Below are 113,136 nucleotides of genomic sequence, written 5' to 3'. Positions count from 1 at the left end.
TTAGGTGCAGTCGGTTCATTAGCAGGTGGTGCAGCAGCGATTACTAAAACTGTACTGGATGCTAAGAAGAATAAACAAGAACTTGAAGAACAAAAAAGGCACAATATGGCTATGGAAGAAAAGCAAGGAGCAGGTAAACCAAAGAAATCAAAAAACTAAAACCATTGACCAACTTCGATATAGAGAGGTTGGTTAAAGAATTAAAGATAAAACAATTTAGAGGCGTATTTATGAGTGACGAACTTCCACAAAAACCCTATATAAATGAATGTGGTGTAGTTAACTTTGATAAATCAGAAAACATTGGTACTCATTGGATATGCTATTGGAAAGATAACAACATAAAGTACGTGTTCGATTCTTATGGTGGTGTTCCTCCTAAACAACTAGTACAATATCTTGGTACCGAAAACTTATTTTACAATGACGAACGAATACAAGACTTTAGTTCAGTTATATGTGGTCATCTTTGTGTTAAGGTTTTAAATCTTCTAAATCAAGGGTATTCTTTTAGTGATGCTATGTATATGATTAAAAATGATTAAATATTATTAAGTTTAAGTACTTTTATGGCTTATATTCATAAAAGTTTTGTTTTAAGATAAATATGGAAGCTATACACAATAGATTTTTAGATTATTTTGAGAAGCATGAGAATGAACTAGATGCACTAGATAGATATAATTTTTATCAGTATTTTAAGTATGTTAGCGAGATAGACTTAAAAGATAAAAACAATGTATATGATGTTATTGATTTTTGGAGAATGTTAATACCTAAATTTTTGTATACGGAAGAAGAGTTGGTAAAGTTACGTCCAATAATTACCTTAAAGGAGTTGTTGTCAAATTATAGTTCTAGACCATTAAAATGCAGTAATTGTAGTAGTAAGTCATTAACAAAAGGTAGGGGTACATATATTTGTGATAATTGTTCTGTAGCGAATGGTTTTGTTTACAGTACTTGTGAAGGAATGAGAGCTTGCGTAAGAAAACCATGGTATGATACTATAAAAAGATTTAAGTTACAGTTATCTCGTTTACAAGCTTTACAGTATAGAATTATTCCTGAAGAGGTGTTCAAGGTGTTAAATGATGAATTTAGAGATATATCAAAACATTTAATATCAACAAAAGATGTTTTAGAAGTATTAAAGAAAAACAAATACACAAAATATTATGATGATGTTTATTTAATACACTATCACCTTAACGATCAAAAACCATTAAACTTACGACATATGGAAGAAACACTTATAACGGACTTCGAAAACTTATACAAAACCTTTAAAGAACAGTATCCAAAAAGAGTATTGTTTATTAACTTGAAATGTGTATTGTACTATGTGTTGAAAAAGCACGATGTTCATGTTGATATTGATTTTAAACATTCATCTATACAAATAGAGATGTTAAAGAAATGTTTTGAAACATTAGGATGGACATTTTCTGTATAATAAATGAGTATGGATATATTTGGTAATGTTAAAGATAGAAAAGATAATGTTGATATTAGTGAAGAAAAATTAAAATTGTTGGAGAATTTAAATGATGTTGTTAGCGTAAGTCAACTTAGATCAATAGAAACCCAATTAGAGAACGATAGAAAACGATTTGAAAATGCATTAGAAACGTTACAAGACACATACATAAAGAAAGAAGATTTTCAAAAGATTAGGATGGATACTACTAAATTGGTTATGCAGAAAGAAACTCTACCTCTACTATATCGATTAAGAGCTAAAAACGTTAAGGAGCCAATCTTTAGAATATTTAATCTCTCTAACGGTTACAAATTTCTCTATAATGGGAAAATAATGCACATGGACTTAAGTTTGGATAAATACTTTTTAGATATATATTTAGGTGATACTTTGATTGAAAATATACCTTTTGGTTTTAAGAAGAATGATATAATAACGATTAAACCAACTAAAAATTCGGCTATGGAAGAAGGTCAATTATTGTTTGTTGTGATGTACATAGAAAGAGAGCTTTCCTAAAGACGTTTGCTATATAATAAATATGGATATTTTTGGTAATGTATCTAATGCTATTGATAAACAAGATGTTGTAACATTAGAACAGCTTGAATCAGTGAAAAAAGAGTTTAATTTACTTACAAGAAAAGAAATCTTTGAAGTTCCATGTCGATTGGCAGACGATGATCTTGGGAAACCAGTCTTTTTTGTACATAATTTAGCTGCTGCCTACAAATTTCTTTATAGAGGTAGGTTAATGCATATAGAATCGAGTTTTAATAAACATCTTATAGACTTATTTTTAAATGACGTTTTAGTTGAAAGTTTTCCATTACACTTTAATATAAATGATCAGTTAGCAATTAGACCATCTAAAGATTCTGAATTGAAAGAAGGTAAGTTATTATTGATTATTATGTATGTAGAAATAGAAGATGAAAACGAATCAAGTGATGAGATGATGATGATGATGATAATGTTAAAAGTATAGTATTAGGTAATGATAAATTTTAATTTTTTTTGTTGATTTTCTATACAATAAATAATGATGATGTATTGTGTTAAGTGTAAGAAGTTAACAGATACGGAGAAAGATACCATTAGAATTGAACAAACAAAGAATGGAAGATATCTAAAGAAAGGTATTTGTTCTGTATGTGGTGTTACTAAAACTCAATTCGTTAAAAAGCCCGATTGACTATATGAAGGTGAAGGTATTAGAGAAGATATTATAGAAGAAATTCATAAACCATCTAGAAAAAACTTTGACAGATTAAGTGTTATTGTTAAAGGTATAGATGATTTATGGCAAGCGGATCTTGTGGAAATGGATAGTGGTGTGTTAAAAGGTGTTTCAAAATTAAATAAAGGTTATAAGTATTTGCTAACGATTATAGATGTGTTCTCTAAATATGCGTTTGCTGTTCCTGTTAAAGATAAAAGTGGTAAGAATGTTACAGAAGCATTTGAATCAGTGTTAAAAATTAGAAAACCTAATAATTTACAAACTGATCAAGGTAAAGAGTTTTATAATAAAGAATTTGAAGATTTGATGGGAAAAAACAATATCAATCATTACTCAACATATAGTGGTAAAAAAGCTTCTGTTGTTGAGAGATTTAATAGAACACTTAAACAAAACATGTGGAAAAGGTTCACAACACAAGGAAATTATAAATGGATAGAGATATTACCAACATTGGTTAGTGAGTATAATAATAGAGTACATAGAACAATTGGTTTAAAACCTATAGAAGTTAATAAGAAGAATGAGCGAACAATATTGGAAAAAGTGTATAAAAAAGAATATATTCGTGTTAAACCCAAATACAAATTAGGTGATCATGTTCGTATAAGTAAATCGAAAGGGTTATTTGAGAAAGGATATACACCTAATTGGTCAACAGAAGTATTTGTTATTAGTGAAGTTATTCCATCTAATCCACCTACATATAGAATTAAAGATTTAGAAGAAGAGGATGTACAAGGTAGATTTTACGAACCAGAACTATTAAAGACGAAACATAAAGATGAATACTTGGTGGAAAAGGTGTTAAGAAGGAAAGGTGATAAAGTATATGTTAAATGGCTAGGTTTTGATGTTTCGCACAATAGCTGGATAGATAAAAGTAATGTTTTAGTGTAAATATAAATGTTGTCTTTTATGGTTATTCCATAAAAGGCTAGCAAATCGTTACTCTCTGTGTTAGATGATTATGTAAGGGTGTAGCGATTTCGAAAGAGTTAATACTTGATATGATAAGATGGTGAATGAGAATTTATTTGTGTGGGTAAAAACTCCGAAAATGATTAAATCAACCTTTTATATAATAAATATGAGTACTATGGATAATTCATATAGTTTAAATGATATTTGTTATGAACAGATTAAGGACAATTATTGGTATGGTATTTTTGGTGACTTTAAATTGATTATAGATAAGAGTACAGGATATTTCAACGCTACTAAGTTGTGTCAAGATGGTGGTAAAAGATTTAATAATTGGCTGAAAAATAAAGAATCAACAACACTAATAAAAAGATTAGAAGAAGAGCATCAATCTCAAAAAATATATTACGTGGTTAGTGGAGGAAGAATAACAATAATCAGTGGTACATATGTTCATCCAGACTTGTTCCAAGAAATAAAAGGATGGTCTCAATTGAAAAAAGATAATGATAATTCAGGTTTTGTTTATATAGCAACTACCAAACAGCACCAAGAGAAGAATATATATAAAGTGGGTTATACAAAAAACCTTGAACAACGCCTAGGTCAGTTTAATGAATGTAGACTTGACTTCGAACTATTTTATTATGAAGAAACCTATAAGACAAATGATGCTAAAAAGTTAGAGTCACTTGTGCATAAACAATTAGATGAATTTAAATATAAAGGTGAATTTTTCAAGTGTGAACTTAACACGATCAAAGAAGTTATAGAAGAAATTCAAGATGATGAAGTAATCGAAAAATTAAAAGGATTGGAGTTAAAAGATGAATAGGTGTAAAAAGGTAAGGGTAATGAGTTTTGGACGCCACTATCAGAAGAAGAATTGATTAAAGAAATTGATTGTTTATATGATAGGTTACTATCTGATAATTAAGGTTAATATTAAATAATTAAAGTTACAACTTTTATGATATAATAATCATAAAAGATAATTAAGGTTAATATCTAATAATTAAGGTTACGACTTTTATGATATAATAGTCATAAAAGGTAATTAGTTAAACATTAAACAAACCATCTTCTGTAACATTGAATGCTAAATTCAATATACCACCTAAATCAGGATTATTACGGTATTTTCTTATTATAACTCTCCAATCTACATAATGTCTAAATAAATATATAAACTCTACAGAGAGGTGTTGAAAAATTGAAATGTTATGCCAATGAACTCTGTCTTTAAACTCTGCAATAAATCCTTCTGTTAAATTTTGAAACAATGAAATTATTTCCCAATCTACTTTGTCAGCGTAATCTCTTATAAGGTTTTCTGATAATTGTTGAGTTCCAGATAAGCGCCACCAAGAAACTTTATCTGCATGTTTTCGTATAAAGGCTTCAGAGAGTTTGCTTCCATAAGATATAGCATCAAAATCAACTTTATCTATAAACTCATTAATAAATTCTTCAGATAGCTTTTGGTTATACGATACTTCCTTCCAATCAACTCTATCTGCAAATTCTCTTATAAAGTCTTCTGATAAGTCTTGGCTTCCTGAAATAATCTCCCAATCAACTTTATCAGCTAATTCTCTTATAAACTCTTCCGATAACTTTTTCCATAAACATATTTCACTCAAATTAACTTTCTGCAGATATTTGCGTATGAAATCTTCTGTAATGTGATCATAGTTATATTCCTCCTCATAATCATCATAACCTATAGATAACCATTGTTCATTAGTCAGTGAATCTAATATCTCATCAGACAAATTCATAACATTTGCATAGAGAATGTTTTGTATAAGAAATGAGTTGTTTTCTTTAGTGGCTTTCTTGAACAAATGATCTAACATACCTATGGACACGCTAAAATTTATTTTGTCTTCATCATTATAACCACCAATATCTAAATATTTACATACACAATCAAATATAGGTTTGTAAGATAATATTTCCTTAGCACTAGTCATGTTTGTTTTTTATTCTTAGATTTTTTAAATTTATTTCATTTTTGTTGGTTTTCTATATAACAAATATGGAGAAAGAATTTGATTTATTACATGATGGACTTAAACTTATTCATCATGATCTTAAACTCTTAGCAGCACTACTAGAGAAGCAAATAATGTTAAAGGAAAAAGAGTTATTAGTAATGCAACAAAAAACATCTGATTTGAGTAGTGATGATGAATATAAATATGGCAGTGATGATTATGATGATGATGATGAGTAAGTTTACAAAAATGATTTAATTTTAATATGTGTATATGTGACTTTGATGGGTCTTCCCATGAAAGTTCTAGACTAACACGCAGTTTAAACATATGTAGGCACATGCAGATGTTTGAACTGCGTGTTAAAAAAATGGACGAAAATGAAGTAAAAAATTTTGGTGTAGATAAAAATTGAGTAGTAGAATTTTCTATATAATAAATAAGATGACTAATTATAATAGATTTACTGTAATAGAGTTAAGACGACAATGTAAAGAAAAGGGAATCAAAAGATATTCCCGATTAAGAAAAGCAGAACTAATAAACCTTCTTAAACAATATGATGATGAACAAAGCAGAAGACAGATTAGAGATATATTCCCATTTAAACAAGAAGTATTTGAAGAATCAAAAGTAAAATCTGAATCAGTACCAATTGATGTAAAACTTAAAGAAACGACAATGAAATCAAGATTAGAAACATGGGAATTTACAACAGATTACAAACCACAAGATCCACTTGAACAATATATTACTGCAACATCTAAAGCTATATTAAACAGATTACAAATTAGCTTAAGTAAACACAGTTCATTGAAAGCTAATCTTTATATAAGTTGTACATATAAGAAAGGTAAAGAAACTCAAAACTTCTATTTTAACACTGAAAACCAAGAAATATATCAATCAAGTAATTTAAAAGAAGAAATAACTAAGATGAAACAAAGATTAAGAACAAGAATGGATGAGTTCCAAGCTAGAGGTTCTGGCTGGGCTCTTATAAACATTAACTTTTTACAACTAGCAATCGTCAAATATACACCATATAGAGGATCAACATACATAGATCTACCTGATAAAATTAAAAATAAACAAGCAATCATAATTGTAAAGAACGAAGATGAAAAATGTTTCTTATATTCAATTTGTTCTGCACTATACCCAGTTAATAAAGATCCACAACGACCTTCCAAGTACAAGCAAGCTGTTAAATACTTACAAGAAAAATTAAAAAATATTCATTTCCCTGTAAAACTGTGATATTCCAAGAGCTGAAAAATTACTTAGTATTTCTATAAATGTTTATGCATATGATAAAGACTATTCAATCTATATACTACATCACACACAAAACAAGCAAGAAAATCATGTCAATTTATTTGAAGACCAAGTTAAAACACACTATTGTTGGATTAAGGATTTAAGCAGACTAGTATGTGCACAGTTAACTAAATGGAGAGCTCGAAAATATTTATGTGATAGATGTTTGTTATACTTTTACTCACAAGACGCTTTAAATAAACATGAGCAAGATTGTTCGTTAAATGATCCAGTAAAAATAATAATGCCTGAAAAAGGTAAATGTGTTGAATTTAAAAACTACCAATACACAATGAAAATGCCATTTGTGATTTATGCTGATTTTGAATGTTTGCTACATAAAGTTATGGGTTGTGAAGAATGTTATCCGGATAATGAATCATATACGAAAAAATATCAACAACATAAGCCATCTGGATTTTGTTATTATGTAGTAAAGAGCGATGGAAGTAAAACTAATCCTGTTTTGTATAGAGGTAAGAACACTGCTAATAAATTTATAAAACTATTAACAAAAGAAGCCAAACACATATCGAACATCTACAAACAAAATAACGAATTGCCATTAACAAAAAGTCAGAGAAAAAGAGTTCAATGAATCTGAATGTTGTTATTACTGTAAGCAGGAGTATACTAAAGAAAATTATAAAGTTAAGCATCACGATCATATAACAGGAAAATTTATAGCACCACTATGTAATAACTGCAATTTAAAAGTTAAAGTACCAAAGTTTGTACCAGTGATCATACATAACTTAACAGGATATGACTCTCACTTGTTTATAAAAGAGCTTGGATGTAATAAAGAAGAAATAGATCTAATACCCAATAATGAAGAAAGATACATTTCATTCAGTAAAAAGGTTGGAACTATTAAATTGAAATTTGTAGATTCATTTAGATTTATGGCTTCTAGTCTAGACAAATTGTCATCGAACTTGAAACCTGAGCAAATGATACATACGCAACACTTTTATCCTAATCAAGAACAGTTTCAACTTGTAATAAGAAAAGGTGTTTACCCATATGATTATGTTAACAATTGGGATAGGTTTAGAGAAAGAAAATTACCGATAAAGGAAGCATTCTTCAACAAGCTTATGAACACACATATAAGTGATGAAGATTATGAACATGCAAAGAAAGTATGGGAAACATTTGACATTAAGAATCTCGGACAATACCATGATTTATATTTAAAAACAGATGTATTATTGTTAGCAGATGTGTTTGAGAACTTTAGAGAAACATGTCTTAAAGCTTATGATCTTGATCCAGCTTGGTATATGACGGCACCAGGTTTAGCTTGGGATGCAATGTTAAAGATGACAAATATAAAATTAGAATTGTTGTGGGATTATGATATGGTATTAATGGTAGAGAAAGGTATAAGAGGTGGGATTAGTCAATGCTCAAAAAGATATGTAAAAGCAAACAATAAGTATATGGAAGATTATGATAAGAATAAAGAAGATTCTTACTTAATGTATCTAGATGCTAATAACTTGTATGGGTGGGCGATGAGTCAATATCTACCGTATAAGGGATTTAGATGGTTAAGTGAAGATGAGATAAGAGAAATAGATTTTACAAGTATAACTGATGATTCTGATACTGGTTATATATTAGAAGTTGATCTTGAATATCCTAAAGAATTACATGACTATCACAAAGACTACCCATTAGCTCCTCAAAATATATGACCGCCTGGTTCAAAACAATCGAAGCTATTAACAACCCTATATGATAAAGAAAAATATGTAATTCACTATCGAAACCTAAAACAATGTCTTTCACTTGGATTAAAACTTAACAAGATACATCGAGTAATAGAGTTCGAACAATCAGATTGGTTAAATAAATATATTGATTTAAACACACAAATGAGAACGAAAGCAACAAATGATTTTGAAAAAGACTTTTATAAGCTCATGAATAATTCAGTATTTGGGAAAACTATGGAAAACATTAGAAAGAGAGTTAATATTAAACTTGTAAGTGATGAGAAAAAATACGAGAAGCTTGTAGCAAAACCGAATTATAAGAGTACTACAGTTTTTACGGAAAATTTAGTAGCAATTCACATGAACAAGGTTAAAGTGCAATTTAACAAACCAATTTATGTTGGTATGTCAATTCTAGATTTGTCAAAATATTTAATGTACGATTTCCATTATAATGTGATGAAACCAAAATATCAAGACAAAATAGAAGTATGTTATACAGATACCGATAGTTATATATACCATATCCAAACAGAAGTGTACGAGGACATGAAAAATTATATTGATTACTTCGACACGAGTGATTACCCTAAAGATAACAAATATAAGATACCACAAATCAATAAGAAAATACTTGGTAAGATGAAGGATGAAATTAAAGGCACAATCATAGAAGAGTTTGTGGGTTTAAGAAGTAAGATGTACAGTATAAAAGCACCTCAAATAGATTTAACAGATAAAGACTTTAAAGGTAAGTTCGATAAAGAAAAGTGTTGTAAGAAAGCTAAAGGTGTTAAAAAGAGTGTTGTGTATAAAGAACTTACATTTAATGAATATAAGGACTGTTTGATTAGCCAAAGAGAATATTATAAGAAGATGAATTTGATTAGAAGTTATAAGCACGATTTGTACAGTATAGAAGTAAATAAGTTAGCTTTAAGTTGTGTGGATGATAAGAGATGTGTTTTAAAGGATGGGATAAGTACCCTACCATGGGGGCATTATAAGTTAGAAGAGTTGTAGTTTTAGATGTAAGATTTTTAAATTGTAAGTTTTTTAGATGTAAGTTTTTATGATTTTAAATGTCATAAAAGCATATGCGATCTCACTTTGGGTTATGCAACTTAGTATTAGTTTCAAAGGGATAATATAAAAATGAAATTTAAATTTAAAAATTATTATATTTTACAAACATGAATAAGACACTTTGTGAACCATGTAACAAATACTTACTAGATATAGAAAAACATAATAAGACTAAAACACATAAAGAAAATAGTAAAACTAAAATTTGTAAGAAATGTAAAAAAGAAAAATATAAAGCTCAGTTTAGATATATAGAAAAAGATTCTCTTTGTCGTGAATGTCTGTATGAAACATTACCACCCAAAACATGTTTAATGTGTCAAAAAGAATTTAAAATAAACCCAAGATGTGTAAATGCTAAAAAATGCATAGAATGTAGAAAAAATAAACCAGACTTTAAATATACTATAATTAAAGGTACTCATTTAGAAGGGCTACAAGATATTTTTGATTATATAATTATTAATGGAGAAATTTATGCTGTTTTATCACCTAAAGAAGAGGAAGAAAAAACTTTATTAAAACTACCATCTAGATATGAAAAGCACTATGATCATCTTTAAAAAAATATTAAAAATGGAAAATTACATATATACCAGAATGAATATAATCGAAATTGTTATAGAATTATATTTATTAACTCCAAGTCTTTATGTGGTAATGAGGATTGTTTAAATTGTAAATGTATTTTCTAATCATTAAAACTTTATGGTTATAACATCATAAAGTCCTATGCGATCTCACTTTAACATTGTAGTTATGGGAATACTTTGCGCCGTGTAACTTTGAATAATTAGTTGGTTCCTTCTGTGTTAAAGTGTAATGGTTAGTGGTGGGTTCATAATTTTTTGGTAGTTAGGGGAAATGCGCTCGTAGTTAGGTTAACAAGCTACTAAGAACACTTCAAATAATCAAGGCACATTCAAAAAGCAAATAAGACGACGACTGAAAATAGAAAATACAAAAGCATGATGGGCGTCGAGAGCACCTGAAGCTTCGGAAAAACAAATTAAGGGTCTTCACTACAGCGAAATTAAACTACCGCTAATTTTAGAGTTTTTCTGTATTATCTTCAAAACAAATAAAAATATTCGAAAAACAGAAACGTAGTGAACTAGACAATACAATTTTGTATGTGATACCATTATCACAACTCATCTATCTGCTTTCGATTTGCAACTGTAGATATATTTAGCATTTTTTGCGGGTTCTCTAAATAGCGGCATACCAAAAGCAGATAGGTGAATTGTGGTAAAGGTATCACATGCAAAATTGAATTGTCTAGTTCACTACGTTTCTGCTTTTCGAACATTTTTATTTGCTTTGAAGATATTACAGAAAAACTCTGAAATTAGCGGTAGTTTAATTTCGCTGTAGTGAAGACCCTTAAGTAAAAATTTCAGAAAAAAAATTAACGTTTGTAAATAATCAAGACAGGCCAGATTTTTTTTTTTTAAATTTTGGCAAATATATTGTAAAATTTCTGCTAAAGTAGGTTTGGTGGAGACTAAATGATACGGGAATCGATTTACTCCCACAACCAGTTTTATTATAAAACTTTGTTAGAAAACAGTATAGTACAGATAAATACAATTTCCTCTAACTAGGAGACTTACGGAAGTGTCACTCACCGATTTGAATGAAACTTTGCATACTTGTAGAACATCGAAAAATAATCGACACGTTTTTTTTTTTTTTTTTTTTTTAAATTTCGGTAATGATGCGAGTTTAAGGGTAGAAACCACCCTTTGAACCTTAGGGGTGGTCTCCAATCATAAACAGAAAACAACCATTTAATGTAGAAGAAAACATACTGCCAAGGGGGGGGGGGGGTAGCAGAGCTGATTCAGAATCTGACTTAAAAATCACAAAATTCAAAATGGCGAAACCAATATGGTGATTACAATTACTTAAAGTCTTCTGGTTGCAAATGCTCTGCAGTTAACCAAGAACAATTTTTGTTGGCAGGGGTTACTTTGAGAGGGTTTCTGACCGATCTGAAATCCCTTTCTGTACTTATTTTAAAGGGATGCTTGATTAAAGTGAGTCTCAGCATTTCTCACTATTTGGGGTGCTTATTTAAAGTGTGGCCCCTCGCGTCTCACTTTTCGGGGTGCATATTTATAGTATATTTGGGTCCCGTGTGAAACCTTGAAGAACGCAATAGGCGCTAAATTGGGATAGTAGATTTAATTTTGGTAATATAATTTATTTGTACTTTAACTCTGATGCCCGAAATTTTCGTCTTTACTTTCTTTACCGTTAAAATGGATTGTTGAACATAATGGTAAGGCTGAAAGTAGATTGAGTTGATTTCGAGTTTAACGTGCCTTTTAGCAGCGAGGCTATATGAGACGGGACCTACTGATTAACATGAAATCCGAAGGGCTGAAAGAAGGTTCACAATTTCAACTCGATTATATAACGACCGATTAAGTATAACCATCAGTTGTTTGAGTATTGTAATGAAAGACAATTTTCGTTGCTTTATGGACAACACTAGTTCGTTCAGTGAGTGAAAGTTTTGCGATGGGCAGAATTAAAAGATAAGGAAACGGCGTGTTGCTAAATGTCGCTTCCTGAAAACTAAAGACATAACCCAATGCCAACTAGGGTATATGGCGTTCTATAACTCTACCTAGGTGGCGTTGTATATAACCTCATGTGCTGCACACAAGGGGACTCAGTATAAATAAGCACTCCGAATAGTAAGAGGCGAGGGGACTTACTATAAACAAGCACCCCGAATAGTTAGAAATGCAGAAACTCACTTTGATCAAGTGTCCCGTTAAAATAAATACAGAAAGGTGTTTCAAATCGCTCTGCAACCTTCTCGTAGTAACCCCTGCCAACTATAATTGTTCTTGGCTAACTGCAGAAAATTTCAAACCAGAAGACTTTTAGTAATTGTAATCACCACATTGGACCCGCCATTTTGAATTTTGTAATTTTGAAGTCAGATTCTGAAGTAGCTCTCCTAACCCCCCTAGCAGTATGTGTTCTTCTAAATTAAGTGATTGTTTTCTGTCTATGTTTGGAGACCACCCTTAACGTTCAAAGGGTGGTTTCTACCCTTAAATCCGGACAATTGCCGAAATTTAAAAAAAAAAATACGTGTCGATTATTTTTCCATGTTCTACAAGTATGCAAAGTTTCATTCAAATCGGTGAGTGACATTTCCGTAAGTCTCCTTGTAAGTAAGCAGAGTAAATAGGTGTCCCAAGTTTCAGGCAGCCAAGAAATAGGGCTAGGATTCTCAGTGCTTCACTATAAGCGAAGAGAACACACGCAAAGGCCCATAGCAAGCTGGGTGGTTTGTGATTAAGAATCTCCTAGAGCTGCATTGCAAACTAAGAAAGTTAATTTCCCAACAGAGCTCCATTGCAAGCTAAGAGAGTAGGAATGACCAGCCGAAATTGACGTCGGGCGCATAGATGCATGGAATTTTATATCTCCTGCTGGGTAGTGGTGGCGCTGGTGTTGTTCTTCCATCACATGATCCAGTGGTGACGATGATTTCTGTCGTCTGCTTTTTATAGTAGCTTGTAATAGAAATGAACGTGATACTGTTTACAAATAAAAACAAATAATGATGTTTAAAAATAGAACCATGTGCTGGATATTACGATATTCAGAATGCCGAGATATTAAAGATACCGATAGTGTATGATTATTGTGTTTTGTTAGTGTTTTATTATGTTACAGGAAATTTGACATATAATAAGTATTTAAAGCAACATAGTGTGAAGTAGCTGTATATTAAATGTGAAGTAACCATGCGATAATTGTGTAAACTCTTAACTTAATTCGCTAAATTCAATTATTTTATTAAATTACATTTACCAACAACAAAACTATAAACTCTTTAAAATCCATCGGAACAAAACTTTTATTAAGATTGTACATTTCCAAACAGCTTCTATAATCACATATTTGTTAATAAACAAAACTAGTTTCCTTCTTCATTTTCCGCATACCTTACACACAGCCTAATACTTCCTCATTCATTAAACTCCAAACTCATCACTTTACAGCCAAACAAAACCACGGAAAACACATCGACAGGAAATATTCAACACACGGTTAAAATAGGTACAAAATCAACGAGAGAAGCGGATCACACCGTTAAAAAACAGCCAGCTTCATAACTCAAGAATACCATTCTATTAATTTATCACCGCAAATACATCAAGCTTAAATTAAAATTAATAACATAAAAAAATAAAAAAATATCGTAAAAACGCATTATCAAAAAAAAAAAAAATCGACGCCCCTAGCTGTCCAGCAAAATTAAATTCCAGTTATTGGCTAACTCCAGTACATCCAGATTCCTCAAAAAAAAAAAAAAAAAAAAAACTTTCATCATTCAAAATGTCAGGCTAGTGCTCTTCCTTTATTTCTTAATCATATCCTTTCTCTCTCTCACATATTTCCCACAACTAGTCATTTTCAAAATTAAAACATTTAAATTTCATTTAAATCCAACCATAATTTTACAGTTAAGTACCGTGTTGTGCATCAGTTTCATCCCTATTTTGTTGCATTCATTTAGTAAGTATTCTGAGCTACAACTGATGGCACAGCACCGGCACAATAGTAAGCTTACACTGCATTTAAAAAATACGGAAAGCGTTGGACAGCTATGGGGATAATGGAGGACAATTAAAAATATATTTTTTTCTAAACCTAAGGATAAATGGTAGTGTTCGAGATGTCACGGGTCAGGGAGAGTTTAGTTACTCAGTCATTGAAATTGAAAAAAAAAAAAAAAAAATCAGTATCAGAGTTTCAGTGTGACCCTTCAATATCTCGAATATGTTATCTCTAGGGCAACCATAAAGCAGTAAAAGCATAATGGAAGTTTTCACCTATGGTTGGTATCATATCTGTGATTTTGACTACATGACATATCCAATATTGCTAATTTTGTAAGCATAATAAAGCATAATTTACTGAAATAAAACATAAAGCATAATGCTTAATGCTTTTTATTCCAGAACCTGTATGTGTACATCAAAGAAAAATATGTTAATATATTTTGTGCCAAAGAAAAAATGAACAAAGGCTGTTATCAATGCCGCAAACGATGGATATCAACTACCAATTGCGTTTACGCGTAACAATGGAAAGTTCAAATTCCTCCTCTCTTCGCACCTTCCGCTCAGAAAGATTTTTTTTTCTTTTCTCACTTTGTGTTAAAAGGCAGGCGAGGCTGGTTGTGCTTATTTCAAGATGCCGAAATCAAGAGTTTACGCAATCTCAGAGAGTAAGAGAATTCTCAACTGACCATTTCAAGTACAAGGCGATAATCTAGTTTGTACTCTTTGTTCTGAATTCATTAAATATGAGAAGTCTACTGTGTACCTATATGTTTCTTCTTGGAAACATCGTTTAAGGAAAACTACACAAAATGTAGTATTTATTGATGTAATTTTAGTGGGAAAAGTCAATAGTTTCATATACATTTTAATAGAAATGCTTAAAAATGAAGTATAATTCAGGGAACAACATATTAAGGCATAATTTATTAGAAAGCATAATAAAGCATAATATACACCTGTATAAAGCATAAAGTTGGTTGTCCTAGTTCTCTCCTTTTATTTGTACTTATAAATACTTATGTTGGTCTTTTATCCACAAAGTAATTTACATTCTTTTTGAATTATGATCTGTGTCTGTTTAATGACCCTTTCTAACACCGAAGCTATAGCAGATGGAACCTATAGTTTAAAATGGAATCTCAAGAACTACTCTGTTTGTATCCCGGGACCCCACCGCAAATCGAACCCGGCAACAAGCGCGTTAGCCATTCGACAATAAAGAGGTATTTGAATTTTAATATGTCGCTCTACATATAACCTAGGATATGTGCAGCAGGATATGGCTTCCGAAAGATTTCATATGCAGCGAAATATCGTGTGTTTGGCCGAACAGGGCCTTCGATTCGTTCGCTCGGAGCAAAACTATGAGAGGGTACTTTACACAGCACTCAGGTAGTGGAACGTGGGTAGAACCTTTCTATTTCAACTGTTCCTCTTCTGGCGCTGCTGTCGATGTGTTTTTCCCCTTACCTCCCTCGAAAGAGGAAGAACAAGTTGCTGTGGCCGAGATCCTTGAATGGTTGGATATGGACAGGTTGCCACATTGAATTATTTCACAGACTTCGCTGTCCTCTATCTTGTTAGCCATTCTAAGTTGCCTACGATCTTTACTCGTCAAGATCAAACGACTGAATGACAAATTGGCAACACAGCTGTCATTCACTTCTTTTCCTTAAGCAAAGGGAGGATTTCCTCCTTCAGAGGGTTGGGCCGAAGTATGTTTCGCATATTTTCTGAGGCCACACCTGAAATACACAGGCTCTAAGCGTTGCTATGCCTCGTCAAAGCAAATAACTGCGTTCGAACGGGACCGCATGGCGCCTTCTTGTAGAAGCGAAATTACAGCGCGTACACGGCATGGCGCTACGATAGTGATGAGTGTGTGGAAGCAATGAACACAAGAGAATTGTACGCACAACAATTAGGCACTGTACTGCGCAATATGAATACACCATGGGATGGCAGGCATGGTATCCACATGACCTTTGCAACCATACAGCGCTGTCCAGTGATAGTTTGATGCTGGACCAGTGTAATGGTTGTGGACTTGCTGTGCCAACGATTCGACGCTTTTTACCGAACACTGAATTGGTGACACATGTGTCTTTTTGTCAGCTTCTGTTGACTCAGAAACGCCTCAGGCCACAATGGGTATGTGAATGCCGTCCCTGGACTGCTGACTACCAGGTGGTCATGTTTTCAAACAAGTCTGGATTCAACCCATCCTCACTGAACTATGACCTCTCCTTCCAATAATGGATTCAGCCTTGTTACCATCTGAGTTTCGTGATCACGCAGTACACACCCTGGTAATGCACTTAGGGTGCCACATAATCGCAATCTATATCCAGAGTACACGCGTAATGGGTAAACACTAAGATTTATCAAGTGCTTTGAGCAGTTTCGATGGATTGGTATCGCATTTATGGTTTGGTGTTCTAATGCACTATCTTCCAAAATGTTGACGCACCTAGCGATCGTACACATCATACGCAAGAATGATTCGAGAAACACAATGGGGATTACCAACGATAGAACGGACTTTGAATGAATAAGAACAAAGATACAAATGATTGAAAATTTGACTCTTCAGAAGTCTATTTCGAAAAACTGCTTAGATAAGTACCTCCTCAAATTACATAGATGGCTTTCGATAGATGATAATGTCGTTTACAATAACTTGATATCTCAAACCACTGGTGCTATTCAGCCGGTTCGCTAGAACCGGTTCGTTTTTTATACCAAGTCATAAACTTACACACACACACATATACACACAGGCAGCTGGAAGGGAGAACTTGTCGGATACAAATTTTTCAAAGTCAAAAACAAATGACCTATTTAAAAAACCTTTCTTTGCTTTGTACATAGAAGATTAATGGCGGGGTGGGGGAATTGTAAATTTTATTTTAAGTTCTTTTGTTTTTAGAAATTCTTACAGTTACAATGTTAAACATATGATATCTCAGAACAAGGTATAAGCGTTTATTTCTTAATCTCAAATGCTCAGATATCAAGAATGAAAGCTGGGGTTATAAGAGTGTAGTGGTGAGCGTTATTTATATCTGAAACACATACATACTATTATCAACAATTGTGTATCCATTGCTGGATGAATGTCTCTCCAATACTTCTTGACAATCATCTATTTTGTATAATTCGTTTCCAACGAAATTCGCTGTGCTACAGAAATTCGTCTCACAACTTTGTATTAGGATGCTGTGTAGGTCGCTATTTGCCTCTTGTGGTATGTAGTAAGAACTTCAGTTTTGTCTACCTTGTATGATTTATTTCCGAAGAAAATTATTTCTATCCATCTACTATCTTTCTCAGATATATATATATATATATATATATATATATATATAGAACCGGTTGTTAAAAAACTAGAATTACATCACTGTCTCAAACCGTTCTGGAGATAAGGTAAATAGTGGTAAACTTTATAACACTGCTTGCTTAAAATTATGTAACTCCGGAAACTTGTTATAATTACACCTACCAGAAGTATTTTATAATGTTAAAGTAAGTAAAAAAAAAATCAAAAATGTCCCATAAATACATCATTTTAAGCAATATATCAAACTTAACATGTTTTTCATATCTCCGGAATGGTTTGAAATATCAAATTGCTGTAAACATTATGGTTTATATGTATATCAAAAACCATCTATGTAAATTGGATATCATACGTAAATAGTTTTTCGAAGTAAAGTTCTTTCGAAATAAAACCAAATTTTCAATTCTCTGTTACTTCTTCTTACATGTTAGAAATACTCCCTATGATGACCGTAGTATTCGGTACTAAAATATTTTAGTTGTGTATTATCCAGTCCGTGTCACTTGCGTTATTACTGTTGAATTGAATTGAAAATGCCTTTATTCATGAGGCGAGGCTCAGCCGTGGGCTGCTCTACCACCTAACCTAACAAAAGTACTATTAGAAATGTTACATGGAATATATATAAAGATATTTTACACGTACATATATAACGACAATAAGCATATAGCGTTTAGTTATCTACAAATTAATATATATATGATTAAAACCAATATGAAGTAAGATATAATAGTTGTTTATATACAGTAATACTTGTCCTCTATACTACAATATGCATACAAAATTGGTTTACTTGCTGCAGTCTAAGGTGTAGGTACTCGAGCTAAGTTTTTTGTGATATAAGAGACGATCCTTTACCCTACGTTTGAAGGTCAAGAATCCTTTGCACTCGATTATATCGGGAGGTAATGAATTCCAGGCTCTCACAGCTGAAATAGAGAATGATTTTCCTGCTTTTGTTAATGTATGCCGCGGGATATCAAGTGTACGGGAACGTTTTCTTTCGTATGGATGGATTTCATTTCGGAGCGTCACCTTACTTTTAAGATAAAGGGAGCCATTGTTGTATATGATCTTATGTATCTGGCAGTACAGATGCAAGAAACGCCTCCTTGACATTGTTAGAATATTGTTTTGATTTAGTAAGGGCAGTATATGTTCACATTTTTGCGTGTTATAGATAAATCTCATGCAGGCATTTTGAACTTTTTGAATTGATATTGCTAAGGATTTAGTAATGGCTAGTCCATATACAGAATCGCAATAGTCGAACAGTGGAAAAATAAGCGTGTTCACTAAATACAGTTTTGTGTTCTGATTTAGAAAATCATTATATTTATATAATAATCGCAGAATTGATATTGAGTTATTAGATACAGTAGATATATGTCGCTTCCAGTTTAGCTCATAATCTAGTATTAATCCGAGATTTTTTAGTGAAGCTGAGTAGTCTAACGGCATGTCTCGAATGGAAATACTAATTTCTTCAGTTTCCGATTTTCTAAGATTTTCGCTTGCTCCCATGACTGTAAATATGCATTTACTTGCGTTTATTTTCAAGGAATTGGACAAGCACCAATCACTAAATATTTCTAAGTCCTCATTGATGAGGGCTGTACTTTGTAAGGCGTGCTTTGGAGACGTGGCTAAGCAGAGTTGTGTATCATCCGCATACAGATGTATTCTAGAGTGTAACTTTGGTACGTCTGCTGTATATAGACAAAATAGCAGGGGTCCTAGTATTAATCCCTGTGGCACACCTCTTTGAAGACTGATTCGGTTTGATACTGCAAGTTTAGGATCTCTTAGCACCACTCTTTGTTGCCTATCTGAAGGATATATTCTGAACCACTGGATCGTTTTGGGGGAAAAGTTATAGTATTTCATTTTAGCTAGGAGTAAGTTGTGATGAACTGAATCAAATGCTTTAGTAAGATCTAATAATACCAGGAATGATATCTGGTTGTTATCTAATGCTCGAAAAATGTCCTCAGTGATATGAAGTAGGGCTGTGGCAGTGCTATGTGAATTGCGAAAGCCTGAGAGGTGTAGGGGTAAGATATTATTATTAATGACGTAATCATTGAGCTGGTTATGCAGAAGTTTCTCCATGACTTTGGACAATATTGGTAATAGACTAATAGGCCTAAGGTCGTTTAGAGATGATACATTTTGCTTTTTTGCTATAGGCATTACAACTGCTTCTTTCCAGGATAATGGAAAGGAGCATGTGGTTATGGAATAATTTATTATATGTGTTAATGGTGATATAATGTGTGGTAAAACAAGTCTAAGCATCTTTCCTGTAATGCCTTCGTGCCCATCTGCATTTGAATAGGATTCTGAACATCAAAATTGCTTATATTACGGAGTTCGAATGAATTCATACTTGAACAGAATTTAGTATTATTATATACAGTTATGCGGTTTTGAACTGCATTCTCGTCGATATTTCTATCATTACAAATTTCACCAAAGTGCGCATTAATCTCATTGCAAGATCATCTGGTAATGTTTGAGAATTTTTTCGACTACAAATACCGAGGGTTCTTAATTTATTCCATACATCCTTGGAGCTCAGATTATTACTATTGCAAAACTGTGTGAAATATGCTCTTTTCTCTTGTCGTATCACAGCTGTAGTAGAGTTCCGTAGTTGTTTGTATTCATTCCAAAGAACATCGGTTCTTGTCTTTTTGAAGTTGAGATATGCACGGTTTTTTAATTTTGTTAGTAGCTTAACGTTGTCAGTTAACCACGCACTGTTGTTTTTTGTACTTCTCGAAGAACATGAGGGACTGTTGTAGGACCCTTTAAAAAATTTGGTGGTTTTTCGGTGTTTCTGATAATGCAATCATGTAGAAGCCTTTAGTTCCCGATTTATGGACCGATGCAAGTTGGAGTATGGACTTCGTCAAATTTTCGTAAAATGAATAAATAAATGGAAGAAGCTTGTTAAACGTTAAGTGACTACATGGTTTATTAGCTATGTTGTAAATCCAGTGTCTATTAACAATAAAGATTTAATTTAAAAAATAAATAAAAGACGAGTTTGCAACAGGAAAAGAATTTCCTTCTTCTGTTTCTTTCTGCATTTTCATTGACCAATACGTGTATATTTTAATAAAATATACCAAAATCCAGTAGGCTTTAAAATAATCACTTGTGTACTGATGTTTATACTTGAAATTAGAGTTCCCGTAAACCTGTAGTAATATCAGTAGAAATATTTTACGGTCTTCTCTGTTAAAAACTTAAATATTGACAAAGAAAACGTCTTAGTCAGCTATGCTTCTTATTGTACAGAGTTTTCATGAAGATAAGATCTATAAAATTTTTAAATAGATAACTATACACTTAAAATTTACAGGAAGAACGTCACACTTCTGAACTTGAATTCGATTTGATAAAGGCAACAACAGGTGTCGAAACAGTTGTCAACATATTTTAAGCGCAAAGTCATTGAAACCTTTTCTTTGTATTTACAGTTGTTCAATATTTGTTTTCGAATAATTCTATACACAATTGTTTGTTTTGCGGACAGTCCCTCGAGAAATTAGGCTTACTAGTAATTTAAACAATCACTCATTTATTCGGACTATTATTTCAAATTTTTTTTTTTTTTTTTTGATTGAATATCCGAATGACTGATATTAAAAAAAAATATTGTTAGAATGCCCATGGAATTATTCGAATCATAACAGCACCAATAACGAGAATTGGGATTCGCTCTCACATAAGATTTTTTTCCTCAGTACATATTATTATTATTATTATTATTATTATTATTATTATTATTATTATTATTATTATTATTATTATTATTATTATTTAGGTTTGCTGCAACTGGAAATGTTTCTTCTGCTTCTCGATCTTCAGCTTTCTCTTTTAACTCTCAATATTTTCTTCTATTTTTCAAATCATTGATCAATTGTGTTCTTCCTATTCCTCGCTTTCCTTTCACCTTTCCTTCTATGGCGGTATGAAGACAATTTCTTCGCAAGATGTGTCCAATCCAATTGGCCTTCCTACGAAGGATACTGGCTAGAAGAGTCTTCTTCTCTCCTATTTATTTTAAAACATCTTCGTTTGTTACTCTCTCTATCCATTTCATCTTCTCCATCTTCCTCCAGCACCACATTTCAAAGCTCTCCAAATATTTCTTCTGTAACTTCCGTAATGTCCAAGTCTCTGAACTATATAGTCCTATGCTCCATATATAGCACTTGACCCAGGCACATAGCCAAGGGGGGGGTCAGGACCCTTCCCCCCCCCCCCTTCGAGACCAAAAATGATAAAATTAAGGAAGGATGAAACAAAATCAAATGAGAAAAAGACGGATCAGCGTTAAAAATAAACTACAGGAAGCTTTTGGTTACTTTTTCTATGAAATTTGTATTACTTGTAATACATGGTGGCGAGGTGAGCGAGATATCGTGGAAGAGTCAGGGATTTTGAAATTTCTAGAAAAGTGACGGAATTCTCAGGATTTCTGCTACTAGTCAGGGAGATTTCAAGCTTCCAAAAGCATAGTGCCTTTGTGTAACAGCTTGGACATTTTTATCACAATTTTTCTTCATCGCATCCTTGCAGTACCAAACATGTTATTTCAAAAACTACTTTCTACTACTCCTTTAACCTGTCATTTGGAACAGACTCTAGTTGACGGAATAATAAAAACAAAAATTTATGTGGAAAGAAAGTTCTATTAACATTTGATTCAACAGAGAAAGGAACGCAGATATTATAAACTATTTTACAAGACATTATTGAGTATGTACTTTTTATAATAGTGAATATGTACTTTTTATAATAGTTGAGGTCATAATGAAAGGAAAATTGTTATATTTGAATAAACAGAGGAAGGACGTAAATATTGCATAATCTTTTTGAATATGTTTTTTTTATTATTATTTTACTCGGGATTTCTTCATAGTTTATAATTAAAATAGTTACCAACATATCCTCATTTTATTGTCCTAACGAACCAACATATGTTGATAGTAAAGTAGTTTAGATTGATCGAGCTTCTGGGCCTTCAGAATTTCATGTCACCTTCTTACTCCCGTTACGAAATCCTGGTTAAACGAACCAATATATGTTCCAGTAAAATAGTTTAGAATGATCGAGCCCTTGGTGTAATGACTACAGTATTTCATGTCACGGACCCCCCCCCCCCCTTAACGAAATCCTGGCTACGTGCCTGATTTGACCAACTTCATCTTTAGTCCAATATTAAGCCTGCTGGTGAAGAGTGACCTTTTCTTGTTGAATGCTTCTTTAGCTATGGCAATTCTTGACTTGATCTCTTTGGTACAGTAAGCGTGTCTCGTCAAAATACTTCCCAGATACTTGAAATTATCGACCTCTTCAAGATGTCTTTGTTCTACTCTGATCCGTAAGGGCACGTTTCTATGGGATATTGTCATGACTTTCGATTTTTTGATGTTGATTTCCATGCCATATAGTTTCCCAATGTCAACTATTTTGCCAGTCATTTCCTGTAGTCCTCCTTCCTCTCTAGTTATTATAACCGTATCATCCGCATATCTAATCTTGTTAATGATCTACTCTCCTATCTTGAAATCCCCAACTTCCATTAATGCTTATTATTATTATTATTATTATTATTATTATTATTATTATTATTATTATTATTATTATTATTATTATTATTTTCCACTTGGAATGTCAAATTATCCCACAATTTATAGTTTTTGCAAGAGTCGAATTTTAAGGTGCTCCAATCAGAAAATTAAATGGTCCCATTTGAACTAAGATAACAGTAGAATTTCTTGTGCATCAAGGTAGTAATGAAACAGATGGACTTGAAAGACTTTTAGGTAGAAATAACACCCTGAAAGTGAGAATCAATCTGAAATATTGCTTGGAAATTAAAAATAATAAAAATAACATAAAATACATAACTAAAAATAACCATAGGATCAAAAATGATTTTGAAATTACGCTCCTGATTCATCTGCTGCAAATTCTTCCTCTCTCAAAACTGGCCTCTTATATCTGCTTGATATTAAGAGAAGATTCCGGAAAAGTGCCCCGTAGTTCGCGAGATAGACTTTCTACATCAAATCCTGAAAAGGTATCACTTATTCGACTGCAGATAGTTTAAAAATGGTTCTTGAAAGACGCCTTTGGGTGTACAATTAGGCAGAACCCGATACCTCTAATGAAAATGTTTGTACTGATATGAAATTTTCGTTGGTAATTGAATATTGATTTGAACTTTTTCTACGTGTTCGAACTAGCACCACTGTTTATATTGTAATGTTCCACGTGATTGTGTTTACAAATACCCAACATGTACTTGTGTTTACAATCATTCTAAACGTGTTCCTATTTATAAATAACAATCACGTGCACCTTACTATGGAGTACTACAGCTGCAGACGATGCAGACAACAGCGACAACCAGTCACATGGTGACGAGGGAACAACAGACACCTCAACTGGAGCGCTTATATAACTGAGAGAATTTCAACGATAGCTGTCAGCTTCGTCTGGTCAACCCCTCCTCTAGCTTGCTCTGGAGCTCTAGATGTGTAACCCAAAACATCTAGTTTGCTTCGAAACTCTGGGTTTTCCTTCTTCCCGCTAAGCTTGCTTGGAGCTCAGTGACTCTTAACCCTCCTGTGCTTGCTTCGGAGCATTGGGGATTCCTAATACACTCCACCTAGCTTGCTTCGGAGCTCTGTGGAGATCCTGTCATAGTCTGCCCGGGCCTTCGTTCACCCTTCTCTACCTTGTATTAGAACAGTTACATTATTGTAGTATTTCTGTAAAATACTGTATATAGAGGATACTTTTAGGAAGCTGAAAATTGAGAAACACGGAAGAAACATTTGCAGGCCCAAACTGAAAATTAAGAAGCAGAAAATTAGGAAAAAAAAAACCTCATTAGATCCAGGACCTCCCAAACGGCAGAATACTTAATAATAATAATAATAATAATAATAATAATAAATATATTTTTAATAATAAAAACCGTAGTGGGAGGACCGGTAGTGATGGACGATTCCGGACTATAACTTACTACATCAAACTCTACTTACTCTTACATATGGAGAACTTTACAATAGACTGATATTTTAATGAAACACCTTTTTTAAAATCACATTTTGACTTTAATTTAATAAAGAAGGTACAAAAATTATAAACATTAGATAAAATATACCACAAATTATATTCAGTCGATGTTGTATTTAATACATTATGAAATGATTGAAGGAAGACATAAAACTTCAAGAAGCACACCGTAAAATGAGATGAGGTATGAAGAGACACACTACAGTTTCACAACACACGAAATTAATACAAAGAAACATCCATCTCTGAAGTATATATGACATAAAATGAAACATTTATTATTATCTATTTATGAAATATATTGTTATTAATAACAAACTTTATTAAAATTGTCTTCACACGTAAGATCTGCTTGAACTCTAAATTAAAAAATCAAATTCAATGAATGCGAAAATACATGTAAACAATATATATGAACACTACATATCGTACATATCACACTATTTTATATTGGTCATAATTATCACTAACTGTAACGTAAACATCATACAAACATTCACAAACTTAAGTTTCTACTATAGAAACAAATATGTGCTGTGGAATCTAATGAGGAACTGAATTTCAGCGGCTTGAAATACCATTTTCGACATCTATCTGTCCTTTGATATAACTGTTACTAGTCATTATAGATGTTCATGTACAGATCTTAATTTATTCCACAACTTTGAAAGTTATTATACTAAAAGGTAAATACAAGACGTGCTTGGAACATAAAATGTTTTGTACGTATTACTGTACATTGTATTTTCAATTTTTTCTCTTGTTGAAACTGTATGAAAATATGATTGTATATCACAAATCAAAATATGATGGATACAATGATGTTAGACAATGTTTCCATTGTTTACTTACAATGATAAGAAAAATCCAAAGCAAAGTCTTTTCAGTAGCATTGACTTATCAACAAAAACCAGAAATAAATACACTTAGAGAAACCACACACACTAAACAAGTTTCATTTATTTCTAAGACAAAAAGTACCTAAAATATTTTTGCATACATACCTTCATTAAATGTTCGTACATTTTCCACAAACTCACTAGTTAGAAACTTAAGGCACACTTTACAATAAGCGTACTTAGTCTATAGGGACATATTTGTCCTTACAATTAGGGCAGTTTTTCAATCAATTTACTCGAGCATTTACTGAGGAATACTTATTTTACTCAAGCACATATATTTCTTTAAGAAATTACTAACAACAGCAGTCAGCTCCATTTTTAGGAGGTTTTGGTTTACATATTTTAGCTCTCCCATTCGACCCAAAAACTAAGTTACATGAGAAAGTAAAATAGCCGCAGGTAGAAGATTTTGTGTAATATGTGTGAGCGTATTTCCCGTTTCCTTTCCCGTTCGTTTTAGGAAGTTCTCCAGTTACACTTTTGGTCACAGTCACAAAACTATCTGGTGCAGGAGTTTCACTCGTGTCGTAATCATCCTCTCCGTAACCATGACCATTTCTACCATATCCATTCCTTCCATTTCGACCGTTTCCACCTCGTTGTGCATACGGTCCAGCACCACTATCTCCGTTTCGATCACCATTTTGTCCGTTTCTTCCGTTTCTACCATTTTGTCCGATATAATGACCATTTCTTCCATTTTGTGTTCCATATCCGTTCCTTCCATTTGTGATGTATGTTCCTCCACCATTTACAACACCGTTTTGACCATTCCTTCCTGGATAATGGTCTTGCCCGTGCCCATTTTGACCATTTCTTCCAAGATACAGATCTTGTCCATGTCCATTTTGACCATTTCTCCCAGGATAGAGATCTTGTCCATGTCCATTTTGACCATTTCTTCCAGGATAGAGATCTTGTCCATGTCCATTTTGACCATTTCTCCCAGGATAGAGATCTTGTCCATGTCCATTTTGACCATTTCTCCCAGGATACAGATCTTGTCCGCGTCCGTTTTGATCGTCAGTAATTGAAGTGGTAGGACCGGTATATGAGATATTTCTTGCACCAGGAGTCAATACAACTGATTGTGACTGAGCGCGACCCCCATGGGGAGCACTGGCAGACGTTCTTCCTGGCCCTCCTGCAGTAGCAATAACTGGACGAACACCTGCATCAGGAATCCCTGCACCATCTGGTACAACTCGACCTCTAAATCCAGGAGGAATAGTATATCCAGGTACACCAGGTACTCTCTGACCTGCTTCGTATACATCACCAACAGAAATACCTTCACCTTCTGCAGCTTGAGAAATGTGAGCACCTTGTTGGTCCAAAGACCCTAGATAAATTCCTTGAGCTTGATCGGGGCCACCATTGCCGGCAGACACCTTTCCATTTCTTATTGATGTGTCACCATTTTGTGAAGGAAAAGCACCAGGGCTAACACCGACTCCAAGTTGTCCGTTTCTGTATCCGCCGTTCTGTGCACCGTGAGAAGAAACACCATTCCTTCCCACAATACTGTCTTGTCCACTAATATCTGATCTTCCGTTTCTACCATACCCTGTTAAGCCATTTTGCATTATACCAGCTCCTACACCATTCTGTCCTCTGATTCCGTTTCCAGGAGCTCCACTCGTTTCACCATGGATTCCTAATCCAGTCTGCGATGTGTGTCCGTTACCCCCATTTCGATAGCTTGTTCCCAAAGAAGATGGCCTACTACCACCATTTTGACCAAATATACCGGCAGAAGGCTGGAGGAGCTGTCCTGGACTTGTCTGTCCCTGCTGTGCGCCTGAGCCACTTACACCGGAACCTGTTTGGCTTCCTCTACCCAGACCGACACTTCCACCTGACGTATGACCTCCAGTTCCAGCCTGAGCTGCTCCCGTGTAGGATATACCATATCTATAAGATCCTTGAATTTGACTTTGAGATCTTCCAGCATACGAGCCACTCTGTGCTGAAGCTGTTCCCCCTCCTCTGAAAGGGGACTTCTGTCCATTTCCGTTCTTCCCATTTTGATATGGTGCAAATCCTACTTGAGCTTGACTAGATGTACTACCTGGGCCTTTTGCTTGTGCATCAGCAGACCCACCCCTTGTTCCTGCTTGAACTTGTGTGGATGTTCCTCCATTAAGAAAACCTGTTTGAGCTTCAGCAAGCGTAGCGCCACTTTTCGAACCGAGCTGAACTTGAGATTGGCTTTGGCCACCTCCTGCTTGAGCACCAGCGGTGCTAGTTGCTCCTTCACGTCCGCCCACAACCTGACTTTGAGCTGAGCGTCCCCGGTCGCTTGTTTGAGCTTGAGCAGAAAATGACCCTGTTCCCTCGTAAGTACCAGTTACTTGAGCCTGAGCACTCCCTTCTCCATATCGTCCTTGAGCAGATGCCCCAGCTCGTGTCTCTGAATCTTCAACTTGTACTGAGCTTTGTGATTGTGCATCTCCAGTGGGAATTTGCGCTCCTGCAGATGGATAATATCCAGGAGGATAGCCCGGTATACCAGGATAAACTTGCGCTCCTGGTGGAATTGGATAGACACCTGGCTGTACACCCACTCCTGGTTGAACTCCTCCGCCCGGTTGGATCCCCACTCCTGGTTGAACGCCTACCCCTGGTTGAACTCCTACACCTGTTTGAACACCCACACCTGGTTGAACTCCCACTCCCGGTTGAACGCCTACTCCTGGTTGAACTCCTACACCTGGTTGAATCCCCACTCCTGGTTGAATCCCTACTCCTGGTTGATAACCTACTCCCGGCTGAACACCAATTCCTGGTTGCACACCTACACCTGGAATACCAACACCTGGCTGAATTCCAATTCCAGGTTGAACACCTGGGATACCAACACCTGGTTGAACTCCAACTCCAGGTTGAACACCTGGGATACCAACGCCTGGTTGAACACCAACTCCAGGTTGAACACCTGGGATACCAACACCTGGTTGAACACCAACTCCAGGTTGAACACCTGGGATACCAACACCTGGTTGAACTCCAACTCCAGGTTGAACACCTAGGATACCAACACCTGGTTGTACACCAACTCCAGGTTGAACACCTGGAATACCAACACCTGGTTGAACTCCGATTCCAGGTTGAACACCTGGGATGCCAACCCCTGGTTGCACTCCAACTCCAGGTTGAACACCTGGAACACCAACACCTGGTTGAACTCCAATTCCAGGTTGAACACCTGGAATACCAACACCAGGCTGAACTCCAACTCCTGGATGAACACCTGGAATACCAACACCAGGTTGCACACCGGGAATTCCCACACCAGGTTGAACACCTGGAAATCCCACCCCAGGTTGAATACCAGGTATTCCTACTCCAGGTTGAACGCCAGGAATACCCACACCAACTTGTGCCCCAGGTATTCCTACTCCAGGTTGCACTCCAGGAACTCCTACTCCGGGCTGTACACCAGGTTGCAGGCCAGGATATCCTACTCCAGGTATTCCTACTCCGGGCTGTACTCCAATAGCTCCTACCCCAGGCTGCACTCCGGGAATTCCTACTCCAGGTTGCACACCAGGTCTCAGTCCAGGGATTCCAGCTCCTGGTTGCACTCCAGGAATTCCTACCCCAGGTATTCCAACTCCAGGTTGCAAACCGGGGATTCCGACGCCAGGCCGCACTCCTGGTATCCCAACTCCAGGTTGCACACCGGGAATTCCAACACCAGGTTGTACTCCGGGAATTCCAACACCAGGTCGCACTCCAGGTAATCCAACACCGGGTTGTACTCCGGGAATACCTACCCCAGGTGCTCCAACTCCAGGTTGCACGCCAGGAATTCCTACTCCAGGTACTCCAACTCCAGGTTGCACACCGGGAATTCCTACTCCTGGCGTACGAACTCCAGGTTGCGCACTAGGAATTCCTACACCAGGTTGTGCCCCAGGGATTCCTACTCCAGGAACTCCAACTCCGGGTTGCACACCTACTCCTGGTCTAACACCAGGAATTCCAACGCCAGGGCCAACTCCGGGATATCCTACTCCAGGCTGAATTCCAACACCAGGCCTCACACCAGGTACACCAACACCGGTGGGTGGTACAACTCCTCTTCCCGCTAAAATAGCAGCAGCATCAACTGCTCCACCAGGACCAAAGCAGCCTTCACAACCAGGGTCTCCGGACTGACTTTGTGCTTGGCCCATTCCATTAGAACCACCTTTAATGAAACAACAAAACCATCAAGATTTGACCCATTCTACATTATTTCTAATAGTTACATGTTCTAGTTGGCATTATATTGTCAAAACACATTTAGTACTGACAAAAAGTAATATAAGTATATAGCAGGGGCGGATCCAGGACAGACTTCTGGGCTGTTTGTAATACTGCTACTTAGAGCTACTTTAAGAGCTCCAAACTCTGGGATGGCGATATATATAATAAAAAAAAACTTTCCTCTTCTGGGAGGGGCGATCACCCCCTGGGTGCGCCACTGGTATATAAAATGCCGTATTAAAGATTGTAAGTATACATATTGGATGATGTAAATCAATGAAGTATTCCTAGTAGAACGCACATATTTGAGAAAAGAAAACTTTTATTAATGTTACTGAAAAAAATTAACCTTTATCAGTTTACAGAATGTTAAAATTTTATCACTGAATAAGGTTCTATATCGAATGATTCTGTACATTCAGTTATACTTTATAAAGTATAACTTATACGGGTGTTGTCAATACATATTATACAGGTCTTGTCCTAAAAGTAAGGTCTATTATTTTTAGAAATACAAGGTAACGTTTATTTTCAATAGTGTTTACATAATTTTAAAGCTTGTATCTATTTTTCTATATAATTGCTATTCCGATCGTTGCAAGTTTGTAGGCTCTGTGGTAATTTTTGTATGTCCATCTTCTACCAGCTTGCCACCTTGTTTTCGAGGAGACGTTGAACCTCGTAATTTTACCTTGTGGTAGGTGCTGAGCGCCTTCCGGCCAAATGTTCCTTCAACTTAGGAAACAGATGGTAGTCACTGCTTGCTGAACCTTTGCGACAATATCGTCGGAAATTGACGACCTCCCACTGCTTTCTTTCTTCGTCGTGAATTGCAGTACGACCAGCTGCAAACTTCCTACACAACTTCTGACGTTTTCAACCATGCATGACTCACCATACACTTCTGTCAATTGGCGATACATTCCAATCGATTTAATACCTTTGTGTGTTCAAAAACTTTCTACCTAGCGGTAGGCCCAACTGGAAATTCCTTTGCAAACGGCTGCCAAGCCAAGACTGAGTGAAATGCCCATAAGCTTATTTGGGAGTGGGGAAGACAACAAACACAACAGTGTTGCCAAGAGCCACATGAACTGTTTCCCTGAGACTCCAGTGCTTTCAAGACCCTACTTTTGGGATTAGCTTCATCCATACATAACAAACTACCATCCATTACCCACCTCGCCGAATTAAAATAAGAAAAAATAGCAATATGTTCCGTTAATCAGTTACTTTTTATTATTACTGAAGCACTCTCTGATATCGATCATTTTCCATCATATATATCAAGTTGTGGGGCTGAATTTGGATTTAAATGGCATCGGAAGTGTCACTGTTCATCTCAGCAACCCCGAAAGCTATGGATTGAGCACTAATATCGGTCATTTTCGATCATTTTTAACTATCTCCCCTCTCCTAAGTTGCACTGTCAAAGGGAAATGATAGAAAACATTCCAGACCTGAATCTCATCTATGTTGAAAATTTGATCGAGAACGGTCGAGTGGTTCAACAGATATTAAGTCACAAACATACTCATTTTCATTTTTGTTTATATAGATTAGAATTATTAACAAACAAAACTAAATTTACAATAAAAGATGGAAAGCTGCAAAGTAATCTACTAATTAAAATAGATAACAGAATCATCCAAAGAATTTATGAATTCAGATATTTTGATGTATGGGGAAATGAAGAAAAAAATATATTAGACCTATAATACACATTGATAAGATATGTAATAGATAAATGATCATCATAAATAAACATATTAAGTATGATGTATAATGATTAAAAGTAAATGTGTTGGGTTTGTATATCTAGACCTTGGGTGTAAAAGGTGATAACCCACAAATCACGAAAATTTTAGTTCTATGAATGAACAAGGCGACAAGCCTCTTCTTCGTCTGTTCAAGGTGAAATATTTTTGATTTGCATATATAGATGGCAGGGAAAGGCACGGTTATTTGCCACTCTGGCGAGGTTAACGCAGCGTTTCCCAACCGGTGTGCCGTGAATGGGCCGCTGGTGTGCCGCGAGGAATTGAAACAAAATTATTAATTTTATAGCAATCAAATTGCAAAACGTAGGGAAAACGTATATTTATATTTCACATTACTATGAACCTCTACTACGAATCTACAATTTTAAGTTTCATACCGAGTTACTGTTCTGTACATTTCTAATATTGAAAAAAGTATTTGCTATCATTGTTATGACGATTAGTGCTTCTTTATTGTTGCAGACTATTTCGCAACCTGAAAATTTAAAATATCATTCAATCCTTTCGACAAATTACCTACATTTGTTTTTTAAAAGTAAAAGATATTTGTTTGTTCATTCGTTATTTAGTGATCTAAGGTTGGATACAGTTTTTAAAAAGAAAGCGTATTTTTAAAAACCTGAGTTCAATATTTATTGCAATTGTTTTCTATTTTTAAATTAGAATGTAAAATAAGCGTAATGATTTACCACGGGGAAAATCCAGTGATAGAGCTTTCTTCTCTGTGACAAGGAGATCAATAATCTCAGAAAAAATATGACTGTTTTTTATATATACAAATAATAATATCTATAAGTGTGCCGCGAGAATCCAAGTAACACCTGTAGTGTGCCGCAAGTTGAAAAAGGTTGGGAAACGCTGGTATAGGGTGACAGCCTGTAGTGCAATATGGCGTCGTGCTCTAAGTAGAAATTGCCGATATGATGGACATTTTAAGCGTTATTAGCGGTGTGGAAGCGGAATTCTCAGCATCATCTCAAACGAATTCAGTAAAACCTTATATAATGTTATTGAAAAATCTTATATAATGTAGATTATCACATTGTACATGCACAAACTCTGTTGGTTATCTCTTTGTACATGCAGAATATATAGTCTCAGTTATTCACATATAAAAGTATTAGATTTTTGTTATTCTGAATCATGTACAAACGTGAGAATCTAATTCTTCAATCGGAAACTAAACCATTGCTTTGACATCAAACGTACAAAACAATGTAATGCGCAGTATTCATAACACTATTTTTTTTTGTTGGTCACACCAAGTAAATGCTGGGATGGACCTTCAAATAGATCAGGGCTGATTCCTTCCCCTCTCTATCCCGGTCTGTACCACATGTGCTTACAGACGTTAAATAAACATTCGAATTGAAAGTCAATAACTGTATATTTCTTGTAGAAAATGATACCTAGCAATGCATATGCACGTAAATGGTGATAACCATCAATAGTTAGAATCAAACTATTTTAATTTGCATTTTGTTTCATTTATAATTCGAATGCTAAATTGATAGAATAAGAACAAGAGATACACGTTTTTGGTGAAAGTGTCAACTAAGTACTTTTCTGCAGCAGATTAAGTACATGCAGCGTACTTAAACATTTAACTCCATTTATCCAAAAATAAGGAAACTGTGGTTTATCGTCTTATACACCCGAGGTCCAGAATAAGGATACAGGAACATATCTAAATAGGTACTTAATGCACGTAAACTAGATTGTAACCTTTATTTTTTTATATTATTTCTTTGATGTAACCTCAAGTTACGTTGTATTGGACACTTTACTTGGATATGAGTCATTGCCATTTTATTACAATTAATGTTAAATTAGGTGAATTTCGGCATCTGACCTAATTCGTATATATAGTAATTTATCAAAAAGTTGAATTGAAATTTATATTGAAATTTAAATCCTATTTTGCAACTTTATTAGTAGTAAAACTTCTCCATCAGAAATTCTGTATTATAAGAAACCATTTAAATCATGGAAGCAATTCAGCATATTAGGATTTGTTAATTGTTATTTCTTTGACTTATTATTATAATAAATTGCTCATTATTGTTGAAATTGATTTCTGCAATAGAAGATTTAAACTACTCTTTGATACAAAGCTTGTCTTCCGTAATCACTGGGGGAGTTGCAGTGTACCCTTGGTTTGACAGGAATGCTACACCTTGTATATACTTCTTTCGCCATTCCTATCCTTGCTTTTATTTCACGTGTGAACTTTATATCATCAATAATAATATTATTCAGATATCAAAAAGTAGTCACCTGTTCTATTTTCCCCCTCTCCCCCTACTTCTATATTTGATACCGACCGTTCTTTCCATTCAACAAGGCTTTTGTCTTTCTAACATTTATGTTCATCTCATATTCTTAACAGTCTTTCAGATATATGTTTTTGTTTCCTTGATAATGTGATTGACCTAGAGCACAAGGGGAAACCAGTGATTTATTCCAAATAAGATAATTTTTAGAAACAGAATAATTGCAATTTATAGTTACATATTAATAGGTAAATTGTTTTAGAAGTTACGCTTATGTGAAACTAACATTTCTCAAATAGTATCACTGTGATAAACACGCTTTTAAAACTATTGAAATAATTACATTTTGAAGAATAAGCTAACTTTTTCGTCCGTATCTCCAATTAATAACTGCTATTGCTTTGTGTTTACACTAACGTCACCTGTAGGTAGTTCTAGAAAACATTCTGTGCTTTGTGCAGAGTCGTTCTGACTCGTGATTGGTACCATACTAAAGAGTTTGACTAACATATGTTTCCTGCAGTAGTCAGGTCTTTAGTACGACACTAATCATAGGCCTACGTCAAAACGACTCTGCATAAGGCCTTTTAAGTCTGGTCGTCAGGATTATCTGGGCTTCTATTGCATCCTTCAGCATATATTTTTTTCAAACTTGTCCTGATATGGTTCTTGTCCTCTTTTTTCGTTACTAACTACAATATTGTTCTTTGCAGACCTACAATTCCTGAAATTGTTTAATGATTTTCCATTTAACTCTGCTAATTTTGTCTATTCCTACATTTCAATAGGCAAGAAGATATTTTTACTTACTGACTCTACTCTGAGAAAGATCTGGTTGTGCTACTGCATCTGCGGATCCTCCATTTCCACCATTTTTGTATGATAAATATTGGGACTGAGTTTGTCCTCTGAAGCGTCTGTAAGTTCTGTAGTTTGCTTGCCTCTTGGAGCGAACTGAAAATAAAGAGGAAAAAGTTATAAAGCTCAATACATAGCAGTAATCGTTCAGTTTATCCAGTTGAGTTTCTAGCAATGTGACTTTAGGTTAAAACCGCATCTGGTCTAATATAACAAAATCTAACTCCCAAACCTTAATAAAAATGCTTTCCCTAACCTTGGGAATTCCTTTGCCAATAACTTCCAATACAATATAATTTGAATACAATTTCCGGTAACATACAGAGTATTTCATTCCTTCTACTTCAGGAAAAAATTGTTTAACTACACCGGTACAACAGTTTCTAAGATATTGACAGAGAAACATTTAAGAGGTGGGTATGAACTCTTTCTGGAAAGTGTACAATAGGAAGTCATGCATATTCTTACTACTATATTCTATTATAAACTTCCAAATTCTGTTAACTGGTAATATAAATCGCAACGGGAACTAAATTTTAAACTACATGGTCAAACAAGTTAAATACAGACAGTCATTTCCTTTTTAAGCACCAGTAGATGTATTATTAACATTTTCAGCTCACCCTTTTTTAAAGTATTTGATATATGAAATTGATATAACACATATTACGGAAAATATTGCGATAAAGTCTCTATTATTAAATTATGAATGATATAAGATTTTCGGACTAACTTTTTCTATATAAAAATGAAAAATATAGTATTTGGGGAGGATAAAATTTATAAGCTTTTATGGACATATTTATTAAAAAAAAAAACATTTTGTGTCAATTTACTTACATCTAAACTTAAACCTAACCATATTCTTTTAAATCTATTCTGTTTTTTTAAAAAAATTCTGTTATAATAATGAGCTAATTGTCCTAGTTTCGTTATTAATTCTTCTTTATTCAAATCTATTTTGTAATATCAACAAGCTAGGATATATATTCCATTTTCTAATACATCTTTTATCATCGTACGTGTTTAATGCTAATATATTTTCTTCCACTGAGAATACATTATTTTTTCTTCTGTTTCTATATGCGCTATAATAGAATCGATATCACTCATAAACAATTTCAACAATTTCATTTTTTCTTCAAATCATTGTAATAGAAATATAAACAGATTTTAGACATATGTATAACAGATATTCCAACTTACATAGGTTTGTTAAAAGTACTTTTAGTTTTATACATATGAATAGCAGAAAGATTTTTACAAAATATTCTGTTTTTACAAGAAGGTTTGGCAATTATTTTTTCTCTAACTCTTTATTATGCGCAAGTCTTATATCTATTTGTAATTATGTTTTTCATAGGTTTACCAAACACAGCATTGTTAGCTCTTATATAAAAATATTTTTCAAATTCTTTGCTTATGATCGAAGTTCTATATTAAGTTCATATATTTCGTTAACCACGCTGATTATTTGAATGCTAATATCTAATTATTTTTTTGATACCTTGCGATAAATTTTGATAATGTAATATATAATCCTTTTTATCATAAAGTATTGTTAATAATTTTGGAAGTTCCTTATATTTACAGGATCTTCTGGAGCTAATGATAAGTCTGAATATTTATTATAAGGTTATTTTGGATATTTTAAATCTTCTAAAATATGTCCAATCCTGGAATCGTCTTTTGTCAGTAGTATTTTGTTTATCCAATATTTCTCAATTTTATAGTAAATATATAAAAAATATCCATTGAAAATCTCCATAAGGCATGTTATGATTCACGGACCATCCATATTCATTATTCGCATCCATGTACATGTACAATTTTTTCTTATCAGGATAACAATTTTCTAAATACTTGTTTTTTGTTACAGTATATTGATTTGAACATTGAGAATTTTTTACTCTTATATCTTTTTTCTATAAAGGGCAATTTGTCGTAATCGGTTAATAATTCTAATTTTTGTTTATCATGTTTAACATCGCATCTAAAAAAAATCTTGGACTGGTGAAACACCATGTTGTATCTATTTTATATGTTTTAAAAGCTGTATCTCAAAATTTTTTAATTACGTCCGTTAATTCAAGAATACCGTTTTTTTATACAATTTTGTACGAGTATATTCTCTTAAGGGTTTTAGATTGGATGTTTTACAAATTTTTATATGATGATTATAATCAATGTTTTTTATTTAATCTCCTGTTAATCTGTTTTTCAATTTATACGGGAATAATGGGACGGTTTCTCCTAACTTTTGAGGCTAATCAGCATAATCATACGGATAAACCCAAACGAAACCTACATATCCTTCGTTACAAGCATTACTTATGTCAGGACAGCAAGACCTGTTACACTGTTGCCAAACTTTGTAGATACAATGTTGCCATCTCATTAACGTGCTCATTAGGGGTAAGCCAAGACTTGAATATAAGAGCATAAACATGGGATGGAAATAGACGCGTAATTTACAACTGGATACTAACGTTTGTTCTTCTGTAACTCCAGAAGGGCATTCTTTTTTGTAGAAAGTACATCACCAGGAAGTTCATTATGGGATGGCTGGGGCTGAACAGTTTGCAATACATTAGTTGGCATGTGACGGCAAAATTCTGCAATTCTTCGTCCTGCAAGGCGATAGACCTGAAACAAAATCGACAATATTATTTTAGTGATCCAAGTTTCATTGATATCTTAGAGTAATTACGAGGGTTTCGCAGATAAATGGCGTGCTATACATTTTCAGTAGTTTCTCTTTGATTTGCAATCTATGCTATGCATAAGTGTAGAAAGTCTTATAGAACGGCTGGTTGGTTAGTTGATTTAAAGTTTAGCGTCCTGCTCAGCCCCGAGGCTATATGAGACGCGGACCTACAGTTGAACGTGGAATCTGAACCACATAAGCTTCTACAGGGAATCGAATCTGGGTCTCCGAGGCCGAAGGCGCGTACGCTAAACATATAGCCACGAGGTAGTTCGGCTATTTCCATCATCTCCACTTGTCGACAAGTATCAGGGCATAAACCGTAAGATAGAGCCAGAAAAAATTGTCTTAGAGCCAATTCAGCGTCTGAAGAATAGATTTCATCTCCATTCGCCGTCTATTCAAATGGTAACTGGTATAAATCAAGCACTTCCTGTTTCAAAGTTGATCACCACACATTTTACCCATTATATATCAACTGAATCCGTTCAAGGGACTTCAATTACACTTTATGCCACTCTTTTTAATAAATAATTCAGTAATGAACAAACAACATGAGGATTTTGAGAAGTAGGCAACTGAATACTTAGAAAATGCTCTCGAATGAAATAATAGTTGCATTTAGCACATTTTATATTGTAATATTCCGCACATGGCTTTGTTTACTAACAACCAACACGTTCTCGTATTTATAAACATCAACCTTGTACCTCCTACTATGAATTACTACAGTGTAAGACAAGGAACACCAGCGCCACCGCCACACTGGAGCAACTACAAAACCAGGACGACTATTAGTCTATGGCAACTACTATTAGTCTTTCGCTGGTCACCTCCACTCCTTTAGCTTGCTTGGTGCTCTAGGAGCAACCTAACCCAAAGCCTTTGGCTTACTTGAGCTCTAGGCCTTCTTTCCTGCCCACTTAGTTTGCTCGGATCTCTGTGAGACTCCTAACCTCAGCCACCCAGCTTGCGTGAAGCTTTGTGCGTTTCAAATCCCTCTCTGCTTGCGTGGAGCATTAGGGATCCTAAATCCACTCCACCTAGCTTGCTCAGAGCTCTGAGGAGATCCCTTCCTCGGATGCTCGGGTGTTGGGCCTTTCTTTACCCAGTTAGTGAATTATTTATGTTAGAGTGATTTTGTATTACACCATTTATAAGTAGATTTTCATAAAAATTCGGTAGTGGGAGAAACATTCCCGTGTATATTTTGCTCTACCTATGTTCGAATAGTTGTAGACATTTGAGTAGCCACCAGATTAATAATATATTTCAATTATTCGTTATACTTCAAAAACATGAAGAAAGAGTAGCAAAAGTGAAACTTCTTCACTTTAGATGCAATTTGAATCCTTCATTCGGAAACCACATTTGCATTTTTCGGTTTCCCACATATATTAGCGTAGCACTTACCTCAATAGCAGAAAGACTGATATTGGACACATATAACGTCTTGGGTGCATCAGTAATCACAGATCGCTGTAAAGATTCCAGAAGAGCCAGTTGCTGCCTCAAATCTCCAGAAGTCTCTTTCATACGTTCCAGGTAGCATTTGGAATTCCGTACATCTTTGTAAGCGGTGAATTTCTAGAAATGGAAAAGATAGCAATCAAATACATGTTGAAAGAAACTAACAATCAAACAGAACTAAGTATCGCTCATTTTCTCGTAGAGAGATCTAAATTTTTAACTACTATTCCCAGTAAACATATCGAGGGAAGAGTTCACACAGTTCCCTTGGGAGCATTGTTGAAAGCTGCTCATAGTTGCCAAACGGGTTATTTTGGAAATTCAAATAGTTAGTTTATAGCTGAATGGATGGTGCTACCGTGACCAATGTTAATAAAAGTCGGTCAAAAAATTGTGAAGAAATATAGAATTTAGCGAAAACGAACTAAATAAAATGAACAGACTAATAACTAAAGAATGACATCAATTTTTCATCTTGTTGATCTTGTCATTGTTGGAGTTAACATTGTTTATGAAACAAATAATTATAATTCGATTGTGTTTACACAGAAATCAACTAAACTTTGTAATACAACTCACTACAAATGTATCTACAGAACTGAATAGATAGAGTTTCGATATTTTTTCGTTATGACCATTGTTACAAGCAGATCATTGTTGCGAAACGGGATCAAACTATCTTAAAGTCAGACTTAATTTACAATGTAAAAAGTCAGATTCCAATACTTTCAGAGCAACTAATTGAAGAGTTTCCAAACCGATTGTAATCATTATAACTGCTGGTAGCTATTATTGAAAAGTTATTGTTGCAAATACAATATCAAAACACAAGACGGAACAGTCGGAACTACATATAAAATTTCTAAATAGGATGTGATTTTCTAGTAGAAACAGGTGAAAGGTCAATGGAATTTTTCTTTCACTTTAGTACGAAGCATGCTATACTAAAGTTATTTTTCCAGTGATTGTTTTCATGTGACAACATTTTGACAAAAAATAAAAAGAAAAGAAAAGGCTTCCCTAGAAGCAACTGAAGAAAGGATTGTTGATACATTGACAAGATTGAGGAGGAAGCATAGACAAATTATGTTCATCCAGTATTTAACAAGGTTACAAAAATAAATAAACCTAATATAAATAAAATAAAAAGTTTGCGTGTTTGCTGTCTGTCTGTGTGCGGCCTGGGGACCAGACGATTGGACCGAGTTACCAAATTTGGGTCAGGGGTACCTTGGCCTAGGCCCCAGATCAAGACGAAGCCCCTTTTTAAATTTCGAACCAGGGGGTCTCAGGGGGTGTTTACCGGAACCGGCTTGGGAACCAAAAAAATTGACCGAGAGTTACCAAATTTTAGTCACGAATACCTTGGTTCAGGTTCCAGACCAGAGTTAAACGTTTTTGTCAAAATTCGAACCAGGGGGTCTCAGGGTGGCGTTTACAGGGACATGTAAAAGTAGTAGAAAATGACCGATATTAGTGTCGAATTCATAGTTTTCACGGTCGCTGAGATCAATGGTGAAGCTCCGATCATATTAACTTCCAAATTCATCCTATTCGACTGCGAGCCGGGGCTCACCCCGGGGGAGGGGAAGGGAGGGATACCGAGACATGTAAAAGTAATCCAAAATGACCGATATTAGTGTCAAATCCATAGTTTTCGCGGTCGCTGAAATGAATGGTGGTACTCCCAGAGGCGTTGACTTCCAAATACAGCCCCCATGCGAAGAATGGGTATATTCAGTTAGTAAAAAATAAAATAAAAAAACGACTTGTCATGGTCACCCACAGGAGTCAGGGGGCAGTTGCACCCACTTGGATTTTTGATGGGTGTTCAGTTGTTGGAAGTAAATGTCAAAATACACTAAATTGCTCTCACTTAATACAGAGTGGCCCAAAAGTAGATGTACAGTCGCGTACTAATCGGTTCATGGAATTTTATATCATTTACTTATTTTTATCCATACAGATTAGCTTAGTTTCTTTATTATTTGTTCTTAATTTATTTTCACTTGCATCTTAGGCTCGAAAAAAATCGAAGCAAATAAATTCATTAACTTAATCAATTAAAATGTCATATTTGATCGATGTAGGTCTGTATACCTACTGTCGGACCACTCTGTATAGTACTTAACCCTTTTACGATCCACGGTACGTTTTCGTACCATAATTCAGTGTTCTCTTTAACCGCTTATTTAAGTCATGTAAAGGGGCGTCATGTACTATGTACTATGACGAGGAGGGGGCGGCATTTCCTAGGGAGGCTTCACCCTAGCCTCCTAATAGGTCGAATCAACATGCTTTTCAGTTTTGTATTAGTCGCAATGTTCTGCCACCCTCCCCTTTTTTCGGCTATTTCTGAAGGAAGAAGCAATTAAACTGTGTGAAAAGTGGAATGTTCAGACATCATTTAGATACAAACAATTCAAAAGATCAAATGATATTTCGATGAGTTGTGTGAAGATAGTCGTCTCAGTAACAGTAAATCAAACTTTAGAATTAGCGCATATATGTTAAACTATTTGACATACTAAATTCATATTTATACATCTATGCGTGATACAGTATCCAAATTTTCCTTTTTGTTTCCTGCCAATATAATTCATCTCATTGATGATGAAATTCTAACAAGAGCATAGATACCTCAAACAACTTACAGTTGTGATATTCGTTCTTCGTTTCCGATGGAAGTAATTTGCTTTGTAAAATAGTTGAAATCTGAAATAAGTGTTCAGGATTCTGTGTTTGACCTAACAAGGCTCTTAATTGTGAAATATGTCATAGACGTGTATATTTTTAAAACTTATTACCACGTATTTGTTGTTTCTGACGTTCTCTGTCTCTGTCAGCTCTGCGGAGAGGCCGTTTTTATAATTGAAACTAATAATAAGAAATAATAATTGGAGTTTATCATACATTAGTGTGAGATGGCAATCAAGCATAATTATAAAAATAATCAATCAATATGTTTAATGTAAACAATAATATGAGACTTCCGTTACCAAAACCCGTTAGGCGGTTAAAACTGAAAAGAAGAAAGGATATATCTAGATTGTTCCATTTGGAAGTTTAAAATTCCACATTTTTATCTGTTCTCCCTTTTCTTTTTCTTGTTCTCTCGTCTTCTCTCTCTCTTTCTCTCTCTCTCTCTCTGTCTCATTTCTGAACCTGTGTGTAATAGACATCCATTGGTTTCCATTTCTCATTGTGTGTGTTTCAGTTTCTCCCTAAATTAACTTATGAATCTTGTTTCGTCTCGGTTTTGTTGTTCCATTTTATCGATACTAATACATGTGTAGTTTGAAATTAGAATTGCGTTCATGTTGTTGGCTAATTTTAGTATGGGAGAGAAGAAAGGAGAAGAGAGAGGAAGTCTCTTTACCAGACACGATTATGAGATAAGGATGTGTATATTGGGTGGCCAGCTGCACGGCGTTAGCTGTCGCAATTTTTTTTGATTCGGAGTGTACCTAGAGACAACCACAACCCTGATGATAATCGATTATTGCCAACTAATTTGTTTGTTAAATTAAACAATTATAAGTACAATACAGAAACCATAGCTTATTTCCACATTCTCAATAGAATGGGAATTTTTGCATTGTCAAGCAACCTTCTAAATACAAGGAATATAATGCAATATAAAATAAATAATATTGTGGTTTTATTACATTGTTTGCTGAAATAGCATGCAATAAGTATTTGACTAGGCATATTGTTTTTCTTTAAAAAAAAAAAAAAAAAAAAACAAATCCATAAGTTAATTAAGGCTACATCAAATAGCTATCATATGCAATGTATTGTCCCTTGGTACATGAAAATTCGTGTTCCTTGGTACTTGGATCGCCCTATTTATAAATTAAAGTAAATTTAACGAAAAAAGTGCATAATAAATTAAAGTGATCAGAATGTAGAAGCAACACATAGGTATCTTAAATATATTACTTCCACTTGTTACTTCCACTTATGCGAAAGCAAGAAATACTGTCAAAATGTCAGCAAGAAAAAAGAAATACTTTGATAAACGAATAGCAAATTTTGCCTCCCACTTTAGTTGTTTCTCTCTATATGAAATTATTTTATGTTACCCAAATGAAATATAGAAAACTTAATTCAGTGATAGGAAGGCAAAATTGGTACAAAATTCAGGAGAGCTGTAGATGCTATGTCCCCTGGTACATAACTATCTGGGAAGCACGACTTCCCCTATTTTACCTATATTCACAGAAAAAAAAGAACTAGATTCTATTTATAATAAAAGAAAAAATACAGATAAAGTGTAAGTTCAAATCTTTAAGCCAGATTAATAATTTCACTGTTAAAGAAAATATAGTTTTATTAAGAAAGTGTACAAATGTCTGTCAAGATCGCAATCTTTTGATCCATTTTTTTGGATCATTCCTAAAATTCTTGGGCAAGACCGCAATCTTTTGATCCATTTTCGGATCATTCCTAAAATTCTTGTTTTTTTATTTATACTCTAAGAGATACAAATGCATATTTCAGTTAGTGGCGTTACCGTCATTCTCAGGCAAGAAAGATGTTAATGTAGCCTAAATGCTACTAATAAGAAGAAGGGATATTTCTTCCCCATGATAGCAAAGGATATCATCTACGAAAACAAAAGAAGTGGAATAACAAAGAGACTTCTCCGGAAGATCAAGAAGAGGACTGTTGAATAAATGCATATCAGAAAGTGATTATTTTTTACCATATTAATTTCGTTAAGTCTTTATAATTAAGACATGTGAGAGAATGCCAGGATATTTTTTATTCGTGAAATGTAAATATCTGTGCATAGTTATGTTTTACTAGTGACGTTCAGTAATAGTGAGTAAACGGAATAAATGTGCTTTAACTCAATTATCTTGGAGTTGTGTTCTTCTAAGTTGAGTTTCAACAGGTATAGTAAGTACCAATGTACTAATTCTGTTCTCTTGCCGGTCTTCTGGGTTCCATCCTTTCTGATGTCAGATGTTCAACTTACCCGAAGATAATCACACATCTATTATTTTGATAAACTAAGGTGGCAGATAACTCGTGCGTAAGTCCACATATCAAAGTCAGTCCGAAAGGGACTACAGGACTTTAAATAAGAAACTCACACTTATATGAATGTGATTGGAAATTATGTGAAATTATATTTTAGCTCTATGGATTTTATCTAAAGTTTACTAATCACTATAATTTTATTTGGCATTTTATTAATTTTATCTTAAATCAGTATGATACAACATTCCTGTAAGTAAAGGGGTAGGAAGAGAGAAGTTTGCATATGATTTCCATACGGAGATTTCTCTTTTCCTCCCCTGCACTCCACAATGTCAATCGGTTTTAATAATGAATTGTAAGTTTTAAACACTTTTTTTTTTTTTTTTTTTACCGATGACAGATTGTGAGTCGTAACTACAAGTTTAAGGTCCAGAAATGTCCAAACTGAAAATTTTAAAATATTCAAACAGTGGTCGAAAAGAGCATTATCCGTGGTAACAAGCGGAGGTATGAGAAAATAGTGTAATAATTAAACAACCTTGAAAAGAAAAGTAACCCACTTCAAAACAACACAACGCAAAAAATATAAACCTAAAAAAATCAACTTTTAAGAACGTTAAAACACGAAAATAATCTATCTATTAAAATGCTACAATAGCAATTAAAAACGCTTTTTTTTTTTTTTTTTTTGCTAGTCGTAGACGACTAGCTCCCGCCCAAAGGGTACCGCCCTTTATATCGGGAAGTGGAGTAAAGGAATGATGGGGATTGGAAAATTGTGGATGGGTACTCGTAGATTTATTAAACTTTATTTCAACATTTTATTTTACATCATCATAAATATATTGGAGCATTTTCAGATCAGACTAGTATATCATATAGTATGAGAAGGGTTGGACATTATGGCCGTTAACCATAATCATAGTTGAAGGTGGATGGGAATGAATGGTAATGAGGTGCACAAGACGTCACAGCAACGGGTTTTGTTAGCAAGACAGATGTGTGTTATCTTCTGATCCGGGGGCAACTCCGGATCTGATGGAGACAGGGGAAGCCCAGTTAAACAAGAGGACTACTGTGCATAAGATGGAATAATGCAAGGTGATGCCGTGTCAGTGATGTAGTCTGTGATGAAAAGATGGTCAGGACTGTCAGGTGGTAAGGAGAAGTGGTACAAGGTAAATAGGAGCGAAAGAGGGGTATGACGGAGAAGGACATCGGTCGGGTGTAAAGCAAAGTGATGCATCGTGTCTAGTAGGAGGGGATGATGAGTTTGAAAGCGAGTTGAAATGTAGCGGAGGCGTAGGGTTTCAAGGTGATAGAGTATGTGGGGAAATGGGGTGCGATCATAGAGTTCATGAGTTGGGCTGGGAAGGCGGATACGGAAAGCTAATCGGAGGGCGTGCCGTTCAAGAATTTGAAGTCTGGTATAAAATGAGGGAGCTGCGGCTATCCAGGCTGTAAAACCGAAGGTGAGAACTGGGCGGAGAAAAACTTTGTAGGTGGTTAATAAGGTATGTGTGTTCAATCCCCAGGTAGTACCAGTGATACGGCGTAAAAGGTTGAGGCGATTATAGGCTTTGACGCAGATGGACCTGAGATGAGCAGTCCATTTAAGATGTCTGTCAAAAACTATACCAAGATAAGTGACGGTGTTTTGAGGCTGAAGAGGAACGTTGTCGACATGAACATGAAAGTTAGCAGGGTTGCGGTACACGCGAGAGCGTTTGTTTGGAGGAAGAAAGATAATGGTTTGTGTTTTAGCAGCATTTAGGGTCAGTCGCCAGTGATTGCACCATGAGAGAAATGTGTCAATAGCAATCTGCAGAGTTCGGTTTATCTCTTGGATAGTATTGGCTATGGCGAGAAAGGCTGTGTCATCCGCAAATTGATATAAACTGATATTTCTAGGCAAAATAGGAAAGTCGGCCACATATAACAGATATAATAACGGAGATAGTGAGGAACCTTGAGGAACACCAGAATGGAGAAATATAGGGTGCGAGAGGTGATTGTTGATAGATATATAACTAAGGCGGCAAGAAAGAAAGTGGAAGATGAAACGGATGTAACACAGAGGAAGGCGGTAAGAGAAGAGTTTGTACACAAGACCAAGATGCCACACCTTATCAAAAGCTTTTTCCAAATCGAATAAGACAAGGCAGGAAGGTTTGGATGTGTTGAACTGCATTGTGATATGGGTGGTAAGGCGCAGAAGCTGATCATTGATACTATAAGAAGGTCGAAAGCCAGCTTGTGGAAGAGGAAGAAGATTATGATCGGAAAGATGACGATGTAGACGTGTGACAAGGATGCGTTCCAGAATTTTGCTGAATACAAGAGTGAGCTGAATAGGCCGGTAAGAAGAGACATCATGTGGAGGTTTGTTTGGTTTGGGAAACATTAGAGTGATCGATGATTTCCAGTGAGTCGGAATGTAGGCCGTACGCAAAATAAATGTGTAAATAACTGAAAGTAAATGGAGAAGAACATAGGGAGCCTCTTTGATATGTCGGTAAGAGATACGATCAGCGCCTGGAGCCGACTGACGTTTTCTGGCGACTGTACTGCGGATATCTTCGACCGTAATAGGGGCAGTAAGATAATTATTTGCAGGTAAATGGTGGTTGGAATTGGGTTGGAGATCGGGTGAAGAAAGATTGAGATTTTCTGCTGGATGACGGCGTATTGATGGGACAGGTGCAAGAGGAGTGAAAATGCCTTGAAGATAATCGGCAAAAGCATTTGCTTTAGCAGTATCGTCAGCGAGAGCTTCGTCTCCAGCTAAGAGAGGGTACGGTGTACGAGATGATCGGCCAGTGAGTTGGTGGAATCGCTTCCAGTACCTGGTAGGATGGGTGATGGTGGAAAGATCATTGCAGCTAGTGATCCAACGACGACGTTTATAAGCAACGAGGTAGTTGTGAACAGTGCGTTGATACTGACGGTGGAGACGAAGGGACTCAAGGTTACCAGTGTGAGTGAAGTCTCGATAATGTGCCCGGGAACGTTTGATAAGTGTAAGATACTGAGGAGGAAGAGCTGGTTTATAAACATGTGCGGTCCGATGTGGAATATGTTGGGCTGAGGCAGTGTGGATGGAAGCTGTAATAGTATCTAATGCGATATAAAGGTCATCTTCTGTTTCGGGATCCGGGACATTTGCTAATTGGTTTTGAAGTAAGGTGCGGTAACCGTTCCAGTTTGCTTTGTCGAACAGAAGATAAGAGCGTGGGGGTGGAGGAGTAGTGCGAGAAGCAGAACGTGGATTTGTAATGGTCAGAAGAATTGGCACATGGTCACTGCCAAGAGGATCCAGGACATCTAAGGTGCACCGAGTCTGTAGGTTGAGAGAAGTGATAACAACATCTGGTGTTGTATTACTACAAGGTCTTGTAGGCTTAGGTATCGGAAGAAAGTGTCCTGAAGTATGCGTTAGAAGGTAATTGCGGAAATCCTGTTGCTGGCGAGGAGTGCGACTGTGAAAATTCAGATCCGCTAGAATGATGTAAGTACGATAGTTATCTGAAATGTACTGAATGAACGGATAAGGAAGAGGATGTCCAGGACGGATGTAGATGGTCGCAACAGTGATGTTGAGCTGTTTGAAGTATAAAGTAGTAACTAGATGCTCGGGGAGTGGAGTTATGGGAAGAGTAGTGCGGCGAAAAGGAAGAGATGGTGAAAATCCTATGGCGACCCCACCACTTGCCCTCCTCGCTGGTATCAAGTTATCATGTCGAAGCATAGTATAATTTGGCAGCTGTACGTGGGTGTGGGCCTTAAGATGTGTCTCGTTCAAAACGAAACACGCAACATGTTTTTCAAAGAGGAGCTGTTCAAATAAGATTTTATGTTGAGGTAAAGAACGAATGTTCAAAAACAGAAAAGTAATGTCCATAATGATGTGAAGAAACCAGATGTTGTCGGAGAGTGACTTAAACTTCTGTTTGCAACGGATCTGAATGAAAGTAAACAGTTTGGCCAGAGTAAGTAGCAGTGAAGTTGATGTTAAGTATGGCTTTGGCAGTTTGTTGGACTTGGCAAAGAATATGGTTGCGAAGTAGCGGATGAATGTTTTGGAGAGTAACAGTAAGAAAAGACAAGAATTGGGTGATTGTAATTGGTTGACAGATATCTTGAGGAACAGAAGCTGATTGAGTGATATGCGGTTTTAATGGTACCGTTAATTCGGGCTTGAATGGATCCGCAGTAGGTTTAGCCTTGCATTTGTAACTGTAAGTAGGATGTCCAGTTTCATTACAGGTGGAACATTTAGGAGTTTCTTTCAGGTTAGAACAATTGCGGGTGCTATGAGGGCCAGTGCAGAATCCACATTTGAGTTGGTTTGGACATGCGCCGGTCGGATGATCGTTATATACTTGGCACTTTTCACACCGCATAGGAAGTGGAGCAGGAGAACGAGAAGGCTCGACACGATGACGTTTGCGGTAAATGAAGGCGCCATTCGAGAGAAGAGAGTCTATGGTGTCGTGAGAATTGGTTAAGACACGGACCATGTAGGTGTTTCCTTGTGCGTTTTTGATACGGATACATTTAATGATAGAATGTCCATCAAGCTGAAGTTCCTGACTGATTTCTTCATCTGTAAAGGACGGATCAACACCTCGGATGACAACTGACAAAGCAGGTTGTTTGCGTGGTGGCGGTGGTTGCTTGGCTGATGGAGTGTTGAGTTTAGAGATAGAAGCGTTTTTACCAAATATTTCAAAGGAATAAGTATTGCGGAGGGTAGATGCAAATTGGTCGTCTGGCGTTTTAATAATTATGCCTTTCTGGGTGTAAATGATTTGTGCGATGTTCGTGCGAGGTATGTATTTGACAATTCGATGATACAACTTCTTGAGATCAAGATACTGAGGATCATAGTTGGTAAGAAGAAATGTAGAAATGGCTGGTTTAACAGAAGTGAAAGAAGTTTGAGCGTCCATGTGATGAGATGAATCAGATGCAGTAGATGATTCGCTGAGTGTGTGATGGCGTTTTGGTTTAGGTGACTGAGGATGATTCGGATGAACTTCATTACGTGTTGTGCGTTTAGAGCTCTCCCTTCGCTTGTCGGCAGATGCAGACGGAGCGGAGGGGCCCAAGGAAAGATTAGAAGCGTGAGGCCCAGTAGCCATGATAATGAGCACACAAAACAACTAATGAGGTATGGTAAGCAGGTAGAAGCCACCCATTCGAATAGTGGCTTAGGTGAGGAAATGCCCCAGTTTATACGTGTCGCAACGAGCTACCCTTGGCTGAGATAAGTCTGATAGCTGTTGCTCAGCGAATATCTGACGAGCAAGTCCCAGGATTGTGGAAAGGATTTCAAAAATCAGCTGGTTTGACGTATGGTACGTCACAGCTGGTGAGAATGGTTTGTTTAAAAACGCCTGAGCTCCAACCTATAACTTTGGCTTTCAAATCTTTTATTTACGGTTATGTGTGATTTCACGTTTAACAGAGACAAACATTTTAAGTATTTGTACTTTAAATAGTCTAAATTAGTTAACTATATCTTTTTCATAAAGTTTACAATATAAAATTGTTGTTCAAAGCCTTTGTATTTTAATAAGCCTTCTCTAAAATCAATGCATGTGAATTGTGCTTCCATCTTCCGAGTTCTTTTAAACTATGTTTATATGTTTGTGGTCAATCCTTTCGACAATGAGATCTCTGAAACTACAGGCTCTAGAAAGATGACGTTTTCACTGATCGATTGGAAATTTTGCGTAAATTGTCCAGTTCTAATTGAATATTAAAAAAATACATGGCCATTATTTCTTTATTACATTTTTTAGGGTACACTGGAAGCGTTGAAATTAAAAAAAAAAAAACTCAAGCATCATATCCTATGCGTTATACATTCCAACACCACAACGTTGTATATTGGGGTTGTATATGTCTCAGGCGTTTGTTGAATGACCAAATAATAGTGAAAAATAAAGGATAACCATTTCTCGAGTATAAGATAAATCTTTATTTTTTGAGTGTTTTGCCCAATGAACACCATATATAATTGACATTATAATTAATTGTATATGCAATGTATTTGCTTATTACATACTGCATGCAAGAAGAAAGAAAACACTGGTCATACATGAATTAGAAACTCCAAACGGAAGTAGGCTCAAATCTTGCAAACGGTGCGAGATATTGAGAAAAAATAATCGAAAAAATCTCCCCTTTATGATACCCCTTGCCGATTTTTTTTTTAAATCAAGACGTCTCTTACTTGTGTCTGTAAAGGGACATGTACATATGTTGTGAGGAATGAGAAGGAGATTTATGCTCATATGAGAATGATGCGCTGTGTAGAGAGCGCAGGTTCAGCTAGTCTATCTATTAGAAGGTTAGGTTTATATGTTTTTGCGCAATCTTTTCGACAATGAGATCTCGAAAACCACAAGTGCTAGAAACGTGTCATTTTCACTGGTTGATTCCAAATTTTGCCTAGATTGTGCAGTTCTCATTCAAATTTACAAAAACCGTGTCGTTACTGTTCTATTCAACATTTTAAGGGCCGTTTTGAACCCATAAGATTAATATTGTTGCAGGCCGAAACTACGTGTTAGGCAACCAGTAGAGAAGTCACGTATGGCGGGTTGACGGACGTTGCAGGCGCTTTGCTTAAATCTGAATGGCAAAACCTATTGCAAGCTGGAAACTTCAAAGGCCTCAACAGATGCAATAAGGCGAACCCAGACGGATATGGATTTATTAGAAAAAAATCCACTTGACATCGTGTTACTTCTACAAATTTCCTGCAAACTTACTCCAACATCTATACCTAGCAATTCACTTCCTTTGTAAGTCTCCTATCCTTTACTTGTGTGAGTAAAGAGATATGCACAGTGGGAAGGAGATTTATGGTCATAACAGAACGATGCGCTGAGTAGACAGCGCAGGTTCAGCTAGTAATAATAAAAATGCTAAATGTGTAAAGAGCGGAAAATTTTAGTTTGTGCCAAGCCAAGGAAATTAATGTATCATAGAATTACCACTGAGATTATAATAAGCATTATGGTACAGTCTTCAAAATTTTCTGTTATTTAGCGCCTTTTAATTTTTTTTAAACTATTTTAGCACTTTTTAGAAAAAAAAACACTTACTGTTTTTTTTAGCGTTTTTAAAGTGTTGGGATATAAGTGCCGTAACAAGTATCTGCACATAGCAAAAGTGAAAAGATGTTTAAAAGAAGAAAAAAGGATAGTGTATTATGTGGATTTTTTAGATTCAGATTATATAGTTTTTGTTGAAATGTATCGAGTATTTGTTCATGGTTCTATATTTTATAAATATGTTTTTGTTTGTATCAGTTTCTAATGGAGTTATAGATTGTATAAAAGTACACATTTGTATTTACAATTTGATAATGATTGGTTTTAGTGTGATGTTATATATGTGGGAAAATTTATATGTCGTTAGGCCTAACTAGTAAGCCTAACGTTATAAGTGAGCGACATGAATAAAGTATTTAATGCAGTTGTAACATAAAGTTGGTTAAATTTTCAAGAAATCTTTTTATTCTTATTTGAGTTCTTATCATTAAATGAATACATTACGATCATTCAAAAATACAAGGAGCATAAATGAGCATCCAGGTTTTGTCCAGACAGTCAAACAGGGAACTTCGTTAATAACTATTTGAAAGTCAACAGTACATGGCTGACGATTAATGGTGAAAGTTACAATTACCACCTATTTTCTTCTTTTTTGACGCTTTTTAAAAGGCTACCATCAGACCAGTTTACTAAGCATATGATCAATGAAATTTCTACTGAAAGAAAATCCAAAACGTGCTTAAATTCATCGTTGACTGTGATGTTTCGAGAACAGACTGTAGCGCGATCATCTGGTTTGCAGAAGCTTTAGTGAAGATCCTGAATCTATGGTGAGTGACACTCGTGACAGTCTGTCAAAAAGTGTAATTGCAAGTGAAACCATACCGTATCAAACATGTGATTTTGAAGCGCTACAGCGAGCTCCTCCTGTATGCAAAATAAGGATCGTTAACTCTTCTTCGATATTATCGTCAGAGGTTAATTCACTTTTCATAAACTTATCTGTCGATAGCACCGGAAGAACTAAAATAATTTAAAATCTGATAGAGTTGTAATTTGTCGAGAGCAGCGGTAAAAACATGAAGTTACGATTTCTGCAATACATCGCTACAAGAGAAGAGTCATGGATGAACCACTACTCGAATGAAACAAAGACAGTATCGGTGCAATTATACAAAAGGTTATTGCATGTCTGGATTTTTTGAAAGGAGAAAAACTGTTAACACAAAGTTTTTTGCGCTATTTTCTTATAAGGTTCGACAAACCAAACAGTAGAAACGTACATGCTTGTTATGTATTTCTCCAATGTGAGAACACGAGACTACAGAAGGCCAGTATGACTGTGGCAGTTGCATTGGAGTACAACTACGCACGTCTTACAGTCCACACTTGGCTTCGCTTGGCCCTGAAATTTGAAGGAGCATGTCACAGAACAAAAACTTCGCATTGATGAAGTGATTGAGACTGTTCTCCAACCTTTCAAGAAAGTCTTTTCAGTTTAAAGTCCAACGGTTATGCCCTTGACACTGAGTAAGAGGGATGATTAAGAGTCTTCATCCCGACGAAATTAAAATACCGGTAATTTTACAGTAATTATGTGATATCTTCAAATAGATAAAAGATAATTGAAATATGGAACAAGAGCGCCCTAGACAGTATTATTTTGCGTGAGGTACCGTTATCGCAAGTCGCCTAGTGGTTTTCCGTTTTCAGCTATTTAGAAACGCGAAAATAAATGCCGATTTTCAAAATGGCTCGAAATCGAAAGCAGATAAGTGAGTCGTGATAACGGTTTCTTATGTAAAATGATATTGTCCAGGGCGCTCTTGTTCCACATTTCGATTATATTTTATCTATTTGAAGATATCACATAATTACTGTAAAATTAGCGGTATTTTAATTTCGCCGGAATGAAGACTCTTAAGGCAAATCAATGATGACTGAACAATTAGGGAAATGAGAATGTGGCAGGAAACGGGAGTATTCCGAGACAACTCATCGACACAATGTTATCCACCACAAACTTACTTGTTCAGGAATCGAACCAGGGACTTTACGCACCAAAGGTAAGCGCTTTACCGGTGAACCACCGTGACCCCTCCTGCAGATAAATTAGTGATGGACATGTAATGGCATCTAAAACGTAAGGGTTGTCACAGTGGATATAACACAAGATAGAAACAGGTGGAGAACAGTGATCCGAAATGATGACCCAGCTACTGGGGAAAGGATTAGAGGAAGAAGAATAAGAAATGGTGGCTGTTGATTCCGATCTGAAGACCATTTTTTAATAGTTATTCGTTTCTGAGATGCAGTCGAAACCTCTATCTCAAATAGATTACTGAGAAACAGGAAATGGCATTGGAAATGGTCGAGTAAATCATTGAATACGAACTTGATATTCAGTAGCCCCTTTGGCTCTCAATATACAATGTATCAAGACATGGGCGGCTATTAGGGGGGGCAAAGGGGGGCAGTTGCCCCCACTTTTTTGAAGTGACCCATTAATGTATATAGTTTCATTTGGAAATGTAAAGTTTTTGTGTGTATTACTGGTTCGTAGAAAAAATGGTGCCCTATAATATTTGCCGTTGCGTGAGTACGTATTGATTTTCTTCCCGTGGAGTTAAGAAAACTATAGGAATTGCATTTTAGCTGCCACGAAAAGTGTACCAAAAATTAACCCATTGGAGCGCAACAACTCCAGCATACTTTCATTTCTTCTTACAAGGGCTTGATATGTTAGTCAGTCGCTTTGAAACTGATTGAAAGAACATTTCGAAAAAAAGAAGTCTTTCACAATTTATTCTTTAATTGCACAAAAATTGACAGTTCCTAAAATGTCTTTTCTTCTTTCTAAAGTAAGGAATATCGATTAAAAAGAGCGTGATAAGAAACAACTTCTACCTTTTCCATTGTTTTGTAGTGTAATATACGGTACGAGTGAAGTGTTGTGTTTAAGGATGTACGAGTGTATATACAATAAAATTTAGTAAATTGAACATAATTCTAGGTGTTGGGATTATTTTGTATAACTGAAGTGTGGATTGATTCTAAGTATTGTTGTGTTTTGATGTGTTCCAAGAAAGTGAAAACTGCACCTAATGGCAACGAACATATTTCAAGAAGTTGCAAAAGCAAATATTTCTTTAAATGTCGTAGCATATGCTTGTAGTATTTACTGTCTTTCTAAAAGTAATAACATACAGTACATTTAATAGCATGTGTGGTATTAAAAATATAAGCTGTTTCATTAATCCCCAGTTTCAATATAACTTGCAAAACAAGCCCCATTATTCATTACTATGATTAATATTATCCTCTACATTTATTTGTTTTGCAAAAATCTGATCACACAATTTTCCAGACAGAATTTTAAGATGTTCATGAGTAAGAAATCAAATCTCTTCTTACACCTTCGTTGTTTACGAGTATAAAGGGCTACTACCGACCTACTCGCGTTCTTCTTGTCAATTTACTTAATAAAATATGAAATACAATATACGGTATTTTAACTGAAAAAATATAGTATCCTATTAGTTATACAACCTTTCGTTAAAGTGTTAGAAACAACCAGGGAAACTACCATTGATACAAAAATATTCAGATCATGTTTCCCCCTCCCCCACTTTTAACGTCCAATCGCCGCCAATGTATCAAGACATCCTGACAAACAGGAAAAGGGAAGTAAAGAGTTTTTTCTCAGTACAGAAACTTAGATTCCTGCTTTCCCCTGTAAGTAATAGGATTCTAAGATCTGTAGATCATGAAATAAGCTTAGTACTGTCTAGAGAAAGATCAGTTACAGCAATTAAAACAAAGAAGAAGAAGATCCTGTGCGGGTGCATCATTCTAGGACTTCATGGCGTTGCAGTTAAAATGAGGCAATAATTTACAGCCTGTTACATCCATGAACATCGAGTTTGACAGCTGAGGTGACTGACATAATAAATAGTAGCGAGTTCAATGATTCTGCCAACGAAAACAGCTGACCATCGTAAACACTGGGTGCAAAAAGAAATTCCTTCTTCATTCACTTCCTCATTCGTGTATCAGAGCAAAGAAAAACAAATGACAAACGTTCTTCCTGACCTTTGATCATTGACGTCATTTACAAGCTTATAGCAACGTTGCCAGGCAAATAAACATATATACACCAGATTTGTAAAGAATATGATAGAAGAAAATCAACTCGCAAAGAACTATGACCTGCCACACAGTTTTCAATAGTTTGTTGTGTGATTTTCAGATTATATCTGCGTTTGTAGCTGGAGTTTGCAAACTTTAAAATAAAATGGTGCTGTGCAATTGACTCTCGATGCTGTGTTAGCACCGAAAATGCTCTGTCCCTTCGGCAATCAAATCCGCAACTACTCGACTGCACGAAAACAGTTGATTTTAACTAAACTATGTTATAAGTAAATAGACAGTCTCCTACAAAAGAACTTGTCACTCACCTGTTTTTAAAAGGTCATATTATTTTGACAATAAGCAGGGAGTGTTGCTTTAAGTCGTCATTTTAATTGGCAACATTTATTTAATTTAATGCCATCTATGGATAACAGTAGAAGGTTTTTCAAAAGAAACAGGTAGCCAGGTTTCTAAACGGAAGGCTGTCCATTTAAATTTTGGACTTCCAGGACACCTAAATATAAAATTATAAATACAACATAAACACCGTAGCTCCACCTGGTTGCAATAATAGTTAGTTGTACTGAGTTGAAACATAATGTTAAATAAAGATAATAGAATAAAGCTGTGTAAAGTATTCTACGAGTATTAACATTATTACTTTTGTACAATCCGCGGCAAAAAACCTGCAACATGAGGATGTAAGTTTATTGTGAAACTACGCCTAACAGCACAGGGAATGAACATAACGTCTAAGTGGAACGAATCACGCCAGGATAAACCTCGGCCTCCTCCCGTGCACACTTATTTTGGAGCAAAAGATTTCGTCATTTCACAATAAACTTATATGCTCATGTTGCAGGTTTTTTGCCGCGGAGTGTACAAGGATAGGAGAGAAGAAAGTATTGTGATCGTAAAAAAAAAAAAGAAAAAAAAAGGAACTCAAGATTTAAATCGATTTACATGGCCTCTATGCAGTGCTTAAAGTGAGCCGGTATGAGCCGGTTATGCATCCGAAAGTTAGAAAATCGGCCGGTATGGCATACCGGTAAAAATAACATATTTAAATTGTAATTTGCATGTAGAAACAAAACAAAAAAAAATACACATAGTACGATGTTAGCATTGAGTAAACAACTATATTTGTACTATCAAAGATTCGTTGCTGCTGCTTTGAAAAGTTAATAATAGTTCCCTATCATCCTATTCAATGGCAGAATTTGCGCTCTTGATTTTTTTCAACATTTGTGAAAGCGATTCCATCCCCCTCAAACAATTCTAACTACCGTACTGCCCGCCTAAAATGTTTAACCTGGATCCGTCTCTGGTATTGGCAGGACTCTTTTTTTAAATTCAAAACTATTCTTTTCATTTTGTCTGGAGTTCTGTGTTTACAACTATATAAGAAAATTAGTGTTGAGTACGAGACGAGACGAGACCAGAAGAAGTTTTTGAAAATGGAAATGAAATTGGAAAGAATCATTAAGTATTAGATACTAGAGACGAGACGAGATTGCCTACAAAGCCTTGCAAACGAGACGAAAAAACATATGAACATATATGTGTTTTCTTGTTTTAATCCACTTAAAGGTCGCGTTGGATCACTATGTTATTGTAAATACGATGTTTAAGTAAACGTACCATCCGTGTTCTTCCACATTTAGATCACCGATATTGTCAAGCAAAATTTTTACGAAAGCATACCGCCTCTGCTTCTTTCCTCACTTCGTAATCACTATTGCTCAACAATCAGTTTGGAGACAGAAGTCTAAAGGCTAGTTCAACAATAGAGAGCCTAAGCCTTGCAAGCCGTTTACCTTTTACACTTTTATATTTTGATATTCAAAAGTTTTTAAGTTCATTCAGTTTAGTGAAGGGGAATTCAGTTCCTTGCCGGAAATAGAGCTTTTTAATTTCGAGTGTGAACCTTATGGTGCTGCTGTCAATAGTATGTGCTTTCCCGTACCTCCCTCGAAAGAGGCGAGATAAGTTGATGTAGCCGAGACCCTTCATTTGTTGGATGCGGACAGGATTGGTACATTTAATTATTTCACGGGCTTCGCTATGCACCGACTGGTTAACCATTCTAGGTAGTCTACGATCTTCACTCGCCAAGATCACACGACTGAATGACAAATTGGCGACATAGCCGAAGAAATTCACTTCTTTCCCCAAACCAAAGGGAAGTGTTCCTCTATAAGAGGGATGGCGGGTGTGAGGTCAAAGTATGTTTCACAAATTTTCCTCTCTGCAGCAAGAATCGAGTAGCTAATGAGCACATTACCCTTCGCTCCATCTACATCCGCAGAGTACGAACGGCCTGCCAGGTAGGACCAGTTGCCTCTAGAGAAATCGGTTTCTTGGGCATGAGCGAAGAGTAAAAGAAAGTTATACGAGTAATGACAGTGCATTTTGGGGTCCCTGGAGCCTCGTTCCGTAATGGTTTGCTTAAACGCAACTCAAATTTTGTGTTTGACAGTATTTTACGAGAATTGGCAGAGCTTTATAATTACTTGTTTCATTATTTGCGTTACGATGCGAAGGCTCTTACAGACTGAGCCGCCTCCATTGGCTAATCTCCTCTTTCAACGTTCTTCATTGCTAACACAACTCCCATTTAGTCTGGTGAGTAGTGTTACAACCTATCCAAAGCATAGGTGTAACTGGAAGGAAACTAGGCTCCCTAGCAAGTACCCCAAGCCAGCAAACCAGTTTATACGCCACTGATGATAGTGGAGCATGAAACATTTACATATTAGTTCTCTCTCTCTCTCTCTCTCTCTCTCTCTCTCTCTCTCTCTCTCTCTATATATATATATATATATATATATATATATATATATATATATATATATATATATATAATATGATCATATTTGTTCCATACCGCCACCTCATCTGATGTCGCTTTAAGCACTGCCTCTATGTGAAAAAAGAACAACGTACTTTTAGACGTCTGTTCGTGCGTCCGTCCGTTCGTCCAGATGTAAAGATGTTTGCTCGCCGTTCAACGTATCAAGATCAAATTTTAAACTTTAGATGTTTATAATATTCTCTAGGGGCGTGTTTCGAATTTCTTCCTAGCCCCAAAATTAAGGGAAAGTTTCCTGAAGAGTACAATAAAAAAAAATTGCTCACCAACTTGGCAAATTCCAGAGAATGAGGTTAATGTGTGCCTAAAAGGAAAAGCACTATTGGTTATGTGAACATTTCATCAGAAAACGATACCAAAGAAACTATAGCATGCCTTCTTTATTTGTATACTAGCTGAAATACCCTTTTCTTTGCACGGGGTTTATGCAATATATTATATTTGAATGTAAGAAACTGAGTGAAACAAACAAATAAGAAATCGGAGCCCTTTCGGGATTGTCCTTGTCAATTCTCAGGTCAACTGACATGTCCTTTCTTGCCTAAACTTGTGCTTGAATATCATCAAAACTGTCACCAATTAGCTTAGCGATCCCCGCAAACTATACACTGAACACTAATATCGGTAATGTTGGATATATTATTCATCCCTCCCCGATGACGATGGGGCAAAGTTGGAGTTGAACAGCGGCTGGAGTGTCACTATTCATCTCAGTGACTCCGGATTCTATAGATTTGACACTAGCGTCCGTCGAGAGCTCCCATGTGACTATATGATTAAAGTACGCGCCTTTGCACGGGTTGGATTCCCCGTTACATCTCATATAATTCGAATCTCCCGTTAAGCTGTAGGCGCACGTCTCATATAGCCTTGCTGCCGAAAGGGACGCTAAATTCCAATGTACCAGCTCTAATGCGTATTTATCGTCTCGGGTATTTATCCTCTCCCTTTATGCATACAATTTCATCCCCAAAATCTTACCACCCGACTCAAAAATTGGGGAAAATGCTTTGTATGTGATTAGATCTATGTATGTCTGGACCGTTTGCTGGCTTGAGGTGACTTCTTTCTATGCAAAAGTCTGATGACACAGACACACAAACACACACAGACACACATACGAGTATTTTATAAATAAGTATAAATATGACTTAATTTGGTATAGCAATACATAATTACGCGATCTAAAATATCCTATCTTAACTATATATAAAACTACATGAGCTGACTTGAATTATTGAGCACTTCGTGTAGGGCTACAATGATTAAATTTTGTATGATTGTAGTTTTCCGAGACTAATCGACAGGAAAATTGCCAAAAGTGAATATTTTTAATTTTTAGGGTGTCTAAAGAGGAGATTAAAAAAAATTCTCCATCTTATTTAAATGGACTTTTTTAAACCTATAATCTCATGTTTCAGGTACTTAGAATTGGAATAAAAACTTGAAATTCGGTATGCTTGTACGTTTTTGTTAGCACTACCTAAGTAAATCAGTAAAAATAAAAAATCCAACATTAGAGTGGTTTTATAGGCACTGAAAAATCTTGTCATATTATTTATATGGGACATCTTCTACACCCCAAAATGTTTAGGCACTTCCGGTATGATTAGAGTGATGAAATTTGGCATGATTGTAGCCTTTCAGGACTAACCGACAGGAAAATTGCTAAAAGTGAATATTTTTTAGGGGTCTAAAGGGGAATGAAGTAATTCCCATGTTATTTAAATGGGCGTTTTCTTGGGATACAAAATCTTATCTTTTAGGTAGTTGAAATAGGAAAAGAAACGATAGAATTGTGGGTTAAACAGATGCGAGGCGGTAGGCCGAGTAAAGACAGTGCGTGTGGGCGAAGCCTCCAGATGTGCAGACTCAGGAAATATGAAAAGTAAGTTCACGAAATTCACTGTTAATGCTAAGGGCGATATATAAGAAATGCGAGGCTGTAGGCCGAGCAAACTCGGGGGGTCTGAAGTGCGAGCAGTGATAAAGTTTTTAAATGTACAGGGCATAGCACCGATTGAAATCCATCGTCAGCTGTATCGTTGAAAAAATGTCAATGCTGACCCCGTGCACCTTGCTTTGTGCTCAGTTCCTTCAATATAAAACTTCTTGATCAACAGGCACTCCGTGACACTGGTGTGCAATAAGGAGCGGAAAATCTGCAGGAACTGCTTGCTCATGCCGTTAGGCCCATGGATCTGGCACAGCTAACGATGGATTTCGATTGGTGCTATGCCCTGTGAATTCAAAAACTTTATCACTGCTCGCACTTCACACGCGGCGGGAGCTGGAATAGGAACGTCTATCTTCAACCACTGCCACGATGCTACTGAGAGCACTAGGGAAGTTCCGCTAGTGCATGTGCCATGCTAGGACCTTACTCTCTCACGTACACGTAGTCGCTTACTTTCTGGATGCGCCTCGTATTTGCAAATTCGAGATAAGAAACATTAAAATCGAAACGGCATGAGAAATTTATCGAGTCTCCTGGGCAGCACTCAAGTCTTAAACTTCGCTATTTTAATGTTACATGATTCTAATATAAAAACCAGTTGAGAATGCTTCAAGAGCACTGCTAGAACGAACTGAAATGAACGGAGAGATGGAGCGGGAAGGGTAACTGTGATTGTTCCTACATGTAAAAGTGAATCTTTTTACCGGCACCTTCTCTTTCTCGCAATAATTCGCAAAATATCTTCTCTCTATGACTTACGGTTGCAGAGACATGGCTCCTTAAATCTACCGAAATTCGAACTTTTTTGGCAATATCTGGGGAACGGTGTCCACTTGGCCAGTAGCCAGTTGTCTAGTGGCTATCGGTTAGTATTATGTGCCAAAATATTTACCATCCTCTTAGGTATTGACCAACACCAATATAATCTCTCTGTAACTTATGGTTCCTGAGATATGGCTCCTTAAATCTCCGGATATCGGCCATTTTTTAGTCAATATCTCGGGAACGGTAAAAGTGACGCAAAAAAAATTCTATCACTTTGTCAGTTAGTTTTTGATGCTGTATCGAATGGAGGGCCCATGATTGAAAAAGTCGCAAATAACAGACAGACGGACGGACGGACAGACAGACACACACACACACACACACACAGACATAGAGAATTCAGTAACGAACTTTTTAAGTTCGTTGATTAATAATTGGTAAATTGATTTTACGGGCACAATGAAAAGCATTTATCAACGTTTAAAGAGACGCATATCATTACACAATATACTCCGCTAATAAATATGGTTTATATGTAATTATATTACACCCTTCGTGGACTTTTCACAATGCAGAAAAATTCTAATTCTTTCTAGATGAAATTCGGTAAAAAGAAGCAGAACATAGATATTTTATATACTAACTAGCTCTATGGCCACATGTAACCTGGAGGTTCAATGCCGCGTTCGCAAAAGCTCTCCATTGACTTCTATCCTTAGCCAATTAGATCCAGTTTCTACTTTGTATTCCTAATATATTTCTGCGAGATCCTTCTTAATTTTATCCTCCCATCTACGCCTAGGTCTTCGTAATGGCTGTGTTCCGATTGAACTTTCAGTTAAAACTTTGAAAGCGTTACTACTTTCTTCCATTATGGCTACATGATCTGTACATCTGAGCCTCCTAGACTTAATGACCCTAACAATGTTTGGTAAACGATATAAAGTATGTAGTTTCCACCATTCCCCATTCCCGTACCTCTTGAGTTCGAATATTCGTCTCAGGATTTTTTTTCTCAAATACTTTCAGTCTCCGTTCTTCCCTCGCAGAGTAAGTGACTATGTCTTTCTCTACCATATAGCACAACATGCATAATTAACTTTTATATATTTTGTAGATATTTTACATAAGTTTACAAAACGCGAAGAGACGACAAAATCTTTCTGAGAACCGAGGCGACACAAAATTTAGAGTCGAGACAGATAACCTTACTTCTTACCTAGTCTCGTCTCGTGACCAACACTACAAACAGGACTAATTAATTAACTATATATAAAACTAATTGAACTGACATAAAGGAGTACTTTCGGTTGACGTGGAAAGATGAAATTTGGTATGATTGTAACTTTTCGGAACTAACCGACAGGAAAATTGCCAAAAGTGAATATGTTCAACAAACTTAAAAAGTTCGTTTACTGAATTCTCTATGTCTGTCTGTCCGTCTGTCTGTTATTTGCGATTTTCTCAATTTTGAACCCTGCATTCGATAGAGCATCAAAAACTATCTGACAAAGTGATTACATTTTTCGCGTCACTCTTAACGTTCACGAGATATTGGTCAAAAATGGCCGATTTATAGAGATTTTAGGAACCATAGCTCGGGAACCATAAGTCATACAGAGATGATACTGGTGTTGATCAATACCTAAGAGAATGGTGAACATTTTGGTTCCAAACAGTAACCGGTGGCCACTGATCAACTGGCAACTGGCCACCGTTCCCCAGATATTGACAAAAAAAAGTTCGAATTTCGGGAGATTTCAGGAGCCATATCGCGGGAACTGTAAGTCATAGAGAGATGATATTTAGCGATTTTTTGCAAGAAACACACCAAGGTGCGGACAAAAATATTTACTTTTAGATGTAGGGGCAATCAAAGTTATCCTTCCCGCTCCATCTCTCCATTGTTTTAAAGTACGTTCTGGCAATGCTCTCGGAGCATTCTCAACTGGATTATTTTTACGGGATCTAAAGGGGGGATGAAGAATTTCCCCATGTTAATTAAATTGATCTTTTTCGACTTATAATCTTATGTTTTACGTACCTTTAGTTAGAATAAAACGTTGAAATTCGGTATGCTTGTACGTCTTCGTTAGCACTACCAAAGTAAATCAGTAAAAATAAAATTTTCCAACTTTAGAGTGGTTTTATGGGGAACTGAAAAATCTTTCCCATGTTATTTATATGAAACACCTTTTACACCTCAAAATTGTTGGGCACTTCCTGTAGGGCTATAATGATTAAATTTGACATGATTGAAGTGGCTCAAAAGTTATTAGGTTTTATTAGTTTTTATTTATACGTCCCCCTACCCTTCCCCTACCCTAGGATCTACCGCTAAAGTGAAATTATAAAAATGTTTCGAAATCCGAAGCTCATGTATCTTAAAAATTTGATTGAGATCGGTCGGATAGTCCAAGAGTTATTAAGTTACAAAAATAGTCACTTTCAGTCTTATATAAATTGATTTTTATATATCTTCCCCTCCTTCTCCTCCCCTATGTTGCTCCGTCAAATTTAAATCACAAAAACGATCCCAGGCCTGAGCTTCATCTATGTGTAAAACTTGATCAAGATCTGTCGAGTAGTACAGGAGTTATTAAGTTTTATTTATTTTTATACCCCCTCCCCAAACCCCTCAGTTCTACCATCAAAGTGAATAGCCTAAAACTAGCCCAGCCTCGAACCTCATCCATGTTGCAAACTTGATCGAGATTGGTCGGGTGGTTCAGAAGATTTAGAGTCACAAACATAGTGATTTTCAATTTTATATATATATATATATATATATATATATATATATATATATATATATATATATATATAGACTAGCTGGGGGCTCCGCCGACAGACCCCCAAGTCTGCTCGGCCTACGGCCTCGCATTTCTTATCTATCGGCCTTTGCATCAACAGTGAATTTCGTGAACTTGCTCTTCATATTTCCTGAATCTGCCCATCCGGGCGCTTGGCCCCCACACACTGTCTTTGCTCGGCCTACGGCCTCGCACCTCTTAAACCCACAGTTCTATCGTTTTTTTTCCTATTTGAACTATCTAAAAGATAAGATTTTGTATCCCAAGAAAACGCCCATTTCAATAGCATGAGAATTTATTCATCCCCTTTAGACCCTTAAAAAATTAAAAATACTCACTTTTGTCAATTTACCTGTCGGTTGGTCCTGAAAGGCTACAATCGTGTCAAATTTCATCATACTAATCCTGCCGGAAATGTCTAAACATTTTAGTGTGTAGAAGACGTCCCATATAATTAACATTGAAAAGATTTTTCAGTTCTCCATAAAACTACTCTAAAATTGGAAATTTTTACATTTAGTGATTTACGTAGGTAACGCTAAAGAAGACCTACAATCCGGAGCAAAAAACCTGCAACATGAGCATGTAAGTTTATTGTGAAATTACGCCTAACAGCGCAGCGAATCACCATAACGTCTTAGTGGCACGAATCACGCCAGAAAAAACCTCGGCGTCCTCCCCTGCACACTTATTTTTGGAGCAAAAGACTTCGTCGTTTCACAATAAACTTACATGCTCATGTTGCAGGTTTTTTGCTGCGGACTGTACAAGCATGCCGAATTTTAAACTTCTATTCCAATTCCAAGTACCTAAAATATGAGATTATAGGTCCAAAAAGATCCCTTTAAATAACATGGGGAAATTCTTCATTCTCCCTTTAGTCTCCCTAAAAATTAAAAATATTCACTTTTGGCAATTTTTCTATCGGTTATTCAAGAAAAGCTAAAATAATGTAAAATTTAATCATTGCAGCCCTACTGGAGGTGCCCAATAGTTTTGAGGTGTAGAAGATGCGCCATATAAATAACATGGGAAAGATTTTTCAGTTCCCCTTAAAACCACTCTAAAGTTGGATTTTTTTTTATCTTTACTGATTTACTTAGCTAGTCCTTACGAAAACGTACAAGCATACCGAATTTCAAGTTTCTATAAGTTCAAAAAAGCCGATTTAAATAACATAGCGAAATTCTTCATCCCCTCTTTAGACCCATTAAAAATTAAAAATATTCACTTTTAGTAATTTTCCTCTCGGTTAGTTCCGGAAAGCTACAAATCACGCCAAACTTAATCATTTTAGCCCTACAAAAAGTGCTAAATAATTTGTCAACTCATGTAGTTTTACAATAGTTAGGATACATATATATAAATGGTCGAAAATGACCAATATCAGTGTCGAATCCATAGTTCTACAGCTTGCTGAGATGAGCAGTGACGCTTTCGAAGTCGTGCCTCACAAAATGGGGGAGGGGAGAGTGAAGATGTATAAAAATAATCGAAAATGACCTATATTTGTACCCAATCCATAGTTTTAGAAGTTGCTGTGATGAACAGTGACACTTCCGATGCCGCTTAAATCTAAATTCAGCCACGCAATGTGGAGGAGAAGGAAGGGAGGGAAGTATAAAAATGATCGAAAATGATCGATATTGGAGAGCGCTTTAGTAGTAGTAAATGTGACTGAGTAACGGAACATATTACATAAAAAAAAAGAAAAGAAAAAACAGCGAAGCGAGTTATAGATTATATGCTCATTATGCGCATTATCATATGCTAGTAATATATAAAAACGTTTCGTTATTTCGCCAAAAATTGCAACTCTGAAGTGAGCTCTGAGTATGATGAGTGAAAATTAGTTGAGATTGTAAATTCTATGTGGATCTGGCTACACTGAGCCATACCAATTAGTACCCTACCCACTCCTTGAATGAGCAGATGAAGATTGCAAATGTAACCTCGACAAAAACAGGAAAGAGTATCCGACGTTTCAGTTGATACTTCTTCCGAAAGAATAGAATGAAAGAACCAGAGCGATGCAACAGTCAATGCACTTGAGCATGTGTGCAGACGAAGTGCATCTACTATTCCAGTGATCTATTTATAACAGGCGTCCTTACGTCAACATTTATTCTCAAGTGTGAGATCATAGAAACCTTTTAAGTGATAAATACTTCAGTACCCCTTACTTAAAATATATAAGATTTTTTTTTATTCACTTCGAAAACGTTTTTGATGCTTCAATTATGTACTGAATTAACATGAACTACTTGCAGTTCATGAAACAGAAGACGTGCAGTTCTTTTAAAAGTTCTCTTATGTCATCATCAGTGTAAAATACTTCTGGAGGTCAGTGGTCTCTCGAAATGTGTTTCTCAGACATTTTTTAATTGGGGGACCACTTTTTTATTAGTCAGAATATTTTACGGTTCATTCTTCTCTTGTTACCTTCGAAGGCATTATTTCTCTTTTGTTCAAATACCATTATACCAGCAAACTTATAAACTTATATATATATATATATATATATATATATATATATATATATATATATATATATATATATATATATATATATATATATATATATATATATGCACAAAGAATTAGGTGCCGTGGACAACGGACTAAGACCCTGAGGCCCATTGACCCTGTTAGTATGAAGAAAATCATAGATTCGCAGTAAAATAGCTATTGCATCAACACTGTTCATTGGAAAGTCATGGTTTATAGTTCATTTTCTTCAGCATGAAACAAACTTTCCAGAGGTGCTATGTATTGGGGCTCCTAACGTACTTGAACAGGGAAAACTGGGAGAATGTCGGGAAAATCCCCTTCAGAAATCCCTCCCATCAACTTTGGTCTCCTCTGGAGTGGCCCCGGGTAAAAGCACACAATCTGGATGTATATCACAAGATAGTATAAAGGATAAGGAATGTGTATACCAAGTTTTGTATTGATGGACGGAGTAGATATGAGGGAAAAGCTTGTATACCAATACACGATTTCTCCTCATACCTATTCTGTCTAGCAGTACAAAACTTGGTACACCTATTTCTTATTCCTTATAGTATTTTTTAGATATACAGGGTGTTTCAAAACAACACTAAAAATCGGCAAATCGGCGAATTTCCGGAAATCGGCAATTTTGGGGCCAATATCTTGGAAACGGTACAACTGACGCGAAAACTTCCATCACTTTCTCAGATAGTTTTTGAGGCTCTATCGAATGGGGGGCTCAAAAAAGAAAAAAAATCGCAAATAACAGACACAAACACAAACAGACGTATAGAGAATTCAGTAACGAACTTTTTAAGTTCGTTGAAGGTAACTCACGTTTTAAAAGTAATGTTCTCTAAATGGTGTCCCTTTCTGACATAAACATTTCTGCATTCGTGAATGGACATTTCTCATAACTTTCTGTACTACGTCTGCAGTAATGGATCAAATCCCTTCACATATCGGAGCTTTTTATCTCATCCAGTGTATGAGGACGAGTAGCAAACACACGATCCTTTAAATAGCCCCACCTAGAGCTTATGTTGATATAGTTTTAAGTCTTCATGCAATATTCTACCCGGACTCCAATGTTTTAGTCCTAATGACCTGATATGTCGTCGTACAAAACCTTGTGGATTTTGATCGATTCCTGCATTTATTGCTTGGATAGTCTCTGCACTTTTCCTGGATCCTACATGTTTCAAGTTCAATGTTGTTTTCGTTGCTTCAAATCTTTTCCCCTATTTCTTCACAACGTGGCCCAACGGAACTATATCATGACAGCGCAGTTGAAAATGACGCCGAAATTCACGCCATGCAGCTTTACTATTATCATTGTTTTTGTAATATGCTTTTACCGCAAAAGCGCGTTGCTCCCCAGACCATTGCTCCGTGGCAACTGAAATGGTATCGTATATGCTACATTATTGTGGCCTCACAGGGTTGTTATATTTTACAGTGACCATGTACTGTGCGATTCAAAATCTCCCAGTTGTGCGTGCCACGCTGTATAAGGGTGTTTGGAAGAAGACTACTAGATAAGGTGTGTAGAGTTTTGAGGGTGTTTTATTATAGAAAATGTGTATACTTAAAAAATTTGGTACGAACAGTGGTACAACTTTCAAGTGAAGAGATCCCTGTGATTTTATTTCGAGTAAATGGAGTAATGAACACAATACTAATGTACTGTTATTAAAGACACCTAGTAGGAGACACTTTTAAGGAAACTATCAGATGAGAAATTGTAATTGTTGCTAACCAATCAAATAGAAGTACAACTTACTATACAATTTTGGGAGAATATCATACAAAATACACTAAAAAAACACCGAACTATGTTTAATCCAAATTATCTTCTAATTTAATGTGTTTCGTAGCCTTATTTCTTTATTTATAGAAAAATGAAAATGAAACACTACAAAATTTACATGGAAAATTATTAGAATTAGAAGTGGCACTAAAGTACGCCAGAAACAACGGAACAGATTCGAATATTTGTGGGATGTGATTTAGTAATCAAAAGCGTTGCTATTCCAGAGATTTTTTAAAGGATAATCATCCTATCCCAACTATAATCAAGATACAAACTATTTTAATGTCTGAATCAACAGAAGCAGGTGGAAAGTGTGATAGTGTCTAACAGACATAAAAGAAAGACTAACTAAACTTTACATATTAGCATAAAGCGAGCAGTTACAGCTAGTCTTACTTTGAAAATAGTGGCTACAACCTTAATGAGAGTAGGAATACAAAAATGTTCACTGTAGCAGGGCTGGCTCTACCATATGTGCAACACGTGCATTTGCATGGAGCAGCAAATTTCGAGGTGCGGCAAAATCTGTCATAACTATGTTATCTATAATAAATATTTCTTGTTGGAAACAGACTTCATGATGATGGTAGTTAAATTTACTAAGCTGACCTACTTGAATACGGTACTACATTCATAAATCATGTTTAGGTCACATTGATTTAAATTACATAGACAGTGCTAAAGCAAATAATCAAACAAATCCCAGCATGAATTGCTTGATTGTTGTTAAACATAAGAACTCAATTCCCAAACAGTAGCGAACATCTGTTCCATCTAATTATAGTTATCACAATTTTTATATGAAAACTAGTTTTGTCTTTGTCACAAACAAGTTTCTTATCATTGAAGGTGGAAGCAAGTTTTTTTTTTAAAAAAAATAACAGATGCAGAAGAAAAATGCAGAAATGCAGATAAAAGAGCTAGTTACACTGGAGTTGCAAACTGATATATTGAGACTGAAGCTCGATATTGAATTCTATAAACAGGATTACCACCTTTCTTCTGCAAGTGTGTGTGCTTTATCTTTCACGAACATAATAGATTATTGTTTAAAGAAAAAAGAAACAGATACAAGAAGATTGTATTTGTAGTGTTTAGGCCTTTCTGAGTGCGAGTGTACTTTCCCTCCCCTTTGGTGCTCATGATGGGGTAGCATACTTAAAATTGTGGCTTTTAAGAATTGTTCTTTCTGGAGAAGGAGGGCAGCAAATGATGTCATTTACGGGGCAGAAAATTACCTAGGGCTGGCCCTGCAGTCTAGCTCTATCAAAATAAGCTTATTCAAACATGAGTATCTGTTTGTTACCCATCCAATAATGCTAGTTAGAATTCTCATTATTATTCCGAGCATCAATTAACCACCACTATGCCTAGTATTGGAGCCCGACGCCATAATCATTAAAACTTCCACGAATGATAAGGAAACAACGCGATGCAGTGTATCTAATTTCTCATGGCGACGTAACAGACGTCTTACGCGTAACAGTGGTTGCCCTTCCTCCAGGAAAATGGATCACAAATGAAGGAACACAGACGGAAGCAGACAGGCAATGCTATTGACCTCTTGACAGTGGTCAGATCTGGCGAATTTGATTCCATACATTTGTACTTGACTTTGATGCATGGTTAGCTGAATCAATGGTTGGATTGTACGCAAGGCCTGGGAGACAATTCTGTTGGCTTCGAGGTTGCAGAAGGGAAGAACAAAGTGGGTGGATCTACTTATCACTGATCAGAAAGCGTTCCGCAACAACACATTCATTGTAGCTCCGAATTTTTAGCATCGTCTCCACTTAGCAAGTTCTGTTCTGATGCTTGGAGCCGTGTTTGTAACTGGAGACGCTGGAAGAGAGGGCTTCGCGTTTTTCTTGCATTTTTGCTTTGATAGAAATAGCGCATTTAGAGATTTATGGAGGGCAAAGACCTTTTACCGTAATCTGTTAGTTACACAAAAGAAATTAATCTACATCAATTAGTGTACAGATAATTGTGGAACGAGAGAAGTAGATAGATTGTGAAGCCTAGGCAAAGAAAAACTATTAGCGTATATTTTTTGGTCGATACTGAGATAGCAGAGCTTTCAAGACCCTTGAACCACTTACACTTTTAGTTAATTACCAGAGATACCAAAAATATTGATAGCCTGCGAGTGTTTACATAAGTCTTTAAGAAACATAGGCATAAGAACACTCAGGTTTAAAACTGCATTTTTTTCCGTATATAATTTCGGACCCACATAGTTGTTCTTAATGTAGTAGAACAGTTATAGCTATTCGATCTGTCTTATGAAGAATTTTCGTTGGAACAAAGCAACAATATTCCAATATTAATTCCTTGAATATAAAGAACTTTTGTGGTTTTCGGTCCAAAAATTGTGACGCAGGGTCTCCACACGCCTCTTCTGAAGCTAACTCAACACGATTCAGAGAGAGCTCCTGCGCGGCTAAGTGGTTAGCGTACACTGTAAAAAATAATTTCTTTCTTAAACTTAAACTTAAGAAACCATTTGTTATTTGTGCGCCAAGACAATATTTTCTTAGAAATGAGATTTAGCAATTCTCATTCATTAAAGAAAAGGCAATAATGTGATGTCTCGTTCCGCTTTATACACCCTCTTCTACTTTTCTTCATTTCTCATTAACGACAATTTCAAACTCTTATTTCTAAGAAAAAATCTTCTCGGTGCACAGATAAGAAACCGGTTCTCAGATTTAGGAAAGTATTTTTAACAGTATACGCGCATTTGGCGTGGGAGACCCAGATTTGATTCCCGGCGGGAGCTCATGTGGTTCGGATTCCACGTTAATTAGTAGCTCCACGTCTCACATAGCCTCGTTGCTGAAAGGGACGTTAAAATCAAATCCAAACCATTCAGAGAATTCTGCAGGTTCTCAAATGGTAGTCTGACCGTGCTAAATTTGGGCTATAAGGTACGTCTATTGACGGGTCATTAAAGATGTATGCGGTCTGGCGTTGTTACCATAGTATACGACACCCTCTCTGTTGATTAGTTCATGACGTTTCTTTTGAATTGGTACGTGCACTCTATTGCCGACAGTACAGGTCCAAGTGTATCGTTCTGCTCAGCGGCAGCAGATTGTAATACGCGGTGCCCTTCCAGTTCTACCGAATGCACACCATTACCTTACTGGACATCAGAGTAGGCTTTGCCACAGACTGTGGAGCTTCTTGTTTTGATCACGATCTCATCGCACATCGTTGTCATAGGTTATCCACTTTCATCACTTGTGAATAACTGCTTCAAAAATGGCTCAAATTCGTCACGTTTCATAGATTCGCAGATAGAAATTCGATCGAGTAAATGTTTTTGAGTCAGACCATGTGGCAGCCGAACGTCGAGCTTCTTTTTGTAGTCAGCTTTCTCCAAATAGTTTATCACTTTTAGAAAGGGATCTTTAATTCATTGGCAATGCCGTGACTTCTTACACGCTAGTCTTGCTCGATTTTTGCCATAATATCATTCACTTTTACTCTGACTTTCGCCTACTGCTGGCTGTTGCTTTTGATAACGTATCTTACCCACAAACAACACCAATTTCTTCACGGGGCTGTGCAGCATTTGCGTCTTTAAAGGAATAAAATTGTAAAAGGTGGCGCAGTTTTAGAGAAAGTTCACGACACAACTACTTTACTTTTGATTGTAAAAATTCCAACACGTTTTGCATGTCTACTAGCTTCAATTGTCAGCTGTCAAATGACGTTAGGCCTGACCCGCTGCAACTCATATGCCCTGAGATTTGGGACACCAAGTCCATCTCCTATGCAAAAGGATAACTACTTTTTAGATTACCTGATAAATAAAATTATGTGTGTATCCTTTTGAGCAAGCAACCCATCTTACATTCTCACGTTTAGATTGCATAATAGGCAGGACGAAATGTAGAATGGAAAATAGGAAATTACATTTATTGTAGTATTTTATAATCCAGTTAATTGTGTTCCATCAATTTTGTCTTTGTAATTAGTATTACTTAATCGTAACATGTAATAAAAAGAAAACACCATTCTTTATTTTAGCTGAATAGCTACATTGTGTACTTACCGTTTTGAAGTCGTAGAATGTTCGAAAGTCCCCAAACAGCGTTTTGTTCGGTGGTGTGACTAGAGCTGTTCTCCTCACTAGGTCAACATTCACTCGCACCGGTATTTGATAACGGCCCTCTTTAAATATTAATAAGTATTGCTGAAAATAGAAATATAAAACATTTAAAATGTTTATTGCAACAGTTTTAACATTTCTACTAACAAGAAATGCGTTAATGCCATACATTGGTATTTATGCGAGCTGGTCAGTGTGATATAGTTTCCCAATTAGAGGCTCCGAAAAAAATGAGGGAAAATAGTACAGTTGGGATAGCTATATATCTGCCGACCGTCTACCACAATGTAAATTACCATTAACTTGTTTTATTTTGTGGTTCTTTCAATTGTGTTGTTTGTTATTCTCCTTCCCAGACGTCCCTTTTTGAAGTCGGCCGCCACTTTTCTCTGCGCTCAGAATTCACTTCAACAATCAAGAATCAAACTGTGGTTCATCTGACAATCTTGGCGTTGATATTTCAAATTGGTCTTACGGAGCACTAGTGCTTATATGTTGTCAGATTCTACTCCATTATTTTCTGAAATCTGAATTTGTTATTACTATTATATCTTTTTTTTTTTTAAATTGACGTTGTCGTACAGTGTGTCACACTACTCATTTTATTTTATATTATTTTATCACTGATCAGCCATTCCGCGCCAAAGTAAACATTTAAGTGAAATTTTAATTTTGTTCGTATTAATTTAAAAATGCCTGATAAGGACGATAAATATTCTAATTATTGAAATAGAACAAAACTCCGCTTATTTTTTGTTTTCTGAATGTTACACCTTCTATCAAGTCTAACGAACTTCTTCTGTGACAAATAAGGGACTTTAGTTTGGAACATTGTTGTTGAGTCACGTGACTGGACTTGAAACTGTCCGTTTTGGAGGAAAACATCCATTATCTGTTCTATTGCCAGACACTGTTGTTCGCAAGATAAACGCTTGTGGTTCCCGTAGAAATAACTTCGAACTTGTCGCTCCATTTGTTGTCCCGTCCGTAAGGAAAAAGGTAAGAAACTTCATTTTACATATTATATAATAATTATATCACTCCGAAAACATGTAAGCAAAGCAAATAACGTAATATCAATTTAAATTAGAAGTTTAATTTACCAGTTGGTCGTACTTAACAAATAAAATGTTTTTGAAATTGTGTCCCGTCCATAAGATTTGGTGTTTCCCTTCCGTAAGTACTACCTGGCACTATTAGAATTGCTGTTTGATCGCATTTGTATTTGCTGCAAGAGGTTTGGCTTTTAGTTTTAGTGCCTTTACTTCAAACTTCAAAAACCAAATGTAATAAAAATGACTTGAAAGTAGTTGCTTTTACCAATAGATGGCAGAAAAATCTCCCTATTTTTCTCATGTTTTCTTTTGTGTCTACGAAAAATCAAAATTGCTCTTATAAATTTTGACCAACAGAGTTCAGACTTTCAGAGAAGAACTTCAAAGCCGATCGTACCGATTTGTTAATTTTATTTTCTTTTATTTTTTTTTTAATTTTGAAGGTTTACTTGTTCAGTGAAACAAGTAAGCTATTTCAACAACGAAACAAGTACAAAGTCAAAACATGTGAACAGTCAAGTCCTCCAAAGGGTAAAAGTTTGAACACACTAGGTCAAAATTTTAAGAGCAATTTTGATTTTTTGTGGATCGATAAAAATACATGGTAAAGATAGGCAGGATCCAGCTGCTATCCATTAGTAAAAGGAACTGCTTTGAAGCCTTATTAATAGCCTTAATAAGTTAAAATTTGATGTGCGCCAATTTTTTAAACTTAATTACAGATAAGCGAAATGGACAAGGAATCAAAGGAAAGAAACAGAAACTACGTGAGGGTTTTTAGGCAGAAGAAAAAAGAAGATAATGATGCATGGCAAAAATATCTGAGAGCTGATGCAGAAAGGAAGACGGAGTCGCGTAACAAGAAAAAAGATCTGCTTCGAAAACTATCAACAGGGATTGCTTCAGGTAAGAGAGAACTACAATTAAAACGGAAGGCTGAGAGCGAGCGCAAAAGAAAATACAGGTTAAAGAAAAAGATGCAATTAGAGGGACAAAAGAGAGGTGATGCTATGAAAACAGGTCCGCTTGGTTCTTACTCATCAAACAATCATTTGGGAGGGCTTTAGCAAGGGTAAAGTCAGTCCTGCCGTTAGGTCTAGGTCAAAACCCCCACAGCCAAAACTCCCACACTCAAGAAATGTCAAAACGCCCACACAATCGGTCATAACTCCCACACAAATGGACAAAACAGCCACACATAGCAACGGTCATAATCCCCACATAAGTGGACAAAACTCCCACACAAATGGTCAAAACTCCCACGTGCAGAAATGGTCACAATTGCCACACAAATTAACAAAACCCCCACACAATCCGACAAATCCCCCACACTCTGAAATAATTGTGATTGCACGTCTTTGTTGCGGCTCTTTATGACGCCCACTTTAGTGTTTCCGTCATTAGAAAACAGTGCAAGAAGAGTAGTTGCAACATCAGTTTAACTGGAATAAAAAATGTTATTAAAAGTACAAGGGCAAGACATGCAACCAGGATCATTTCAGAGTGTGGGGGATTTGTCCGATTGTGTGGGGTTTTTATCCATTTATGTGGGGATTGTGACCGTTGCTATGTGTGGGAGTTTTGTCCATTTGTGTGGGAGTTATGACCGTTGGAGGTTATGACCAATTACCAGTGTGGGGGTTTTGACTGTGGGAGTTTTGACCTGTTCCCCTGCCGTCAAGTCCAACGAAAAAGATGGCAGTAGTACGAAAGTTAGCAGATGAAGCGTTACCACCCAGTTGCTCACATTTGTACGAAAGCGTAACTACTTCAGGTGCTACAGCTCTAAGTAGTGATACCATAAAAATGGTTCAAGATTTCTATGCCCGTGATTATATAAACAGACAGCTCCTGGAAAGCGCGATTACAAGAGTGTTAAAACTGATAATGGTAAGGAACAAAAACAAAAGCGACACCTATTAATCACAGTAAAATAAACTTTTGCTTTGTTTATTACTGAGAACCCTTAAATAAAAATAAAACCAAGTTCTACGAGTTGCGACCAAAGCATATCATGCTCAGTTCTAATATGCCACATAATGTTTGTGTCCGCAAACGTCACGCAAACTTCAATTTTATTGTGCATGAACTGCACAAGGTTATCCAAGGTTTTCCTGAAACGGGCAAAGATCTTCTTAAAAGACTTTGCTATGATTTCACAAATGAAAACTGCATGACAGGAATCTGCAATTATGTAAAACGGACCTCTCCTCGACTTTTATTGGTGATGAGTGTAACATCAGTAAAGCAATTTCGTGGAAAGAATGGATTGATGTGAATGATCATTCTATTCGTAGGACTGTCCATGGCACTATTGCAGATGGAATAAATACAATTACAGAAAATTTGGATAAATTTAAAGTTCACTGTTTTGTTAAGACAGCTCAAGAATCGTACTTTCACGTGAAAAGAGACAATTTAAAGTATGGTGAAGTTGTTGTGCAAGTCGAGTTTGCAGAAAATTATTCCTGTGTGGCACAAGACGAAATATAGAGTGCGCACTGGAACAACACTCTTGTGACAATTTTTAATCCTGTGACATGGATAGAGAATTTAAAGCAATGTTACGCAATTATTAGTGACAACACGAACCACGATAAGTTTTGTGTATGTGTTTTCCTGAAAACAACCATTGGTGATTTAAAATCACGGCACAAAGTTGACCATATAACATTTTTTTTTTCAGATGGATGTGCTAAAGAGTTTAAAAACAAGTTCACTCTCCCAAACCTGTGTCTGATAGAAACCGACTTTGGAGTAACTGGTGAATGATGTTTTTTGGCAACCTCACACGGGAAAGGAGCCGTCGACGCGGTAGGTGGTACACTGAAGAGAATGTTCTGGGAAAGAGTAAGGACACGGCAAATGGATGTTTCCACAGCAAGAGATTTTTATAAATGTTTCAGTGAACTTTGTAAACCTCAAGGAATTCAACTCTTCTTTGTTGGTGACGAAACTGTGAGTGAACACCGGAAAATACTAGAAAAAAGATGGATCAATGTTTGTTCTATTCCGCAAGTTCAGTCTCGACATTACTTTCGCCCTGTTGATGAACGTCAAATTGAAACCGGGAGAACTGTTCACTCTGAGAAACATCAGTGCACCGTGTGGAAGCACAGCAAGGAAGTATCATCAGATTCAGACTCCATTGACGATCACCTTCAAACAGGGCGGGTGAGGTTTAGTGATGTTTATTCGGATTCTTAAGAAGAAGGTGGAATTGTACAACATGTTAAGCAAGGTAACACTAGAAGTGGTCATTAGAAGTTACAGAGTTACTGCAAGTGTAATGTCACATGCAAATGATGTGACCCAATTTTTTCAGAATTTTCGACTGTTTAATGTAATTTTTGTAATTTAATTTTGGAAATATAAATGTACTTTTACTTACTTTTAGGATAACAGTTAAGATAAATGCAATAAAGATCATGTTAAAGGAGATCTTATGCATTCAATTCTTTTGTCTCGTCCGTAAGATTTATTTTTTTGTCCCGTCCTTAAGATTAATTTAGTGAAAGTATTTTCTTTTTTAGTTAAAAATAGGCCAAGATGTAGGGAAACATGTCCCTCAAATCATAAAATAAAATTTGCCTACTACGATTTTACAACTCGCAGAAAATTAAGCTACAATCTGTGTGTAATAAAATGCATGTCAAAAAATGTCCCGTCCGTAAGATTAATCACTGATCATTATAAATGTTAAAATATTTCCGTTATTAATAGTAATAACGCTGTAGCTGCAAAATATCTTTGGTGATTACTCTGAGCTATCGGAACTAAATGTTAACAACTATCAACAATTTTTATTGAATGTACCGCAGAATTATAGGCCAGAATGTTCTGTCCGTTAGAACGGAATGGCTGTGATACAGATAGCATCTTAAATAGACGGAAACGTTTCTTCGGCGATTTGATTAACACGCAGCCAAAAACTAATGTTCGTGGGGAAAGGGAAATGCACATACCTGAACCACATATTGCAGAGCCTACCCAACAGAAGAAGAAACCGCCATAAAGAAATTAAAGAAACGCAAATCTCCGGGTGTAGACGAAATTCCGGCTGAGTTAATTTTAGCTGGAGGCGAGAAAGTGTGGAACAAGATACACGCACTCATTCTTCTTATCTGGAACAAGGAGGAATTGCCATGAGAGTGGAAAGAATCAATCATTGTTCCAATTCAGAAGAAAGGCGACAAAAGTGAATGTAATAATTATCGAAGCATTTCTCTTCTGTCAACAACATCCTGGTCATACAGTTAGTTAGTTAGTTAGTCTATATTATTTTTCTCGTAGACTCTTGATAATGTGATAATTCGGCTGTCCAGCCAGTTACGATTTTCAGTCTTAAAATAAAATGTAAAATTTTGGGATTATGGTGTTTCTAAGGACTACACTTTAAGATTTGATTTTGATTTCAGTTTAGTGTCCCTTTCAGCAGCGAAGCTATATGAGACATGAACCTACTGATTAACCGAACCACATGAGCTCACGGCGGGAATCGAAGCCGAGTCTCCCACACTACGCTAACCGTTTAGCCACGAGGGAACTCGCTACACGTTAAGAAAAAGCTACTTAACTGGCTGTCTGGTTTGAAATCATCTTCTCGAGTCTATAATTATTTGATCATTTCGTAATGACAACGTTAATTGTCTTCATTCAGTGTTATTAGTATTTTACAGGTATCATCTGTTATCAGAAAAAATACCCATATTCATTGGATAGACTCCGTCGTTATTCCCACATCTGGCATCCTCCATGATCTTGTCGAGTTTAGAGTCGATGCAGGTGTATAATCTGTTAAAAACTCACCTCAAAACATGCAGCGGAAACAATGAACACATTTCAGTTCAAATTCTAAATGAACTAAGAAATCTCTGCAAGAAGATTGTTTTCGATGACCTAATTTTAGCACTGAATGATAGCCCTCCCTTTTTAGTGTTAGCAGACAAATCTGCCAATATAGGAAGAAAAGAGCAATTTCTATAGAAGTCTGCTTTGGTGATAATAGCAGTAGTAACTCTCCTATTCAGGAAGATTTATCTTTTCGGATTTACACTACTTAAAAGACTGTCTAATACCTGGGAAAGAATAAAACCTCTCCATATAATAATATGGCATATTTCATTCGAAAGTTTGATTAAAAGTTTACAAAAAGTTTACTTACAAGAAAAAATACACACAAGATCATCAGGTACTCTTTGCTTGGTCGCAGTTGCAAAATGCAAGATGAGCTTTATGTATTTGTTTCTTTCTCTACTCAAAAGAGAGAGAGAAACATCCTCCTCTGTTTTTCTTTTCCTATCTCTATTATTATTTCGTATTTAGACTTCTAGAAAAATGAAATGAAATTTTTGAGTTTTACGTCCCACGGTTATACCGGTTAGGCTGAAGGAGACGGTGATGATGAGAGATGAATGAAATGGTGGAATGAAGAAAGTGGGAGGAAATGGGAGAACCCCGAGAAAACCCACGCACACGGTGTTTGTCCACCACAAAGTTCACTTGGCGGGAGCAGGGTTTGATCCCGTGATCCCAAACACCAGAGGTGAACGCTCTACCACTGAGCCACCGCGGCCCCTTCTAGAAAAATGAACTTAGTTTCCATCGATATTTTGATAGTTTCGATATTTCAATATCGATTTTCGATATCCAATTCTGGATATCACACGTTACTGGCTACAATCAACCTAAGTATATTCAAGATATGTTTCCTTTCAGAGTATAATGAAACTATGTATGTCTGTTAAACGATAAATTAAGAAAAAGAGATAGAAACCAAATTTATTTGCTAGGATGTGGAAGATAGTATAGAAATGTCAAATATGAGGAACTTCGCAACTTCAAAATGATACACCAAGTTGAACTTGGCAGCACAGACACATACATTGAAAGCGACATTAGTTTTTCCCAAGAGACGAGAAATTTTCGTCACAATTTTGCATATACGGAAAGCTTGTCTCGTCCTGGTATGTAAATTTAAGTACAAAATTTATGCCTTGATTTTTTCATAATTTTATCTAGAAGTTATCCGAATTCTTCCTCGTCACGGTAGATCCACAAAGGATGTGATATGACAACATTTATTGGAGTATGTTGTATAATGACATGTGTACCTGTAATGGTTGATAAATATTCTTCATTGTGTTTGTACAAACATGTTATCAATTTATATCCTTTATAGCAGTAGTTACCAAACTTTCTGATAACGGGGACCCCCTGTTCATTGGAAAGTCATCTGCGGACCTCCTTGCAATTGTATCCCAAATTTCACATGGTATTAAAAATATAACTAACTAACTAACTCTATGGCCTATGGAACCCGGAGGTTCAGTGCCGCGTTCACAAAAGCTCTCCACTGACTTCTATCCTTAGCTAATTGGATCCAGTTTCTACTTTGTATTCCTATCTCTTCGAGATCCATCTTAATATTATCCTCCCATCTGCGCCTAGGTCTTCCTAATGGTCGTTTTCCTATGGGTCTTCCAGTCAAGACTTTGAAAGCATTTCTACTTTCTTCCATTCTGGCTACATGACCTGCCCACCTAAGCCTCCTAGACTTGACGACCCTAACAATGTTGGGTAAACCGTATAAACTATGTAGTTCCTCGTTATGAAGTTTCCGCCATTCCCCATTCTCGTTCCTCTTGGGTCCGAATATTCTTCTCAGGATCCTGTTCTCAAATACTTTCAGTCTATGTTCTTCCCTCAGAGTAAGCGACCATGTTTCGCAACCATACAGAACAACAGGCATGATTATCGTTTTATATATTCTAAGCTTCAAATTCTTCGACAGAATTCGCGACGACAAAAGATTTTGAACCGAATAGTAACACGAATTCCCTGCTTTTAGTCGACATTTAATTTCTTCGTGAATATGATTTTCGTCTGTTAATATTGATCCTAAATATTTGAAAGTATTCACTTTATCAAAAGTATTATTTAATATTTTAACGCCTCCACAATTTGCCGTATTACGGTCCCGACGCACTTCCATGTATTTAGTTTTCTCTGCATTTACTTCTAAACCCATGTTCCTGCAAGCGTTTAATAAGATCTCTGCATTTATTTCTACTTTTCTCCTATCATCCCCTATTAAATTTACATCATCAGCATATGCCATAACTGGTGAATACCGTTCAACTGTAGGCCCTGGTTGCTATCTTTGATTTTCCTTATGGCGTATTCCAGCACAAAGTTAAATAATAATGGCGACAACGCATCTCCTTGTTTCAGGCCATTTTCGACGTGAAAGCTCGTGGACAAAAATTTTCCTACCCGGACTTTACTTTGGGATTCACTTAAACATATCTTAATTAATCTAATTAGCTTTCTCGGTATTCCAAGTTCTGTAAGAACGTTGTATAATGTTTCTCTCCTAACCGAGTCGTAAGCCTTTCTAAAATCAATAAATAGTTGATGTACCGGGGTATTGTATTCCCACTTCTTTTCGAGTATTTGGCGAATGGTAAATATTTGGTCGATAGTTGATCGATTTCGTCTAAATCCGCACTGATAATCTCCAATAATTTCATCTGCGTATGGGATCAATCTTGCTAATAGAATATTTGAAAGGATTTTATAGGATGTTGACAGAAGAGAAATGCCTCGATAATTATTACAGTCAGTTTTGTCGCCTTTCTTGTGAATTGGAACAATGATTGATTCTTTCCACTCTTGTGGCAATTCTTCCTTGTTCCAGATAAGGAGAATGAGTTTGTGTATCTTGTTCCACAATTTTTCGCCTCCAGCTAAAATTAACTCAGCCGGAATTTCATCTACACCCGGAGATTTGTGTTTCTTTAATTTCTTTATAGCGGCTTCTATTTCTATTCGATTGGGTTCTGGAATATACGGTTCTGCGGTGTGTATCTCCTTTTCTCCACGCACATTAGTTTTTGGCTGCGTGTTCAGCAAATCGTCAAAGAAATCTTTCCATCTATTTAAGAGGCTATCCGTATCAGTGAGAACTGTTCCGTCAGCTTTCTTTAACATATAAGCACGAGGTTGATAGCCTTTCTTAAATTCGCTGATCCCCTTATACATGTCCCGAATATTTTTATTTTTACTATTATCTTCAAGTTCCTTAATTTTAGCTTTCAAAAAATCGCGTTTCTTTGTTCTAAAAGTTTTGGAAGTTTCCCGCCTGATATCTGCGAAATTTTGTGTAGTTATTTCATTCGGATTTTGTAGCCACCGTAATTTTGCCTGTTTTCTCTTCTCTACTAGTTTAATGCATTCTTGGTCGAACCATTGTTTGTTCCTACGTATTTCCGCGTGTCCCAATTTTTCTATTGCTGAACTTTTAATGCTATCTCTAATTTCAATCCAAGTATCCTCAACACTAGTGCACTCCGAGTCTTCTAAAACCGAGAATCTATTCGAAACTTCAATCTGGTATTCCTCTCTTACCTGGCTCTCTTCTAATTTCTTTAAATTAAATCTCTCCGTTTTCGGACATTGAATATTACCTTTATTGAACGATAATCTCTCCCGTATTATCGCTACTACCAGGTAGTGATCAGTGTCACAATCAGCCCCTCTAAACGACCGGACGTCAATTATGCTAGATTGCCTTCTTCTATCTACTAAAACGTGATCAATTTGATTATGTGTTTTTCCGTCTGGTGATGTCCAAGTGTATTTATGAACGTCGCGATGTGGGAATTTTGTACTCTTCACGATTAGGTTTTTGGATGTTGCAAAGTTCACGAGTCTAACACCGTTGTCATTACTTTCCTTATGCAAACTTTCGTTTCCTATAATCGGTTTGAAAATATCCTCTCGTCCTACCTTCGCATTGAAATCCCCTAATAGAATCTTCATATGGTATCGCGGGAGTTGGTCAAATATCCGTTCCACTTCTTCGTAAAAACTATCTTTTATATCGTCACCCTTATCTTCAGTTGGAGCATGTACATTTAAAACAATAATATCACACCACCGTCCCTTGAGAGTAATAAAAGAAAGTCTGTCAGTAACAAATTCAACCCGTTTAATTGCTGGTAATATTCGTTTGTGAACGAAAAACCCTGTAACGTAAATTAAAAATATACTAATTACAATTACCACTGAGAAGAAAAAGATCAAGAAAAATATTGCAATAAGTAATTTATTCTAAAGGTACATGATTATTTCCTAGTGAACGAAATTTCAGTTGAAAATACAGCAACTTCCAAGACTGAAAATCAGTCTTTTTTTTTTTTTTTTTTTTTTTTTTGAAATAGACTTGATAAAGAATGTTCTCAAATGTGGGGTCACTGATGTGAGGAATGAAATTCTTTGGGTTTTTCCATAATTGCATTGAAATCTGGAATAAGTTTTGTCACCATCAATCTTAGACCCAATTCCACATTAAGACCATTTCACATTAAGAATGTAATACTGCAAAGAGCAGAAAAGGTCTTCTCACGTAAGTAAGTGCTAGGGAAAGGCACCAAATGTTGTAATGCCTTCTTAGACAACTCTTCATACTCACAGCGCACATGCAACCAAAAGCTACAATGTTATTTTTTTTTGAAAACGTTTTTTCGTGAAGTATCGTATGATAGTTCCAATAGCTGTTCTTGTTCTGTGTTAGACACATTCATACCTTGTATGTCACCGATTTCAATTTCTAGGCGTCGCGGACCCCACTTTGAGAACTACTGCATTATTACATGATTCATGTAAAACTGAAACATTATTTAAGATCTAAAACTTAGTTGAAGTAATATTGCCCCCGCTCGCATTTAAAAGTATACTTCTAATTTCGTTTTTGTGAGCTATCGAGGTTTCGGTATCGAAGCTATTTAACATTGCTGGTAAAAGTGAATCGAGCTAAAACAAGACTATGTTGAGAAGTTTCTCTTTCTCTCTCTCTCTTTTTTTTTCGTTTTTAGCTCGGGTACTTTTGGGACTGACCTCGTAATAGCTCTATTTAGGTAGGATGTTAAGAAAGTTTAATGAAAAAAATAAACAGGAAAATTAACAACGAAAAATATTACGGTAACTGCATTCCCAAGTTTTTATTAAAATAACGGTAGGATATCCAGCTGTATATTTAAGACTAGCTTTTGACCCCCAGCTCCGCCCCCAGACCCCCGCGTTTGTTCGGCCTAGTGATGGGTAAATTCCCGGGAAGATTCCCCAAAATGGGAATTTTCCGGGAATTTATGTACAATCACAAAGAAAATTGCATTCTATTACTATATTATAATTTCAAAATTAAATTCGTTTTTATATCACAGTATATTATTACTGTTGTCCCCAGAGGAGTCTTTAAATTGTATATTCTGAACGATTTTGTGTTATTTTATTAATATTTTATTATATTTAGAGAGTGCGCATAAATTGATATTTATTTACAATATGTTCTAAGAAAGTAAATATGTTTAAAAAATGGTATAGTAAGTCCACATACTTTTAAACCGCTAAAGAGTTTAAATTTACATGTAAGTGGATTTTCTAAACTTGACTCTACTACTGATATTATAAAATATTAAATGTTTAAATGTTATAAACAAATTAGGTTGGGTAACTGCCAGAAGACACATGTCCCACCATTTTGTCAAAATGTGCGCATAAATATGTATGTTGACAATATTTGCAAGATACTTTCCTATCTTTATAATTTTGCATGTAATATTGCCACACACGACATTTCTTCCTGCCCATTTCTCGAAATTTCATGCGTTAATTCACATGTAAAAGAAGTCCGAGTACCTCTTCAGAAATTCGAGGAGACAGACCGACGTGTATTACTAACGATGGTTCAGGGTTTATTAATAGTAGTTCATCTCTATTTCTACATAATACTAAATTACTTTGAAAAATGGTTCTTTTTCATCATTTGTAAATTAGTACTTTCTTGACTACTTCAATACCACTATCAACTCATTTCTTCCGTAAATCATCCTACTTTTTACTAATTTTGGCCCCCCAATACTAAACAATTACCCTACTTTTTAGTGTAAATGGAAATGGAACTTAAAAAATCATATTATTAGTTATATAAAGAACAGTCAAATAATTTTAATTTTTAAACCTCCAAATTCTTTAAAATCTAGAATTAAATCATAATATATTAAAATAAAGTAATTAGCCATATGGTTCTTATAATTTGGAAGATAAAGTAAAGAAATGGAAATAAATTCCTTCCCGGGAAGTTATAAGCCAGGGAAAAAACCCGGGAATATTCCCAGTTTTTAAATTCGTTCCCACCGGGAATATTCACACTGCCCATCACTAGTTCGGCCTATGGCCTCACACCTCTTAAATACACAATTCTACCAAATTTCATGTTTCTTTTCCTATTTCAGCTATCTAAAAGATATGATTTTGTTTCCGAAGAAAACGCCTATTTAAATAACATGGGAATTTCTTTATCCCCCTTTAGACGCTCAAAAATTACAAATGTTCACTTTTAGCAATTTTCCTGTAGGTTAGTCCCAGAAGGCTACAATCGTGCCAAATTTCATCATTCTAATCCTGCTGGAAGTGCCTAAACATTTAGGATGTAGAAGACGTCCCATATAAATAACATGCGCAAGATTTTTGAATGAAGATGTTAAAATGGATAGGAGAGAAGAGGACACTTATAGCCAACATCCTTCGTAGGAAGGCCAATTGGATTACACACATCTTGCGAAGAAATTGTCTTCTTCACACCTGTATAGAAGGAAAGATGGAAGGGAAGCGAGGAATAGGAAGAAGAACACAGATGATCGATGGTTTGAAAAATTGAAGAAAATATTGGAAGTTAAAAGAGAAAGCTGAAATCGAGAAACGTGGAAGAAACATTTCCAGGCCCAAATCTAAAATTGGAACAATAACTTTATTAATGATCCAAAATGGATCAAAAGATTGCGATCTTGGCCAATAATTAGTTTTTGGATCAGGGGCCACAAAAGTTTGGAACGGCTCCTAAATCGACTTTTCGGTTGTTGTTTTTTTCGGAATAAGCACATCATACTGAGTAAATTGTTAATTTTGGTTTGGCTACACTATATGTAGTTCTGAAAATATGGGGCGTACAAAAGTGTTTGATCGAATGAAATATATTGATTTTTTTTTTTGCATCAGGGGCCCATATACTTCTTGAACGGCCCCTAAATCGAGTTTTCATGTTTTTTACGGAATAAGCACATCATACTGAGTAAAATGTTAGTTTTGCTTTGGCTACACAGTATGTAGCTCTGAAAATATGGGGCGTACAGAAACTGTTTGATTGAATGAAATGTATTGAATTTTGTGGATCAGGTGCCACAAAATTTTTGAACGGCCCTTAAACCAAGTTTTTGTATTTTTTGCTGTATAAGCACATCATACTAAGTTAAGTGATAGTTTGCGTTTGGCTACACTACATGTAGTTCTCGAGATATAAGGCCTAGAAGAAAAAAAATTGCCTGAAATATATTGGATCTTTTGATTAAAAAAAAAAAACTTCTCATTACTCCTAGGACCTGTCAAAAGGTAGAATACTTAATACTAAGATTTTTCATTTCCCCATAAAACCACTCTAAAGTTGCAAATTTAGGTAACGCTAACGAAAACGTACAATCATACCTAATTTCAAATTTATATTCTGATTTCAAGTACTTAAAACAGTACCAGTAATTATATGTACAGAAAACGGCCCATTTAAATAACATGGGGAAATTCTTCCTCCCCCTAAAAATTAAGAATATTCACTTTCGGCAAGTTTCCTGTGGGTTAGTCCCGGAAAGCTACAATCATGCCAAATTTCAACTTTCCATATCAACCGGAAGTACCCCTTTATTTTATGTCAGTTCATGTAGTTTTGTACATAATTAGGATTGATTCAAAGCTGTAGTAAGCAAGCGAACATTGTATTTTCTACATTCTTTATTTTCAAATATTTATACCTCTGGATGTACTAATGTTTGAATTTGATAAAGTGCCATATTTGGTAGATCATTGTTCCTACTACTATAAATAAACCATTATTATTATTATTATTATTATTATTATTATTATTATTATTATTATTATTATTATTATTATTATTATTATTCAATTTTCTCAAAATATACGCTCACATTGTTGCAAAAACTAAAATTATTGTATGCAAACGTTATATTTTTTTTTGCATTTTGCTTAGAAAAGAATTTTTCCACAACAGGAAATATCTACTGTGGGAAATAACCAAAGATGAAACTTAAAATTTCTACAATGTTTTATCAGTTTGTGAGAGAAAGGTTTCGATATACCAATGAATAGAAAACGTGACATAACAAGAAAGTGATAGATTAAAATTAGGATATTGTTTAATAAACTTAACATAATTAAAGCAGACTTATTAACAAAACTTCTTGTATTCTATGAACAAACATGGTGCAATAATCCCACGGTTATCAATGAAACAAAATTAATATGTATAACCTACTTTTCTGTCACCTTTTGAACTCTGCATATATGATAGGGATACAATTTGATAACTAGAGTATATTAATGAAATGTAATTCTGTTTGTTAAATAGCTGTGTTAATACTGCAGACATTACGCGAGAAAATTGTTTATCTTTATTTCCGTCATCTTTTCGTTTTCCTTAAATTAAGAGTATCTATGTTTCGTAACTTTAAAATATCTGAGGGTCATTTCCTCCATTTGATTCCTTCTTGAGATCAAAACTTCAAAAGCTTCTACCAATGTCGTAGCTAGACTTCCATACACTGTGCACTACGTAAGAGTGGGAAATATTATGGAATAAAGGGTGGACTTCTACCTCATGTGCGAATGAAGGTCCCTGGTTCGATCCCGCCAATGAGAGTTTGTGGCGGACAACATAGTGTTCGTAGGTTTCTTGCAATTCTCCTATTTTTTTCACATTCTTGTTTTCCAGTTGTTTCACAATCATTTTCTTTCTTTAATCATCTGTCTCCTATAGTCTGAAGGATACAGTCGTGGGACACAAAACTAGAAATTTCGTTTCATTTTTCTTTTAGAACAATTGTGTCTCTCCGTCTGTCTATTGGTCGTCTATCAAAGCAATAATTATACGAGGAAGAATCAGAAACTAAGGTTACCAGAACGATATTTCTGGAGTTTCGTCTGTTTTAGAGGAATGAGGAATATGCGGTAATTGTAATACATGGAGTTGGCAACTGTGCAGAGTTTCAGGTACTCGCCAACAACTACGCTATTGTGCTGCCAAAATGTCTTGAGCCGTGGCAAAAATGCGAACTAAAGCTCACACCCTCACACACCCACGCGTTGAGCCAATAAGGGTTCAGCTGTTGCTAAGCGAGAGAAAGCGAGTGGAATTCCTTCAGCCGTTAGCAGCGCTTGCAATGGAAGACTAGGGATCAAGTCAATGTGGTATATTTATAGTTGTAGGTAAACACAAATAGCGGCTCGTTTGGAAAACAGGTCTCGCAAAGAAGTCCTCTCAGTTATTCGATTTCTCTGGGCGTAACATATAACTGCGGCTGAAATTCATCGGTACCTGGTAGATGTTTACAAAGAGATTGTAATGTATCATCAGCATGTCGCAGAACAGCGTCGGAAGTTTGCGGCTGGTAGAGAAAAGATCACCAATGAGGAACGCAGTGGCCGACCCAGCACAGCATCAACATATTTTAACAAAAAGCGCGTTGTAAATGCGTCCTGGTAAATGCTTGCCGTCACTGTGCCCCACTTCCTAGCGAAGTCATTCTATCTTATCCTCTTGGCTAACTTCACACTATGTTTAATATCAGTTATTGACTCAATAGTTATGTGTCATGAGTTATTGACTCAATAATTACTGTGTCATGAGTAATTGATTCATATTGAGTCAATAACTAATGTTACACCTATTGAGTCAACATCTGGTGTTGGTATTTAAAAAATTAATTCTTTTTTTGTTCGTTCTGGCAATGCTCTTCGGGCATTCTCAACTGGCTTAATTATGAGACATGAATTTCCTCCCCTCCCTCTTTCCTCTGTGTATAACGTTCGCGGTCTAAGTGTAACCAGACACATATGACATGCAAAGCCTTTGTGCTAAATATAACTTCATACAATGGCCTGTTTGTATGTGCCTAGAATATGGATTAACTATCTCGTTTCATACGGAATTTTCAGCCCTTGTACTAAGCATATCTTTGTGCAAGGACATACAGTTGGATTTTCCATAAATTTTAAGATATTAATTTGACAATGAAATTATCCTACGTTTAATGCAAAAACATCTCAGTCAGTGAGTAACGTTAGTATGGAAACTTCAAAACATTTACGAGTTACGTGCTACACAAACTTCTAAGCGAAAATATTTAGCTATGCGTAATCCTTATTATAGACACAAGATGTTTCAGTTTAATTCCCAATAGTTCACAGACAGACTAATAGTTGTCGCTAGCTGCGTTGGCTTCTACCTCATACCAACAGGTGTCACTAGAGTCCATACAACTTGCAGAACGAACTGAAAGCTTTGGGAGAACTAGTACTTACTGGAAAGTGAAAAAAAGGAATTTTCCACTTTTTTTTTTTTTTTTTTTTTACTTCCTGAGCTCAATCAAAAGCGATTTTACATAAAATGTTCTATTTTGAGGCTATTTGTTCAAATTTGCAGGACATTCAGAACTTTGCAACGTAAAATTAAAATACTTACCGTATGTTAGTAGTTAGCGTGCTTCGGTACAGGAAGTTTCCGAGTTCGAATTCGGTGTTCGGCTATCCTAATTAATATTTTTAAAGGTTTTTTTTTCTAAATTTCATCGAGCGAATGTTGGAATAGTACCTTTTTAAAAAGTTCCGACCCTTCTTGTTAGTTCCAATGTAAACTGACTCTGACGTTTATTGTCTTGAAGTTATTAAATGAACGAATAAAATGCAAGATGCAACTTCATCATTGATTGGCACAAGTTCACTGTGACGTCAGGGGGCACGGTGGCTCAGTGGAAGAGCACTTATCTCTGGTGTGTGGGGTTCGTGGTTCGATCCCGGCCAAGTAAGTTTGTGGTGGACAACATCGTGTCCGTGGATTTTCTCGGGGATACTTCCGTTTCCTCCCACTTACTTTCTCATTCCACCAATTCTTCCATCATCATTCACTTGCCTTAGTCATCGTCTTCCTTAGCCCAAAGAGCATAATCGTGGGACGTTGAACTCAAAGATTTTTATTTGATTTTTACTATGCTATAACCAATAACGGGTCTTGAGAAAAGGCATATCAGTTAAAAAGATAAAAATAAGGACAGAAAGCTTCAGAAAAGTGCATACGAAAATTAGTACATGAGAGAAGCTTTCCGATGAGACTTCGCTGAAAATCCGCCACTGGTTACAACCCAGAGTGTTTAATTTGTAGTTGATATGGTGAGAGGATAATTGCATTGCCCTGATTTCACTCCCTTCAAATGGTTTTAGGCAAAAATGTTAAGAGACCAAAGTTTTAGCTTTGCACGAGTTGGAGACGTCCAGCAATTTTCAAATTGTTAGGACAAATACATGCTGAAATATTCAAAACAACGTAAACGCCTAAAATCGAAAAAACGCAAAATGGCTGCCGCCATGGGATGTTGTAGAAAATAATTAATTGTGGTTTTGAAGTACCCGGATATAGGATAAATATTCATGAAAAAATTAGATTTTTTTGAAAAGGTCGAACGGAAATGTTTCTTTTTCTCGATCATTTTGCATGGATTGACCCGTGATTGACGGCGAACACTCATGGATGGGAAGCTTTGAAGGATTTCGAAAAAAGAATTGAAGAGTACTGAAAGATATGCAACTTATTGCCAATAATAATTTATAGTTTTCTCTTGGAGCAATTAATTCATTTATTTACGTACTGTATATAATAAAAAATTGTGGTGGACAAACACCGTGCTCGTGGGTTTTCTAAGGGTTCTCCCGTTTCCTCCCGCTTTCTTCATTCCGCCATTCCATTCATTTCTCACACCACCGTCTCTTGAGGCCTAACCGGCATTAACGTGGGACGTAAAACTTAAAAACTTCATTGTTTATATTGCTGTATCGACTTATGGGATGCTAGGGACAAATTCGATTTCAGAACTATTGAATTCGGTATGATAATGTGAAATAAAAAGAAAGCGTTGCGCACCTGTGGTTTCACTTACAACCGAGATTATAGAAAAGACCATGTAACTAGGCCGTCACTCTATGGAGAAACTCTTCATTGGGCTACACTTTTCCCTAATGTACTGGTTGGGGTAATAACCTTCAAAACCTTTACACCATTATACTTAATTTTAAGCTAGTAATTGCACACGTGTTCTTTCACTTCCCGTGTATATACAAAATTTAGGCACACTTGGCGTTAATATAACGAATATATTTGTAAATTATTCATTACAGCTTTGGAAGATTTAAGATTGCTAAGAAAACTCCAACTGACCAAAGTAGTATATATATTTTAAGATTATATATATGTGTGTTACATAGCCGAAACTGTAACACATATATATAATCTTAATATATATATATATATATATATATATATATATATACTACTTTGGTCAGTTGGAGTTTTATTAAGAAAGAATATATTGTTTTCATTTTTCAACACGAAGGCTAATATTTTTGTCATTATTTGTTAGTCTAATGTGAGAACAATTGTAAGAAAAAATATTACTATTCTTTAATTCTTATCCCGTAAACAATTAGCCACCGAAATTATCGGTCAAAGATTGACTCATATCCCTAAAAACAGCTTGCTGTTGGCCAAAGACCAACTCGCACCCATATAATATTAGATCACTTATTGTCAAAGACCAACTCAACCTAGATAAACGGTAGATGTCTCACAAGTAAACCTTACGTTTGGGTGAATCGAGTTGCTGACTGAGACACATATGAGAAAGTAGTACTAAATGTGGTCAGTATTTCAGTGAAGTTGTAGGTGCGAAGCTCCAGGGGTTTACGAGATACAACTACCAGAACATCACATGGAAGTACAGAATATTCTTCATACAGTTGGAGGTAAAAGCTCTGTAAGACGTCTTGTGACGACAAAGGGTGAATAACAAATATATGGGTATATATTAGGACTAGGGGGAAGTCATATAGTAAGGGTATACCTGACGGCGGCCATCTTGAAATCCGCCATTTTAAATTAAGGTTAAGTTTTTAAAATAGGAATAGGGTCACGTGATACATGATTTAAGGCGCAAATTTAATCAGAAGAACAATGATCACGTTAATTTTGAGTTACGCATAATTGGTAAAAAGTTACAGGGAAATTAAATATTGTTGCAGCATATGTATTAGTCCTTTACCCCACCTTGTAAATTTTGTTTTAATGATAATAATTAAATAAAAAGCAGGTGGATAAATATTAGGTCTATGGTAAGAGTTGCCTTGATGGCGGCCATGTTCAAATCCGCCATTTTGAAGCAGACAAAAGTTTTAAACAAAACGCTTAACAGTGATACCTTATTAATAGCAAATTTTACCATAACTCCAACGGTATAACCATTTTTGCTTTATCATTAACCAGCACAAAATTAAATGGATCGCTCCTTACGACTACTGCTTTGACGGAATTGTTAACGACAGATGTGTCATGTGTAACTCGATTGCCTTTGTCAGGTGTGCTCACTGTAAGCAGAGCATTTGTGCAAGTCATGCACTCTTTTCTGAACTACATATTGATTGTATTAATTGAGGACTTTTCTGGAAGAAAAACCCAAGTTCAATTATGACTCAATTCCCCTTTGGTCATTTTTCCTTAAATTAGCAACTTGTTTATGTGATAATAAATGATGGTTAATGATAAAGCAAAAATGGTTATACCGTTGGATTTATGGTAAAATTTGCTATTAATAAGGTATCACTGTTATGCGTTTTGTTTAAAACTTTTGTCTGCTTCAAAATGGCGGATTTGAACATGGCCGCCATCAAGACAACTCTTACCATAGACCTAATATTTATCCACCTGCTTTTTATTTAATTATTATCATTAAAACAAAATTTACAAGGTGGGGTAAAGGACTAATATGCTGCAACAATATTTAATTTTCCTGTAACTTTTTACCAATTGTGCGTAACTCAAAATTAACGTGATCGTTGTTCTTCTGATTAAATTTGGGCCTTAAATCATGTATCACATGACCCTATTCCTATTTTAAAAACTTAACCTTAATTCAAAATGGCGGATTTCAAGATGACCGCCGTCAGGTATACCCTTACTATATGACTTCCCCCTAGTCCTAATATATACCCATATATTTATTATTCACCTTTTGTCGTTACAAGACGTCTTACAGAGCTTTTACCTCCAACTGTATGAAGACTATTCTGTACTTCCATGTGATGTTCTGGTAGCTGTATCTCGTAAACCCCTGGAGCTTCGCACCTACAACTTCACTGAAATACTGATCATATTTAGTACTACTTTCTCATATGTGTCTCAGTCAGCAACTCGATTCACCCAAACGTAAGGTTTACTTGTCAGTCTGTGTGTCACTCTTGTGCTAATGCTAAACAGTCACGGTAATAGATGTCACAGCTTGCGGTATTGTTTGCCTGTATAGCGAAGTCCTATGAGGCTTCTGGTTAGCGAGAAAACACCAAAAACAGATAAATGTAGAAGAGATTCTAATTAAGTTCGATTATATCCTATAGTGTACAGTGGGCGGAGCACCTAGTATCCATAAAATCAGTTCACTGATTGCCGAAGGCCGACTCATGTTCGTAAAATTGCGTCACTCTCTGTCTAAGAGCGATCCGTATCCATAAAAGTGTTTCAATCTGTGTAGAAACCTGTCTACATCCATAAAATTGTCGCAGTCTTCGTCGAACAGTGACTCATATCCATAAAATTAGCCCAAGAACCGGCGCATGTCCATTGAATGCGCTCACTGTTGTGTTAATGTCGGCATATTTGTGATTGATTTTGAGTTAAGCGTCTGTTTGAGCGGCAAGGCTATATGAGACGTTAACCTACAACCTAACGTCAAATCAGAACCACATCGGCACGTTTGTGAGACAAACAATAAACATCACAATTTTCATTCAACTTCAGCAGTAATTTCGGGCTTAGTCGAAACTTTTGGAGTAGTAAAGTATGTGTAACGTGAGTCAAATATCATAAACTTAAATCAAGGCTAATAACACTATTTCGTTTCATATTTTTTGTCTTCTGTTTCAGTTGAAATATTTTCGAAAGTTGAAAAATCTCGCAAAATTGTAAGGTCTTCTGTCCATGCAGTGTTCAATTACAATTAATAGTAAACTGACATATAAGACTGATATTACAATAAACATCGTTATTGATAAATACATTTTAAATTGTTCTAATGTAATTAACGTTATATCTGTTTGTTATTTCAGTTTAAAACTCTTTTCTCTACAACAATGAAAGCGACTACGTTTGTGACTTAATAACTCTTGAACCACCAGACCGATCTGGACCAAATTTTCAACAGAGACAAGGTTTGGGCCTGGAATGTTTTTTTTATCATTTTACTTTGACGGTGCACCTTAGGGGTGGGGGAGTGGAAGATATATAAAAGTGATCGAAAATTACCTATATTAGTGTCAAATCCATAGTTTTAGGGTCGTTGAGATAAACAGTGGCACTTCTGAAGCCGTTTAAATTCAAATTCAGCCCCTAACTTGCGGGAAGGGATATATATATAGACTATACATAAATGATCGAAAATGGCCGATATTTAAGAGTGCCTCAGTAATAGGAAAAAGTGACTGACTAACATAATATACTTCTTCTTGTTCACCTCAACCATAGGTTAGTGAGCAAAATGGAAATTTCAAAACATTTCTCTCGCTTGGGAGAGCAGTTTTATACTTTGATAAGGCCTCTTCTTCGTAACTGCATCTAGATATTCTATCCTTGGTCTTCCTCTTTCTGGTTTTCCTTCTGCCTTTCCATCTATCAGCACAGTGATTCAATTAGAGTGTCGAATAAGATGACCAAAGTATGCTGTTTCTCCTATTATCTTCATGACAGTATTACTAATTTTACTTATTTGAACCTACCGAAGTAGCTAATTGACGTTAGTTATATATATGTGTTTATTCTATAGCATGTAGGTTTCGACAGAAGAGAGAAGCAAAAGGAATTTAATTATTTGATCCAAGATACTAGGTCTTATAAGATTGTGATGTTGCTCCCTCCGTCCGTCCGTTACTCCACACGATAACTTGAACGAAGAAAAATTTTCGCATTGTTTTATACAATAAATAGTTAGAGTGATTATTTGCATTCAATTCGTTAATGGAGTCAATCCGCTAACATCTTCACGGGTAACGGTGAATAATGCTGGCTAACTATATTCCATTTAAAATATAAATATTCCCTAGCTTCTATGCAACCTGCACAGTAACAAAGAAATGATGGTTGCCTATAACAAAAGGATATGTACTTTTGTATCTGCATTATCTCAGCCGAGTACGTTAATGGAGTCAATCCCTTAATATTTTCAGGGGTAACAGTGTCTTTAACGGTGGGTATCCTTTCACGGTGTGATCATCTTTATTGTATTCAGAAGAGTATATTCATGCTTAGTTGATTTGAATTTACGACTTTGTTAGCAGGTAGCCTCTACTGAACGGGACGTGTGGATCAAAGTAGGATCCCAACCTCTGTAATTGCAGTCACTGGGCATCCAACCCCAACCCTCTTTCACCAAAGACACTCATGATAGCTAGTAGACGAACGAGGAGGACTAGTTTTAGTGCATAGGGCACGGTTTGTAAACATATAAATAAATTAAAAATTAGCGCTTCTATGTCTACATGTTTTATTAAAACATTATATGGGGGTACGGCGGGTCAGTGGTAGAGCGTTCACCTCCGGGGTCCTTGACTCGATTCCAGCTCGCGCCAAGTGAACTTTGTGGTGGAGAAACACAGTGTTTGTGGGTTTTCTCGGGTTCTCCGTTTCCTGTCACTTTCTTCATTCCACCATTTCATTCGTTTCTCATTTTCACCGTCTCCTTTAGGTTAGCCGGCATAAACGTGGGACGTAAACCTTAAATATTTTCAGATTCGCATTCCACCAATTCTTCCATCGTCATAGTCTTCCTTAGCCTAAAAGTACATAACGTGGAACGTTAAACTGAAATAATTTGAAAACATTATCATTGTCATATCATCAGGGAGTAATCTACACCCCCCCAACGCCCCCCTAACACCCCTCCAATTTTTTTTACACACACCCCTCGATGGAAAAGGAATACTCCGCCAAATCCAATTGTGTCAATCAGTATCATATAGGTTATTTATTACATCAAGTTAAAAAAGTTGTAGCGTTTAGGAAGGAAGGCTATATTCTTATTTATTTATTTCACTTCAAAATACGAAGCGACCTCGTTCTCATGTACGGCTTCGAGAACCACATGACCTCATTGTTTCGGGCGGTTTCGATCGAAACAATTGACAAAACAGACCGCTGATGCCTACCCTCCTGGGTTCCGCGGTCGTTTCCGAGAAAAGAGATTGATGAACAGATGCAGATGACTGAAGTTGGCAACGTCTTGAGCGGCCATTCACCTACCTCCTCCTCAATAAGGAAAAATGTGACAATATAGTAAGAAGCCTATACCAGAATTAGTTGGTAAGTGCTACTCTGCAACAGGCTCGCAACCAGAGGAGGGCTAGCGAGGGCCTGGCCCTCCCTAAATTTTTCATGTCCCCTCCAGACCTCAATACAAAATGCACAATTTAGATATTTGTAAGAGAATTTTTAATGATTTGGCCGCTCCTAATATATTCATGGGCCCCCAAAGCTCTGTGGCTGGTTTCTAGCCTACTCTGCAAGTGGTGTACCAACGGTCGGACGTTAGAAAGATGTAGTCAAAACGTTTTTAGAAATGAAGAGATCGATCGAAGTAAAATTATATATATATTTTAGACTGAGTCTAGTTATACAGGAACGCATTTGGCGCTAGCTTAATTTTTTGTAAAGTATATTTTTATTCACGTAAATTCATTGAGCGGAACAGGGCTCATAGCGAGTCACTTTTTTAACTAAAATTTACTTTTCTTCAAGTTGGTCACTAAAAGTTACTTTTTTTTTAATTTGGCACTAAAAGTTACTTTTTTGAGAGGTAAAGTGACTTTTTCGTGTGATTTATGTTTTGCATTGGCAGTTTTCTAAGAAAAATATAAATGGAAAAAGGCAGAAATTTGTTACTCATTACTCCTCTGAAAGCTTCAGTACTTGCTGCCACATGTGAAACAGTCAGCTTTATTCTAACTTCAGCTTTTATTCTTTCTAAAGCAGAAGGACGGTTGGTGGATGCTTAAGCTCTCAAGGTGGGATTGAGAACCCTTCTGTGTCTATTCTTTCTTCTATCATAATAATCCTTTAGTTTTCTCTCGTAATAGTCAACGCTCCATTCAACGTTGTGCGTATGTGTTTGGTGGTTCATCATGTTCGTCTTGTGTTATTCTTCTTGTATATTCTTCTTAAGAGTAGGTGATGAATTTGAATATTTCACTTTTTGAGAACTCTTAATGCGAAGTTAAATATAATGTCTGGGATGAAGAAATTCGGAAATAGGCCAGAACTGGTTCCACTTACTCAGAAGCTTTTTACATCTGCTAAGTCTGCTTACCGTAACTACCAAGCTTACTCTGAAAACCTAAGAAAGGAGGAAGCTCAAAAAGAAGAAGTAAAGAAGAAGCAAAACAACAAACAAACAGAGAGGTGATGGAGAAATTGACAAAGGGAAAAAGGGGTATGATGAGATTTTGTCTCTTTTTCGTGTGCTTTTGGCCATTTTTCGTCACTTTTCAACTATTTATTAGAGACCAGACCACTATGAGCCGTGGGATTATTAAAATTAGGATATATTAAAGAAGACAAAACAGAAAGGTACAAAATATTTGTAAATTGAAAAACTGGATTTCTGGAAAACAACTAAATCAATGAATAATTTTTTAATGAAAGATATTCAGAGACAATAACGTAGCCAGGAAGGGACAGGAACGGATATTAAGAGATCAAATACTATTACAACAATTAACGTTAACAACAGAGTTAGAATATTAAAATAATGAAATTGGAACTATGTACAGTATTAATTACTAAACGAATGTGATTTCAGCATGGGACTAGGGAATTTTTTCCCAATTAATATTTAAAAAAAATCACCCACTAAAACTTGCTGGGGGTGAATAAATTGAAATAATAGCAGAATTTTGCAAAATAATTACAATAATTCGTACGTAATCAATTTACATGTAATTACTGGGTAAAATAATTGTGGTTAATTCCTAATACAGTGAAACCTCTCTTAACGGGCATCTCTCAATAGTGGACATCTTCATACGAGGACAAACTTTCTTATTCTTCCATTCCATAAATATATGTGGTGTGGTGTTATGAGAGAGAACCCTTCCTTTTAGGGACAACTCTCATTTACGGACAAATAATCGGTTCCACCGATGTCCGTTTTGAGAGGTTTCACTGTATTACTTAGTTTAATAATAATAATAAATGTTCAAATGTGTGAACTTACTTTATTGAACCTACCACTGCGAAGATCTGATATTATTATTATTATTATTATTATTATTAATAATAATAATAATAATAATAATAATAATAATAATAATAGAATTGCAATAGTTGCGTAACAAAATATACTGATTTCTTGTTTGAGTTTGTTTAAAATATATATCACTATTCTGAGAGCACACCCCTCCTTTTATGTTGAACACCGCCCCAAGTTAAAAATTCTGGCGTACTTACTGCATATCATTGTGTTATATCTACGTCGAAAATGCTAACTTGAATGCCGTAGTAATATTATCCTGGAATATGGTGCGAGAAATGCAAAAATTCATTTCTGAAATGTAAAAATTCATTCATCTTCAACAATCTTCTGATATTCAAATAATATCTAAACATTAAGAAATATGCTTGGACATTTGCGTTATTTATATTATGATCGATAGAAGTTATTAGGAGGCAAACACTCTTCTTTAGCGTCGAGGTTGTCTGAACCTACAGCTTAAGGCGGAATCCAAACTATGTGAACTCTCACTGGGAATCGAACCCAGAATTCTCACACGAAAGGCCACAATTGGCTATAAGGGAGACTCCGTAATGATCGATTTGGTCTCAAAACTCGAATAGTGTCCTACTCTATATTGAGCAAGGGTTTTAACTGACTCTGAAATTAAGTAAAAAAAAAAAAAAAAAAAAAACTGTGTTTGGTTCAATGTTGCACACGAGACGAGGCGAGATGAGAAACAAGGTTTTATCAACTCCTCTCGATTCCCGAAAGCTTTCCTCATAATTTTTTCCAATCGCATTTTGTAAACTCATGTACAAAATCTTTCTCTGTTTTTTTCTTAACCTCATCTAGAAGTTGTCAGAATCCTTTCGCACCACACTAAGAAAATCCGTTCTCCGGAAAGCGGTATATTGTACAAATATACGGAATCCTCTTGCTTACTACAGAAATCAGTACGAAGCATACGTTATCCATATGCTACATAGGCACTGACCTTAGATCTTGCCGTTGTAGGATGTCTGGTATCTAACAGTTTTCCGTATATCACATGCATATACTTATGAAAAAATGAAATGAAATGTTTGAGTATTACGTCCTACGATTATGCCGGTTAGGCTAAAGGAGACGATGATTATGAGAAATGAATGAAATGAAGAAAGAGGGAGGAAACGGGAGAGCCCAGAGAAAACCCACAAGCACGGTGCTTGTCCACAACAAAGTCTACACGGCGCGAGCTGGGATCGAACCAGGGACCCCAAGCACCGGAGGTGAACGCTCTACCACTGAGCCAGAGCGCCCCCTGCATATACTTATGTTACATTTGTCAGCTATATGTTATACGTCCATTTGTATGTGAGATCCTGACCGCCTATATTGTTTCATACGGAAAGTAACTATAGATGGAACACTTATATGGAAAGTATTATAAAACAAGCGTTTTCAGTTATACGGTTGCTGAACCTTAAGTCAAAAAACTATAAGATTTACAAATGTAACATACGATTTTACGTACGCCACATACAAATTTTTTCTCAGTGCATGGAAGGCCCACAAAGTGTGTGACACATTTATTATTGGAATATATTGTGCATTAACTTCGTATCTTTAAACGTTGATAAATGATTATTATTGTGTTTGTATAATCACTTTATACATTTATAGTTTTTATACTACGAATCGTGTAACAATAAAACAATGTTTACAGCTAAGGCTTGAGTGAACTAGTGATATCCACAAGACTCGAGAATTACCCCGTCTCATCTTCATTCTCATCTCGAAAACAAAACAATATTAATCTCTCTCGCCTCGTCTCGAATTTGAAAATGTATCTCTCATCTCGTAGGCTGCACTAGTAGAGCAGTCACAGAATTTTCGTGACGTGATACAAGACAGAGGCTCTTCTAACAGAAACAGATACACATCCAAAGACGGGACATCACCTTCGTGAAACTTTTTGAGATGTCTTATCTTCAATTTTTCTCCCGTACGCAACACTGATTTTTCATACTACGCATATTCATTGTAGGCCAAAAGTCGACTCGTATTTTCGTTCTTTTCCGCATTTCTTTCTTAGCTTAACGTTTTACGATTATGCTTCGAAGATTAGGGAGACCTTGATGATTACTCAGCCACCCACAAAAAATAGATCTGTGCACCGAACTCCACGTTATGGATTCGATGTATTTCGTCACACAGAGTGCAAATTTCAAAATCCCAGGAACATTGGCTGTGTCAATTTTGTTTTATGGGCGAAAACTGTGTGTCCTGCCTATCCAAAATCACTCAAGTTTATCGCCCATAGCAAAAAATTGACATGGTCGATTTTTCTGGGGTTTCGAAATTTCGATTCTGTGTAACAAAATAGATTGAATCCATATCTTAGAGTCCCGTGCACAGAACTTCCATTTTTGTGTGTGTGGGTGTGGCTGTGGAATTAACAATAGTGAAATAGAAAAAATTCAGTTTAACGTCCCACGATTATGGGCTAAGGGAGACGGATGATTAAGGCAAGTAAATGGTCATTGAATAATTGGTGGTATGACAAAGTGGGAGGAAACGGACGTACCCCGAGAAAACCAACGGACACGATGTTGTCCACCACAAATTTACTTGGCCCTGCGCACCAGGGACCCCACGCGCCCGAGTTATTCGCTCTACCACTGAGCCACCGTGTCCCCAATGAAGAAAATGGAAAGAAATGGGAGAACCCCGAGAAAACCCACGTACATGGTGTTCATCCACTATAAAGCTCACTTGGCGTGAGCTGGGATCAAACCAAGGCTACCACACACTAGAGATGAGCCCTCCACCACAGATCCACCAATGTCCCTATTTATGTCCTATGCCAGCATCGAAACCATATATTATCGTTCAAACTTGGATGTGAACTACCGCAGTACACTTGATGTTCCCTTATCAGGAATCGTGCACCAAAAACATATGAACTAACCACTAGACCAAGGATGATGGCTGTGTAAGCTAAAGGATAAAGAACGATAAATGGTGAAACACGACAATTAATAGACGGAAAAGAGATTTGAAAGAAACAGAAAAAACTTTGGGAAAACCTAAGAAGACGATACTGTCTGCCGCAAAGGTTATAGCTCTGGAATTAAACTCCAGATTGTGCACAAGGTCTATAACCCTGAACTGACCGTAAAACTTTTTCTAATTGTTATTACTAATAATTGAAATTTTAATATCAAATCGGTATTGTTTAAATAATAAAAATATCTTTGTGCTACCCTGTGATTTAGCAACGATACAACGGGAGAACACTTACTGGTCTTCTTTGTAGATTTATAACATACCCCGTAGTTACGAAAGTTAAAAAAATTGTTTGAGAATATCTTTCCGTGAAAGGAAACCTGGATTCGACAAGAACAGCACTTAAAATGAGGCATATTGTAGTCAGTGATTTATTTAACTTGTAGCAAAAGTGCCGGAAACAATAGTTTAATCAAAACTCGATTCTTCTTTGTTTGAAATGAAGTTTAACGTCCCACACTTACGCAATTTTAGGTTGAGGGAGACGGATGATTAAGGCAAGTGAATGATGATGGAAAAATTGCCGGAATGAAATTGTGGGAGAAAACAGGAGTACCCCGAGAAATCTCACGGACATGACATTGTCAACCATAAACTTGCTTAACCGGGGATCGAAGCACGGACGCCACACACCAGTGAGCAACCGTTCCGTTCCTCCTTGTTCTTTGCTTGTTTATGAGGTTGAAAAACAACTATTGTTTAATACATTAAAAATTGCTTTGAAAATAACTAAGCTGTTCTTTACAATAATCAAAGCCCACTATATTGATGAATACTATCGTAATATCATATATATATATATATATATATATATATATATATATATATATATATATATATATATATATATATATATGAATGCTCTCAATTGAAGACTTTTTAGAAGCAGAAGTTTTTGCATTTCTCAAAATATAAAGCGCATTTTAGATATTGAAAATAAGCTTTTCATACAAAATTAATGGATTTTTTGTTGGCAGCGAGGCTATATACGCTGAGAATTACAGTTTATGGTGTCTTTGAGTATGGGAATCGAACCCAGGATGTCGTGCACCAACACCACGTTCCTTAGCCACTTCACCAGCAATTAAGGTTTCTCATGTATGTCATGAGTGTACAGCTTAAGGTGTTCTCTAAATCAACTAACTTAATTTCCACCGAGAACAACACCCACACCTCCCACAGCAAAGGGAAGGTGCTAACCATTTAGAAAAGAACAGTGTCAATTACCCACTTTGCTGGGTTGATATAAAAAAATATAGTAATATTCCGTTAGTCAGTCACTTTTTACTATTACAAAGGGCACTAAAATCAATAGAAACAAACCAAATATAATGAAAAACCAGAAAATAATAAGTAATCTATACAAATAAAAATTAAATGTTACTATTGTGGGCTAAATTTGGATTTAAAAGGCATCGGAAGTGTCACTGCTCATCTCAGAGACCCCAAAACCTATGGATTCCACGCTAATATCGGTCATTTTAAAAATTACTTTTATATATCTTCTCCCTTCCCTATGTTGTACCGTCAAAGTGAAATAATAAAAACCATCCGAGGCCTAAAGCTCATCTATGTTGAAAATTTGGTCGAAATCGGTCGGATGGTTCAAGAGTTATTAAGTGACAAACCTAGTCATTTTCTTTTATATATATAGGTTGAGCTTTCACAAACTTGAAATATAATCCTAAGGCTAGTTGGTTGTCGAAAGGGAAGGAGTGAAACAATGATAAGTGAAAATGAGTTTAAGTACCCAAAATGTTAGAATGGTAGAAATCCCAAAACCACGTATCATTTTTATCGTCCACCACAAAGGCATATGCATGGGGTGGAACCTGCGACCCAACATACTTCAACAGATATCGTTGATTCATTATGTTTCCACTGGACATAAAGTTCAGAAATGTATATAAATGTTTAACACCGTACGTTTAAAAAAATATATGAATTGTTGATTTATCAACAGAGTAAAATTAATTCTGTTGCACGTTGTTTTGTGAGCTCACCTTGTTTGTTGCAATTCCTCTTGACGCAGAGCTCAACCACAAGAGCGCCAAGGTATACCACAGCATCCGCGTATCCATAGCAACGAAGCAACTGCAAGCGTGTTCGCTCTTGCATCTACTAAAGTGCACTGTCTAATCCTGACTGCTCTTTTGAAACAGAAACTTCACTCTCACACACAATCACATTTACATGAGTCTCTGTCTCTCTCACTCACTCACACACAGAAAGCGATGAGGAGAGATGTGCGGCGTAAATGACCTATGATACAATCTTCCTGCAGGACCAAAGTTATACGCGAAGTTATAGCCCAGGCAATTCCCCTATCATTCAGAACTTCAACTGAGCGATACGAAGTCCCCTCGATTCACGCGTTTGCAGTTTCGCGTCTGCATTTTAACCAGCCAAGGAACAAAGCCACGGTTTGTTTCCATTGATCCCAGCCCTGATTTCCACTTTTTAAGTCTTAAGAGCACTTTAATATGCTTTTTTTCTTCTTGAATCGAGAATTTTGGTTGATGAGCGCATCCAAAATGCACGAAAGTCACTTTCTATAAATGGAGTTTCTTTCTCTGAAGCGCTGTTCCGCAAAGATACAACAACAGATTGAATGCTGCAGTTAAGATATTCCTCATATTAACGACTTAATTGCCATAGAAGAATGAAATAGTCTGTTCTATTGGAAGTAGTATATTATAGTAACGTTAGCACCCTTTTCTAGCTTTATTATCGAAGGATGTTAATCACACTCGGAAATGCATCACAATTCTTGCAAATTAATCACAATTTCATAACGTTGCAAAATTTTTTAATTCTACAAATTACTTGTGCAAACTGTCCAGAGTGAGGCACATACCAATCAATAGGTCTCATTAAACTGAACAATAGGATATCGCTGATGCATAATTTTTCAGAAAATTGCAACAGTTTTTTTTTTTTTTTTTTTTTTTTTTTTGTAAACCTAAAAACTAATGGTGCAGAATAACAAGGTCACATTATTAAGATGAAATTGATACTGGAGTCTACTTTATCAAACTTTTAACTACGGCACTAACAGTGGTGTCTCTCAATCAAGAATTAAAGGATTAACTAAATTGTTATATGAGGGTCAATCAAGAAGTTCCCGGAATGTTGTAGTTCTGGCGCTTGTGATGCAATGACAATGAATCTTGGCAATGTAATTCCTAGGTTGGCTAATTCTGAATTAAACAAATGTGAACACGACTTAACAGGCAATGTACGAGTAGTGTATCTGAACGGAGGAGTGTGTGGTGAATCAGTTAGCGCAATTTTACAGATCGAGCAACGCGTACACATCAAACTCATGTGCAAATTGCGGAAAATTTGATTCAGAAAGTCTGATAGCCTTAAAAACAGTTTAGCAGCACCGAATGTTTGGATCTTCCCCAAAGCTAAAAATGGGCCTTTTCCGTTTTACCAACATAGAACAGATAAAAATTAACGCGATGGCTGAACTTCGGAACATACCAAAGGAGGCCTTTCGGCGGTGTGTCCGCCAATCGCAGGAACGGTGGAACAACTGTGGGTGTGTGCAGGCCCGTATCCAGGGGGGGATCTTGGGGGGGCAGATCCCCCTAAATTTTTGCTGGCTCCTCCTAAAATTTTCACGGTAGGCTTGCAAATGAACTATAATATGGTTGGATCGGGCCGCCCCCCTATATTTTTGAGCTGGCTACAGGCCTTGGTGGGTGTGTGTTCCGAAGGAACCGATTTTAAAGGCGATTAAGTAAATATGTAGCTATATTGCGGTAATAAAGAGCTACAACAGAATTCCTGGAACTTTCGACTGCTTATCGTATACACAGTGCGGTCCATAAGTTCTTGGAGTAGGATCATTGGAACAAAAAATAAGAAGACTGGTATTATTGTTTACTTTGTTTATTATAAAGGCTCCATTTGAAGAAATACACTGCTATTTTGAACTTTTTCGTGGCCTTGGAAAACTACTTTGTGGGAATCTTGTTCAGCTGCTCAGTCATAGCTTTTTGAATCTTTTTGATGGTATCGAGTTGCAATCTTACCGTCGGAAACAGACAACAATTGTACAGAGGCAGAACTAGAGAGTAAGGGTACTGTTGCAAGGTTACGGTGTTCTTTTGAGCCATAAACTGCGAAACAAATGTTGCGCATACTTTTCCTTTCCTCAAGCCTTCGCTAAAACCGAAGTCTGCGGTACATTGAGTGTTTCTGGTATTAACAGAGACATCACTTTTTGATCTTCTTTGGCCAATTTGCCGATGGTTGCAATGCTGTCATCGGTTCGGGTTGTTGTGGGCCGACCACTGCACTCTTCATCCTTCACTGACTCCCTAACCTCTCGAAACCGTTTGTGCTACTGAAAAACTGTTGCTCTGCTTATTTCTGCATCACCGAAGCTTTCTGAATCATTTTTAGCGTGTCTACTGCAGACATATCGGCTTTACAACAGAATTTAATTGCTACACGTTGTTCCTCTTTCTAATCCATTTCACACTTTGACACAGACTAACAACAGCGGTGTGAATCACACGTCCTGTCTTGTAAACTACCCCAACTACTTTAACACCAATTTTCACTCTTGTTAAGTAGGTACAGTACTAAGTAATTCAATCGTTGCCCAAAGAATAACGTTGGTAGGAAAGCGGTAAAAAGAAAAAAAACAGTCCGGGAACTTACGGACCACACTGTGTACAAGAACTACAACTGTAGGTACACTCATGCCCAAAATTATTGTCGCATGTCTATAAATATGTTGTTGTAAGAATATAATTTGATAAGGAATTCGTCCGGTATTTCTTATAATGTTAGTATGTGTATAATCGGCAAAGACATGTGTGTGGAAAATTTTATGTCGAAAGAGTAGTAAATAAGAACAATAAAACGAAAATAAAACTTTGTAGTCCATTTAGTAACATTTTGTTTTACTCATTCTAATTTTCGTAATTATAATTCTTTTCCTATGAAATTTACCACAAATAGACGTTTCCCGATTATACACATAGTATCAGTATTAAAAGTATCCTGAAAAATCATTATCATATTATATTCTTACAAGAAGACAGTTATAGATGTGCGACAATCATTTTGGACATGAATGTACATTTTGTTCCCTTGGCTTGAAGTGATAGACGTCTGATTTTTACTGATTTGATTTATCTCTAGACTGTCATTGATACTAGCTAGGAATGCAGTATGTTTGATCAGCTATAGCTCGAAGCCATGATTAACTCTATTTAGTTTTTGTATAACTGTCATGTTGAAAAGATGAGGCATACTATATCAGCAATAAATGGCGTGATTGAGGGCGAACACTCATGGATGGGAAGTTTTCAAGGATTTCGAAAAAAGAATTGAAGTGCTGAAAGGTATGTAACTTCTTGCCAATAATAATAAATAGTTTTTATTCTCCTGGAGCAATTAATTCATTTAGTTATGCACCGTATATAATAAAAATTTGTGGTGGACAAACACCGTGCTCGTGGGTTTCCTCGGGTTCTCCCGTTTCCTCCCACTTTCTTCATTCCACCATTTCATTCATTTCTCAAAATCACCGTCTACTTTAGCCTAACTGGCATAATCGTGGGACGTAAAACTTAAAGATTTCATTTCATTTTTGTATATAATAAAAAGTAACAGTATCACATGTACACTCCGTGAAGGAGTTTGTATAGCGTAATATTTTCCTAGTTGATGTTGAAACCGGAAGTGGTTGTAGATTTAGAGTGGAGATGAAATATATTGTTAGAGCGCTTAATTGACTGCAGAAAACAGCTCCTTGCTATCTATTACCGGTATTACTGTATAGCGGGAGATCTCGGTTGTTCAATGGTAGATCGTTCACTTCTGTTCGTCAGGTCTCTGGTTCGATCTCTACTCGCGCCAAATAAGCTTTCTGGTGGACAAACACAGTGTGCATGTATTTTCTAGGGGTTCTCCCGTTTCCTCCCACTTTACTCATTCCACTATTTTATTCATTTCTCATCATCACCGTATCCTTTAGCCTAGCCAGCATAACCGAGGGACGTAAAACTAAAAGATTTCATTTCATTTCATTTTACTTTATAACGATCAACGTTAAACCAAAAGTGGTTGATTTCAACCACTTCCGGTTTGAATAGAGATTTTAGAGAGATGGTACCCATTCTTAGAATGCTAAATTAATTTAAAAAAAAAAAACGCGTGTCGGTATCTCTTTTCGTTTTTGTTCTATGCACATCTTTTTTTCGCTCACTAGCGTTATCCAAATAAGAGTTAGTGAATATTTTGTAGTAAGGAAAGCTACATACTGTTTAATTATAGGCAACCAACATTTCATAGGAACTTTGCAGGTTGCATAGAAGCTAGGGAATGTTATAGATATTTAACAGAATATTGTTAGCTACATAGACCTATCCTTTTATTATAAGCAACCAACATGTCTTTGCTACTGCACAGAAACCAGGAAATGTTTATATTTTAAAGGAGATATGGATAGCCACCGATAGAATCACCGTTACCAGTGAAAATATTAAAAATTCGCTTTCGTTCTGAGATATCGTGTGGAGCAACGGAAGGACGGAAAGAGTATTAACATTACAATCTTATATGGTTAACTAGCGTGATTCTAATAAATCTTTACACGTACGTATTGGAAATCCATTCATCTTGAATACTTAATTCAGAGTTATAAAGGCTTGCATGTTGTCCTAAATACTTCATAAGGATGTCGTTAATTTTACTATTTAATAATATACTTGCGCCGTGCCAAGAAAGCTGTTGATGTCTAGAGAAACAAAATTAGAACAAATGCGTATCAGTTCCAAATGACACAGAAACTAGCCGATCTTAACTTACAACAACTCTGAAAAAAATTGCCAAATGATTAAAAAACATGTAAATATTGATGGAGATTTCGAGAATGGGGTCACGTTTTAGCGATATCCAGGTTAAATTTTATATAACAATTACATCATATCCCTAGTAGTAGTCGTGCGAAAACGGTTTACATATATATTCACTTTTAAAAAAAGTCAAAAAGGAAGGTCTGTTACTGTTGTCCTATAATTGTTCATAACGGGGCGTAGCGTCAATGGATGAATCACTTTTCTTGAGTAAAGAGAACAATGTACTAACAGTAATGCATTAAAATTCTATAATATTAGAATTTAACCCAATCGTAAGGAAAATTGTCCGGACATGAGACATACCAATCAATAGATCTCAATAATCTGAACAAAATTATACACTGACCAGCCAAATTATTATGACCACCAATCTAATATGTGATATATCCACCTTTAGCTAGCAGGAAAGTATCAGTATGGTTTAGTATGGAAGCAGTGAACCCTTGGTATGTGGTTAGAGGGATGGCGTACTAAATCTGCATACATAAGTCACTTTATTCCTATAAATTTCGCCAGGGGGAAGGGGGACAATGATCTCGGAACTGATGTTCAATGGCATCCCGTCCCAAAGATATTCAATTAAGTTAAGATTGGGTGAATTCGTGCGCTATTGAAGCAATTAAAATTCACCATTGTGCTCCTCAAAGCATTGCAGCACAATCTTGACCTTGGGATAAAGAAACTTGTCATGCTCAAATATGTCATTCCTAGCTGGAAATATCGCCCACATGAATGGTGTACATGATCAAGAATGACCTGCCAGTAGCTAAGAGCCGTCATCTCGCACTCCATACATACAACCGGGCTCATACTAGATCGTATTAAAAATTCGCCAAATCAAATAGCACCATCTGTTGTGCACGTCTCTAGCAGCTGTTCCTATGGAAGACGACGGATTCTGACCCTTCCATTGATGTGATAAAGTCAGTATCGTGATTAATCGGACCATGCAACGTTATGCCATTGGTCGATGGTCCAATGACGATGGGTATCTGCCCATTCCAATCGTTATTGATGAAGCCGTATGGTTAACATTGGTACACATGTCAACTGTGAAGTCCCATAACAAGAAGTGTACGGTGAAATATCTGCTCACACACTTTTCTTTTCTCCACTGTTAAAGTCTGTTGAATTATGTTGTTAATTGTGCCACAGTTTGTGGCTTATCTTGCTGTATAAAACTTGACGATCTACGGCGCCAAAATCTTTAATGAAGCTTTCTTCCTCATTTGAAAGACACTAACCAGTGGTCGATGTGAGACGGTATGCGTTGGTATGCCATACCGCCTCTGGTTTTTTAGTAATGAAAGCATACTGTCTCTGGTTTTTCAATGATTAAAACATACCGTCACTGGAAAGTAGGTGCTAAATACTTTAACGAATCCATTTATATACACAGTAATTGACGAATATCTTTGCACGTAAAAATATTTTGTTTCTTACGTAAAAATAGTTACTAAGTTGACAATACCAACATTTTTGTTATCTTTTCCCTACCATTTGTTTTTTAAATGAGGTGTCTTGGAATAAGTTCACCTAGTTTATATTTTGAGGTGCCATATTGAATTGTTTCTTTGTTATGTATGTGTGTGTGTGCCTTCTTGCCTTAATATGTAAATGTGTTTTCAGCATGATCGGATTTAGTGATTGTCTTCTGTGCGGCTTCCAGGGGTTGGGAATACCCCACAGTCGAGTGACGGATCTGGAGTTTACCCGCAGGAAATTGTTAATATTCTCAATCGGTTTTTGAGCATTTTCGTGTATAATTCTCTATAATACAATATAAGTGGATATTTTATTTTTTCAGAAAGTTGTTGGCGGAGATCAGTCTTTCCATACCCCTCCCCCGTTACTAAGGAGAAGCTGTTCAATGGTTTTGAGTCATTATGTAAATAGAAAGGCAATCTTTTAGGAAACATACCCTCACTGCATCTCATAATTTAGATAGCCGGTATGTCGAGTCAAAATCGTAATAAAACCTACCGCCTCTGCTCTTTCATCACTTCGAACACTGACACTAACCACAGAAAAACGCAAACACCCAATAAGTCACGCTGTTTCCAAGATGGTCTTTCTCAGTCGTCTGTCCATCACAATCTAGGAGCTACCAAAGTCGGATATATCATCGGACTTTCCTATTTCTACGCATAAGCATCATACTGACAGATCCAGCGAGATCCTTGTCAGCGTCTGGTGAGTGGTTCCTCTGTGGTCGTGCTTCTTCTACCAGCCCAGTGACTTCATTCAAAAAATAGTGGTTGCTCATAATATTTTGACTTACGTAGATATATATTGTTTTTTGAGAAAATCAAGACAAATGAATTTGTTTGCAATCCTAACAAGTAACAGTGTCACGTGTACACCACGTGAAGGAATTTGGTTTATATTGCATAAAATCTAAAGTGGTAGTTGAGCTACACCAATTCCGGTTTCAGAAGAGATGAGACGTGGACCTACTGATTAACGTGGAATCCGAACCACATGAGCTCCCGCCGGGAATCGAACCCGGGTCTCCCACGCCGTAGGCGCGTATGCTAACCTCTTAGCCACGAAGGAGCTCGAAGGTGTTTCGATTTTAATATATTTTTGAGTCAAAGATCCAGTATATTTCAGGCAAAAATTTTCTTGTAGGCCTTATATCTAAAGAACTACATATAGTGTAGCCAAACACAAACTATCACTTAACTGAGTATGATGTGCTTATTCTGTAGAAAATACGAAAACTCGATTTAGGGGCCTTAAAAAATTTTGTGGCCTCTGATCCAAAAACTAATTATTGGCCAAGATCGAAATCTTTTGATGCATTTTTTGGACCATCCCTAAAATTCTTGGCCAAGATCGCAATCTTCTGATCCATTTTTTAATCATTCCTAAAATTAGTGGTGTTATCTAGCCGGTTCGCACCGGTTCGTTAGAACCGGTTGTTAAAATATTTCGAGTTCGCAGAACCGTTTGTTATACCGGGTAAAACTCACACCCACACACAGGCAGCTGAAACGGAGAAGTTTTTGGACACAAATTTTTCACAGCCCAAAACAAATGACCTATTTTTAAAAAACCTTGCTTTGCTCTGTACATATCAGAATATTACTGGTGGGTTGAGGGAATGGTAAATTTTATTTTATCTTTGGTTTCAGAATTTTTTATTGCTATAGGATTAAACATATGATCTCTCAGGACAAGGTATAAGCGTTTATTCCTAATATATCAAGAATGATTCGGGCTATAGGCCTATGAGTCATGTGGCGAGGGTAATTTATATTTGAAACACATATCTACCATTATTGTCAATTAATGATCCATTGCTGGATAGAGGTCTTTCCAATACATTTTTTACAACCATCTATCTTGGACAATTCGTTTTCAATATATTCTCAGTGCAAGATAATTTCCTCACATCACCTTGTATTAGGATGCTGTATATATCGCTATTTGTTACTTGTGGTATCGAATAATAAAAAAAAAAAAGTTTTTCTACCTTGTATGATTTGTTTCCTAAGAGAATCATCTATCTACCTATTCATCTACTATCTCTCTCTCTTATGTACGGGCCGCAGTGGCTCAGTTGTATAACGTTCACCTCTGTTGCATGGGGTCCCTGGTTCGGTTCCAGCTCGCGCCAAGTGTACTTTGTGGTGAACAAACACCGTGTGCGTGGGTTTACTTGGGGTTCTCCCGTTTTCTCCCATTTTCTTCGTTCCACCATTTCATTCATTTCTCATCATCACCGTCTCCTTTAACCTGGCCGGCATAATCGTGGGACATAAAACTCAAATATTTCATTTAGTTTCTTTCTCATATGCAGAGTGTTTCAAAACAACACCGACAACGTTTGGGAGGTGATTCCTGACACCAAGACAAAACATATATATATATATATATATATATAGACCAATCTGGGTGCACAAATGCTTCCTTTTGGAGTTATAGGCTGCCGAATGCAAGAAAAAAATTACCTTTAAAGGTCCATAACTCCAAAAGTATGAGACCTACGCGGTCGGGTCAAGACTTCATTTGGAAACTAATATGTGCGGTTTCCAAAAATACATGTTTCAGAATCTTAAGGTACTCACACAACAATTTTTATAGAGGAAGTTTGGCTACGTGTATATAATTTGAAGTATTCAACAACTACCTCTATAAAACTTGTTGCGGAAGTTCAGCAGGATTGTGAAACTTTGATATTTTGATACTAGTTTCTAAGTGAAGTCATGACCCAACTACGGTAGTTCCCATACTTTTGGAGATATGGACCTTTAAAGTTCATTTTTTCATGTTTTCGGCAGCTTATATTTCCGGAACGAAGCATATGTGTACCCATATTGGTCTATACTTTTTGTCTTATCTTGGTGTCAGGAATCACCTCTCGAAAATTGTCGATTTTGTTTTGAAATATATATATACAGTATATATTTAGAGAGAGAGAGAGAGAACTGGTTGTTAAAAAATTAGAATACCAACACTGCCTAAAATTCTTGTTTTAATTACTCAATTGAAATAATCACTTAAGAACATTATAAATAGTAATGATAATATTGATTGTTGATAACAATGAGATACATGCATGTCAAAAGCCCTTAAAATAAAATTCTGAATATAACCTCAATATCAAGCTCTTCATCACTCACATTGTCCCAAAACAAGCAGTGGAGAATTTGGCCCAGGGTCGGGGACCTAGCAATCCCAGTCTTTTTTTTTTTTTTTTTTTTTTTGAATGACAAAAATAATTGAAGGTATTATTTACATATTTTTGTAAGTTTATTATGATACACCCATCATAGTCTGGGTTCTGGCTGCCCTTTCCCCTGATTTTTGTCTTGTATTTCCGCCATTGGAAACAAGAAGAATACCATCAAGAAACACGGAAGAAAACGGAGACGCCAAAATTAACTTTATTCCAACGACGAAAACAACCTATAATGCTGAATTGAGAAGATCATAGTGACATCTACCGAAAGACACTTAAACAAGTTCAGCAGCACTATCTGGCGGAAACATAGGAAAATAAGTATAACCGTCCTTTTAAAAATATGTGTGGGTAAACAGAAGTTAACCGGAGTAAACTCGCTATTTTATATTTTATATCAAATTAAAAACCCGAGTATTCTCGAGCTTTTATGAGATTAGAAAATTAACAATATCGGCATTTTTTTTTTTTTTTTACTTCTGTAGTTCTGATAAAGCAGAGCAAAAGTTAGTCCCGAACTCCATTTAATGTCTGGAATCTACCAATCTAACATTTTATTGGTTTCCTTCTCGTCAATTAATATAATACAAATCTACTTCCCATAAGAAATGCAGTAATGAAATTCTTCTACCTGTTTGTATGAGATTATTTAAATGAACTACAGGTATTTACCTGTCATACGATATCATATGCTTCTTGTTGTCTAATTGACAATACAGTAAGTCAAAGCATGCGAGAAAAGTATTACATGAGACATAGGAAAATTACATAACACACGGTGTTAGACAATTACTTGAACATAGGAAGAGAGGCAATAATACACTATTCAACGAATTAAATATCATTGAGCAATTGTTTCAAGCTATGCATATTTGCTGTTGTATGCTTGCGTACTATAGTCCGCGTCAGCCGAACTGGCGTATGACGTCAACCAATGAGTCCGC

The 113,136-nt window shown here is 36.0% G+C and overlaps 1 protein-coding gene across 1 annotated transcript; it reads right to left on the bottom strand.

Moving 5' to 3' along the window:
- Window positions 1-24,852: 24,852 nt before the first annotated feature.
- LOC145673721 (uncharacterized) lies at window positions 24,853-102,940 on the bottom strand. Its single transcript, XM_081743433.1, has 6 exons — window positions 102,625-102,940; window positions 72,037-72,177; window positions 39,014-39,187; window positions 37,383-37,539; window positions 34,846-34,989; window positions 24,853-29,922 (listed from the first exon to the last, which is right to left on the bottom strand). Exons 1-6 carry the CDS (start codon window positions 102,700-102,702, stop codon window positions 26,021-26,023), a joined length of 4,596 nt encoding a protein of 1,531 aa, XP_081599559.1. The 5' UTR covers window positions 102,703-102,940; the 3' UTR covers window positions 24,853-26,020.
- Between the last annotated feature and the right edge of the window lie 10,196 nt (window positions 102,941-113,136).

Source organism: Thermobia domestica, chromosome 17 (assembly GCF_964235325.1).
Source record: "Thermobia domestica chromosome 17, izTheDome1.hap1.1, whole genome shotgun sequence".
In the NCBI taxonomy this organism is placed as follows: Eukaryota; Metazoa; Arthropoda; class Insecta; order Zygentoma; family Lepismatidae; genus Thermobia; species Thermobia domestica.
The sequence above is the reverse complement of the archived record's forward strand: the minus strand, read 5'-3'. Positions and strand labels throughout refer to the sequence as shown.

Bases quoted from the DNA above. Each gene is read 5' to 3' on its own strand.
- LOC145673721 (XM_081743433.1), bottom strand. From the start codon at position 102,702: ATGGATACGCGGATGCTGTGGTATACCTTGGCGCTCTTGTGGTTGAGC. The intron at 72,178-102,624 runs GTGAGCTCACAA...TTCTATTTTCAG, and splicing joins GAGGAATTGCAACAAACAAG to CAATACTTATTAATATTTAA. The intron at 34,990-37,382 runs GTTAGTATCCAG...CTTTATTTTCAG, and splicing joins GGAGTTACAGAAGAACAAAC to TTCGCTCCAAGAGGCAAGCA.